This window comes from Lytechinus variegatus, chromosome 3 (genome assembly GCF_018143015.1).
Source record: "Lytechinus variegatus isolate NC3 chromosome 3, Lvar_3.0, whole genome shotgun sequence".
In the NCBI taxonomy this organism is placed as follows: domain Eukaryota; kingdom Metazoa; phylum Echinodermata; class Echinoidea; order Temnopleuroida; family Toxopneustidae; genus Lytechinus; species Lytechinus variegatus.
The window spans coordinates 70,649,002-70,793,180 of record NC_054742.1 but is presented as its reverse complement, the minus strand read 5'-3'; the positions used below and the strand labels follow the sequence as shown (position 1 = coordinate 70,793,180).

The following is a 144,179-nucleotide window of genomic DNA, read 5'->3' as shown; positions in this document are numbered from 1 at the left end:
CAGAAAAGTGTTCCTCTCCACTTAAAGTGATTGGTTAACATTGGTTTGACTTTTAAAAAATCTGAGCTAGAAGGTAACACTTGTCACCTGTGTCTGTGATATGTTCCAAAAAGCCCAGAAAAATTGCGTTGGAAAATAATTATTTAGTGCTTCAAAAATTAAAATATAAAGTGACCAGAAACACCATCTTAATTTCATCCCATACACTTATGTGTACTATTTAGGTGTCTATAAGACGCCTATTTACAAAATCGGGTTTGCCTTGTAGTTTTGGCTTTTAATTCTCAATAATGGTTGTTTTCAGGGTTTATTTGTTCTAATACATGCACTTGTACACATGTTTCATCTTGGTTTGAGAATTGTTTAAATCGGCTGCTCACAAAGTTAAACAATACCTTTAATGACCATACTCCAATTGAATGGATATAAAATGGTATAAAAAGAAATTGAATGGGCATTAAATGATGAATCATTTCTACAGTAAACAAGTAAAATGGCCGTCAACTCTTACTGCCAAACATGGGTAATGACATAATTTCATCTAATGGTGATGTTTTCCTCCCTTAATGACTTCTTTTTGCTAAATAATTCAGGTCTATTATCCACAACCCTATCATTTCACTGACTTTTACAGCATGCTTTGCATCACGTCACATAAATCTTTGAATTTAAAATGATGAATTAGTTTTCAAATGTCCAAATCGGCGTACTATGTCTGGAATATACAGTGGAAACGATGGAAATAAGGATTAGTGACTTGTAGCTCTAGATGACCAATTTCTACCCAAATGGGCGAGAATGTTGATTGGAGTTATAATTAGCTGGTCTGGTCGAGACGGGAAGCGGGTTTACCCAAGGCTCTACAAAGGAAAATGCCCTCTTCACCCCTAAGTGTTTGTCAAGTGGTCTAGATTTTATTCAATAACTCAAATTCTCTCCTTTTTTCAAACTACCCTGCCAGCTCGTGCACACCCAAGCAATCTGCCAAAACAACACCACTCTCCGATTCCCTTCCACAGAAACACTAGCAACATTTAAAGAACAGGAAAGAAAGACAAAAATCATAATTGCCTAGAGCATCCTTGCGAAGCTATAGAGGCACATAAACATAGCGGCCTTGGAAGGCTCCATCATTAATGTCACTTTGTGATGACCACAAAGAAGACAGGCGTTTGTGCTTAGGAAATATTGGAGCAGAGATTGGGGGTTCATTGGTCTGTATGGAGCATCAACATGGGGCAAATTAGCTTCATGCCTGCACCTGGTTTCATTGAGGAACCATAACATGAAAACAAGCTTGTATCGTGAACAAACCTATTATGAAAGTGAAATTACTGAGAAAGACAACTAATGTGTTTTTTATAAACATTTTTTCCATTTATATAATAAAGACCTACATTTCAGAATGCTTAAATATACAAAGTATATTCAAATATACAGAGTATACATTTTAAATGAAACCAACTTCTCCAATATCTTTCATTTGAAAATCCTTCATCTTCCTAAGATTTACATCTGAATTCTTAAAATAAAAAAAAACAAGCTAGACAACAGTAAGTATAATGAACACACTGATTAGGAGGTGGCGTAAGCGAAGGGAACATGGGAAAGAATATGTGTCATGGCATTATCAGCCGGGCAGAGGGGGAACGGAAGGTGATAACGGATGATGCCTTCTCCAGCTCTGCCATCCTTCACCGACAACGAGCACTTGGGACTTTGGATTTTTACAGTAATGAAATCCAGTTATCCAAATTCATTAGCAGGCAGAGAAGAAACATCTGGATGCTGCTACTTCTCCTACAGGAGCAGCAGCATCATCATCATCATTGCTATGACATCTGGGAATACAGAAGAAGAAAAAAAACAGGGCATACACGGGCAAGGGTAGAGAGGAGTGGAGTCTAATTAAGTGCTCTTCATTAACGAGCATCTCCCTTATCACTCTGTTGGGGCTTTCTCCTTCCTGTGCTAATAGCCGGACCAGATAGTGGAGGGTCCCCAAGTGTGATTCCTCATCTTGTTACATCTTCCAAGTATTTTTATAAGATTTCCATGAAAAGTCAGTGTGTATGTATGGAGCATTATAATTTGTTTTAATCCTTGGTTCATGACTAAGTAAGGGCTCTGCTCTTATCAATATCCCCAAAATTATTATCAATCGTCTTAATACTATTACACAGTATTACTTTCAAGTATATTTGGCAAATGCAAGCTTTAGACAGCAGATTGATATTAAAAGTCAATTTTCATTCTAATAGAGAAATGATGGGAATAAGGGAATTACCCATTTGTAAGATGGGAGTTTATAAAATGAAAATAAAATTTTCTTTAAAAATCGAATAAAATGGAATTCTAGACAACAGAAACTCTTTTTTTCTTCTTCATAAGCTGTGTAAAACTAGGGAATAGGCCTAAATCATACACTACATACTTAACAAGAGAGTTATGGTCAATATCATTACCCAGAGGTTGCTTAAAAGTGTTTCATGTTTATCCGTCTTTTGGGAAGGTTTTCTTAACCTTTAGGGATTATACACAAGTGAAGACTGAAGACTGCCTTTCAAACTTGAAGCTTGAATGTGTTTATAAAAATCCTCTAACATTGACATGTAGAGTATACACTCAAGTCATCAACGAAGAGGATTATGAAATTTATGTCATAATAATGGCTGTTCACGATGACATCTATATGAGATCAAGTCTTCGTCAAGACTGCATCATGAATCAAAGATCTTGTTCTCAATGTCATCTCTATCCTTCCTCCTCATTCAACATCTCCTTCAGACATCTTGAAAGATAGTCAAATATGGCACATATCTACATTTGTTTCTTGTCGTGTGATTCATTCATTAAAGAGACAAAGTTTGATTCTATTAGACGCAATTGGCATTGACGACCAATTAGAAAATGAATTCCTTTTGTTTTCATCATGAGTCACGGTGCCCTCTATTGCATTATTTGCGTTCGGAGATATGGAGAAATCAAATTAGGGCATTATTTTACGGGGCTTGTTTACATCAGAGTTGGATGGAACTACTTGAAGATGGACAACTATATTTAAGATTATTCAATCACTCCACCCATCCCATCCGATCACATGTGTGATCAATTCCACTTACTACAACCTCCCATTCTTCTGATTTCCTTGAAGCAAGGGCGACGATGACACACGATCGGTTGGGCATCACAAATGAAGTTCAAATGTGACCGAGTATAAAGGAAATTAATGAAATATTTTGATAATGGGAACAAGACGTCTTCCGTCTTTATTCAAATTGGGGTGATGACCCATATTAATCTCTGTGACACCAAGTGACCCTCATCATCAATTCCTTTCATCATATCAACGCTTGAAATAATATACAAAGAGGTGTTAATACTCTGTATCGGATGTCTGGCTCTAATTCTCTTAATCATTGTAATTCAATTGCCATTCGCTTGGGACCGGAGTCTGCTCGACCAGCAATTATGACCAATCGATAAGAGTGACCACTGCGTTTCAAAGGCATCACAACCTCAGCGTTTATGACCAAGACAAACCATCTTCAAGGAAAATAAAAGAACGTCTTTATGGATTAATCCCCACCACACTTCGGGCAACTTGATACCACTCATATTATCATATGAAAGAGAGTTGTGGGTCCAGAGGAGTAAATAACACATGGAAAGAACTGCAGCAGAACTGCCCTTCGGACATTGTGCCATTTCTTCCAGAAACTTATACCATTGGTAAAAAAAAGTTGGATGGTTTTAATCGTGTGATTCTCTCATTTTGAGGGGTGTCCGGTCACCTGAGAGGCAGGGTCTGGAGAGAGTGTTTCATGAGGCAAATACATGTAGTCGGCGATTTTCAATGATTGTTATAAGCTACTGAAATCCTTGCATCTGATTGGCTGGGAGCAAATTAGTGGGTGAAAATCACTGACAGAACTCTTTCACGTAATGCTCCCTGAATCCAAAGCCCTGACGGAAACGAACAGTCCACACTTCCTTGCACAATTTGGACAAATGAGATTGGACGGTACCTGAGGGTACAATCATATCTTAGGCATGTTACAAGGAGAAATAAAGGCTTTGTGGCAGAAGATGGACTTCTGGTTCATCTACGAAAACAGGGAACTTGAGAGTGCCAAAAATGGCTATTAAGTGTAGAAAGATAAGTACAAAGGAATAAACCTACTTATTCCAGATAATACACATTGTTTAGGTTACCATATGCGCAAGACACAGGGGCAGCGGATAGAGAGACAGAGAGAGAGCAGAGATGGATTTCATTCATAAGATGTGACAGAACTGTATGCATTATGCAGTTTGACATGGAATTCTAATGAATACTGAATGTCCAATGACTCCAATATAATCCATAAGATGCAAACATCTTGAACTGGCATGTACATCATACAGAATCACAACATAATTATGCAGAAAAGTCTACCATTAGAAAAATCAGATTCTCCCGTCTTCAATAATTTTTTTTCTTCAAACCAAAAGCAGGTTCAAGTGCATTTCCCCTACACTGTCATATTTCTGGTCATAAAATCATACTGAGCAACTCACCTTTGCAAAGCATACATAGATTTACAATCATATAGTACAATTTTTTTTATATGAACACATCAGAAAAAGATTTATGTTCCTCAAATCTTTGGATTAAAATGATACAATAAATCTTTTGCTTTGGATTTCACACTGATACTTAATGTCATGTGACTTAATTACAGAGATTATAGAATTAGTATTTTCCCAAGAATTATAAAAAAAATACTTTTCCCAAGAAATATTTTATTTTATTCTGTTTATCTCCATTGCTGCCAATATAGTATTTTACATGTACCAAGGACCTAACCTTTTTTTTATCTTCATTGCTTCAAATTCATCTTCTGGAAGATTAATATTCATTAAATGAAATTTCATTGCCTGCATGCCTTCTTCAATTAACATCATACTAAGGAGGGTGCAGATTTTGCTCAATTGGTTAAGAAATCTGGGTTCTTTGTTCCAAGACAACTTCATCTTCTTGCCCCATGTATGCCCTCATGTTGACATGATTAATGGCACACAACACAGAAACCAATATATGGGCATATACTAACACCAAAGCCAGCCAGGCAGGCAGGCATGCTGATAGTTACATCCAGCATATATAAATATTTAGACAAAGGCTTGTCATGGATCAAATGCACTTTCAATTAAGATCCCCTTTCTCAGTGCAGATTTAATTTATTTATCATGCAGATTTATCTCAATGGGTCTCATTCAACTTGATTATTAAGTAGTATGGTAATCCATAGGGACATCATTTAAATGCAAAGCTAATCAAACTGGACACTTCAGAACAATCACGTCTTCTCTAAACCAGACTTATCAGAATTTTCATTTCCATGCGAAAGCAAAACTTGATCATTATACGGTATCATGCAGTCCATTATGTACATTTTTTTGGTCCCATTGCATGTACATGTATCCCTTTAATATATATTTGGAAATGATTTTTTTGATTTTCGATCAAAATCTTGGCTGAAGATCAGCTTTAGGAGCAATAGCAATTATAATCCACAGTACTGGATTCTATCATTAAATCAATGATTGAGTAATTCCATGAAGACCAATGGTTGTCAACAAAAATAGCTTCATTGTGAGGGCCTTTTGTGAAAATATGGCAAATATCATAAATTTGATGAAGTATCATAAATTTCTGGGCCAGAAAGAGAGAGAAAGGTTACTGAGGTCCAGGGGAAAGCACTCCAATTCTACCAATAGCTTCCAGGCAGAAGTTTCCAGTGACTGCTCTACAACACTACCGTCCTTTCTCTAATTGGCATCCAAAAAACGAGGTCAGGCCCATTGCCGAATACTAACGATGAGAGAGGGAATGACAGAAGGAAAGATTGAGAGAAGTGAACAACAGAAAATCACCCCCCCCCACCAAAAAAAAATGGCTCAAAATCACTAATAAGCAGTATTCCTACTAAGTTACTTCAAAACCACCCTGTAGAATAATGCAAAAATAAAACAGAAATTAGTTTCTCAAAAGGCTTCATTATCCATTCTCCATTTATTTATGAAATAACCAACAAGTGATCAAATTTCCGTCACAAGTTTAAGAACTCTGCTGAAACTCCATCCCCTGTTGTCCCAGAAATGTTGATTGCACTTGATGTTTTTGAAGTCTTCATCCCCTTCACTGTGCTTTTCTACCAAATTTGGTTATTGTAAACATAGAAATTTCATATGTTTGTCATCATGGGAAGAGATACAGATAGATGGATGGACAGACTGGGAGACAGTGAAAGTGTGGAATGGACGGAATGAAAAAGGAAGAGAGAAATGTTGATGTGCCTGTCAAGCCCGCAGGCTGAATCTTTCCGAAAAAGGAACAAAGAGCAAGAGTATGTTTAGAGGTTGCAACCCTTAGCCGGGTACAGTCCCTGGAGTCTTCTACCCCGAAGACACTCCGCTCTACAAATCTATACCTCCAAGCTATCAAAAAATACCTCCAAAATTGCACCCCAGATTTCCATTAGACCAGTTACATATTTCCTTCAGATGCTGCATACATCACAAATAAATTATAATAATCATCAACAACTTCTAAAATGAACGAAAATTGTGTTATATGCTAAAAATATTTAGGCCAACTCTTTGAACAATGGACAGCAAGGAACAGTGTTTGAATCCTGATGCAAAAACTTATATTTTTTTGTAAAGACTAACAGTGACCATGCCTGACCAAGGTGACATTGATCAGTGCAAGAGAACTTGGGCTCCGTAACACGAAGGTTTGCGATCAATCGTTACATACCAATGACCAATCAAGATCATCGTTACATGCGCACTCTGTTTAGAATACTGACTGGGAGCCAATCAGTGCAGTTCTTTATATGCAATTCATCGCAAACCTTTGTATTACAGAGCCCTGGTTAGATTCATTTCTTTGCCCGAGGTGAAGTTGCATGAAGAACATTATGCTCTGTGCAGTGTACATAAGTGCTTTAGGATATATTTACACAATGAAAGTATCAAGAATGTCATTATTAAATGATAAAGTAAGCAAAGCAGCCATCATTGTGCAGATATCTTATCAAGAACCTTTTTTCCAAGAAAGTGGCAAGAGTACAGTAATGCAAGAAAAAATGGACTGCTTTAGTACACACATACATTTCAACATAAGATCCATTCACTAGCATTCTAATACAGTGGTGAAAATAAATTCAACTACAAAATTAGGTCAAACTTATTCTGGCATTGCCCTCCCCTTTTTTCATATTTCACTGAAATATTGTTTAAATTTGAGAATTGAAGAAAAAAAATGTATTTAGGCAAGATTTGTCTGGCGTGCAACCCACAGGGAGCAGCTTGGTCCAATTCTTTCTTTGATTCGTTCTCTGAAAATACAAACAGTTCCATTGAACTTCAACACACAAGAGGTTTGAAGAATCTTTATTCTGAAAGAAAGCTGTGAATGGAAGAAGACAAGGGCTATTGTTGTTGTTGCTTGTTCACCTCTGAAATTGCAGTAGGATAGGGTCAAAATTGACAGGCATCAAACAGAGAGATGGGAAAGAGAGGTCAATGATCAGGGGGTGAAGGAACCCTGTCTCAGAGACTTGCAGGGGAGGCAGGTCATTGTGGTAGTCAGACATTGGGGGAGACAATCTATGAACTTGAGACACAGGCCTTAGTAAGATAATTTTTAGTAATCAGTTTGCTAGGGTCATCCAAAAAAGAATCAGACATTTTGGAGGTAAAGATACTTAGAACTTAACAGAACATTTCAAATGATAGAAGAGAGGTCAATGATCAGGGGGTGAAGGACCCCTGTCATAAGTGAGAGACTTTTACAGGAAAGGCAGGTCATGGTGGTAGTCAAACATGGGGGGGAGAGTGGGAGACAATCTACGAACTTGAGGACACAGCATCACTTTTAGTGTTCAGTTTGTAAGGGTCATCCCAAAAAGCAATCAGACATTTTTGGAGGTAAAGATACTTAGAACTTAACAGTACATTTCAAAATGATAGAAGACAGGTCAATGATCAGGGGGTGAAGGAACCCCTGTCATAAGTGAGAGACTTTTACAGGAAAGGCAGGTCAAGGTGGTAGTCAAACATGGGGGAGGGAGAGTGGGAGACAATCTACGAACTTGAGGACACAGCATCACTTTTAGTGTTCAGTTTGTGAGGGTCATCCCAAAAAGCAATCAGACATTTTTGGAGGTAAAGATACTTAGAACTTAACAGTACATTTCAAAATGATAGAAGACAGGTCAATGATCACGGTGTGGAGGAACCCCTGTCATAAGTGAGAGACTTTTACAGGAAAGGCAGGTCAAGGTGGTAGTCAAACATGGGGGGGGAGAGTGGGAGACAATCTACGAACTTGAGGACACAGCATCACTTTTAGTGTTCAGTTTGTGAGGGTCATCCCAAAAAGCAATCAGACATTTTTGGAGGTAAAGATACTTAGAACTTAACAGTACATTTCAAAATGATAGAAGACAGGTCAATGATCACGGTGTGGAGGAACCCCTGTCATAAGTGAGAGACTTTTACAGGGAAGGCAGGTCATGGTAGTAGTCAGACATTAAGGATGGGAGGATTATCTAAGAAATTGAGGACACAATAGTGCATTTAGATTTTATTTAGCATTCAGTTTACTGGGGTCATCCCCACCAGCAATCAGACAATGGGTGATTTCAAGTCCGGCGTTGGCCTTCGTGTTGGTGTTGGTGTTGAAATTTGGATTGCTTCCCCTAGCTCCAAAATTATTCAGAGTTTGTAAAACTGATCCATATCACATTATTGACATCTCAACAACTAGTGAGTGACTTTTCAGGACCATTTTCATTTTATGTTTGGTGTTATAATCGTGTAAAAATTGACCTAACACCAACACCAAAAGGTCAACACTGAACTTGAAATCACCCATTTGTGTCCTGCAGATGATGCATAGATACTTTGAACTTAGCATTACATTACATGAGCATAAACCCAATCAAAGGCACATTAGACATGAACTTGTAGTTTAAGTTTTTAAATGTTATCGGAACGACATGTAAGTGAATGTGACCACACTACATTTCACTGCATCTTAGAATGACACAATGGTATGTCACCGATATCTAATTTCTACTTGGAAATTGTGTCATCATTCTCCTGACATGATGCATTCATCTAATCGGGGAGGAGAGTGATGCAGATGATAGAATGTGGTGGAGGGTTATCACCGCATCAATCGCTGCGACAAGGGCATCATGCTGAGAAACCCTCCCCCATCATCAATTCCAAATGGAGAGATACCACACTGACATTGCAGTTGGCAGCGATCACGCTAGACCCGAGGACATCACTATCACATCACACATCGATCTGTCGGAGGGGGTCGGACATGCCTGATGGAACTAGATCAATCATGATTCATGTTCTTCGTTGGACATCCCTTGGAGTAATACACCCTTCATCGCACATGGGCGGATCAAATAGGTTTCCATGGAGACGGACATGGACTCAATGGAGGTATATGTCCAGGTGGGTGTTTCATAAAGCTGTTTGTAAGTAAAGAGCAACTTTAAGAACGACTGGTGATCCTTTCTTGTGGTAAATGATTTTCACCATTAATGTTCATTGGTGATTATTAAGTGCGTAAAAAAAGTTCACGGGAACTGCTTTATGAAACACCCACCAGGACCTACATGGACCATGGTCATAACAGTTCCTCATCTTTCTCCCCATGAGTATTTACTTCAGAAATTAGTTTCACCTAGATCTAAAGTCCTTGGGAGTTACTTCTACCTTCACAATCTGAATGTTTTATATGCATTTGGAATTGCCAAAGAAAGTCAATGTGTAAGATCAAGAACAGAAAGCAATTTGTCAAAAATTAGTGCAAGTGTATTTCTCGTGTGACATAAAACAGCGTCCTAAAATTCTTCACATTTCAAACACCGCATCCACCAAGCATGCCCAGTACAATATTGTTACCAAGTGCCGGATAGTGGCATGCTGTTACACTAACCAAGGGGGAGAATTCCTCGGTTACTTTTTCAGAAGCCAAGTAGCTTTAAAAGCATGCACTGAATACCTGGAAGGTAATGATTCATAAAGATATCAATAGACCAACAAAAGATTTGGTAATCTAATATAATAATTCATAATGCCTATCAAAAGCCACAAGTCATCAATAACTTTGTAAATTTTGTAAAATCATAAATCCAATTAAATCCGAAGGGCATTGTTGACCAAAGACCCAAGTAATAGCTAGTAGTTCCACTTCAAAAGGCACTTCAGTTTTCTGTTCATATATTAATGTAGAAAATTAAAATGCTTTGTTTCTTGTTTGCTTAACTGTAATTGGTCTTTTGGTTATATCGGACCCTGGAATATGCTTGATTATTGCCTATAAATTGTTAATCTCCAAAATGCACTTCTGAGTTTCAAATAAAGGTTGGCTGGATGGGTGGGTGGGGGAGGTGAGTGAGGGTATATATTTACAGTCCCGTCTGCCACCTTCGAAAAGTGCAACCAACTCTTCCAAAATAAGAACGCAAGTTCACTGCTCCTCAAATGTCAAAGAAGCTTGGCCTTCCAGTCCATGTAAACACAAATCATAGACAATCAGTGCATTCCATTTGTCTGGTTTTCATTATTTCACACCTTTCAGTAAAACCTCAACGATCCGCCTTTACTTTGAAAACCCGTCAATTTCATTGATTACTGCCACTTTACTTGAGTTTGGCAGACTACATGTAGATGCAAGTGGCCAGACGTAAGCAAATAATTCATGCACAATGCATAATTCTGTCACGTATTAAGATGATATTTGAGAACGTTAATCAAATTACGACTTATCAAAGAAATTCCTTTTTATTCTTTCAGGAATACTGGAACATACAGCATGTGTTAATGCTCTTTATAAATTCATTTATTACAAATATCTCTACCAGAGTGTAGTCCAATCACTTCATATAAATATTCATTAAACACAAGTATGCCTCAAATGTGAATGTATACAAATTAAGTTTTCATTCAGAAATGGACTCCTCACATCCCACGATACCAGAAACCTATAACAATTAAACATTTTAGCAACATAATCCCCTCCATTTTACCCCCCAAATCCTATATTTTGCCACCGATCCAAACGCTTAGGTGTGCGATGCAAACAAGGCCAAAGTTATTCACCATTCTATTTTCTTTACCACAAGGGTAACGCCGAGCGTATATTATTGCGATTCCAACACCAGCCCAGCTGATTGTGACAGGCCTAGCCCAAGGGCCAAAAGGATCGTTCCCTCAAACAATTACCCAAAATGTTATTATTTTGTTTGCTTACCGGTTGTTTACCCACAAAGACGGCTGCAGCTATAGACTGGAACCCCACAAAGTCAAAGGCAATTTTTATGGAGATGCCGAAATCTCTCTCTCCCCGTAAAACATTTAGCGGGTCCATTTATAGTTTTGTGCAGTGTGGTTTATGACCAATTGGCAAGCAGGTGACATTTGTCAAATCTTTATGTAACTGAGGGCATTTACTGTCGTGAGTATCAAAACACCACAAGTTCATGTACTATTGTAATGCAACCTGCACTTTTTCCTTTCATCTTTCACCTCCAATGGGACTATAATTTCATATTTAAACAAAATAGCAAGAACTTATTTTGCATGATGATTGACTTGCTTATTGTGTAAATAGCAATATCTGAAAATTCAATCAAGAGTAAATCAAAATCTGAAAATTCTATACCAAACACTGTACTACTTCCCTAAAGGTACATGTATCAATGATAAACCCCAAAATACTCATTTATTTATCATACTGCTGATAAAAATGAATCACACAAGTGAACATTCATCTTAAACCCTCTCTGAAAAAACAGCAAATCTTTCAATAAAACGGACACATGTTTACCACCACTCCGTGATCAGATTGGAATTTTTCTTCATTGAATATCTAGTACACCCAACCTTGCTTGTCTCAAAATGCAAACAGGATATATTAACGTAGAATTAAGTAAAGCCGCAGACCACTAATTTCGATACCAACAATTGGTTATTACAAGATATTCAGGGAATAAATGAGGGTCTTTCTTTGGACCCACGAACCGATCAAGGAACAGTGTTGAAATGAGTGTATCACAATCTTGTCTGGCATTTTGCTCTTCTGAAGTCGTGGAATGAATAGGGTGGTAGTTAAAGGATCATGAGTATAATGCTATAGTACGCAGTCACAGTGAAATATCCCATTTCCATGCATTGTGAGAATGACAATGGGCGAAGGTCAGGGAAGAATCGGGCGTGGGGGAGGAGTGGAGAAAACTATGACAAACCGGAGACAGTGAGCTCGAGTTAAGACTGTAAAATGTATACCCTGCAAAAGGCACATGAATGACTTGTCCAATAGTAACATCTGTAAAAGACTTAAGTTTCTACATTGAATATGTCATTTCTTTATTTATTACCAAACAGAACAAAACGGATATTTCACATTCCTCAAATCGTTTTGGCATTGCAGCTTTGCAAGTAATGACATACAGTGCATGAAGAGCAGTTTTAGTTTCTTCAACTTTCAAAATGATTCTGTACACATACTCTATTACATGTATCTGATCCAATTGTTCTCGTTATGTGATGTCTTGAGATACATTGCAGGTAATAAGGTTGTAAGATAAATAAATGGAGGCCAGCATACAGGTTATGTCCCGACTGATGTCTGTTGTGAGTTAAATGATTCATCCTGAAATAGCATACATCATGTACACTGGTGGTTCTGGAGCTGTGCCAGTATTTCTTTTCTCACCACCAATTTGAGATTTGAGAGAAAAAAAAGTCAGGAATACAGCATTTATGAAGTGGATTTCTTGATACAATGTGAAGACTTTACATTTAGCATAAAATATCCTGCCTCAGGGTTGAAAGGCTACCACTACCTTGCAAACATCTAGAAAAGTACAATAATATGTTGCCTACCACTAGTGCGACAGTAATAACATACGATCAAACATGTATATAGTAAGACCAAGTTCTAACTCTTGGGAATTTGAAGGGATATAGTTCTGTGAGTGCTTTGGAGACAAGAAGAGTTCTTGAAAGGATTCGTTCTATACTAAATGGTTACAATTTTCAGTAAATCACTGGTCTGCAAACAGTCCATGCTAAGTCCTTACAAGTTACAGTACTTATAATCACTGGTCCATGCCTGGTAGTAGTAGTATGCACAAAGTCCTGATATGCTGAACTCCTGATTGGGTCAGGCAAAGTCAATCTACATAAATTTAGTGCTGAACTGGGAAGCAGAGACCACAGAATACTGAAACTTGAAAGGCATCAGCATGAAACCTGGGCCAAATTCATCACATGGTCACAGGTTACCTGATGATGAGCGTGCGACTCAAAGCCTAGCTGAACTCTGTACTTCGCTAAATAGTGTATGTTTGTGGAGTCACCATGACAGCATGCTACCTTTCTGACCGTTAGCGGAAGGGTCCTTGCGATTAGCTGTACATTACTGAATGCAATTTTACTGCCTGGCGCAGACTAGGCTTGGACCAAACATGGAGGAATGATTACTGAAAGAAGTAATAGCAAATGTTAGGAATTTCCCTATTCATACTTTGCCTCGACTTGTTTCTCTCTCTCACTCTCACTTTCTTTTGCAATCTCTCCTCATCCAGACATCATCTCAGATAGATTGAGCCAGTCATGGACCCACTGAGCCCACACCATTAAAAAAAAAATAGAAAGAATTGAAAGAACAGTCCTCTTGCTCCTTCCCAATATAGATGATTGTTGTCTATTGTCTATTTACAACTGCAGGCTCTGTAGTCCGTTAGTTGTTGATGCCTGGTTGGTGTGGGCTACAAACAAGTTTTCCCCGAGTGGACAAAAGGACAGGGTGACCGCACTGTCTTCTGCTTGGCGTTTAAGAAGATTTTAATCAGTGCTTCATCCAGATCTCTATGGTTGAGATCATCCAAGCCCCCGAGGGGTGTGGGGATGGGATCAACAATTGGATTTGGAAAGTAGGAGATAAATGACAGGTGAACCTATACTTTGGTATGGGATGCGCATCATTCATAAGCTCAGAATCGGAACACTGAAGCAAGCAAATGGTTGATCAGTCAAACTTCACAAGAACACATTTTTAATGGCTGCTAAATTAAGAAGCAAACTTTTTTTAAAAGAGCCTAAAGACAACAGCTATGAAGCTCTGTAACTGAAACCTTACTAGAATCAAAGCATGTAAGTATCCTTCTGATTCTAAACATTTAAATAACATCAGGATACAGATTCAGAACATGGATGTTAATATTCTCAGGCAAACTGATACCCTTTTCATAAACCCATCCTCCAATTAGCCGCCTAAGAGTAATGCGGATAATTCAATAAAAATTGCATTCACAAACTCCCAAAATAAGCCGCATTACTTTTACGAGCGCCCGTCCTGAAAAAGGCGGATAACCGTCATGACAACTGGACACGCCCCCTTCGATGCGGTTGTGTTGGAAAAGGGTGACCTTGTGACTGCACCATGGCAATTATCCGCATTATTTGTAAATGCGTTCATAAACTCAAAATCTTGTCCCGATGCTGCTATTATGCGGATAATAGCAGCATCAAAATAATGCTGATAACTCTGGTCCTCCTCCAATTTTACGACCAAATTATGCTGCTATTAGCCGCATAATTGGGTTTATGAAAGGGGTATGAGTGAGACAATCAGCTAATGAGTGGCTGCAATGCAATATCATTCCATGAAAATAAGGATATATTGCTGAAGATAAACAAGCTTCAATCAAAGCCTGGATGTGACAAACTCCTTGCTTCCCTATGAATTCTTTTCTGCGGCTCTCCAAAATAACCAGTGGGATAGAGAAAACATAACGGGTATCTGAACAGGCTCATGTGACAGGTCCGCCTGCTATCATTACAACATTCGATACCATCACAAAATGTCCCCTAGGCTTTCCGTAGAGGTATGGAAAACATGATGGTGGGGGTCGTCATGTTGCAGGTTGACCTTCGTCAGAGTTAATCTCCTCCCTATGAATTTTAATCCGCCCACCTATCACCTATCAGTCTGTAACATTTGAATGTCTCAGACATGTTTCTCAAGGTTTCCTTCTGAAGGGTGTGAACCTCACAGACTTGAGCAAAATATTTGTCTATTCCAGATCATTCTTTAACATATTTCAAAATCAATGTTTCATAAATAGTCAGTGGGTTGCACAAATCTCATATCAAATAAGTTTGTACACAATGTGTCATAAACTATATACATGTACATGCAGGTCTGTTAATCACATGGAACTTGTATCTATAGACTTTCTCATGATAGTTGATCCATTCAAAACTTTGCATGTTGCTTCACTATAAACCTATCAAATTGTTGGCCTACAGTTTATCAAGGACCTTCTGGGCTGATGTGATAAAATATTATAATACAATAAATTCAGAATATAACATTCTTGAGAAATAATTTAAAAAAATTACAAGTTTACAGAAGATGATCATGGTATACAAATCCCATGTCCTAAGTGCCTCAAATCATGCACATCCTATCATTTGGATGACGAGCCAGGAGAGTTTGAACATGAGACTATCAAAATGTCTTGATTGGACAGACTTCCTTGAGGCATGGTTGAGGCCATGTGTCAGGGTCAAATGCCTGACCAGGACCAAAGGTCAATTGGTCTAGCTTACCAGGTGACCTTAAAAGTGTAGTAGAGATGCCAATCTCTAAGATCGTGGACCTACATGCTCAGATCCAGCCTAAAAAATTCACTGTTTTATGCATTGCAGATATACATACATTTCTTGAACATCCATGTCTTTAAACTGCTGTAGCATTTCTTCTGGTATTCCTATGACTAAAATCACATTTTTTTGGGCAGACTTCTGACAGTAGTTCAAATGCAGAATGTTTATGCCTGCATAATTAATATGAAGAAAGAGTTTATTACATGATTTTTTTTTCAGAAAACAAACAATCTGATTTGTTGTTAAGAGTTCATTGTACTTTTATGCCCGTTCCTGTGAAGCCAACATGATCTACATCCAAAATTTATTGACACAAAGATGAAAATTACTTAACATTATGTGATTTCATTCCATTCAGAGCATCGCCCAATGAATGATCTTGTGCTCAGCCACAACTCCACACCAACCCAACACTTGGGCAGACAATATGCAGATCTATAACTCTCATTACAGGATTAAATCAGGCTTGGGAGCGAATCCCTACTGATTCAGGACCAATTTAAAGGGTCAGTGACACAACAAAACCTTCTTCTTCAAGACAAAGCCATAGAAGAGTACCAGAGTATTCAGGAAAATTTCCTGTTTATGTTTTCTTTGCTGATTCTTCTTCCCCTGCGTTTTGTGGCCACATCCTTCTTTAAAAGTATCATCAATCTTCTGCCTCATTAATTTCTCCAGAATTAGGCATATATATGTTTCTGGGTTTCTTCTATATTTAGACCATGTATTGTATATTTCTAGAGGATAAGCATGTTCATATGAGGACCATCTGTGAGTGTGCAGGCCTATGAGTACATTTGTTTATTATAAACATATGCTTTAAATGGAATTAGATATTATCACGGTTCAACTTTTGTCACCGAACTACCTCTCAAAATTATCAATACGCTGGAAACAAATCTATCAATATTTTACATCTTTATTGAATCCAAAATGGTGCAAACTCGTTAAACCCAATGATTCATAAGATTTACACAATAAGGCTTGTAAAAAAAGTATAAATAAATACAGCAACTGTTTTGTTTATAACTGAATCGTTGCTTGACACTGAAATAAACTAGTTCACAGGATGCAACCACTTACTCAAGCATTGATTAGTGTGGTATCCCTGATAAACCGCTTATTCAATATTTTGATGACCAGTTTTAACTTGAAAAGATTCCTCCTAATTGGGTTTTTGACTTGCATTGTGCTTCCTCCATAGAAAGCTGAAAACCACAAATTGAACCAAATAGATTCTGTTTTACAGTTATCCTCAAAACAAATGCAAGTCAGAAGGCATAAAGTTCTGTTCAGAAATAGCAGTAGTACCCTGGATTGAAGCCTTTGGCGTGCTTCTTGGAGTCCATGCCACTGTTAGCAAGTTAATGAGTACTTCCGAAATAAACATTCATTTCATTAAACATTAAACATTCATTCATTTGCTCAAGAAAACTTGCAGTACATGTATTCTTGTAGCAAAATCTGTTGACAACTTCAAAGGTAAAAAAGGTGTTTTTCAGTGTTTTTGTTAGGTAATAACACAAAATGGTGACTTCAAATCAAATTTCTATAAATATACCTCTTCTGCTCCAAAGTCAAGAGAAATCTGCATCAAAGCAGTCACTTTCTCTCAATCAAAATGCATAGACCAAGTTCATTTACCTACAGGTACGCTGTTCATGTAAAGTATCTAACTAATGCTGGGTCTGTACCCACATGAAATTGATGCCCGGAGGCGATTCCTAAACTCATTTCTCGATACCAATCACCCTATCCCATCCTCTTTGTGTTGAGTTTACCATGGAAGCATTAGTGACATAGTCGTGGACATTAGGTTAATGCCGGGTTAGACCCAACGGTAAGTAGGACGCACTCTTCCAGTAAGCTGGCCTACCATCATCCCCCGGTTCATCTCGTTTCGTCAAAATCAATGATTTACGACATCTTGGATGAGAACAGAGAGCATGCTGCCATTACAAAAAGCCCGTCCTAAAAGACGTCGGGGAACACTCGCGAGGGCCGTTTTGGAAAACAAGCAATGTACTTATGAAATTGATGGTAAATTGGGAAACCTGAGTGGCCATGTGACTCATTCATTACACACCACCATCGCAATCTAGTTTCCTGCTATTTTCCTACCAAAGCGTATCTCTCCCAAAAGGAGGGATATGAAAAGTTATGACAGGGTTACATCCAACATGGAAATGTAAATATGAATGGTGATTTCATAACCATACAGAAAAGGTTAAGATCTTCAGTAGTTTTCATGTTATTCACACAAAGTTGTACTGTGGGGGTCACTATAGGCCTAAATGCATGTACTTGAAAATGTAGGCCCCTAATTGAAATAATCTTCAAACTTCATTCCTTGTCTTTTTCATTGATCAGTACACAGCAAAAATTGTGGTGTTAACTGGTGTACACAGAGGACCACACCAGTTGTTTTACACCGGTGTTAAATTGGTGGTGTTAGTTTTACACCCATCTGTGTTAGTACAACACCTTTGGTTGTTATATTTACACTCTTTGGTGTTATGTTCAATCTCTAGGGTGTAGTTTTAACACCTCAGGGGTGTGGTCCTCTATTAACACCAACTGGTGTCAGTTTTAATACCACAGTTTTTACAATGTATAAGGCAGTAAATCATGGAATCTTCTAGTGCAAGTTTTTAACATTACATAAACTGGAATACGACAGTAAATCAATCAAAATGCTCACATGAATGTTTCTTTTTTTAGGTCAATTTGATGGTTTATACTTTAAGGTCGATGTAAAAAACATTGATGCTTTAAACATCCATTGCCATTTGTTCCTTGAAATTGAAAGCATTAAAATGGTTAGCGAATTCTGAATAGCATCAATATCGCGCAGAGCACCTTGGATGAATGAGGGGTAATACAAACATGAATATGCCAGAGGTATTGTTGAAAGCCGAAAACAAATCAATCACTCTTTTGAAAGGTCTAGATTTGGGATCAATTGAACAATTTGACTTTTAAATGCCAGCTTAGTGTTTGCATGCTGTTACCTTAGCAAAATCACTTCACACGTGAATGGTCCAGATAAATACAATAACAAATATAATTTTCATATTTTTGTATTTTATTTCACAGTATATCATCAAATGCAGCTTTTCAATTTCAATAAATTTTACAATCTGACTGTTGGACTTATACCATTTTGGGGTAAACATTCAAGTGCTTTCAAACAAGATGCAACAGATCTGTAAGTCAGTTTATAAATACACTTTCTGACCAGATTTCGTTGCCTTGCAGATTTTTCTTATCATGTGCAAGTCAAGAATTATTCCAGCACCTATCTTTATGGACGGGACTGCATGGAAGTCTGATTGGGTTTGATAATGAATGAGGCATAGAGAACAATTGTGATCAATCACACAATCTGTTCGTCTACATGCTTTCCATCTAAATGTAATCCTCATCCAAGAGCCCAAGCATAAGGGGGCAAAGCATAATTTACAAATTGCTTCCTCGGTGCTAGTGTGCCAGAACCCTGCGTCCCTGCCGCGTAAACATATCACCGGCCATGTGTACTCAATCAATCTCGATGGCATACTGCTATCTATCCATGAGTTTGTGTCCTAACAGCTACCATCTCCCTAAAAATAGGACTGATCTCACTTTCACCATATCAAGTAACATTCAAACAACACGCATGTTCTTGTCAGCATCCATGTTGAAGGCCAGCTCGTCCCCACTGGGGGTGCCGGAGACGGCATGGTAACCTTTGAGTTGATTCAAAACAAGTCGGCAATGGAAACACACTTTTTTAAAAGATGGTATCGCTATTAAACCCAAGACTTGTGGACTCAATTTACCCAGCAGCCCTATCACCACCTTGACATAACTAAGTGTGTCACTGCGCACAATCGAAACAGATGTAAAGCGTAAGTGCAGGGGAGGTTCCCCAAGCGAGTAACAACGAGTAACGTGCATCTGCAGAACTAATCCCACGACTGTGGACGGGGAATTCTCCACCAACAAACACGTCACCCACAGAAACCATAATTGACGAGTTGTCTGTCACATTTTATTTGGGACCCCGGCTCGCATCCTCGTATTCACTGCCGAGTCTTTGTACTTGACACACATACAATGAAAGGGACAAATTCAATTTACACCATTTCAGCAAAAATTTGGTGGTAAATTTGAGAATCCAGACGGATTTCCCATGGGAGATGGTCACTAATAGATGGGTTGAACTTGAATCCATTTTAGGACTGTCCATATTTGACGCATCATCCGCAGACAACATTCTTGTATCACCTGATGTGCACATTTACTCAAGCACTGAACTGCATCACCGGCGTAAGCCTCCAAGTTGTGTAAAATGTAATCTTAAAATATCTGTATTAAATATTCAAACCAAAGTGTCTAATTATTTGTGTGTGTGGGCACATGAGTATTTACAAGATATTTCATAATAAAAGTTATGAAGTTCTTTTATTTCATACAAGAATTCGTAAAAAATAAAATTAAAATATGCTTTAGTGGCAGTAAATACAGAACAGGTATGCTATTCTTAGTGTGTCCCAACCAACTTGCATTTCTTCTTCTAAAAAATTTAGGGGTAGAGCTAGCGCTGCAGCTGCAAACCCGCTTGACGTGAGTCCAGAAAGATACTTATTTTTGTTAATTTATAAATAGACTTACCTCGATGATCCTGTCATGTACCTGAAGCTGTGATCTGTCTGCCGGGCCTTTCTCGTTCACTCTGGATACGATTATTCCTTCCGAGATACCACCATCACCCTGTATAGAAGCACATAGGAAAAGACACTGAGCATCACATTTTCACTCTTGGTAATAAATAAATATTTATGTTTTTACAGTACTACATAAAGTACGAAGACAGGTTTCTATGCAAACTGACCTATGGTGTAATACAATATTTAATGTAGATGGGGGCCTCCTTCAATACCAAGACAAGCAATAAAAATTTATATGACTAAGACTCATATTCATATATATTATAATATCAATAATTTAATATCAATATATTATATTTGCAATAGAATTCTGGTTTGTGTTTAAGACAATATGATATTAGATATATTGAAGTGGTATTACCTAATTGCATTTCAAAAATAGTATTCACTCAAACCCTTGAACAACTCCAAAAGTCCAGTAGAACGAGGTAGAAGGTCTGGTCATAAACCAATGCAAAACATTCATCAATGACAATCACTACAACCATGTCCTTGAACTCAAAGACTTGATGGTTGTGAAAATAAAGTACGGCCCTTTCTGAATAGCTTGAAATTACTTTCAAATTTGTTAATTGTAAGAATTTTTCATTTCAACTAGCTTGTGATCTACATGTACATGTAAGCCTGGTGATATCATTTTCATTCATTTCCAAAAACCAAACACCATGTGACTTAATGAGAATGCTCATATTGTCGTTTTTTAGTGGGACGAAACTAAAAAGAGGAAAAACAAATTAAAGGTGACTGGGGAAAAGGTGAGAGGTACAGACAAACGAATGCATACATTGATAAATGTATTATTGATTCTAACAACAAGCAAGTGATGAGTTTTACAGCCAGAGGATCCTGACCCTCCCCCCCTGTCCACATTTGTATGGCCTACAATTTTCTGTAGGCAAATGTGTAATATGCCTTAGACCCCTGTTACATCTGAGAGATTCCCTACCTCGGGCCGGCCCGGGGCCTACCTCGGGTCGGAAAGAAATCAGATGTAAACATCCCAAACCTACCTCGGGCCACCTTTTAGCGAACCTACCCGAGACCACATCCAGAGGTAGTCTCGGGTAGGTATCGGGCCGGCCCCGGTCCACCGATTCGTAGATGTAAACGCACACAAGCTTTCGAACCTATCTCGGTCCGTTCGCCAGCTGTCAAATTACGTCATATTGTGCGTGCTATCCCCTCCCCAGCCCCGTCGTTCTTCGAATGTTTTTGCGGCATGCGACATGCGGGCGACATGTGAATTGTGATTGATAAAGTCTTTGATTTGAGTGAAAAGAAGCATTTTAAACGTATCCTTTTCAAGTCGATCATATCTTCAACGACTGCTGGGATCATCAGCATTCTTTCAGAATCTCGGGTAACTTCAATTAGCGCGCGCGAATCATTTGGAGCCTAGATCGAGAGCGCCTTTTAAAGGTGTCAGCAATCGGATGCCGCTCGAAACAGTACAGATAGGGCGATAGGGGAGGGAATGAACACTGTGATGTAAACAGACCACATTTCGGACTCGGTCCGTTCGCGAAGCTAATCCTCCAATAATCCAGTCAAGGTTGCAAGTGGACTCGGTCGGGTCTCGGGTAGGAAACTTTCAGATGTAACAGGGGTCTTACATGTACAGTCGGGTATTTTTTTCCATCTAGACTGGCAGGAATACATTTCCAATATAAATATTTACATCTTAGAATGCTAGTTACACATACTGTCTTAAATAGAACAACCCACCCAGGCTAAATTCAATATTATTTCAAAATACAGTCATTGCGGAGAAAAATGACTGGGGGACATGTGAAGGGACATGTAGGCCCTTTAACTCTGGAATAACAAGGGAAAGGGAGGCATCTAGGAAAACTTGAATTCCCTCAGCCGTCATCTGCACTAGGAATTCAAACTCCTGTTTCTGCCGTCTTTGAAATAGTCATCCCTCATTCGTACTTGTCAAGAGCAAAGATGACATTTCCTAAAGGCTATCTGAAAGACGTGACAGGTTCTTGGTTTCATAAAAAGATGCTGAACCGCATCACTGGTAGTAGAAGACAGACAAGGGAGAGGAGGAGGAGGCAGGCCTGCATCATCTCTTCCAAAGATGCCATCCCATCTCCATCTGCATATCTATCAACTTTGGACATTCCTGAGCGAGATAGAATGCGATGTTTAGACAAGACCCAGTCATAGGGACATGCTTTGGGCTCATCCCTAAGACATAGGGATTCACTGGGCAAAGCTTGCTGCATTAACTGCATTACTTTCTATAGAATTTCATTCTTGCCGCTCTTCCTGTCGTCTGGGCTAAACCAAAGTTTGAAAGCATATGAAGAAATACGAATGAAAATAGGCTTACGGATAGGTGGGAGACATACAAGAGAGAAATTTTAACAAAAATATGTGTCATCAAAAGTGAAAATTACCTATTGAAAACAAAAAAGTAAGGTAAAATACATTTTTGGTTTTCAAATGAACTATATGATATAGTAAAAGAATGCATATATCCCTGAATTTAAAGTAGTATACTTACAAAAGATTAAAATTTATCATTTATATAGACCATCATTCATCACATCTGATTTAATTGCTTATTAGGCCTTCAAGTATATACAGTTGTGCTTGATTAAAAGTCAGCGAACCCCACCATGAAATGAGCTCCTTCATGATGAGTCTTGAATGTAGACAACACAACAATGTTCGGTGAGCCCAGAGAAACAAACTGTATTTAATGTAATATTATTATAACCTGAATTCACAATTAAATATCCAAAAGGTGGAACAATTTGAACACTTTGAATGAGTTCAATTTCTTGTGGGCTTGACTAACTTGTGAGCCCCACTGAATTGTTAGCCATTTCATGGCCATGTTATCAACTAATATAAAAGAAACAAAATAACAGTGACTAAAAATTAATATGGCCCTTTTATCCACTCGATCACAAAAAATACCTTGTAAGTACGAGGTACATGTTTCTGATATCAAAACTAAAGATGTACAAGGTGAGTGAACATGCAGAGGGAATTAAAAGGTATTTTGAGGCCTACATTTTTTACAATTGACAGGTATTTTTCTTATCAAATGGTTATGAAAGCACCTCTAATATGGTTGAGTCTGAATTCTATACATTCCCAATTTAAAATACATAATTTTATTCATTCATTTTCTGTATAAACAGTAAAAAGTATCCCTGTGATGGAACTAAAAAAATCTTTGTTTTATTACACTCTAAAAAAAGTATGTTCATCATGCCAAGAATTCTTCATATCCAACGAAGAATGTGCAACACTCTTCCTCTAAGAATCCAATTTATACATTTTATCCTTTCTTGGGGATTTGAAGCAACTTTTGTTCTCGAACTCTGACCCCCGAAGATTGCAGTTCTAATTTAAGCTCCCACCGCAAGTATTTTTCCCCCTGATGTATTTGCCCCCAGAAAAAAGGGAATATTTTCATTCTGTTTTGAACCTACATCTTATCCAAGATGTAGATTTTACCTCCTACATGCAGCCTATTAACCTTTCTATTATATTTTAGCTGTTTTAGCAATTTTATTGACACACATATCATGTTTCATAACATTCTAGAAAGAATTCTTCAAGGTATAGGTGAATTACTGTAGTCCAGAAAATGGTTTTAGAATACCTCCATTATTTTTCAGCAAAGTATTACGCTCTGAGCAGTGACATGATCAAATTGCTAAAAATAGTTTACTTTTGAAGCTACGTAGCAAATTGAATAAGACTGATTTGGGACAAAATAAATAACTTTTCATTCTCAGAGGTGATCGGATACCCACAAAAAGCAAGGGAAACAATCAGAGAAATCAAAGGAACTTGAAATATTTTCTTGGCAATTTTATGGAGATACATGTAGGTTGCACATATACAATACATGGAAAGAAAAATAAGCCCACCCCCAAAAAAATATTACAAAAAATTATAAAATAATGATTATAATAATAATTATAGAATCAAAATTAAATAAATAAAATTAGCCCACCCCCCAAAAAAATCATATAATAATAATGATTATGAAATTAACATTAAATAAATAAATAAAATTAGCAATCTGATTTTACAGTATATTGATGCCTAGATCAATCAATGTAACTACATACATACATTCTCATTTATGGATGAACTGTGAAGTAAAGAGGGCAGGTAACCCTTCTTTCAGACAGAATCAGTTGTATGCCCCCTCTTTTACAACATTTCCCCCCCCCCCTTCTCCCCTCCCATGCTCCTATTATTTCCAAATTCTGAATCCACCACTGGCTTTGTCTGATAACATACAATGTAGACAAACACATAGGCCTTTACATACATGTATTCTGCAGCCAGTAACAGTCTAGCAATGTATGTTTTACACTGATAGATAACAATCAATGTAAGCTTACATAAGAATAAGGTGTGCAAACATCCAGTACACGATATGCATAGGCTACAGTGCAGCCACATCATACATAACACTGTATCATATAGGCCTACACATGCAGGCCTATATTACCAATACCACATCATTAAATTACATGTATAATGGCCGCTTCATCTTTTTTTGCAATTTTGAATGCACCAATTCAGTTCAAAACCACTCCAACTTAAACCACCATTCACGATTGAAAGGATAAGAGTGAAAATTTATCGAAATTTGTGCTTCCCTCTTATTTCTCAAACGTATGGATACTTCGGGGGGGGGGTCCCTTGATTTGATGTTAAAAAGTATTTTCCAAGTTTACTTCACAGTTCATCCTGACCCCTTTTTTATCATGGAGGTATGAATTAAATATAGTTACAAAAGAACAGTTTACAAAAGAATTCACCATCTTCTCAAGACACCACATTATCTGTTCAGCAAACCATCCTTATCTCTTCCATAAGGGACGACTACACTGTAACCTACATTTATAGTGACCCGTTGTAGCTTGTATACTTTGTAATTCTACTGAATTAGAGAAAATACAGGCCTAAATGTACTATTATCTTATCGGTACAAGCCATCATATAGGCCTATATGTTGGTGTGGTACATGTAGATACAGTATTGCTCAGAGAGTAAAGACAATAGCCTACACATACCAGTATATTATAAACATATGAATGAAACATAGGAAGCAATACTAACTTATGCACATGGGTCTACACAATACAATAGTCATCAATTAAAGATGCAGAAAAACATGCAGAATAATTTTACAAAGTTGTATGAGTCTTGTCTCTACTTGTGATTATTAGAAAGCAAACATTAATGAATTTCATATTCCTTTGTAGAGCAGAATAAAGGAACACAAACCTCATAATCTAGATCCTATTTTAGTACCTGTAGGCACATGAACCCCCTCCTTTTCATAAGGAAGACTTGATCCACCTGAACATATATGTATAAGTCTTGATGGAACATATTTAATCCCTTGTAACATTTTACCCCCATTCAAACCGAGTATGTGTGTTTGGGCTTAGGCCCATATCTACATGGCCATATTTGGATACCAGTGTACATAAATAGGGAGGTTGGTGGTGGTATGACTGTGTACAATTCTCTCCTTTGCTCTTAACATCTCTGGGCCACAGGTCTTACCCCTAATAGCACTTTGTAAAGGTCTATTTCAGGACACCAATGGTAATTTGGGAATCAATTCTTGTATAGTTGTAAAGCAAGAGTATATAAAATGACTTTGTTATACCTGTAAATAATGCTAAACAATTGGCATGTCCAGAAAAAAACAGCCAAACTAAAACTTAATTTTAGAAGAATTACAAAAGTCACTTGACATTTAAAACAAAATATTATTATTAACAAACAAAAAATAAATGAATTCTCCATCAATAGCTAATAGAAGTATAACTGCTTTCTTACCGAAAGTGCCGTAACATATGAATATCAATCGAAATAATTGCTGAGTTTTCAATACACATTTTCACAATTATTTTGTTTCAAATAAATGAAGAATCTAGACCACCATCAGGAAAGAAAATGAGACAAAAAGTTGAGGGAAGGAAGATGCCCTAAAGAAACAGAGAAGCAGCTGTCACCACTGGCCTGTTGATTTGCATATTTCTCCATATAGGTAGTCAAACTTGTATTGTTTACACTCACCATTTCTAGGATTTTTCTTATGAATGAATTACTAACGAGAATGGAAACCATTGTAACAAGCGGGCCAGTTTCCTCTTTCATGGATCTCTTTCATCCTGGGCCATCTTTCCTTTCGATTTCCTCGGTGATAGAGATACCCGCGTCCCTTTACGATGACAATTTCGACAGGAGCTTGGGGCAGTGTTTCCGATACCTAGCTGGGCAAGCAGCGCGGGAGATAGAAGTATTGATGCGCTGGATTTGTGTATCGGCTTCGGTGTGAAATTCATCAGTAATTGGATATGATACAAGACGATGTAGCAACATCTAATACATTTATAGATACTATGATTGTCATGGGATATTCAATTTTCTATTTATGTGACTTTGGTTCAGAGCCAGTGATGAAGAGCGTGCTGGATTAATGTGTCATTTTTTTCAATCATTGCCGAGAGGGAAAATACTGTTATAAAATATCAAAAGAAAACACAACTTTCCTGGGTTCAACTGCAATGAAACATGTAGATGATTATTGTCAATAAGGAAACATGTAGGCCTACAGTGTGGATAGATTTCCCCTCAGTATCTTTCTGAGTTACAGGAAGAAATGGCAAACGAAAATAATAAAATTAAAGCAAGAAGTAAAACTGATGTTTTTATTCACCAATTACATGTACATGTAGGGCAGTATACAAATTATTTAGGGCACTTTTTCTAGATGTTGTACATTCACCCCTTTAAGGCCTTATCTACATGTATCTTGATCCCTGCTTCTTTGTTGTATAGTTTGTTAAACCTAAAGATAAAAAGGATGGTAATCATGATATATCATTTGATTTTCAAATGCTATGGCAAAATCTTCCTGTATGGTCATTTACGTCTAGAGTGAATATATTGTGAATTGCTCTGTATCTCTTGGTCTCTGTGAAATACAAAACAAGTTTAGGAGGGCACTCAGGGCAGTGTAGGCCTATGTATCCTTAAAAAGGCTAAAATGTCGCTTTTCCTGGCTTGATAAATGATGAGATATTATATAGCGTGCTTCCCGTTCAGATCAAACAGGCCTTTTGAAAACAGTAATGGGTGAAACCTTTCACGGTCTCCATTTCTTCAATTGGCTTCTGGCTGGGGATGAGGCATCCATTTATCAAATCATCATTGCCGATGCTCAAGCGTTATTGTTGGGGTTTTCACCAGAAGCGTTTTGTTCCCCTTATGTGGATGTCCTCGTGAGCATCAGATTTTTTAAGTAGGGCATTCAGGGTCTATCAGAGACTTGGCAGAAAACATTAGGGTGGATTGTCTGGTGACTGGTACTCAGTTGTGTAAGGCATGGCAGTTTGAAAAGTGGTCACTTTTGTTCAATAATGCAACATTTTGGAACATTATAACAAACTACCAATCATCACACTTTATTATGGGCCTACATGTACTACAAGACATGGAATTATAAAATACCAAGTCTCAAGCAAACATGTTTTTAAAGACTCTTTAACTACAGTCCTAGGGCTAAACCTTGAGAGTTGGTCTATTTGATGAACCAATTTTATTTGATTGCTTAGTTATCATACCCGACCCAAAAGCAAACAAAGATGGGAAATAGATGACACAAACATGGCACTCTCTCAAAACAGAACTGGAAAAAGGTTTGCTCAACCCTGAAAGAGACAGTTAGCCTCTTCAGGTTCCCTTTTCATTCTGTTACCCCTCCACTCTATTCGCTCATCTGGGGATGTCTGCAGAGCCTTTGTTCTTGTCCCTCCCCACCACTCCATCTGGCACCAGGAATAATTTTCGATAATTCACCCCTCTCTTCAATGGTCCAAAGAAAACTTTACAGTTGGAATGCAGGTAACAATATCATGAATTACTGCAGTCTTTTCTCCCCTCCATTCTTCCTCGTCCCTCAAACCCTTGTCAATGACAGCACATTGTCTTCCATCGTTGTTTGGGTCCTTTGGAATCCCAAAGCACTAAATTCCCATTCTGAGTCAGCTCCAAAAAAAAGGGGGCCATGATCCGTCTGTGGTCAGCTATATGCTGATTTGTTGAGAGCGTTTAAGTCCTTTAATACCTGCTCCTGATCAATACCTGCCTTGTTCCAATTTGCTTCAAACCCTTCCCACTATAAAGAGATCATCAATAACATGGGCTTCGTGACATCAATCAACCAATGTGCAGAGGATAATGGCTTTATGTGGTGACCCATACCAGACAGACACAAATTATACAGATAAATCTTGAAACATAAGGACATACATTCACATTTACAATGATCCAATCTTTTACAATGTAATTGTGCCCTTCATACCATCTACAGCGTTTGCAAAACTTTTGTTGTCAGATGTTAAGAAGTAAACAACAAACCTTTAATGAAGTCAGTTTGAGCTGAATAAAAGAAACAAAAAAAAAATTAAAGCCAATACTTACACAGTTTATATTCTGAAATACACCAGTCTGTCTCTAGTCTTAAAATTACCTCATTTTGAACAAAAACTCTGTTTACCAGATCATATTTGAAGGAGAATGAAACGATTGGAACAATATAGCTTGTGTGAAAACAGAAAAATCAAAGAAACAGATCAACAAAAGTTTGAGAAAAATCAGACAAATAATGAGAAAGTTATGTGCGTTTGAATATGTGATCACTATTGCTATGGAGATAGCAAATTGGCAATGCGACAAAGATGTGTGATGTCACTTGTGAACAACTCTCCCCATTACTTTAGTATATATTTCACTTGAATTGCCTCTTTTATCACATCTATCCATAGATCATGTGTTCTTTCTACATGAGGGCATGTAATACATATTTTTTAAGAATACATCATGGATAAAGAGTTTGTATCATCATAAGAAAAAGCAAAAAGAGACATTTTGAGGGTATTTTATAGTCCACCAAAGGGAAAGTTGTTCATCAGTGACATCACACATCCTTGTCGCATTGCCAATTTGAGGATCTCCATAGCAACAGTGATTGCAGTATTCAAATGCTCATAACTTTCTCATTATTTGTCTGATTTTTCTCAAACTTTCTTTATTCTTATTCTTTGATTTTTCTGTTTCTACACAAGCCTATTTATTCCAAAGGTTTCATTCCCCTTTAAAGAAAACAAGGGTTGAGAGGAGCATTACATGTATGTGTCTACCAACCTGACTGATCCCACTGCCACCAATGATGTTGAATCCTAAGCTTCCATCTTGACGACCAAGTCGCAGGGAGAGTATGGTTGTATTTTCCCACGGCTGTGAAGATAAAAACAAATTAATTCAACTAGCTAGGAATGATTGGTCCAATATGAATAAAGAACAAACATTAACAGATATTACTTGCAATGTAGCCAACAGTCTTAACCGTTATATTGAGAATGACGTTGTATATGTGTAGCATTGATCAGAACTCTATATTCACTTGAGGTTGCAGACGAAGTGAAGTGTTGTGTTGAGATAAAGAGATGATCTACTTAGATCCCCTCCCCCCCAAAAAAAAAAATAGTAATTGAACAAAATAAACAAATAAATGAATAAATAAATCATTGTGTGTACTGTATAATGAACAACTTAAAACAGTTCTACTGTGATACATGTACATGTCGTTCCCTGTGTGATCTACTGTACACATATTTTTAAATGGTGGTTGACTTCAATAAACAAATGTTGATTTATAGTATAAGGTAATGAAGTAAAATAAATGATACACTTTACTCATTAGCACAATCCATTGAATTTTGATATTTTTTCTTCTTTTGAAAAAAAATCTAATTACATCAAACACAACATATTGATGTTCAATAAATTATACATTCAGCATGGTAAGCAAAACTCCATTGCAACTAAATCATCATGTCTTTTGAATTTTAAACCAGAAAAAAATATCTTATTAAACTTACAGTATATATCAATTCCAATTCTCAAAGAGCTCTGTACATGGACAATGATACCATCTGGTAAAAATTTTCCAATCAAAGGCTTGTGTAAGTGTTAACAAGTTAAATTCAACAAATCTCGAGAGATATAGTATGAAACTGAATAGACCTATTTAGCTGCATAATCAATGTAACAAATGTACATGATGATTAGGTAATGATTTTTCCCCCCAAAGAGGTGAATGACTTTAACATGAATGTATTTCATTAGAAACCTGTAAATGTCTTATTGGTTAATACACCAAGAAGAAAGTAACTGAGGACAGTCAGTATGCAAGTAAGGTGATTGACACCAGAGACTGTGTACCTATTGTGAACGATAATCCCTTGGCCAACACAAGATTGACTTTTTTCTTGAATATCCAATGCACTATTCTGACCTTGTTCATTATGCTTCCTGCTAATGAACAGGAGTTTACCCCTTCCTTAGAACACAACGAGGGGTGATCCTCTCCCCAACACCATACATGCAGATGTGCTCCTTGCTTGCATTCATTCATTCATTTAATGGTGATTAAAGAAAATGCTCCAATGAAGCGTAGAGTAAACATCCCTTGCTCCGATACTCTCAGCTGGTCCGGAACAGAAAATCAATTCGCAAGTAACCAGTGGTAATCAATGATTGTAGGGTTGGGAAATAACTTTTGTTTAAACACTTAGAAGAATGAAAGCCATGAGGTCAACGATAAGAGGGCATTGATTCAATGGAGTATTGCTTTATCTTATTGAAAAACTTTAAATGGCCTTCTAGAATCTGAATTACATGTCTATAATCTGAATTACATACCTAGAATCTGAATTACATATCTAGAATCTGAATTACATAACAAGTGGTATTGATATTCCTTACAAGTACTATTGGTTGATCTTTTGTGGGATTGGTAGATCTGCTAAGAACTTTTAAAAATGTTAATTATCTATAAGAAGGTATTTCAGCAAGAGTTCACTTGCCATTAGAAGTCACAAAATGCCACAGAGTACTACAATATATTTTCCCCGATTTTATTCTTTGTCTTCCTCTGTAACAACTAAGGTCTATTACACATATTTGAGACCGACAAACATAATGAATAGTATAATATTCAACCTGGAGCTAGGAACATAAGTTGGGTTTTAGAAAAGAAACCAGAAGAAGAAACGCACTCTCCTTTTATTCTATAAAATAGAGATCTTCACTATAACACCTATCTTTCATGACATATTGCAAAGTTCATTCAAGTTTAGCTTTTTGGAGCTGCAAGGGGAATTCTCATCAAGCATTTAGACAAAAGAGAGGGTGGAGGTTTGATGCAGAAATGGGGTAATAAAAGAAAAGTTTAAAACTTACCAGTAAGCCCTTCTGGTTCTAACTTTTACAAACATGGTTACACAATTGTTATTGAATTTCACAATAATGCCAATGGGGCTTCTAGTACCTCAATGGCATCCATGAAACAATAGGAAAGATTTTAAGAGACAATATTTTAAGGTATAGTGCTTTCCAATTAAGATAACTACTTAGATGGTGCTCCCTTCATTTTCTTTCACCCTTGCTCAAAAACAAAATGATCAGGTTCTCAATGGAAGAGGAAATGGACTTTGACAAGCAGAATACGAGACAAACTCTCACTCTGCCAACATATACATGTACATTCGACATTTTCATCTAGCACGGATCTTTCACCTCCCGTTAGTGTTCGCAACATCACTTCTGGTGATACAGGTAATTTAGCATTTCAGGTGCGTGTCATAAATCCGTGATACAACTCATAGCTAAGCAATTCCACTTCATTTTGACTTTAAAAGGCATAGGCTGGAGGAAATAGAAGGGCAAGTGCGACATCCAGCAGAGCCAATCGTGACAGAAATTTTGAGGTAATGTGAACAGCGGGAAACAAGTGAAATTGGTATAAGACCTTTCCAGGGGGCTTAGGGATGGGGTCCAATTTACCCAAAAAAAGAGGTATGAACATCCACTACCAAGACATCCTGCTCAGTTCTATGTACCACTGCTGTATAAACTGCCAATGGTGTACTTAGTTTAATGGTACATCCTGTATCATGCAAAGTTCAAGATTCAAATTTCTTAATTATGCAGATGCATGTAAATAAACCATGGCATTACTTTCACATTCTGGCTCATTGCATTGTTTGCCCTTTTCAGATATTCATATTTAAAACAAGTATCAGAATCAGACAGAATAAGAAGAGATTTTAAATTATAGTTTCTCTTCCTATGAGTTCTCAACATCAAGTGTAGTCAAGAAACTACTAGGGCACGAGGTACGGCAGGCTCAAAAGGAACAGCAACAATATATTATTGAAAATAAACAGAATCTTTTGATTAATAACTGATAGTATGGTAGACCTACTTATAATTTGATATTTATAAGCCAATATGAAAACAGAGCATGCAGGGAGATAAGGAGACATCATCTCACCTTTTCAAATGAGGCAACAGCTGACATATATTCCATCTCGGCTTTACTTTCATTCAGCTTCTTTTGATATCGCAATGCCTGCATCTGAATTTCATTCTGGAGGCAGGCAATCTGAGCCAAAAGAGCCTTCTCTCTCTTTCCATATCTGAGAGAATTCTTCTTCAAATTATGTTCCTGGTTTTTCATCTTGGTCTGCATGGCAGCCGAGTGGTTCTGCAAGGCTTTGAGGCAGTCGTGCTCCGATCGGGTGTTGTACTGAAGCACCAAACCGCATCCCTGCTCACAACGGCCGACTGGTCTAAACTCACAGGTCTGGGTTTCATGTTGGGCTTGATCCTTGATGTTAATCACCTCCTGGCATCCTTTATTGGAGCACTTGACGGGGGCAAAGTCGCAATCCTCCATGTGTTGGGCCAGCATCTGAATCTTGACTTCTTCGGGGCAGCCTCGGCGGAAGTTATCACATCGGATCTCGAGCTTGAGGATGAGGTTCCGCAATGGGAGGACGCTGTTGAGTTCCTTGGTGGAAAACTTTTCGCACTTGAGAGGGCAGCTACCGTTCTGAACGACCCACGGCAGTACGCAGTTGGAGCAGAAGACGTGGCCGCACGGTGTAGCGAGGGGGCTCTCCAATACACCAAGACAGATGCTGCATTTAAAATCCTCGTCCACCGGGCCAGAAAACCGATCTATATCAAACCCCATGATCAGCTGCGCCTGGAAAACAATTCCAGCCAATCTTTGGCTTCACGAAAGAGCTCTCTCTCCTTGCACAGGGCCTCGTTGAAATAATATACTACACGTAATTTCCGTATAATCAATCCAAGATATAGCGAGGACACGACGAAGAAAACAAGCAAAGTAACGGAGCGCGCTGGCGATACCACTCAAGCACGACACCGTATGAGTTATGCTTCGAGCTCGGTTATTGAAGCAAACATAATGCTTGCAGTATAGTGAATGAATGGGTTTCTGGCTCGCCTTTCTATTGGATGACCCAACTCGGTGAACAATGAGCGATTCTAGACGGTGATTGGTCGAAGGGAAGTCGTGCTGCCAAACTTTAGCGGCTTCTTTGATGTGGATCCCGTTTTGACCTGGGCTCGCTCCAATCTCTAATTACAGGCAAAGAACGGGACACCAAAACACCACCCTCCTTGCTCTTCGCCGACAAAAGAGCGAAGAGGTGTAAAATTTGCCTCTTGTAAACAATCACTGGAGAATTACACACAACTGTGTAAAACTTGTGCATCCTTTGTGTCTGTGTTGTAGTCGTAAAAGGAGGCGGTCAGGTGATATATCGGTGATAATATATGACAGTTCATATCGAATTTGTTCAGGTGATCAACCTTCCAATGTCAGTGAAAGGTCAGATACGAATGGATTGTTTTTGTATGAGAGTTGATAAAATCATAAGGAAAATCTTATTTTCCTCCTTTTTCTTATTTCTTTGGGGGGGGGGGACTTGGATACAAGTAGAAGTCAACCTCGTGAACGACTTTGAGTATTAAAAAAGGCAAATGTCATTCAAAATTTAGGATTTTTTTTGGCACAAGAGATATTTCATTTTTGTGTTGAAATAAATACCTGGCGCCATCATGCTCATTAGGCCTACAATATGCTTGGAAGAAGAAATCCAGTTAGTTGGTTATATATGGAGGTGGAATGCAGTAATTGATTCATATTTCCTCTAACCTGAAACTCGTTGAAACTCGTTGACATTTTCATTTTTGTAAAAACAAAAAACAAGTGACAAAACAAAAAAGTCTAAATATAATGGTACACGATCAAGTTCATAACACGTTTAGGGATTCACATGCAAGCAATCCCCGCCCCAGAAAAAATAAGAAAAATACGTATCCTATGTCTGAGGCATTTGGGCAAAAAGTCACCCATTTACAGAGGCAAAATTGTATGCCTTATGTACTGTAAATACCCCCACCCCAAAACACACAAGCATTGGCGGCGGAAGCAAAAATTTATGGGGGTCTACCTGAAATTTCGGGATGGACACAGGTAAAAAATTGGAAGAGCAAAAACAAATTAGGGGGGGTCCACCTGAAATTTTTGGATGGACAGAGGTAAAAAAAATTGACAAGCAAAAAAAAGGTTATCAACAAAAAAATAGGGGGACAGGTCCCCCTCCCCCTATGGACACAAGTTACACAAGATATACCCTTTCTTATCCAAAATATACTCAAAATTTCATAATTGTCTTGAAAATTAAAGGACAAGTCCAGTCCAACACAAGTTGATTTCAATAAAAAGAGAAAATCCAACCAGCATAACAATAAAAATTTCATCAAAATCGGATGTAAAAATTACATTTTAACATTTCGCTTCATTGAAAAAAAAGTTATATGCACCTCGAATGGTATGCAAATGAGAGAAATGATGACATCACTCACTATTTCTTCTGTATTTATGATATGTTTTAATTTTCTCCTCATTGTCCAGTGAAACAAAGTTTCATTTCTCCCTGAACATGGAGAATAAATATTGTTTAACATGTTATGGTTCAGTCTTAATTGTCAAATCTGTAAAAATTGAAATATTAATTCAAACAATGAAAAAGTAAATAATGAATGCGAGGGCATGCTATCATCGATTTTCTCATTTGCATGTGACTAAATTGATTTTTGATGAAATTTTCAGCATTATGCTTGTCTGATTTTCCATTATTGATTCAAATCAACATTTTTCTGAGGATTACTATTCCCATTTCTATATAAATCCTTTTACTTTCGTGCCTCCTTTATAACTATGATTGACCCCCCCCCCTTGCCATCTTGTAACCAAACACCGCCGCGCATTCAAACCTGTCATGTCCATTTCATTCTCCACGCTCCGCTGCATTCGATTATGACCGTCAAGCTACGAGGGCTGTACCCTATATTAGTCTGGTGGAAAGACCCGTTCTTTTCGAAAAAGAGATGACATCAAAATAGTATGTGCTGTCAAGGGCTATTCACTCCATTAAGATTCAGTTAGATATCATTTGAATTAGCTATATCATCATATTGTTGATTTTATACATCCAAACCATGGTGTTCTTGATGATGATAGAAGATTCACGATGGTAATCAAGATTAATGTCTGAAGTTTGAAATCTAGTCAAACTTTGAAGTGATTTGGGTGGATAGGTTAATTTCGGGGAGGCTGATAATGAATGTTTGATTAGGAATGCTCTATTGCTTTGACGGTTGTGAAGATTGACCGAGAAGTCGAGAACACAACTAAATTTTTCTTCTTTTCCAGGTAGGACCCCTCCAATGTCTTCTTTTGTACTACAAAATAATATTCCTTTCTTTTTTATTTTACATTTCTCATTTTTATATTCACTTCTAAAAAAAGAGTTCCTGTAAAATAAAGCAAAACATTTATTATTCATTATTGATATCTATCGTTGATATGTTAAGTAATAATACTGTTATGATGCTGGTAGCAGCAGCGTAATGCTGCACACACAAAAAATTGAGGGGGCCACACAAGGCAAATGTGGCAATGTTCTAAAAAAATATATATATGCAAGTGAACGAATCGAGCGAGCCAATATTTTGATCTTTGTTTATATCAAAATCTAATTTGCTGAAAGATTTGCCATAATATTGCGAAAACAAGATATCACATTTATCCATTTTCCATATCCTCTTTTCTCTTTTGTTTTTCTTCGTCGTGAAGCAAACTTTGGGGCCATTGGCCCCGAACCCCCCCCCCCCCCCCCCCCCCCTCTCCTGTAAATTAGTGTTTAATGCGCTATACAAATTAAGATTTTTCCCTGAATTTTGTTCAGCACTATATGATTGTAAAGTATAAACAGGAAGTCAAATTTGTTTAATTCTATAATTACCCGAAACTTAATCTTCTTGGAGAGAAAGCTGAGTCCACTTTCTTTCTTCAAATAATTATCGCTCGTGAAGAAAACAAACAAGACGCACTCAAATACAAAGCCTAGTTCAAGTTTTGTGGGCATTCAGAGAGAACAAATTTGAGCAAAACAGCGTAAATGAATCCCAGAGGGTCAATAAAGGTACCCCTATTCTACCAGTCAATGACCTCTTATACCAGAAAAGCGGTCATAATTAGCCTCAGATTGCCCCCTTCCTAAAGGCCCCTTTCCATTCCATTTGCTAGTGAATTAGCTAATCGTTTGATTGCCTCGCGATCTGTTTTGTTTTTATATCATCGCCCAGAGGTAAAAACCACAACACACCCACCCCGTTTGATATATTGCATCTTTTCCGAGCAGAATGTTGCTATATTTTCCCACTTTGTTTATACTCCTGGAAGTGCCGAGTTAGATTCGCGTTTGTTTTCGGAGATAAGCACATTGTTCGCCGAAGTCGAAGAAAGCGATTCGTGGCGATTTTCCAAGTGAAAGTTGTTTTCTTTCAGTTCGTGCGTGCGCGCACCTTTTTTGAAATAATGGATGTAATAACAATTCCCTGGTTAATGCGTGGACCTTGTGACGTAACATGCATTGCATTCAAACTCGCTTGAAGGAGAATTCAAAAGAAACAAATAGGGCATACATTACATACATATATATATATTGATCCCTGCTTGGTTGGCTATAATTCCCCTGATGCAACTCCCTGTTTGATGAATGACAAGACTAATGAGAGGGTTGGTCACCTAATTTTAATGACCACTGATCCAAGAATGTAGACAAGATTCCATTCTGATTTTGCTCAAATATTTCTTCTTTTGTTACTGTTATTGATTATTTTTTAGGACTTACATCTAAATCATTGATCAATGGTTTGTACCGGAAGCTCTGATGATAATACAATACCAGTAGTAAGTCAATATGTATAGAAGATAAAATACATATGAATACAGTTATTTAAATTGTATCGAGGAAGAGCTAAAGATCTACGGTATAAAAGGGCATAATGTAAAGTAGTAAGCGCATATAGCAAAGGTCCGTAATACCTCACATGCACTCTGAAAAAAGGAATTGGTCAAAATGACCATTCTCTTGGTTAATAATAATATGATGTGTGCGACAGACTTACAAAAATTGGTCAAAATCAACCATTCCTGGTAGATTTAAACCAATTTGGCTGATTTTGAACACTTTTTTCCTCGGTTGGACGTGTTAACCAAGGAGATTGTAATTTTGACCGATCTTTGATTATACGGTATAGTATTCGGATGTTCGGCGTTTGTTCTTCTATAATGCATGGCAAACACTCGTCTTGGTCTTTGATGAATAAAATTGGACATAATTATATAAAAAAATATTACTGTACATAAAGAACCAAAATATATAAATTAATTCAATAGTCTATGAACTTATTATTGTTACATTTTCAAACTAACGGTAACCACATATGGTCAGTTTTTAAATACTTTCAATAGAATATTAAATTTGCCCCCCTCAAAATTTTTTTTTTTTTTTTAAAGCATTCGAAAGCTGAAAAATCATTTTCCCAATAATGCAATGGTCATGTCTACAAGTGTATTTTGCCATAATGATAAGCTATTTGCTTTGGGGGTCCTATGCCTTCTGTATATATATATATTCTTTTTATTGTGAAAAAATTGTAAAAACAAAATGTTGTTTTTTAAGAAATTAAATGCTGTATGAATGAATACCCCCATATGTGACCATTCTTTGTAATTCTCTTGTCTCTAACGTTGTTCCAGCACCACGTACGGTAAATTGCCAATTCGTCTACTGCCAACTCGTCCACTCACCACATGGTCTACTTTCATTTAGTCTAATGCCATTCCGCCCATCATCATTTCGTCTAACCTTTTGGTCCAATTATCACGTCGTCTATGACCATTTCGTCTCATATAACCAGTTGGTCTAATATCCATTTCATTTTCATTCACATTGCACAATTTAACACTTGGTCCCATTAGACCAAATGGTATATGGACTAAATGGCTATTGGACCAACTGGTTATTAGACGGAATGGCATTAGACTAACTGAAAGGAGATCACGTGGTGAGTGGACGACCTGATGGTAGACCAAATGATAGTAAGCACATTGACGAAATGACATTAGACGAATTGGAAATAAACCCCACGTACATGTATTGAATCGAGTCGAATTTTGATTCCGGAATACAAAAGAAGACCCAACCCAGTGGTTAGGATTAGTTTGTTTCTTGAGGAATTAGTTTTTCTTTCATCCATCTTTTCTTTTCCAGCTCAACCACATCCTCCCCGCATCTATATACCAAGCAGCTTGACACCAAGACATGGTGTCGACAGGATTGGGAGAGACGAACCAGCGGGGCACCTTATACGGGACTTGGGAGGGGGCTCCATTATTCCTTTACAGCTACTGTCGTACATTCACCGGGACATTCACCCTCAAATCAGATAGATGAGCTCCTAAAATATACAACGAACATGAATAAGGATTAGCTGATGGTGGTTGTTACATTGATCAGAACATTTAATTATGTGGTCAAAAATTTCTCCAAATTATTTGGTTGAAACACAGACCAACATCCGTGGTTACTAAAATTATTTTTATTCTCATGTTTAGGAAGCATATTTATGTAAACTTAAAAGCTTGTTGCTTCACAAGTCTTCAAGAAATTAGCGTGTGGTGATAATTACAATAAACAGTAGGTGAGACCTATCAGATCATTAACATTATCCCGACAGACTTTTCCGAATCGTGACAATTTTCTTACTTTCTTTCTAAGATGTTTATTTGGGGATGCAATTTTTAGATGTCAATCTTTATGAACTAATTTGGTCAAACTTTGATATAAAAAAAATAAAAATACACCAATGATTTAATAAGTAGGCCTTCTAATTAATCTGCTCCTCCCTCAGGCCTGCTAGTCTTCTGTGCAAAACCTTCCCTCGATTTTAAGGTCTGAATGTGCAGCCTATATTGTATTGTGTAATGAAACAGAGAGTTTTAAAATGTGCTATATAGTCTTTGTGTGGAGACCCACTTATTGATTAAAATTGACTGCAAACTACTCCCTTATATACCCCCTCCCCGAATCCACTCTTAAACTTGCCCCCTTAACCTTACTTTATCCACCTTTTTTCAAGCTGCTAATCTGGTATACTGGAGGTATTTCCAGTCGTCGACGTCAGGATCAAGAAGGGATAGCTTTCGCGTGGCTGTACACCTTGTAAAGGAAATCACTTAAAACCGGATGGATTAGATTAAAATAGAGAATCCAAGCAAATACTATGAGGTGTTATAATGATGATTGGGTGTTGGTATAGAGAAGTAGTGCCCTAAGCTTGTCAACGCATGCAAGTTTGGGTTCACGAAGGTGTTCTGAAAGACCTACATGACCTATGCACTCATTGGCTTCATGAGGCGCGTGCATATAGGCATCGAAATCAAATTATCTTATAAAACAGGCATGGTAAACTAATATTTCATTGAAAATAAGGTTTAGACATTTTGTTCAGATTCTTTTTTTGACCAAGCACCAACGGGGGCAACAACATGATATTTTTAGGGGACAAGTTAAGATCTCTCATTCTTGTACTCTTTTTCATTCTTTCCTCGTTTTCATCTGTTATTCTTTTATCTTCTCCCCCCCCCCTACTTTAAAAATCATAGGAAAGGGGGGGGGGACTCTCACCTCCTACCCTCCTGTGCATGGCGCCGCCTCTGGGCACCATGAAATATGTCTGATAACCTCCCTTAATATCAAGGTCTTCCACTTCGTTTCTTAAATAATTATGTGAAAATATAAATGCTTGATAATGTCTCAACTGCGTAAACAGGGAAACAGAAACATTTTCTTTCTTTAGGTTGCATGCTTCCCTTTAATTCACAACTATACTCCCTGCGTTGTATCAATAATTGAAATTCAATTTAAGAATAAATGGGCTGGAGTCAAGAGACTGTAATATGATTTGACTCTCCCACAATCAAATAATCACCCATTATAACATTTATGTTTTGACCACGTCGTGTTTTTAGGTCATAACGAACTGGGGACAAGCTTGAACTTGTGCTACAAAGAACCAGAATTTTTTTTTAGCTTATACTACAAAGGACATGAGAACCAAACCAATTAACGTTTAAATCAGGGCCGTCGCCAGGGGGGGTGCGGAGGGTGCGAACGCACCCCCCTTCAGAACAAAAAAAAAAAAAAAAACCGGAGGGGGGGGTAGGGATACTTGAGGGCTCTTTTGAAAAAGATCTGGCCGGCGGGCTATATAACTGCATGAAATTGAGTTAATACGTTGTTTTTTGTGTTTTTGTGTTTTTTTTCATAAAAAGCACCCCCCCCCCCTAGAAAAAAGCTGGTGACGGCCCTATAAATCAAATGTTAGTTGTTGATGAGAGTTTTGAAACTAATTTTCAAATCATGCCTACAGAATACAGTTGAGATAAGATGCTTTGTTTAACTCCAAAGCGCAGTGGCTAATAATTTTATATCATTTTATTTCTTTAATATTTCTTTAATAATACTCAGGGTGATCATATTTCCATATAAAGCTTCCCTTTTTTACTGCGTTGTCGTCTATGAAAATCTCTGGGCAATCTAAATAGCTCCTGTAATCGCATTTCGGGCAGTGAAAACAATTATATTATCATTTCAGCTGGTCAAATTAGCCCTTTTCTACAATACCCTAAAAATTTTGAGACGACGAACATTGAATTAATTCTGCAAGAACAATCGAATTAACATCGTAATTACATACAACCGTGCAGGCAGTTCGCAAAAGTCGCCTTTTTATATGGACTACTCATTATGAAAACATTGGACTGGATACTAAGATGTATAAAGGATTTAGCTCCTAGGCGTAGTCGTTACAGTGTTTCTCTAAACCATTTTCTTTACGATCCACGATCAATCGAGACCATCTTCCTGAAGGCCTGAAGATAGACGCTATTTCAGCTGCTTCCCATCACCTTTTCGAACAAAGCTCACCCCGAACGGGTAGGCGTGGGGTGCCGTGATGCAGCGGTACTGAATTTGTGACAAAAATTACAGCCAGTTTTGGCGGGGGATCAATACCAAAGCGTGTCTATCAAACGATTCTTATGTAGAGGTTGGGAGAGTAAATTGCAACAGTGTAATATTGAACGAATCATGCGGCTTGGGTTGGGGAAAATTGGCACCATTTGAAGGAAATCACCGCAAAATGACCGCCATTGTGGTCTGAATCACGAGAAGCAGGTGGAATATGACGATCATTTATGAGAAATATTATTTAATAAAAAAATAAATAACTTGGGATTATATGTTATATGGAAATCGCATTGGTGCTGAAACAATGATTAAGTCATGTAAATCAGGAAGCAAAATAATGATGGAAAGATTTTTAGATTTTTTTGGGGGGTAATGAAATGAGAAATGTGATAGATTGAATGGATTGAATGTGATCCACCTTTATCTACTGTAGATGGTAACTCATCATTATACCACTAGCGTACCTACGGGGGGTAGTCTGCCCCCCCCCCTGACGAGCCACAAATCATGCAAAGGACGTATCAATGGCCCCCTGACGAGTTTTAATACCTTTTTTTCGAAATCCTTTATTTGTGATTGAAGGCTTACAAAAATATGTATTAGCTAATCAAATCGTACGGGGTACACGAACCTTTAAACACACAGACACAAATATCCGAACACCATGAGAAAAAGGGGCGACGTTGAGGTATATTGATATTATGGGTGGAGGCATGCCGATATAAGATGACATCTTCATTACGGTACTTTCTTTCATTTAATAAGAGATGTAATATATATTGCATCAAAACGCAGGGACACGATTTCTAGTAAAATATCCGCATGTATTATTCAATACAATATTCTTGTAATTTGTTTTCAAATGGCCCTGTTATTTTTACTTCATTCATTCCGTAAAATATGACAGGCTCCCCGCCAGGAGTAATGATGACAAATTAGCGATGTGGCTATGCACCAAGAACTTGCCCTAAGGTCGTTTTTTAAGACTCCCTTACACTGTTTTCTAAAAATTATTTATTTTGTGATAATTGTTAAACAATATCTCGGAGGTATGTTTTCAACCGTGTGGCCTGTCAATGATCATGCTGATAATGACGTTAAAACTTTCCTCATATCTCTGTAGATAATGTACATGTAGCCAGCATGGTCATAGTCCACTTGCCCCCCCCCAAAAAAAAAAAAATCACTTTTATTTCCAGTCACGTTTGGAAAAAATGTTGACAATTACGTCTTGCTTTGATTGTGGTAGGTCCATGCTATGGTGAACGGACAGGGGCACTGACAGTCTGAAATATTATACATATTTAGGTACAATATTAAGATTTCTTAACAAAGAAATCAACAATAAAATTGCTGATCAAAGTTATCACTTAAAGATTATGTAATCACATCAATCATAAAGTCAATAGATATGGCATAAACATGGGAGAAGTGCTATGCTTGCCTTTCAAGAACTTTATCTTATTCATCATGAATTTTTAAACAGACAACTGCCGATCACCTTATATAAAACCCTTTGCTATTTGAGGCCTTGTTGAAGCGGCGTTTGTATATAGATTTACTGTCTTGACTATGATTTTTTTTGTCAATGCAATTCAATTTATGCAATCAAAGTCTGTGAGAACTGGTTGTGAAAAAAAATAACGAAGAAACTAACAAAATGAAACGTTATCTTTACACAAGTATTTCACTAGTTAGTGATAAATGTGTGTTCCCATTTTTCCAGAATAAAAAAAATCAATCACAAAGCAAAGATTGGCATAACAGTTTGTATAACATTGAATTAAAAAAGGAACACTTAACATACTTTCTATTTCTCAGGGTTTCGTATATGGCAATGAATCACACGTTCAAGTACCGTGAGTAGATGTTTGACAATGCCATTGTTATCGTTAAAAAGGGGGAGGAGGGCGAGTCTTAACCGAACAATACGCTCTTCAGAAGAAGAAGAATGGTAAATCGATAATCACTGTCTCTTTGCTTCTATAAAGCCGGTGATTATCCCTTCAAGTCATAATCAGCACAGACAAAGCAGACACCCCGATGAGAAGTTTCATAACAATAAGTTCTTGACTCCTAGAGGGAAAGTTTTCAAGTGCATCATATCTACTAATTGCAAGAGATTCAACAAAAATCCTTTCCTCTTATATTATACTATGGCGCCACAATTGATCGTTGGTCACAGCGCAAAATGCGGGAGACATATTCACTTAGCACAACCCAGATTTTCCTTATCCTGCTTAAGTCCGCTCATAGAAAATGGAAGATAAGGATTAAACTTCATGATGTTATTACCAAACGTATGGCTTTAAAACATATATATCAAAAAAGCTAATGGTTTGTTGAGCATGTTGGGAATGGTATTGACTTTACTGACAATTCAACGATCAAGAATCCATAAATCACGGTGATTATGATGGTCTTATATCCGGATGCTCAAAAGATAAGTTCCAGTCGAGCTTGTCTTTGAAACTAGCAATTTCGCAATAATAATATTGATAGTGATCCTTCAATTCTTTCTCCTATATACATGCAAAGTCGGTATCTTATCATTATGATAAAGATCTTTCTTGAAAATGAGGACGACTATCATCAGATCATGATCCTCAGTTTTGAAACAATATATCATTAGATCTGGTCAACTTCCTTTACATTATGGTAATCATGGCCTTATTGCAAGTAAACTGGCTCCATGGAAGACCAGCAGCAATGCATTATTGCAGCTGAATATGGATTACCAGCTGTATAATTAACTTTATTGCTTTATCTTTTATTCTTGTATCTTAACATTGACCTCGTCATCTCATGTTATGTACTTTGTATTTGTTATTTTATATACGGAAATAAAACAAACAACAATCTGTCCAGCATTTGTCTCTTCGTATATTTTCTCATTAATTTCAGACAATGCCTCGATAATCTAAAGCAGAACTATAAACAAAAATCATTTTGTTTTGAGAATTCGGTATCAATCATACTTTCTATGTACATCTCCCACATCTCCCCTTTTTCTAAGTGATTTGTGATATAAAATCTGGTGAATTTTAACGTTATTAAGCATACTGCTCTTAAAAGTATGGTAATGTCGTCAATACATTAGGATAACATGTTTTTCTCTTGTAAAGACAATTTTATAAAGAAGAGTGGGTTTTGAAAGCCATTAACAAAAGAACGATACAAATTTATTTTGGAGTGTTTCTGTTTTAAACCAGATATAAACATCTGTTGGACCAATGTTATGAAGATGAATACTAGTCGAAAAAATAGGTTTTGAATCGTGATTTACAGATGTAATAGGATAAATGTTATTTCTTAATTTTTTCTTCAAATATCACCATTATTGTTTACAAATCCTGGTTGGATCGTGTCCCGTATGAATTCTAGCCATGTTTCATACCTCGTTACACCTGTATAAATGTTTCCTTGTTTAGATACTTGGTGTTACTCCATAATCTATCCCTTGTCTCTCAATCGTCTACCGCGCTGTGGTGAGGGAACAAATGGCACGAATTGATGAAATTAGCACGAAAAGCATACATTATTCATTGCTCTGTGCAAATATAGACCTCTTAAGGGTAACCCCTCATCTCGGTGTGTTCGTACTGCTATAGTGTTGAAACCACGAATCATCACATGATCATAGTAGCAATTGTTTATATGCCAATTGGGCATTTGTCAAATATTACTTTCTGTGAAAGACATGATTCCTTTATTTCGGGCCGAATTGAATTAATGGCTTTTCTTTGATGTTGCGTGAGAACTTATTTAAAATATTTATAAATTTATTTTTACATCCTAATTGAAAATATACATATCAAGAAACAATCCATTTTTTTTTCAAATTAAACAATTGAAGAGGGGGGGTCGGGTTCCAATGACCCGGGTTCGATTCCCACTTGGTGCGCTAGTGCACTTGGGTAAAACATTATTCCTCATAACCAGCTCCCTCGGAGAGGACCTTAAGCCGTCGGTCCTCTCGTTGCATGCTTACAAGCATTCATGCTTTCTTAGCAACCAGGTAGAAAAATCACAACAACCACCACCATATTCTGTATGTACACCCTATCATGTTAAAGAAACCCTTCTTAAAGGAGCCCCTGTATCAATCATTCACCCCCCCCCCCGGAGAATAAAATCATAATCGAATAAGGAGTGTGAACACTGTTTCTAGTGGTCACTATTGGACATGACGATGTGGAATGACCCTGTGGATAGCTAAGCTAATAAACGACGTGGCGTTAATGAGCCGCCTTTGATTTTCACCGACATCTAGGACTGGTGGTAAATTTGCCAACCTGCGGTGGAATTTACAAATATTCAAAATATCGAACTGACTCGGAGCAAGATTATCGAGATAAATAATTCTTATTAAGATTTTGATCAGGTTAAATTCATATTACTTTTATATTACTTTTTACTTGAAATGGCAGGGCGTAGTCGTCATGTTTTCGACTTGTACCCTAAACTATTTTTTGTTGTTGTTGGGAGGGGGTAAATATTATCGTTAATGATTCTCAGTCATTCAACCTCTCCTCGATCGAACAAGTCATTTCTGATATAACTAATGATAATCTTTTAATTCAATCAATATACGATACTTAACAATTTGTATATGCAGTCGTTAAGTTTTGTTTCATTATATATAAAATGGTTATTTCTGAATGCACACCGAACAATGTTTAATTCGCCCTTTCCCGAAGTAACCATGGAGAATAAAATGTTTCGAATTGCTTTTGGACGTTAAACGTGTTAATTTCCTTATTTCTATGTCAGATTTTGTTAAAACTATTTTACAAATGTTTTGGAATTCGTAGTTGATTTGTAATCATTGTTATCATATTAAATTTGTATTTGTTTGTATTTTTGATGTATGCTTGATTTGTATTTTTTATAATGTTGATAATGGGAATAAGAATAAAAACTTGAACTTGTATATCTATTTACAATATATTGCAAAAAAATGTATTATTGCTTTATGTCCTATATCAGTTTCAAGTTTCCTCGAATGACAAGGCCTATAAAATCTACAAAAGATATGTTAAAGATATCAGAATGAATTATCAAGCAACCAAAAATCCCCCAAAGAGATAAATCACTACAGCAAGAAAATTCGTCGTCTTCTTTGAAAACTTAATCTCTTAAGAATCATTGATGAATGAGTGCAAGCTATTGATTGTCTAATTATAGGTACAAGTTCAAAGCGAGCGACGATCCGTTTGAAGAAAAAAAAAATCGGCTCGCACACGGCAGGTAATCAAATCAAATTTAGGTACAAACAACAAACACATTCCTGGAATAAAAATAGCGCAAGTGGGTAATTGCGGTCGAATTAACTGGTATAATTACATGATTCTTGTCGGCAGCAGTCGTCAAAACAAAAGGCACACAACCTGCAGTGTACAGTGCGTTCAATGTTTTTGGCAAGGGAGGAGGGGGGGGGGGGGGGGGGCTAAATTAAAGAATGGAGTTTTGGTTACGTCTGAGCATGGATCGTATTAGTAGGATCCATGGTTTGAGGAAAAACAGATAAAAGTCTGTGGAGGAGTGAGGATAGAACGTCTTGGGAATGTTGGATAGTCTTTATTAATTCATAACAATTTTCTGACATAAGAAAGATATCAAACAAAACTTGGAAAAAGAAGAACATAAATGGCCCTTGGAACGATATTTTTTTCAGTGGGGGGTGCTGACATGGGCTGAATCTCTCCTCAAAAGGGGGGGGGTACAATTAAGTTTACCAATGTTATAACTATATAATTGATGCAAGCGCGAAGCGCGACCGGCAGACAAAGTTGAGATTTCAGACCCGGGACACTCTTTTCATGTTTTGTAAATAAGGAAAAGGATTGGTAATTGAACATCTTTCTACATTAACATTGGGTCGGTGAATAGCTAAATCTATGAGGAAATACGTTATATATGGGGAATGTATGGAAATTGTAAAAGAGTTTGGGACCTACCGGAGTGCCCAGTCCCTTACAATGCTTTTCATTGAAGCGAGAGGTAGGTCGGTCAGTTTCTTTTTTTAAGTGTGACGCACAGGTGACAACAATGCTACAACAGAAAGCGTTCATTTCGTATGTAATCTGGCGGATAACTGACAAAGAACCAAAGGGGTCAATAATAAATAATGGCGATCACACTGGTTGCATGTGCTGTTACTGATACAACAAGAAGAAAGACGCCGCCAAAATAAGATCGACATACCAAGAAATCTTATCTGATGAGATCTCGGAGCGAGCCGCTGATCAGATTTCCCCTGTGTGGCGGTCGAGGCCGAAATGTGACGGGCAATCTCTGGCCTCCTAACATCTGGTTGACACCCCTCTCGTTATGTAGACGCTGAAAGATGGTCCTTCGATGCCTTGAGTGTCATCTGACCATGCGTAACGGTATAAGAAATAATGTGACAACTTTTAATGTCACGAATCAACTTGAACCATAGAGCTGAACCATGCAATGTATGAGATCCGGCATACGAAACATATTATGAGGCCTAAAACATGACTATGGGCGGGGCGTTAGGAGTTGTGTGACAGGGAAGTTACCCGGGGGAAGTTATGAAGTGATTAAATATGTCTTTGTTTTTATCTTCTAGACACTCCCCTCTTTGGAAGGGGAGAAAGCTCCATTTCACCCCGACAATTATCACACAAGCCAAACTATCTACCACCCAAAAAGCCCACGACCAGGGCCCTGCCATTGAGGAAGGGGGGGAGGGGGCAGGGGCTGCCCGCCTATTATTTCCAATATTGAAAGGGGGATAGAGGGATAGAAGGGAGAAGAGCGTTCGAATGATAGGTCTGTTAAGTGTCATTCTTCAATACCTTTATAATTCAATTGAGAAAAACACGACGTTACAATATTATTACCCTGGTATCGCCCGTGTCCATGAGCTATAATATAATCATGCGGACTAAGTTGAGAATGAACCACGAAATAATTTATAGGCATATATCATTATAGTCTTTATCTCATAATGAGTAAATAACTATCATTAAAATAAACTCAATGAATGGATTACTTGACCTTTAATAAATATCGGGAAAAAAAATGGGGGGGGGGAATCGTGGTGTTATTACTGTTCACTCAGCTGTTTTAAGAAATGCAAACTTGAAAAAGCTGAAACTTTGTTATTTTTTTCATTAGATTTCGCTTGAAATTTTCAGTTTTGCTTTTAGTGAGGTCGATCTTCTCAACTTGACTTCAGTGGTAGAGTACACAGCAGAAACTGTGGTCTTAACCGGTGTACATAGAGGACCACACCAGTTATTTCACAGCGGTGTTAAATTGACAGTGTTAGTTTAACACCTATATAGGTGTTATTACAACACCTTTAGCTGTTACATTTACACTCTTTGGTTCTATGTTCAATCTCTAGGGTGTAATTTTAACACCTCAGGGTGTGGTCCTCTATTAACACCAACTGGTGTCAGTTTTAACACCACTGACAACAGTGGCGTACCTAGGATTTTCCAAAGGGGGGGGGGGCAAAAAAAAGATTTGACAAGCAAAAAAAAATTAAAGAAAAAAGGTCTTCAACCACAAAAACAGTTGTTGATATTCAAATGTAATTACTTATGTGTATTGTATCAGCCTGGAATACAGACTAGCGTATTGATGTTGAAAGAGAAGTCTAGACGTTTTACCCAGCCCCTCTATTGTGGATTAATTATTAACACCGAGGGTGGCCCAATTCTCATCATATTCCATTTGGTCCCTTTCAGGAATGACTTTATTCCATGTGATTAGGTTACTGGATAGAGAATTACCAGCAATGTTCCAACATCTTGAAGACATGTGTTCTTGCTTAGGTTGGTGGATTAGTCAGAGCTGAGGATTGGTAGGACTTGCGTTTGAACTTCATACCAGTCGTGACTGGACGATCACGCAAGTCTGCATACTCGATGGCGACATAAATGGCGATGCCAGTCCCGCAGAAATTTGAACTTTCGAGGGGGTTGATTATTTATTTCATAATTTTGAAAATATTGTCTTTGAATTTTATTTTAGGCCTTTACACGATCCGACGTGAGAGGCGAACCAGAAGAAAGGGCGCGGTCCCATACCCCCCCTCGCTCACGTATAGCCGTTATCCCCCAAGTCCACCCATCCCAACACCATTTGGGATATCAAATATCTATCCAACAATCCCCACCCAGAGATATATATTTTAGAAATGAATGTGTTTATCTAAGTAAAGCCTTCGGGGTCTGTCTTCAAGAAATGGTTGTCAATGTTTGCAATAAATAAATCGATTAGGCCTAGACATTATTTATCAAACTTCCCTCTGATTACATGGTAATCGCTTGCTGACCATATAACCCATAGGGGATATTTATGGGACAGGTATAGGTTAACTGAGCCCATGAACGAAAGCCCCCCCCCAAAAAAAAAAAAAAAAAAAAAATAATAATAATAATAATATAAATAATAAATATAAATGAATAAAAAAATAAAAATAGATAAAAAATAATATATATATTTAATAAAATAAATAAATGTATAAATAAAATAATGATAATTAATAATAATTATCATTTAAAAAACTCACGACCTCATTTTAGGCAGTCAATCTATGCTAGTCACCACAACTTTAAGCCCATATTCTCAACTTCCAGAAGCCAATAAATCGAAAATAATTGTCACTAATTACTAATAGTAATTCTTCTCTCATAAATCCCATATTTTAATAAACTTACAGGTTTCTTTACAGAGTTTTCTTTGTGATAAATGGTGAATAATTTGATTTCAGGCTGTACTTTTTTTTTCGCTTCAATTAACATATGTATTATGTATATATAAAAATGTAAGAGAAAAGAATGTACATCAGACACTTACAACAAATTGAATTGATTTAGAATTTATTTATGACATTGTTTAAATTCATTTTTGTTAAGAATTGTCAAATGTAACCATAATATTTGTAAGTTCAAATCAAACTTTGTAATGAACGTTATATTTTACTATGTTCAATTGTGTTTTATGAGAGAAGTATGGAAGCTTAAAAGTGCCACCGAGATGTTGAGATAATTATCTCGGGAAGTCGACATCTTGATAGCAAAATATAAGATGACGAGATCCTGGATCTCATCATGTTGACATCTTTTAGAAGAGATGATGAGATGACGAGATCCTGGATCTCATCATGTCAACATCTTTTAGAAGAGATGTTGAGATGACGAGATCCTGGATCTCATCATGTCAACATCTTTTAGAAGAGATGTTGAGATGACGAGATCCTGGATCTCATCATGTCGACATCTTTTAGAAGAGATGATGAGATGACAAGATCCTGGATCTCATCATGTCAACATCTTTTAAAACAGATGATGAGATGACAAGATCCCGGATCTCATCATGTCAACATCTTTTATAAGAGATGTTGAGATGACAAGATCCCGGATCTCATCATGTTGACATCTTGTAGAAAAGATGATGAGATGATGAGATGATCTTGTCATCTCAACATCTCTTCTTAAGATGTTGACATGATGAGATCCAGGATCTTGTCATCTCATCATCTCTTCTACAAGATGTCAACATGATGAGATCCAGGATCTTGTCATCTCATCATCTCTTCTACAAGATGTCAACATGATGAGATCCGGGATCTTGTCATCTCATCATCTCTTCCAAAAGATGTCAACATGATGAGATCCAGGATCTTGTCATCTCATCATCTCTTCTAAAAGATGTCAACATGATGAGATCCGGGATCTTGTCATCTCAACATCTCTTCTAAAAGATGTTGACATGATGAGATCCAGGATCTCGTCATCTCATCATCTCTTCTAAAAGATGTCGACATGATGAGATCCAGGATCTCGTCATCTTATCTTTTGCTATCAAGATGTCGACTTCCCGAGATAATTATCTCAACATCTCGGTGGCACTTTTAAGCTTCCATAGAGAAGAGAATAAAAGATTACTAAAAAAAAAACTAATCTAGTGGGGTGGTCATGGCCATGTTCTATTTCATCGGTGTATTTTCAGAGCAATTATGGAATTAAAGTTAGTGACCTCCTTAGAACATGTAAAAAGCCGTCTAAACCGAAGGTGAAAGCCAAAGTGCACGGAGGCAGCTACGAACAATTCTGTTTTGCGAATTCGTGCATGGCTGTTTTCTGAATACCACTTAGTTTCTCTTTTATTAGTTCAACATTGATAAATGATACATTTAAGAAACACATCCAAAGGGTTTTTTCCATAGATCGATATCTGTTACATGTGTCATAAATCCATGAGCCATATTTGAATGGAACCATTTTGTTAGCCGCCTTCGGTGTTTCCTGCCTTTTCATACTAATTTTTGATACTGTATAAAGAAAAACAGATTTCATCTCTCAGTGATGATATCGAACTTTTTGTTCAGTCCGTCGGTCGACCCCTCCAATCTGGGTGAAAATTCGGAAAGTTTTTATTGAATTTCTCAATGTTCTTAAGAATGATTTATGACATGAGCTTTGCAGACATGGGTTGCTGAAATTCAAAGTTTAACGTTTGTACTAGATAAAGCACATATCGCACTCTACACCCAGCGCTTGAAAGACCACATCACAACCCTCGTCCAGCTAACGATTAAAATAACATTTGTTTAATTATTGTTCGAACAAAAATGATGTAACTCTTTATAAAGTTTATTATTATGTATCTATATGAATCTTTAAGCAAGCACACGTTGTGTATTAATTTGAGATATATTTTCTTTTATGTAACGAATTAGACTTCGTGAGTTTTATTTATTTATTGATGAAGAATTCTTCCAAAGAAAAAAAGAGCCAATGTTACAATCCTTTGTCGATCTATCTCCCAATAATCGCTAGCATGAATTGAAAGGGTACATATTATACTCTCCTACTGGCTGGTATAGATGGTCAGTCGGAGCGTGATGTAAATATTTTATATATTTTGATTTCGTTTCATTTCGTTTATTTCCATTTCAACTTACATGTATTATAATTTGTTTCGTACATTTTCATATACAGATCAAAGTAGGAAAACATAATAGCAGATTATACCAAGCACAATAATTATAAAGCAAAATTATCAAATAAACAGGTTGCTGGGGAATGGAGGAGGCCGCTGCTAAAAAAAGCAGAGCTTGTAGGGTGCAGCCTCCTAATAAGAAATATGCTTGTAGATATTATGTTTTTATATCTCGTGCGAAGATTCAAAGAAGACCTTTGATCAAAATTTGTTGTTTCCCATCTCCATCTCTGCACATCATTTTCTGTCTGCAATACTGGTATCCATGATTCTACTTCTGTAAATTATTGAATAATACCCCCTCCTCTCTATCTCTCTCAGGGGGCTGCGGAAATGGGGGAGGGGGGTAATTGAAACCCCCACACTTTTTTCTCTATAAACGCTTAAAAAAACCCATGAAAGTGACCATCTGATTGCGTTCGGCTCAGCCCACCCCCTACTTACAAAATAATTAACTGTTATGTAGCCCCTGCCCCCCAACATTCTTTTAGCTCCTGCATCTCTCCTGAGATTTCCTTTTTCATTCCCTCTCTATTTCTTTGTATCTTCCAGTGAGCTGAGTTCCCCCTCCTGTCGAACAAAAAAGGAGACAAAACAAGAAGGGTGGAATAATTAATGAATTTCTATCGGGTTTTGGCGGGTTGATGCGGCAAACCAATGTAAGACCAAATATCATTTGAGCACAGTTAGGGGTCCATTGTGACTTGAATACATGTCCACCAAGGTGTGTTTAATAAACAGCGTGATTTTTTATCAAAGAGTGCAATGACTTAGGGCACGAGCCCCAGACAAGTATTGTTCCCCCTTTTCATCTTTAAATTTCTTTGTCTGATTTATCTTTGATAGAAGAATGAGCACACAAAATACCCATCTTTGACGAAGCGAAGTAAATATTCATTACCAGATTACCATCTTCACGAAAAAAAAATTCACCAGACGTACATTTTTTTTTTAAATACAAAAATCATGAAAATATTGAATTCATCGCTGGACAAGAGTAAATAATAAAAAAAAGAGAAAGAAATAAATATGCCAAAATTGGCTTTAACTTATCCCTTGGAAAGTCTTGTGCAATGAATTATGATATAAATCCATCAAGAATATACCCTCAACATATGATGCATATGATGCCGTAATATTGCTGCTTATATATATATATATATATATATATATATATATATATATATTATATATATATATATATATATATATATATATAACCTTTTATTTTAATAATTTCAATTCTTTTATTTCATTTCTATTCAAAACATAATACAAAGTAATAATAAAGCAATACAAATCAATTTTGTATTGAAGTGATGCTGCAAATATTGATTTTTGTAATAAAGACGATAATGGTAAAACTGAAGAAGAGGAAATCATGCTCTATCAATTAATAATTGATATTCATTAATCATCGTGATAAACAGTGGTCTCATACCACCATATTTTCATTAAATGATACTGAGAAGAAAAAATATAACATATTGACTTCTCGTATAACTCTCCAGGGGCCCGTTGCAGAAAGAGTTGCGTTTAAACGCAAGTCAAAAAATCAATCGCAAGTCCCGAATGCGCGCTGTTGATTGGTTGAAAATCAAGTTGCGCATGATTTTTAGAGTTGCAATCGATTGCAACTCTTTCTGCAACGGGCCCCAGTTCACAATCTCTATCACTCTAAAAATATTGAGTAAAATTTTACCCAATATTGGGTAAAAGGGAACATGCATGTTTGCTGGGTATTTCTCTTTTAACCCTTATTGCGCTATTTCAACTCAACATTGCGTAAAATTTACAAAATATTTTTACCTTTTTACCCAACCAACATGCATGTTCCCGTCTTACTCGATATTGGGTAAATCTTTGTTTAGAGTGTACATTATTTCAGAGCAGAGAATAAGATTAAAAAGTAGGTGTTTTTTTTTTGGGGGGGGGGTCGAGGATTCCTTTTTTATATTTAAACACGAAGCCACGAGACAGTCTGATAACTCCATGGTTAAAATCGAAAGCTCGGGGAAGGAGTGTTTCTATGACCGCCCCCTGTTTCCTGGAATACATGGTCGATCAGACCCGATGTATGGTAGCATGGTTGCGTGGTAACAAAAGACGCCAAAATATCTCCCACTAATGGTTAAAAGAAGATGGATGAACGCTACCGCTAAAATTCTCTCAACTGAATTCAAATCGCAACCGCACTCTTGAGCTTTTGAATGGAATAGTCGCAACAAGGAGAAAGTGCATTCCTAGGTCATATCATCACCCCTTTTCAGCTTTTCATTTAAAGTGGTAGATATTCAGTAGGATAATTGTCCCTCCCCCACAAAAAGAAATTAATAAATAAAAATAACAATAAATCAATTAAAAAAAATAAAAATAAATGATTAAATAAATAATAATAATGATAATAACGAAATAATGAAATAAAAAGTAATACTCCATAAATTTTGACTGAATTCCAATAAAAAAATTGTGCAAGATGCAATCTGACATTTTCTGACGACACCTAATGACTGCTAGTAAAACAATAATAATCATGATTATTAAAGCTGATTAGAGTACAGTTTACGCAACACTGCTATGATCTCTTTTTGGAGCTTTCACCATACACAGCAAAAACTGTGGTGTTAACCGGTGTACATAGAGGACCACACCAGTTATTTTACACCGGTGTTAAATTGGAGGTGTTAGTTTTACACCTATAGGTGTTATTACAACACCTTTTGTTGTTACATTTACACTCTTTGGTGTTATGTTTAATCTCTAGGGTGTAATTTTAACACCTCAGGGTGTGGTCCTCTATTAACACCAATTGGTGTCAGTTTTAACACCGCAGTTTTTACAGTGTACACATGGCAATTCTTAGCCGCTATGATTATCATACGAATTGATGTAAAAGGGCCGCTAGGGGAGCATCCAATGACCTTGTGATATCCGATTTAGCATGTCTATCCAAAATTTATACGAAAGGCGCAAACGGGTCCAATGTTTCATGTTTTTCGATCTACCTTAGATAACCATCAACACTGTGTTTTATTCATTCACCTTACCGTTCACGTATCGTCAATATTATGCTGCCTTTGACAAACTGTACGTACATCCTCACTTTACATTCATACCTTTTCCTTTTCAAAACAATATTTTGGGAAAAATCCCCACCCCCTTTCCCCTCCACCACTTTCACCCAACACGAATACCCTGAGCGATATACTCTGCAAAACTTTGTATTATGTCGGAATAGAGCCCCCGCCCGATGGCTACATGAAAGCGATACATTAATGGTATTACACGCCTCAGGGCGTTTCACTTAACACATCGCATGTCCCACCATATGTGCATTGGATAGTGCCCTCTTTTCCCGCTCTTTTTTTTTTATTAAAGAATATATTTCTTAACGGCATCCAAATACTTCCTTTGCTATCACGAGTAAACGATACACGGCGAATGTTTCCGAACGAAAAACAATCGTTTTGATTCGAAATCGCCTTGCAACAAATATGAAATATGGGATGACAAAGATAATGACATCACATGATCATTTGAGGCTATTTTTGCGTTACTCTTTCAGAATAACATGGCTTACAATGCTTTTAACCAAATATGTAATAAAATCAATTTTCCGATTGATATTTTCTAATAACCATAAATACATCGACATTTTAATCGGACAAGTTGTCAGATCTGACAATTTCTTTCATCTTAATTTGCTCAGTATGACAACTGTCGGATAAAACAGAACTTGTCCGCAATAAAGTGTCTGACAAGACTTTTATGCGACAATTTATCTGACAATTTCTTTCCATTTTAAACTAGGAGCCGCGGGAGGAGGGGGAAGGGGGGGGGATAGGGCATCAAAATGTGTTTTATACAAGTCGTGATCAGCTCCTCTCACCCACTTTCAAAATCGTTCCACGACCTGTCGGTTTGGGTTAAAATGGTTACCGAAAAAGAAAGACAAGTGGTGCTCTCAAAATCGTTAAAGTTTGAGACAATATTGGATGATTGATTTTCAACGTTTGAATTGATCGTCAGATAAGAAGAGAAGAAGAGAAAAATCTTAGTTTAGATGTGTAAATTTTACTTGATTACTTTATGTATTATGACTGCATTGTTGATATTATGGATTGCTATGAATTGTTTATATACAGTGCGTATCAAAAAAAAGTTTACACGTAGAAAAAATCCTGTAAAATTATACATATGTAATATCCTGAAGGTTTTGTCACATTTTAACATTGGTACAGATCCATTTAAGCGAATGACGACATAACTGTTGAAAAATATTTCCGCTTGAGTGAGCAACACTTACTTTTGAAAATTTAGTGAAAAATGATTTGCGCAGAAATTTGAAATTGATATGCGAATAAAAGTAGACGTTAGCCATGAAGAACACATGGAATGTAGCTAGTAAAATTGATTTGAAGATATCTTCTACCTTTTTTAATTTGTTTCCTTGCCCAAAACACTTCGAAGAGTGCATTGCATCCCACCCCACTCCCCCACACACCGATGCCATTGTGACGATATTTGCTTTACACTGAGCTGTGATTTTTATGAAATGGCTTAGGCTTGATTTTCATTTTGTTGATCATTGTCAAGCTTGGGAAAAGTGTGGAGAAACAAGTATTAATTGAAAAAAAGAAAAGAAATGTAAACCCACTTTTATGATAAAAACTTGGTTAAAAAATGCTGGAGATGTCTGATTTAAACTTTTGTTTACATTCAGTTATGTCCTCAGATCAAGCTAGCACAAAAAGGGTAGAGGTTGTGCATACTAAGTTAAATTTTTAATTTAGGTGGCAAAATTGTTACAAAATACTTGAATGTATCTGTTTTATTCGATTGACTAAAAGTTCAAGGGAAATGTATGAGAAATGTTTCGCAGGGTAAGTTTGATTTCGCCTTTTCCCCTTGACACAACGTGAAAACGAGCATTTCTGCGCAAACAGATTTCTGCGAGCTTTACAAAAATGGACAGTGCTCACATAAATGTAACATTCTGTCAAAACTTTTACTTTTATTGGAAAGATAAGACCCAAACCCAATAATATATGTGAAAAAATTACCAACATGTTGTATATTTCTTAATTCCCAGAGTTTTTTCAAAGTGTAAATTTTTTTGATACGCACTGTATATATGTATATTGTATATATATATATATATATATATTATATATATATATATATATATATATATATATATATATAAATATATATATATATATATATATATATATATATAATATATATATATATATTTATGTAAACACGTTTTATATTATGTATTGCATTATTTTGAACGCAGAAATAAAAGCAAGCAAAGAAACCGAACAACTGACGAAATACCGTTCTGATTGTATTACAGTGTGTGCATGTGTGAAAGGCTTTTAACGAGGTGCTCAAAATTCTAACGTAACCATCAATTCAAAAATTTTCACTAAAAATTGTCATGAAATTAATATATATTTCTCAAATTTTAGAATAACGGTCCAATATAATTCAGATCATCGAAACTTGAAGGTTTACCTAGACAAAGCAGGCTTGAGTGACCCCGCTGTCTAAAGTTATCAAAATGATAGAGTACTTGTATTATGTTTATTTTATTGTGAACGTCGGTCCCCCTCCAACGTTTTTGAAGCTTCAAACTCGATAAACAAACTCATCATATTGTAGCGATAAAGTTTACATTTTTCTGCCATTCCTCATTTTCTTGATATGTTTTTCGCGATGAAATATAGGTGAGTAAATATTTACAAAGCGGCGATCCATTATGGCGGTACAATGAGCGTGTTGAATATTATATGGGTTACAGTGTCAAGAAAAACACCACCATCGATCATTTATTTGACCAAAAAAGTGCAATTCTGGATAACAAGTTGTCAATTAAGCCACTGGACAGGACATATTATTGTTGCAACCGTTTCAGTCAAGATAAAAAACCTTACCTTGAGTTTTGTTCCACGATATTCTATCTTATTATGCTATTAATAGTCTCCGTCCATATAACCTAAATGACATTACAGGGGCGAAGCACTATATTCTCAAAGCAGAATCCATTATTGCAAAAGTATTCTTACCCGGATACGATATTTTTGTCAAGAAGTAGGCCTATATTATTCAATGGCCATATAGAAAAAAGTAAGTTTTACGACCTACAGATGGTTGTCTGCCTTTGAAGGATGAGGATTATTTCGCCCTCAAATGCATGGTTATAACGTGATACTTCTAATTTTGATTATTCTTTCGTAACCCTAAGAAGGCCATTTTTTTCTTCATTTTTTGGTATATTTCTGTTACGCACATCCCCTTCTCTTTAATCTCCTTATGCATGTTTTACCCCCACTGCCTCCTTTTTTCTTGTCATCGTACGCTAGGTGGGCTTTCTATGGTGAATGGAGAAAAAAATAACAACAACATAAATGGAATTTGTGACGTATATGGCTGCTAAAGGCATGTAGTGTAGGTGGATATGTGCTGTATTTACCTGGGCTTGTTGGGGCGAGTTTCGGAGCGTTATCTATCAGATTATCAAAAAACATTGTCTCAGGTGTCAGGTATTACATCGTGGATCCAGGCAAAAATGCAAGATCCTATTTTCTCCCTCATTACTCCGATAAAATCAGGGATTATTTTCTTTATCCCTCACTTTCTGTAAAAGCTTTTCACCTTTTGTTTACCTCTTGGTGTTTTGATACAAAGAAAGATTGTCAAACCGAAACTATACGCCATGAATAGAGAACAAAATAACGGATAATTGACTGTTTGAGAGGGGTACAAAGCTTTTTCGAAAATCCTCTTAGTAAGCACAATGCGAGTTAAAGATGAGTTTGATAAACCATACCCGTAAGTGCCCCCCCCCCCATACACACACATACAGTTTGATGTTCAGAAAAAACAGTTCAATGACACCTTCAAATAATAAATTGATTCCTTTTATTGAAACACAATGGCATCGACAGAAATTAATATCAGTTACTTTAAGTTGAAAGTTTAGATTGTGTTCAAATCGCTATTGTCAGAACATGGAGCTACTATGGGCAGAATTGCTAACATTTACACTCCCAGTCAAGTTGATAATGTCGGCATAAGCCCATTCTTAGAAGTGAACAAGGTTTACAGAAACACATTCCTTTCCCTTGGATAGATGTAATAATCATCACATCAAAGTAAATATGGAAAACACTTTATAAATCCACGGTTGAATGGAATATGCCACTCACGCACTCGCCACATCGTTAATTTTATAGTTCAAACTGTATACCAATTAAATTACATAATTCATGATATAAAAGGCGTGGGAAAGAAGAATTCGAAAGGTTGGGGAAAGAGAGGGAGAGGGGGGGGGGGGAGATGTTCAGAGGGGTCACGAAAATTAAATTTAAAGGCTGAATCTATATAGCAAATAGTTTATTTATCAAAGTTTAAGAATTTAAACACTTGTTTGAATTATTTTTAACAATGTATACGAAGGTCAGACAAGCATAACCATTTTTTTGTTCATTTTAACATAAATGGTTACAATATGCAAATAAGGAAGCCGATAATTTCACACAGTATTTCTTTTGTATCTGTCTTCTTTGATACGTTTGAAGAGAAAAGGATCTCTAGTAAGTGAAAATAATTTCATGAAAAAATTACGATTTTCCATTTTTACAAGAAGCAAGTTGTACTTTATTAGTTGGAGTAAATTGATATCGACATACCTGATTTTTTCAATAAATGAAATACAACAGTACAATTTTGAGTAAGATGTGCACGATTTTATCAGTGTTTTGTGCAAAACAGTGAAAATTGTCAAACTTTCTACTTTACTACATATTTAAGTGATAAGCTGATTTGATATTTGATCCGCGGGTGCTCCTCAAGTTTTTTTATATTAAAATTCATATATTTTAGGAGACGGTTTCAACCTTGAATAAAACATGCTGCTTCTATAGCTCCATGGTCGGGTGATAATGAGTCCCATCAATAGGAAAATGTGTGGGAAGGACGCAATTCTCAACACTTATCTACCAAAAATTATGGAAATATGTGACATTGCACGAATTCATCTCTTTATCCTAAATTCATAACAGTCATTTGGTTTTAGTTAGAACTGTGGGATACTTTGGTTTTCTTCTCCGGTCTAATAATCACTGCTTGGAACTTGGGCGCCAATTTTACGAGTCCCTGTGGAAGAAAGGCCTTCCCGACAGATTTCTATTAAGCCCCTTGCGATGCAAAAAATGTAGTGTCAAACAATATCCACTTGAAAAGTCATCTAAATTTGGAATATTAATCATTTCAAACGGATGGATGTTGGATTATCTTTATGCTGACCTTAAATTTTGTCACCTTTTTTGTTGTTGTTGCAATTATCATGAACAATAAAAACCAAGGAAAAGGACGAGAAATGTCGTCTACTTTGCCGGAGAGGGAGAGGGTGGCGGAGCTCGGTCCCTCCATAAAGCGTGCCCAATGCGTGTCATCGTGGTAAGTGCATTTTTACCAGTTAATAAACATGTATGGATTCCTATTTATATAATTGAAGGTAGTCCCAGGTAAATAGAAACTAAAAATTTGCACAAAATGACAAGAAGATATTGGTAGCTTATAGAAGGACATGATATACGTCATAGGACAATGATCTGTGGGTTTTTTGAAAACAATCAAGTTTATTTTCTTCTTCATGATTATCTTATCTTGAGTCTAATGCCATGCAGAAGAAGTTCAGTTACGGGTACGGGGTAAGCCACCCTTCAAAAAGAACCCATTTCCCCCTGCAGTCTGTCTCAATTTACCCACAGAGATTAAACATGGCCCTGTTAAATTTCCTTCAAAAGACATCCTTGAGTATTGGTTTTCGTCCCCTTGCCACGAAACAATCAGCGACTGTATGCACTCCATAATTATTCTAGAAAAAAAAAAAATCCCCAACTCAATCCAATGCCCCGCCCCGATCTTCAACTGACCATTTGTCGAAATACCTCCCTGACACATCAGTATTTTTATATCCCATGATCCTTTCCCTGACCATACCAACCCAATTGCAACCCACAATAACAAAAACACTTCTCTTTACGGCTATTCTTCCAGAAGATTTATTTCATTTATGGTCGCCCTTTGAAGGTGCCGACTATGTTAGGTTTACTCTGTGTGTGTGTCGGCCTAGACCAGAGACAGTTCTCGAGTGTTATGACCCTCTTTACAATGCATATCCTCCAAGGTTTATGTTCTCTTTCACTGGAAGCACAACAACGTGTAATTTATCCCCGAAATTCTTTTGATTGAATCGTTCACCGTTTGTTTTCTTAAATAAATACCCTTATAACTTCGCTGCATGATGAACTTTAAGTTATAGAATTTGTTTCACAATTTTATTTAGCCAATAAATAAATTACCATTATGTGGCTTCCATAGAGATGATTAAAAAATTGACAAACATGCTGAGATTCATAATTGCTCGTAATTATCAATGGTTTTACTGGCGATTAATTTTATGTAAGGACTTCAAAATGATGTATTCGCTAACGTCAGACGGACTTGATAAGACAATAGGTGGCGCTAGTCCTCTTTAACGGTGTGTAACCACTGAGCTTTTAGAATCTCCCACTTTTCAGAATGACCGATCACTACATATTACATGGTTTTTCGTAGACCTACAGATGTTAAAATATTAATATTTAAATCAGGGTAATATTTCCCAGTTCTGCTTACCCTGCTATGCAACACACCGTTACGAATGATTTGATCCATTTATCAATTCATTCATCTTTCTCTTTGACTATCATCTTCTCTCTTCCCATCCACCTATCACCTTGAGTATATGGTCAGTCAGTCAGTCAGTCAGTCATCCAGTCAGTCAGTCAGTCAGTCAGTCATCCAGTCAGTCAGTCATCCAGTCAGTCAGTCAGTCATCCAGTCAGTCAGTCAGTCAGTCAGTCATCCAGTCAGTCAGTCAGTCAGTCATCCAGTCAGTCAGTCAGTCATCCAGTCAGTCAGTCAGTCAGTCAGTCAGTCAGTCAGTCAGTCATCCAGTCAGTCATCCAGTCATCCAGTCAGTCAGTCATCCAGTCAGTCAGTCAGTCATCCAGTCAGTCAGTCAGTCAGTCAGTCAGTCAGTCAGTCATCCAGTCAGTCAGTCAGTCAGTCAGTCATTTATTCATCTGTCTATCCTTCTCCCTCTTCATCCATTATATTCTCTATATGCCCACCACTTATAATAATATTCAATGACCCAAAAAGAAAGACACATCTATACCTGAATGTGTACTGAAACAACACTGAATTCAACATTTATTTTATACACATCTCCCAACAACAATAAACAAAGCAGAGAGACAACATGGGTCGTTAACAAGGTTAAAAGCTCATTACGAGATAGAAAACCTGAGAGAAAAATACGTTCCAACATTGATAATTATACTGGAAAATACACAAACACTGAGAAACTGACATAGTTGAATATACAAGGATTGAAAACGATGATGCAATAAGTTAAGTTTGTCTTTACAATGCTAAATACAGGCTACAGTAACCCTCGAATTGTCTTTAAAATGTTTATTATTTTAAGCAGAATACAAATGTTGTTATCATGAGTAAAACTCTCAAGTTCATATATATCATATTTTCCTTCAATCAACAAGCTTATCTAAATTCTATGGGAGAGTAGGAGTGTGGGTTTAATAAATAGTAGAATACGAATTTGCTGCTTTCGTATAGTACAACCCCACCCCAAAACATGGTTTTTAAATCATAGCATTCTATTTTGTTAACACTAATAAATCTTATCCATTTTAGAGGATAAATATATCATAAGAAGTAAGAACATATAAATATATTGTGAGAAGTGAGAACATTCCATGTTATGAAAATATAACACTGATGATAATCATTGAAAAATGTACTTTTCAAATGGTGTCAAAGCTGATTTATTCAATGTATTCATGAACTAAATTTGTAGAAATGTATGATATCATGTTTGTAGCACAGAACATGATACTTCAATAGAACTACACAAATATGTACAGAGTAATATTCACAATGTACAAGGCATGTTAAAGCAATGTACATTGCAATGCATTTATATAAAGCACAGGGCGTCTTTCAAATTTCATGATTTACAATACCTGTACGTTAATGATTGAAGTTTTATAATATACAAATAGCGAATAGGCATGAGTGCAATGGTGCGAGATTTCGCATGAGGTGAAAGAAAGATGCTCTATTCAACGAGGCGGTAGCCGAGTTGAATAGAGCGTTTCTTTCTTTAACCGAATGCAAAATCTTGCACCATTGCACGAATAAGAATATTCGCTATTTGTGTTGTACAACGCCTCGGAATCTAGCGAAAATATGAAAAAAAAAGAGTTTTTCCCTCCAGTAATCTATGAAAGGGAGCAAAAATATTGAAAGCAAAATCCCACAAGCGCACATAATCATTGCGCATTTAACCAGCGGGCTGTACGCGCATTGTCACCTTATTCAATGAAATCGCATTGTGACGTCACCTCTAAAGCCGTGCAATGGTACATTTTGGATGGTACGTCTTGTGTGCAACGGTACGAATGTGTGACATTCAGCCTCCCATTTGATCGCGTACAACAAGCTAAGTAGGCGTTGTACAATAAACATGGGACATCCAATGATGGGTCAACACCACAACTTGTTTTGTTGTCGGTGCAAAAATGCCTTTAGCAAAACATTTTTGTGCCCTACATCAGTGCAGAAACGCCCTTATGCAATGCATTTTGGCGCGAGGCTAAAGGCATTGTGTGCACGCAATGCCCGAAATGTGGTGTTTGCACCAACATGAACTCGGCTTTTGCGTGCAGTAATATTTTGATGACTGAAATCCTTGGTTTTCTTTCTAAACATATGATGATTTCAAATAAAAAGAATGAAGTAAAGTGCTTCACTAATCACATGATCAAGGAACAACCTATACAAATAATTGACCCTCCAACCAAAAAGAATAATAAGAAATGGTAACATAGATTTATACTTTCAGTAATGTGACATCACGAAAATGAATACTTTATCTGCTGTAAATAAATTTCAGTTTGATTTAAGTTTTGGAAAAATTAGTTGCAGCTAAATAAAAAATACACTCTTGGCAAAATTGTGACCTGGGCGGCACTAACCTAAAAAAAACAAAAAAGAACAGAAACATACTCTACTTCATATATCCAGAATACAATTTTTTTTTATTGATGAATACACACTGATATCTAAGAGGTCATAAGGCTATAAAATGTTAACTTCTGATATTAAAGGATTTGTTCTACGGCGGCTGTACGTCGAGTCGAAAACAGCTGTTTTTTTATTTTTTGTCCAACTACATATAGGTGGTTTGAATCAAAATTAATAAAACGGCTTTTTCCACTACAGCCGGTTGAGCCACCGTTGAGCAAAGGTGAAAAAGGTATAAGATTGAGAGGGCTCCCTCTATATTCCTACATTCCTCATGTTTTTTTGGTACTTCAGTATCATCTCAAACCATTAACGCCATTAAATAGCTCGAGTTAAGATGGTGTCAAAGCCATAAGAATTTAATTATCAAATGATGAAAATGTTGAGAAAAAACCACAATATTACCTAAAAATATTAGATTAGGTGGTATTCTTGTGGTACTTCAAGACATTAGCATTTATTTTGTTTGTTCTTAGATTGTGAAAATGAGGTACGAGACATTTGTGGCATGATTGTAGATTTCACTAGCATGTGACTTCACAAAGATGAACATTTGTCAAGATCAAAGTTCGATATTAAGTCCTTTACTTTTACATCCTTTTCTTTTAGATCCGGTATCAAATTAGATATAGATTAGACGTAGATTTAATAAACTAGGAAGAAGCGAAATGTTGATACAAAAAAATCTTTTGCATCTTGCATAACATATATGTATCGAGCAATTGCAGCTCTTCTGACATTTAAGATACAAGATTAAAGAGTTTGTGTCTGTTTGGATAGTAGAAAGATGGATAAATGAGGCAATAATTTCCTTTGTAGCACCTAGAAGGAATAGAAATAACTTCCTGTGTATGAGGTAACACAATGTTCAGGTGCAAACAGTTGATTGTGACAAAAAAGGGAATTACTGGAAAGTCAAACATGACAAATACGTAGATAACTTCAGACATTTCTTCACAGGGGGTAGAGAGAGAGAGAGAGTGAGAGATAAGGGGATAAAGAAAGAGGGAAGTGACAGAAAGAGAAAGAGGGGGAAAGAAAACATAAGAAAATGATGGGGAAGGGGGGGGGTGGACACTGATGGAGAAAAAAAATGAAGAACACCATTACCTAACTATGTTGTGAATGTATCTGTTTTAACTTCCACACTTCGCTAAATATGTTTAATTATCTGTACAGATATGTAACTTTTACTACCACTGCTATAAACACTACTACTATAGATATCACATTGTATAATGATACACAAGACATGTATGTAAACACCACGTTAACAGAGGCACCAAGAAATATACAATGATATATTACAAATGGTCTATGATTAAAAAGTGCCATCCTTCTCGGTGCTTATCCCGCACCAAGGTTCAAAACATACAGTTAAAAGTCAGATATACAAAATAAAAGCATGCCCTCATTGGGCTTTCAAAATGTACAGGTAATATGAATACAATAGAATTTAAATGGATGATGAACTTCATTCAAGAGAAAAACAGAAGTTGTTATCTATTTCTACATGATACATTTTACTATGAAACTCCTAAATGTAGTGAGATTCAGCATATCACAAAGACCCTACTTAAGAACAAAATTTCAACATAGAACCTAAGGTTTAGTACTCTTTAAGAACCTATCTATAAAGTACTGACTTTCAAAAGCAGCAACAGGAATACAGAAGCGCTTTAACTGAACGGGATACACCGGGCTGAAAATATGAATATCTACATAAACAGAGTAAAATTCACAGAGAAAAATGCTGAAATTTTTTTCCAAATCTGATAACAATTAACAAAGTTATTGAATTTCAAAGTTCAGCAATATTTTGTGAAAACAGTTATAAGCATGTCATCATGAATATTCATTAGGTGGGCTGATGATGTCACAGCCCCACTTTCCCTTTTATCATGTTATTACATGAAATTGAAAAATTATCATCTTGTCATACATGTGTGAATGATATATCTCACTTATAATGAAATAAGTTACAGCAATAAATATCTAACACACTAAATCAGTCAATCAAATTTTCTTGGTTCTTGCTAGAAAAATAATTTAATAAACCTTTTGGTAACCAAATACAAAAGAACAAGTGAGGATATGACATCATCAGTTTGCTCATTGAATATTCATAAAGACATGCCTAGAACTGTTTCATTGGAATAATGTAAATCTTTAAAATGCCACAGCTTTGTTATTACTTGTCAAATTTTCAATATTTTGTTTGTTTGATTTTTCTACATCTGTTCAAATCATATAATTTTCAGCCTAGAGAATCCCTTTAATTTCAAGAGTAGAATACTTTCTTGATATAAAGCAAAAGATTGATCAACCTGATAGTCTGTATAGTGGTGGGAAAAGATTTGCAAAGTTTAACAGAATACTACTTGAAAGAACAACAAAAAACTCAAATATAATTTATCCTCAAAACATATTAACTCACATGGAAACATAATTTGCAAAATAAACTTTGCTTGCATATCGACATCAATATTGCCAAACTCAGGTATTTAAAAAATAAGACTTTGACATAACACAGATGATTCAGCGGAGAACAAAAGTTTGAGCGTAATATAAATAGAAACAAAAAAACTGTTATGATCCGCACAGAACATGCAGAATATATTACAAAACATATATATAATTTTCCCATGCACTCACTCACATACACACTCGTATACAGTCACTGTATATTACACAGTCATGACATGCATAACTGTTCTGTACAATAATATATCAACAATATTTGGAAATATCTGGTCGATGCCTGAGGTTTCTTCAAGAAACAAGAAATCTGTTTTGACATGTAAGTCTTTTTTTATGTCTCTGATCTATCGGTTTAACAAAATATCAAGTTGCTAAAAAAAATATTGGGCTATCACTCTACACCACCTTTATTTAAGTGGTATATAGTTCATAATATCGCACGGATGTGAGTGCATTAGATTAAACTAGCGCACATGATAGCTTCAGTAGCTGTCAGAAGCTACGACGTGCAGCAGAGTAGCTTTTGGACAACTCTGAAGCCCTTACGAGCGCTTATTTGAAGAGATGCACGAAAAAGAGACACAAATCATTCGATTTATGAAATAAGGCATAAGATCCTTATCGTTTGATAATAAAATCATGTGAAAATCTAAATGCAACATTAGTTTCGATTTACGACCTACTAGCGCAGAGGTACTGATCATTTCCCTTGAATACAGGCACAGGATAAACACATATTTGCGCTGCGTCATTCGGTACCTACTGCTTGATTAGCAATCACAATGAAACATATCTCTTTGCACTGAAACACATATCCCCATGCAATATGACTTTTCTCATGCACTCTTACTCGGTGCAACAGTCGAAATAATGCACGTCACATGACCGGCTCGCAGCCAATCATTTGATTAGGATCCATATTTCCATTTTCCAAAGTTTGTTCATGTATGAGGTGACTTCAAGACTTCCGACAGACAGATTGGATAGAGATTCATTTGACTTTGAATTAATAGAGAGCAACAGACATAAAGTCTTCCTCAGTGTAAAAAGCTCAACTTCCATTTTCTTATACCGAATGTGGATTTAAAATATATATCATGATTAATACAGTTCTTCCTTTCAAAGTCTACATTGACCAAATATTAAACATGAATGAGATGATGGATTTGATTGTTCAATCATATAGAATCTTACTAATAAATGAAGCATCATAATTTGTGACCATTAAAAATGTATGAACACTTAATCATTTACTAAAGTCAAAGTAAAATTTGAGAAGTGGACATTAATGATTCCTTTTCCAGCACAAAAGGTCTCAATGTCAATGAGAGAATATGAAGGAATATCATTAAAAGATAAAAATATAACAAGGGGGGGGGAGAGACAGAGAAAGAGAGTGCACCAATCCCCTTAACTGTCACGCATACTCATGTCCAATATTCTACACAAACCCCATACCCTCACTCTATCATGAGGCAAGACATCCCTATTTTACAATGGTATGAGCTGAAGTACTACATATAGACTACAGTATTTGGTCTGTACCATTTCATAAGAGGTGAAATAATGAATGAAGGAGTGTTGCCAAACAGAAAAGAGAGAACGATAAGACTCCCACGGTCCTTGTCGCTCTGTTTCCTCCATCGTCGCTTGATTCCCCCGTTTTTCGTTTACCTATGTAAAGAAAAAGAGACAAAAATATCACATCAGTACTGAAAATCTACATGTTTTGATCATGAGATTAGTTGCACTGATACATAATTCAATTAGAAAGCCCCAGACGATAAATTCATGTATTAGAAATAAAAACAAATGATGAAATCAGTGATATTCACGTTCACGTTTGATGGCGGAGCAGGGGGGGGTGATATGATGTTAAAATCTTTATCAGGGACCTTCAATGTCACATGATACAGAGAAAAATATTCAGAGTTTTACACTAGTATTTTTGTATTTTCGTAGCAGAGGCAGGTGAGGATCAGAAGCGTTGCTGTTTAGAAGGATTTTATTTTTGTGAGAAAATATTTTGGGAATGATTTCATGTCTGAACTATGTATTTTTGACATGATGACCTTCAAATCATATCAGTTAAACAGCGCTCTTTTATGAGCCCAGTTTGAAGTCCATCTGCCAAACAAACCTTTAGTCTCCCAAGATTGTATATCATTAACATAACAAAGAAAATGATAGAAAACACCGCACAATGAATGCCCCTTGTAACCTCCTTTGATGGGGGATGCATGAAAATGTATGATAACCCCTCAAAATCTGCCTCAAAATAATAATGATAATAATGGTCTTTATTGGTACATCAAAAAACATTCGTTGCAGCCAAAAGCTGAATTACAATATGCTAGTACAAGGTAAAAAATATGACATATAAATTGACAAAAAACGCAAATAGACAAAAAACGCAAATAAACAAGGTATATATTATATGGATAAATACAAATAAATAAATAAAACAGCCAGTCAATACACAATAAAGAGTGACCTCCATTCGACCTTGCAAAAGTAGCAAGAAACATAAATGAGTGGCGATATGGAATTATGTTGATAAAAAATTAACAAGTTCGTGTGGAACGGAAACAGTAAGATCAACAGGGAAAAAGAAATGTGTCGTAACAATTGGCATAGTCGTTGAATAGCATTGTGGATTATTGGGTTATAAAGAGAACGATAAATTGTGTAATTGAAAAAAAAGGCGGTTAACAAGGTTGAATGGAGCACTGAAACATATAATAAGATTGTTGGACATGCATCAAAGTTTTAACAAAAGTACAAGACCCGAACGAATAGATAACCAAAATAAGCATAGCCCTCAACATTTTACATTCTAGCCGATCCACTTCTATTCATTCAAATCAACCTACAGTCGGGGCAGACTTGGCTTACAAGAGAAAAGGGATAGGGAGAATGGGGAAACAGAAAATTGGAGGACAGAAGAAAAAAAGACATAGGAGAGAGGAAGAGAAAGCAAAGATAGATGCAATGCCAACAATATCAAATATTATATATTACGAGTACAACATGCTATTAAAAAAAGGAAAATGTTAAAAATGTAAGAGACAAAATTGCAACTCTTCTATCCTGTTATGCGTCACTGTCCACACAAAATGAGGACAAAAACAGAGAAAGGATTTCCATAATTTGCCAATCCTCATCCTCTTGCACCCACCTGTTGTAATTGATAATGGCGGGGAACTGCTCGCCCCATTGCCCCCGTCACTGTATCCCAGGACAGTGATCAAATAGGTCATATCGGAGGTCAAGTCTCTGATTTCAGCTGATGTGTCGTCGGTGCCTTGAACAACGAGGGTCTCAGCATCTTCGGCGAACGTGCCTTCTGTCCTGTAGCGAACCTGTGGATATGTACAAGATTGACAATGTCAAAGAAAGCCGATAGTTTCAATACACAAACGAATCCTCAACACATGTATCATATGTTGTGGTCAGGTCTTGTTCAGCTCAACACAGTGAAAAAGATGTGTGAATGTTGTATTACATACATGTATTATGTAATGTTTGTTTACACATCATTACTGATGTCTGTTTACACATCAGTAATAGAATATTACAATTACAATTATAACAATTACAATTATAACAAGTACTTCTGAAACAAATTTTGACTCAAAATTGAAGGGATACATTAAAAGCTGGATTCATGATGGTTATCATCAATGGGACCAATTAATGACAAAATTGTGTCTGATAATTTTTTTTGGCCAGATAGTTTCTTTATAAATGTATTCCCTCTTTGTATAAACCACTTCATAAACAAAGAATCCAGAGATACGCCAGAAATGACTCTTTGTATGGAAACGTCCAAAATGAATTGAGTAAATCTGTAAATTAAGAAATTACAAAGATAGGGAATTAATTCAGATCAAATATTAAAATTTGCATTTTGAAGAGTCAAATAATGAAAAAGAAAAAAATGCAACACAAATACAAACATACCAACAGTCGATACATGTTGGAAGAAGTTTAATGTTAGAATTATACTTCAATATCAAATTTATCAAATATTTTCCAGAACTATACATTTATAACAACAGACATTCAATATCTCTGTCATTCTTCACATTGAGTATATATATATATGTGTGTGTGTAAAACTTTACATGTACAACAGCTTTTTGGCAACTCTTTTATTTAAATATTGTAAAGAAATAGATGAAAAGAACAATGGTAGGCGTAGCTTAAACCAAGGTTCCCCAGAGCTATCTACCCTGGGAAAATTGGTGATGCCGAAAAAATGTCTCTGCCGGGAATCGAACCCGGGCCCCCAGCTTTGAACGCCGGTGCCTTAACCACTAGACCACAGAGACAGGTTAGTGGCTAGGGTTAGCCCGATCCGATTGACTGTCAGATAGATAGATTTTCAACACTATACCATTTATATTTTCCTTTGTCGGGTGAAGGTGAGTTATGAACAATGATAAGCCGCCATGCCTCAGCTGGATCAAAGCTATTGCATATATATATATATATATATTGTGTAAAGAAATGGATGAAGAGAACAATGGTAGGCGTAGCTTAAATCAAGGTTCCCCAGAGCTATCTACCCTTTGGAAAAATTGGTGATGCCGAAAAAATGTCTCTGCCGGGAATCAAACCCGGGCCCCCAGCTTTGAACGCCGGTGCCTTAACCACTAGACCACAGAGACGGTTAGTGGTTAGGGCGACTCTGATCCAATTGACCGTCAGATAGACAGATTTTCGACACCATACCAATTATAATTTCCTTTGTCGGGTGAAGGTGGGTTTGAACAATGATAAGCCGCCATGCCTCAGCTGGATCAAAGCTATTGCTTTGATACAGTACACGTATGAGAGAAGAAATACAAATGTGTAAAGCTTTACCTGTACAACAGCTTTTTGGCAACTCTTTTATTTAAATATTGTAAAGAAATGGATGAAGAGAACAATGGTAGATAGGGTAACAAAGGGTAGATAGCTCTGGGGAACCTTGATTTAAGCTACGCCTACCATTGTTCTCTTCATCCATTTCTTTACAATATATATATATATATATATATAAAACATGTGAGTGTTGACTTTAAATGCATCTAAAAAATCAAGCGCAAGTCCTAAATAGCCCCGTAAGATTGGCTCAAAACCAAGCTGTGTTTGATTGCTTCTATCTATGAAACAGGCCCCTTACCTTGTATCCTAAGAGTGGCTCCTCAGATGATGTCGTCGTAATACCATTCCAATTGATCTTAAGATCGACTCCTGTATCTGACAGTTCTCCTATAACACCAGTTGGTTGCATAGAGGGCGCTGTACAAGTATAGAAAGAAAAAAAAATCCTATATAATCCCTTTCAAACTTTGCTTTGTGGGAGTATGTAAACATGTTGAGTTTTCTCGTACATCATGGTTTCAGAATACATTTGTTTTGGAAATTTTGATCAGAAGAAATGAAAATCATTGCTAGTATCAGCCCAACATGCACCAAAGAAGGAAATGAAATCCGAAACTCATAATGTAGGAATACGTTGGACATAGCTCAATGTTTTTTTTTATTTCAAGTTTAATTGGAAAATGTATTGAAGTAGCTTTTTCCACAAGAAAGTGAGTTGAGTGAAATTGTGATTACAAGTGATGTTGCAAATATGAAGATGACAAAAAACTTGTGCACTAAAAAAAAGTTGTTCACTCTTCCTTCTTAACAGATTAACAATGAGATAAATGTTTCAATGGAAAAGGCAAAAAAAAAATTAAAAAAATTGAATATGCATGTGCACGTTGAACCAAACTAACCAAAACCTTTCTTCTAATCCTTACATATTTCAAAACCATATCACTACCACCATCTAGGTCTTTTTGGATTCTAGACATAGGTCATAACTGTCACAGAGAAAATTGCACTGCAGACCAATGGACACCAATACTTCTTGTATGGCACCAGAGAATAGATTTTAAAAATATGAACAAGATACATTGGCAATCTTGTCCTTGAAGACACATCCAGCCAACTCTGCTCAATCTTACCGCTCTTAAACGTTCTATCTGATGCCGTGTTACTATCAGGTCCGTTGCCACCTCCGCTGTAGGCTGCCACCATGACTGTGTAGCGGGTGTCAGGTTCAAGGTTGATGATCGTGTTTGAGGTACCAACGCCCTGACTGACCGCTGTGTTAGCATTGGCTTCATTGCTGTCATCGCTCCAGTACTTCAACTAAAGGGAGATACAGAGAGAGGAAGATAGGCGATCAGGGCCTCCGTCTTACAAAGACTAACGATTGATCTAATCAATCGCGAGTCTATGGAAATCGTACAGTGTCATAATTTTACCAAAGGAATTTGCAAATTTGTCCTTTGCAACAAAGGCAAACACACCAAAATGTCGACATATCAATGAATTTAAGAAATACATCATATCTAGAAATACTTTTGAACAAACATGAATTTTTAGATGTGCGTTGCTGGCCTTCCATAGTGAGTTTGATCATGCGCAAAATTGATGCCTGTTGCTATGGTTAAGTACGCTAATTTATTCATGAGTCCACTCTTCAATCAGTGCATTAATGAATAAAATAGCGTACTTAACCATGGCAGCAGGCGTCAATGTGGCGCACTGTGACAAAAGCGCGCATCAGCACTGGACATTTTTTAAATGTATGCGGTGAATGAGCGTGGGTTCAACCGAGGGTTTAAAAAAAACACCTTTGTGAATGCGGGCCATGCTGTATACAAAATGAGGACTTTTCTGGCCTCCCATTTCTTTAGCAATGAGTTAGACTACATAATACAGACCACTATCTCTACAGACTGTATGCATTGATGTCATCATCCAGCCATCTTAGAGGTCGAAGCCATTGCCTGGCATTTGATGATCTGCAGCTGACATATCTCAATTATGCATATTTTTATATCCTCTGAGGGAGGGCGCTATAATATTATGACATCATATGCATAAAATTTAATCAGCCATCCACTGAGAACAGGAAGCAACTCTGATTTTGCTTTCAAAGTTGATTTTTTTTCCTGATTTTGGATGTCTGTATGCTCTACATGATACTTAAAGAATTGGATTCACATAGCCCTCAACTTCTGAAAAGCAAGTAACTCTATATATTTCCAAATACAACCATGACGCATTTCTCTCATTCACTAAGAAACTCCGTCCAGAGAGTTGCTTCAGTTTGTCGGTGGAAGGCAGTATTGAGTAGAAATCATTTACCTTATAGCCCATGAGTTCTCCCTGGAATGTACTTTCATCAATGGCGTCCCATGAAACAAGAATGGAGGATCCGGAAGCCTTCTCTGCCGTCACTCCAGTGGGTGCCGTCTTGGGTGCTGTAAGCCAAAATGAGGTCAACAAGAGAATTGTAAAACATTTAAAGGAGGAGTGCACCCTGACAAAAAGTGTATTGTAAAAAATAGCAGAAAAAATTATACAAAATATGGCCAAAGGTTTTTGTGCAATAGTTGAACAGAGCCTCAACTAACTCGAGTTCAGATAATGTTTAATGAACTAATGTTCATGTACGTATTGTTGTTGTTGTTTTAGCTTATACGGTACGGTGCGTATCATTCAGTAGTGAATATATGCGCCAAATGTAATATACAGTTGTGCTCCAAGGTGAGCGAACCCCATCACAAAATGCACTCCCTCATGCCATGTGTTGAATGTAGACAGTAACACTACAATGTTTGCCCAGAGAAACAAGCTTTATTGAATGCAATATCTTATCATCTGACTTCACAATTAAATATCTAAAACATGGCAGAACTTGGAACACTCTAAGTATGTTAATTTTCTGGTTAAAGCGGATGCCTCCGCTTTAACATGCCACATATGTGGGACCGTGCAATTCAAAAGATTCCAGGTCATTTTTCGCGCGCTGGACATAGTTCAGTGCGCACCGTATCTGCACAATCTCAAACATTATAAGGGCCTCGCCTCGGAATAGAATATTTCTAGATAGATGGCGCTATATAAATGCCTATTATTATTATTATCATCCGGATCATCATCGCCCGAAGAAGCCAATCGATAATTGGCAAAAAGTCCCAACAGTGAGTTGATTTTTTCATTTTAAAATTTAAATTTGTATATTGATCACGACTGGATGAATGAGAAGAATTTACATCAGTTTATTTTCTGATTGGGTTTTTGAGCACCACTGTATGCATACCCACCTTCTTGATAAGAATAGACGAATGCCCAATCACTGTAGGGTCCGTCTCCAATATCATTTTTGGCCATCACTCTCACTTTGTACAGCGTATAGAGTTCAATGCCTACTGTCGCTACGTAGACGGTAGTATCCATTCCGTCAACATCACCCGTCAAGGACACCTGACTATCGACCTTCTGCCAGTTCACCCTGTAAGACACCGTGTCAGAGTTCCAATCGGCCGTGGGGAACAGCTGGAAGTGAATCAAAGATTTGTTTTATTGAACAGATCAAGAAGAAACTCATGTATGATAATGAAAAAATAATGATAATAATACAATAATCCACCTTGTTAGGTGCTCCTATATTATCTCAGATAAGTTAAGCTACTGATTCCAGAGCTCACAGCTACTTCAAGGGAATTACTGCCTGCCAGTTCCCATTTACCTCATCTGAGTTGATGGCAGCACAGTGTGGATTAATTCCTTGCTGAAGGAAACTACCCCATGGCTGGGATTTGAACCCATGACCCTCGGATTCAAAGGCGAGTGTCAGTACCATCAGCCCAAAACACCCACAATAGTTGTAATTTTATCTGTGTTACTAACAACTTATTTTTCATATTTTATGTTTTTGCCATAAAATATTTTTTCACTTTGTCTTTTGGAAAGATGGCTTGAATATCTAGCAGAAGTGTCCTACCACTTTGCTGAGTAGTTTTTGTGCTTTTAATTGATATTGAATTTTGAATTAACTCAGACTAATTTAAGTTATAAATATACTTTGCTTGGATAATTCTAATGAAGACATACATTACGCATGATTGTACTCCACTAGAAATAGTAATTTTGTATCACTCTGTATATGTGCACATCGATATGTTAACCCGATGTGAAACGAGTTTCCTGATTGGATGATAGATATATTCGATACAATTCAATTCAATATTCTGCAGAATCCTTTCTGCCATTCTATGACATTTGCTCTGGCGACGATTGCTCGGATGGAAAATCTGCATGTTAAGCCAAACACAAAATGCAACCTCAAAACTAAATAAACTCTAACCCTCTGCCTTCTGAGATATTAAGACTGGAGCAAATGTCGGAGGAGCAAAGGTCGTGTCACCATGAGAGCAGCCAATATATACTTACATCCCATGTGACTCTTAGATCTCCTTGATTGCCGCCTCCTCCTCCAATGTTCATTGGTGATTTAGTAGGGGCTGAAAGAAAAAAAATTACAAGAGGGAAATTCCATAAAATATGTACGTCCGACCCCCTATATTGGGACTTTCATGAAATTCTCTGTCTCTGATTTCTTGTTCTTTTGATAGTCTGTAAAGCCCCTTTTACACCTTCACGGATGCAACACGGATCATCACGGATCTCAGTCCATGATGATCCGGGGTGCCAAATTTGTATTTTCCTAGCATTCCTGGAGTGAGTACGGAGTTAACTGGTTATTAACACGGATATGTACGGAAAAGTACAGAGTCTACAAGGATAGGCAAGGTAGCAATAGGGATCCTGTTTGATATGCTCCCGGAGCCAACACGGAATACCCGGATGATCACGGATGTTACTGGGTCTTTACACGGACCTTACCACTTCTTGTCGCCGGCATCTTGCTAGAATGAAGTTTCGTCCCTTTTTGCAGCATCTGGAGCATGCTCGTGCTTGGTTATGAATACGGACTATTGTTCATGTACGCAAACAATACAAACATTTGACCCCAGATAAAGCCGGTATCAACAAGGATCACCCGGTTCTTACAAGGAGCCTCCCGGATGCATTCGGTAGCTACACGGATGTACAAGGAAGCTACAAGGATGAACACGGATGATTATCAGTCCTTGTTCTCCGGATGAAAAATTGCACATGTTCAATTTTTCTCCCGGACATGCCGGTACATCAAGGATGGCGCCGGATGAGTAGCCGGAGTGTACATGGTAGTCCCGGACTGTACACGGATGACCCCGGATTGACAATCCGAGATAATCCGTGTTGCTTCCGTGAAGGTGTAAGAGGGGCTTAATGCTCTCAAATGACCATGACTTGGTCATTCTATGAAGTGAAGTAAAACTTGAGAAAAATGGGGCCTGACATACAAAATGGTCAAATATTTAATGGAATTGCCCAAAACTAACTATACAGACTACAATATTCAACAGTAATATCAGCATTCCCAGCATTGCAAGAAAACAAAATTACTGGATTTTCCCCAGATGAAGTCAGTCTAAAAAAACTTCAGGATAATTAATTCAACTCTTTTCCACCTTAACATGTTTTCTTTGTTGTTGCAGTGATATTTGCAGTAAAAACATGGTTGTGTTTTTCGATTTCTTTGGCCAATCAAAATTGACCAAATTTTCCCAGATTTTAGACATTTTTGGAATAAAATTCCCTGACTGGTAAATGATAAAATAAGTTTCCCTGATTGGCTGGGAACCCTGAATATAGATACATATTAATATGAATAGATGATATATATAGTGACAATATGTTATAAATTAGTTTATAAAATAAAAGAAAATAAATGATTATTTATAAACCTTATCATCATCATACATTTGATTCATAACTTATTTGCTGTCCCTAACATTAAAATGGGTTGTACTAGAAACTAAAAAGAAAAATTATATTTAACAAATCAATGAGCTCATACGATGGATATGAAACTAGCTTTATATGGGTGTCCCGTAAGAGTTGCCTCAGATCAATTTCTACTGTAGATTAATCTCTCCTATCTCATAAGTACACATTCCAAATCAATCTCAAAATGGTGACCGATTTGAAAGAATTGCAATGACCTCGTTTTAGGACAAACTGGACATTGTAACATAATCCTGTAATCCAATTCATACGGGGAAGCTAAAAATTGATGCAGAGATTTGAAATTATAAAAAAATCTGATCCTTGGTAACATCTTTTGGATGGTGATGTTAAATATCCCATACTTTAATAAACACATCTGATTGATATACGTGTATGTCTGGAAAAACTCAATCGATCACAAACACATAAGATACAAAGAGACTCTTTGTAAGACGGGCCCAAGAATAGCTTTATGAAACATTGCCTGGTATGTTTTATGTTACGAGGTGACTTTTTTTTTACCTGCTTTTCCAGTCCTTTCAGTGGCTTGAACAGGTTGACTGGGTTCACCATCCCCGATCCGATTGATAGCTATGACACGGAAGGAGTACAAACTGTAGGCTTCCAAGTCAGTCAGACGAACTGAGGTCGAGCCTGCGCTTTCACCTAAATACAAATCAATAAAAGGTATCATTATTTTATTATACTGAATTAGTCAGACAAACTGAGGTAGAGCGTTCACCTTCACCTATATACAAATAATTAAAGGTATCATTATTTTATTATAGAATAACTCAGAGTTATTAACATATTTGGTATATTTGGTAATTGGTATGCAAGAAGTGTGGTTGAATTGTGGAATTATGACTCAGTTATGTCGCAATCCAAACACTGCCGTTTTTTTTTTAGATAATGGTGGTAATCTAACATCATTGATCAGGTTAGATTGATTTTTATTGAAGTTTTCATGGATATCCTGTTTCATGAATATCCTGTATATATTTTTTTTATTGTGAAATTGAAACTATCTTTCCATATCTTGTGATTCTGAGAACTAGTGATTTATTCATATATTGCTTAAACTTTTAGTTTTAGATTCCCATAATTAATTTACCGTCAGACAATTGTGGCCTTAGAAACATCAGTATTGAGTACCATAGAAACGTCACAATAATTACTATATATAATTTTTGGATGAAATGAATTCTAGATCCTGTTTGCTTGCATATTGCTATCTCACTTAAGCAATGCTATCTTATATTACTATACACTGAGCAAAATCCAAAAAAGAAATGATTTTACATTACGAATGTATGGAGAAATCCAAGCAGTGAAAAGAAACCTTTCTTTTACGAAGAAAGTAGCATAAATAGACAATAAAATGAAACAACTGATATCACTTGAACTTGTATGAGGAGAAAGAAAATACAATTTTGCAAGTACAGGGTGTTCTTTTGGTAAAAAAAATTGATATTATTGTGTTTCCAAGAATGTCTACACGTGTAGATTAAAAAAATCCTTAAATTGGCAAAGTATTAACCTGAAAAATGTAATTCCTAAGTTATAGTAGATTATGATTCTGATATGGTATGACAAAAACCTCAGCAACATTTTTCACAGTCTTCAGACATGCTTAAACAGATGATCCTAAATTTGCTAATGAACTACCAATACTTCATGTCAAAAAAAATTGTCTAAAAAGATTGTCCAAAGTTGCAGAGAGAGAAGCTAATGGCCTATTGATAATCTTATAATGATATCATTATGATGTCATGACTTATGCTATGTGATGTCATAATGACTTCACCATAACATCAAGAGTCAGGCTATACTTTCTCTTGTCCTGTCACTTTGTGACAAAAAAAGTCTCTTGCCTCTGCCGCAGTTTTTGATTCCTCATCTCATCAAGTTTCTAAATAAAAAAACGTACATCAGTTTTGTTGCGGAGATTAGTCAAATCAAGTTTAAATGGGACTTTAAGATTTAATAAAAGGAAACCATTGCACAAATGAATCTGTGCCCCCCCCCAAAATTGAATGAACTCGATAAAAAAGGAGAATAGAAATAGATAGAGAGTATTAGCTGTTGAAACTTTTCAAAGGAAAACTGTCCTCTACTGGTTCCTCATTAGGCTCTTGTGCTGAAGCATTAGTCTTGATATGAAGACCTATTACAAATCGTGCTATAAATGTTCATATAATCTTTGACATTTAGCCGAAACAACTCTTTAAAAGAAACATGAATATAATTTGAAGAAATCCCTTTACTCCTTGGTAACTTTAATTATTGCATTAACTTTGAAGACTGGCAGGATAGATTTCTTTTTATTATAGTGGGTATATGTTAGAAGACCACATAATCAAAATATTGCATTCTGGGTAAGGAGGGAAGAATTATGGGATATTTTGGTTTGTTCAGGTCTGGAGAAGATGCTATTAAACAGGGCTGTGGCGTATTGCTTGAAATGGGTGATTAGAAATTCTGATAAAAAATGGACAATTAAGTAGAATTAAACAGAATTAGGGCTATAGTGATACCCTTTTAATATAAAGAAAATTAAACAAAAATTATCTAACTAGAGGGAGAATCTCAGGAATAAGCAGCAATAATATGAGTGAGAAATAATCACAACTTGACAAAATGCATTAAACTGAAATCAGAAAGAACAGAGCAGAACGTCAAACAATCTCTTAAAATAAAAACAACTACTACCTTCATCAATGCTAATGTTAATGCCATAAAACAGAAAATTGGCAGAATTTCATAGAAAAAAATTAAGTATAGCATTGCAGTATTCCAGGTTTTACTTTTCTGTATAAATCAAATAGAGAAGTCAGAGGCCTTAAATGTGACTTTGTGCCTTAAGATTTTGAATTGGCTTGCACAGTTTGGAAACTTAAAGCCACCGCACACCTTACGACCCGACTGGTTGCCGACTGGCTTGCGACTGAGTGAGGGGAGATGAGTCGCAAGGCAGTTATAAGCCTCGACACCGCACACCTTGCGATCCGATCTGCGACTCACGCACGCGCTTTTTGGCATAGCATCTGAGAAATTGCGCTCACTGCTGCGTATGCGCGTTGTTTATCATAATACGCGTTATGCAACTATGCTGTCTGATTGGCTTGAGCTTGCGATCCAGTCATAAGGATTCGACATGTCAAATCCTTCCGATTTTCCTTGCGACTGGTCTCTGACCGGTCTGCAACGCTCAAGCTGACAAGAGCTGTGACGTCACATCTCCCCTAACCCAGTCGCAAGCCAGTCGGCGACCGGTCGGGTCGTAAGGTGTGCAGTGGCCTTGATATGTATTTGTTTGCAAAAAGAAGCTCATGACTTTCATGCATATATGGGCATGTAGTATATTGCAAAACTACAACTGTTAGATTTATATAAGAATCATTTAATACCTTTTAATGCCTTCATTATACCAGAGCATAGGAATTTGAAATATATTTCTTAAAATCCAAATTATACTCAACCAAAAGGGGAAAGAACATCAAGGAAAAAAAACAGAAGCAAACTACAAAAGAATTCCAGGCTCTAGATGTAAAAGGGATGGTTTCTTGAATAAAAGGAAAAGCAAAATCATGGAAGCTACAAAGTGCACCAAATAACAAGATGATTCAAGCTCAAAAGACAAGGAAATGATTCAACATAAGACAAAAAAAGTAAGATACTGAATCTTGTAAAGTCAACTTTGTTGGTTGGGATGATAATGATGATAATAATAATTAATAATAACAATAATTAAAAAAATAAATAATAATAATTTAATAATAATAATAATAATAATGATAATAATAGCCAATTTTTATATAGTGCTTTTCCCAGGATAAAGTGACAAGGTCTTGCCAATTTGACTTTTTTTAGACAAGACAAAAAAGAAGAGATCTTGGATATGATCAGAATGAAAAGACAAGTAAACCTTCATCTATTCTTCTTCTCATAAAAACCAACTTAATGAAACAGTGACCCCGTTCTCATTTCAGCCCTAAAACTAGCGAGGTGGAAACTAGTTTGGTGGAAATTAGTTTATCATGAAATGGGAACACTTTAAGAGTCTTGGCAGTGATTTCCTAACCAGATTGGAAAACCACCTTGTGATGTAATTTCAAGACCGCTTTAGTTAGGCATAGTGGAGGACATATCCGTTCTTCATGAAGCTATATTGTGGAAGTGATCTTCGCACATAATGGACGCACACTACTCAACACACTGTGTGCAGAATGCCTATGCTGCGGTTTCAAATTTCATGTGAAATATGTGACCCCACGGAGAGCGCTGCTATAGCAACAAGATTGCATTCCGTGAAGTGGTTCTCAAAATTACTTCCAGACGATCAGACAGGAACGCTAGTAAAGCGCTCTTCCAAACCTGGTTTCCTGAACCAGTTTAAGGGTAACTAATTTTAGAAAAGTAAATGAGAACTGGGTCAGTGTCTTGAAATCTTGACCAAAGTTGACTTGACAAGACTTGGTATATTGTTTTTTTAGTCTTCTCCTTGTCTTTTTGTGATAAATTATCTTGTCATCTCTGCGCACTTTCAAGAATTCGTTAAAAAAGAAATAGACTTCACAAACTGAGAGATAAATATTCTCACCAAAGTCTGAGGAGACTGAAACGCCTGTACAAAGCAAACGTGTTAGGGATTAGATACAAAGAATAATGTATCAATATAATACATAGTCACAACAGCGATCTTCTAGCTCTAAACCCCCCTTGTGGTTAACATCTTATGCAGAAAGTTAATTGAGAGTGGTTAGTGATTTGAGATAATACAAATAGTATGATTGCAGAACTCATATGCCCGTATTCTAATAGCAGGTTTAACTTAAACCCAGGTTTAAAGTTGTGGTTTAAGTATGGATAGCCAATTGTTACATAAATCACTAGCAGAAGATATATCATACTTCAGTTCATTTGGCTCTCAAATCATTCATAATTGTCTAGGACATATAAATAGATGATTGTCTTCACCATAGATGAATCAGGAAAGAGCACAGTAAAAATAAGAAACATACAACTTAATAAAACTTTTGATACTCTTGGCTTCCCATACTTAAACCACCACTTTAAACCTGGGTTTAAGTTAAACCTGCCATCAGAATACGGGCCACACAGGTTATAGGCAGTAAAAATAATAGATATGTTTCAGTGCTCAAATCCTGTCTATCATGATTTTGAAAAATATTAAAATATGAGAGAAAAATTATTTTAGAATAAATGGATTAAGTCAAACAAGAAACAAGTAAAATGAGCTATAGAACTAAGCACTTTATTCTGCATACATAAGGCTTACTAATCTAAGTTAAAAATTAGCTTTAAGCATGGTGAAAAGTATTGTTTGTTTGAGGAATATGAAGAAAGAGAGATATTTCATTTTTTTGCTACTTGTAATAAGCAGTGAGTTATGAATGAAATAGGCCAGTTAATATAGCATTAATAATGCAGTCAACCATCAAGATGTGGATCAATTCCTTCCTAAAGCAGGTAACAAATTTCATTGCTATTAGAGATGCCAACATCTAAGCATTACCTCTATGTGCCTAGCAATCCTTGTAAAAAGCCTACGGGAAGTACACATTCAGTAGTCAATAATTAACAGTATTGTAGCATTTCGAGTGCTATAAATCTATTTTGGGCGAGAAAACACTATCTAAAGGCTTGGTCCCACTGCACTGACGGATGCAGAGAGGATGTGAGACGGAAAATAATCTTGCCATCCATTGGAAAACGTTATGTATCTGTTGTGAACTCTTTGCATACGTGTTTCATACACTCTACATCCATCGAGCATCCGTCCACTGTGATTTCATTGTTCGCCCAATTTTGTCTGGAGCGGATGAAAATGGATAGAGCATCCCCAAAATTTTGATTGCCCGCTGTATCCATTATGAATACGTTTTGTGTCCGTCAGCCAGTGGGACCAGGCCTTAAACCTTTGAATATTGGCATGTGGAGTGAACAACTTTTGGAAAATCAAAGTGGCGCAAAAGGCAGCAGTTGGCACCTCTTCACTATGCAATGAAATGGGTTAGTATTATAAATCAAGTCGCTATAAGGAAGCTCAATAACCGTTACACTGACCTGTACGTATTTCAACCCATTCGTCGCTATGGTCTGTCTGTCCTTCAATGGTGTAGGACGTGATAGGGCTATTGTTGTCCGTGCCCGGCACCCAGCGTAGGTTGGCGGCCATGTTGTCGATCTCCACGGAGAGTCCAGACGGGGGTCCAGGTGGTCCTATATAAATAACACACAAAACAGTTACAATGATAATTGCAAAAAAGACTTGAGAGTAAAGTAATAAAAAGATCACTGCTGACAACAACAATAATAATAACAAAAATTGTGATGATAATGATGCAGCTAATGCTATTTCAACTACTACTACTCATTTTGTGGAAAGGGACCAACTGTACGTTGTCAAGTCAGGTTTCATTGAACCTTTGCACATTCGAAAAAAAAAATTGAAATAAAACTTAAATATCTCCTATCAATGAATTAAACACATTTTATACTTGATATTTTCAGACGGACCTTAATTCTTTGAAGTCTGCTCTTTCAATGAAATATGAATGCTGGTTAATATTTACATGGGTATTCATCCAAGGATACCAACATATTACTATTTTCTCTGGTATAATGGAGAAGGAAAGAACTGAAGAGAGTAGACATTATTTCCCAGAAGGTCAATGTACAAATTTATCGTATCAAAGGTCACAAGAAATAACTTGTATTCCGTAGCGATCTGTTGATTCAGCATTCTTCAGTGCAATCACTAATAATAATAATCCGCTTTTATATAGCGCTTAATCCATCGGAACGACGTTTCTAAGCGCTTTACAGATATATTATTACCCCGGTCATCGGATTCAATCAGTCATTCCCGCACACAATGTGTGCACATCCTCCACTCCCTGGGGAGTATTCCAGTCAGTCGCCTGTGAGGCGCACACAATACTGGACAAGCTACAATGACTTTCACATCCTACCGGGTACCCATTTAGCACCTGAGTCGAGAGTGGCAAAGTGTGGATTAACGCCTTGCCAATGGACGCCAGACCGCGGTGGGATTCGAACACACGACCCTCTGTTTACAAGGCGAGAGTCAGAACCACTACACCACGGCTCCTCCACAGGATCTGAATGGAGAGAGGCATGTCAATCTTACAAACTATTGTTTTACTGAACTACGATGATTAGACGGCTTCTATCTGGGGTTTATACTAACCTGCAATGTTTAACATAATACTGGAACGATCTGAATCAGCAACGGTCAGAGCTACGCACGTGTATTCCCCGCCATCTCGTAGTTCAGCTGAGACGATCTCAAGGTTGCCATTGTCCCTCCCAGTCTGCGCAAAGATAAGGAGAAAAAAAAGAAAGCAAAGACATTATGATACACAACAAGACTGGTTTGATAAACTTAATTAACTTTGTTTACAATATGAATGCGGTCTCTCCTTCAATGTCATTGATTTGCAAAATAGTGACATTATTGTGCAGTGTCATTGCTTTATTATGGCTGTATCCATTAACAACGATCACTACGACCACCATTAATTATCATCATTACCATCACCACTTCATCATAATACATGTAATTACCATCATTATCAACATCATCATCATCATCATCATCATCATCATCATCGTCATCATTATCATCACCATCATCATCATCATCATCGTCATCATAGTCGTCATCATTATCATCACCACCATCAATATCAATATCCTTATCATTGTCATCATCATCATCATCATCATCAATCATCATCACCATTACCATTTATCATCTTGTCATTGTCATTATTATCATCGCCATTTATATCACTATCCTCCTCCTCTTCCTCCTCCTCCTCATCATCATCATCATCATCACCATCATCACTACCATCACCATCAATATCATCATCGCCATCAATATCATTATCATCACTACCATCGCCATGAATATCATCATCATCATCATCACTATCATCACCATCAATTAGTATCATTATCATCATCATCATCATATTCATCATCGTCAGCACCATCATCATATTCATCATCATCATCATCATCATCATCATCGTATTCATCATCATCATAACCATTTTGTTGACACTGATATTTCATCCATTCTTACCATTCTGTATCTCTCTATATCGCTGTGGTCAATTTCTACTCCATTATGTTCCCAGAGGTAGGTGAGTTCCAAGTATGGATCATGAACTGCTTTACAAAACAGAGTGGCAGACTCACCGACCTCCACCAAAGTATTAGCTGGACTCACTGTGATCACCGTTTTATCTATTCAACAAATTGATATCAATCACATTAGATAGGATCAAACTCAAGTGGCAAATATTTGATTGGTTTTATTTTCAATTGGCCCCAATGCCAATTCGTCCAATTACCAACTTGTCTACTATCATTTGGTCTACCATCAGTTCGTCCACTATCCACATGGTCTAATTGCATTTCGTCCTCTCACAATTTTATTTCATAACCAGTTGGTCCATTGGCCATTAATATCTTATTTTCTTATTTAGGAGATAACCGGATACATCTACTCAATCTATGCTTGTTTATGTTAATCAACTCGCACATCAAAACAATAAAACCCAGAATTCCTGGTATACCATTTACCATTTCGTCAAATTGGACACAGTATTAAGTGGGCAAAAGGAATGAAAATAAAATGGATATTAGACCAACTCGTTACGAGACGAAATGGTCATAGACAAAGTGAGGATTGGACCAAATGGTTGTTAGACGAAATGTTGATGGACGTAATGGCATTAGACTAAATGAAGGTAGACCATGTGATGAGTGGATGAGTTGGCAATTTACCATTTGATTTGGGATTTTAATTTTGTATACATTAATATAACAGTTTGAGGACAGAAAACATGCACTTTTCAATGAAAAACAGTATTCCAATAGAACCAGCAGTATGCAATCAGGAAAAGCAGTGTCAATTAGCATATCTGAATAATTCATGAAATACTAGTACAGACCGATTTGTAATCTAGTGACTGTTGCCAACTCATTAGACTAGTACACATATTATTCAAATCCTGCAATGACACAGGTAAAAATGCAATGAAAGAAGAAAAAAAGAAATGACATTCATTAAATCCATGGATAGAATAACTTCCTTATAAATTGAAAAAACAAGTAGGATCATATAGAACATTCCACAAAAAAGTAAACCAAGAGAGTTGCACCAGGTGGGTGTTTCATAAAGCTGTTCGTAATTTAAGAGCGACTTTAAGAACGACTGGTGAACCTTGCTTATGCGCTAAATAATCACCATTGATCATTTAATGGTGAATATCACTTACCACAAGTATTACCAGTCATTCTTAAAGTCACTCTTAACTTACAAACAGATTTATGAAATGGCCCCCTGATCAAGTTTTCCACATATTGGGATTTCCTAAAGCTTTCACAAAAAACAGACAAAGAATGTAAACTGACCTTTTATTGAAATACTGCCCTCACCACTGACAGTTCCGTTTGAATTTGTGGCAGTGCACTGGTAAGTTCCACCATCAGCATTGTTGACATCTACGATGACGAGGTTGGGGGGGTCAGCGGTCAAGTTGTAGTGTGCGCTGTTCGTAATGGCTTGACCATTGCGTTGCCATGTGACCGTTGGGGCGGGAGCCGCATCCACGTTGCATACTATGGTGACTGTAGCAGAGAGAGGGGCAGGCTTGTCGTGTACCATCGGGCTAAGGAACTTGGGTGGGAAGGCTGATTAGGAGTCGAAGAAACAAAAAAAAAAAGAGAATATCAGCTAGAACAAAGATTATTAAAAAGTCCTCGATGTACTAGGTTCATACAAATTAATTCATGAACAAGGCAAACGCCAAGCGTTGTCTTGCCTGCATGTTGCAGGTATGAAGAGAATGTATGTCAAAACTATGCTATATGACTTCCGAGGCTGTCAGCAGTTTAGGGGGTGAATTGTGGTTCTGACAGTTTACATATGCAATAATGCTATAGGCCTACTTTATCCCTAGGAAATGAGATAACACTAAGAATGCTGTTAATACTATGAAGCTATAATGATTTCCATGGAAGTAAGGAAATGAATGTTAGTGAAAAAGAATGTAATTCATAATAATGTGAGTAAAATAGTAAAATTGAATTAATTATTAAGGTGTTATGGCAAACTTATTGTCATGGAAAGTTCATTGACCTTTGACCTTAATCAAATTCAACTCACATTCGAACTTGACCTGCACCTTCAAAAGATGGACCTCTTGTATGAATTTGGCAATCCTACCTCGAAGCTGTAGAAAGTTATTGGGTGTACAACACAGCACAGTGCCAGTCATGGAAAGTTCATTGACCTTTGACCTCATTCAAATTCGACTCATATTCGAACTTGACCTGTGCCTTCAGGAGATGGACCTCTGGTATGAATTTGGCGATCCCATCTCGAAGCTATAGAAAGTTATGGGTGTACAACACAGCACAGTGCCAGTCATGGAAAGTTCATTGACCTTTGACTTTATTCAAATTCGACTCATATTCAAACTTGACCTGTGCCTTCAGGAGATGGACCTCTGGTATGAATTTGGCGATCCCATCTCGAAGCTATAGAAAGTTATTGGGTGTACAACACAGCACAGTGCCAGTCATGGAAAGTTCATTGACCTTTGACCTTATTCAAATTCGACTCATATTCAAACTTGACCTGTGCCTTCAGGAGATGGACCTCTGGTATGAATTTGGTGATCCCACCTCAAAGCTATAGAAAGTTATTGGGTGTACAACATAGCACAGTGCCAGTCATGGAAAGTTCATTGACCTTTGACCTTATTCAAATTCAACTCATATTCGAACTTGACCTGTGCTTTCAGGAGATGGACCTCTGGTATGAATTTGGTGATCCCACCTCGAAGCTGTAGAAAGTTATTGGGTGTACAACACAATTGTTGACGACGCCGCCGACACCGGAAATAGTGATACCTATGTCTCGCTCCGCTACGCAGGCGAGACAAAAATGAATCATCCGATAATTGTTAGATCGATGGGTTTATAATTTGTGTTGAAGAGGATGATTTACCAGTTCCCATTGCCTATTGTTACTGGGCTCAATGAAAAGGAGTGTCATGGCATGATTCAACTCAGAGGTCCTTTTTTCGTTAAGACAACATGGATTTTGTGTTGTCCTCAGGTCCACCAACTTTCAATGCTGTTAAAAATGAATTAGTATTCAATGGCATGCTGACATGCAAAACAAAACCTCCTTCGACTCAAATAATCAAGGACACTATTCACGGTTCTCCTTACCCCTTACATACAGCTGTGCAGCGGAATATATCATGCCATGATCGTTGCTTGCAAAGCACTGATACATGGCCGTGTCTGTTGTCACAAGATCGCTTATTATGAGTGTCTGGAAGTTGTTGCGGAACTCGTGTCTGTCCAGAGCGTCCAACTGTTCACCGTTGCGGTACCAGGTATAACCGGTGGCACTCTCGGCGTCTACGTCCCATTCCTGCATTGTATTGATATCTTTCATGGTACCCAGCGGTTCATCAATCCATGACGGTGTTTCTACAGGAGAGAAATTGACATTAAGATATATTCATAGATAATTACATCTAATAAGTTAATTTGTTCATGAAAGGAAAAAAATAGAATTTACTAAACTAGCTATTTCTGTATGGTCACATGAAAGCACTGAAAATATATCAAAATAAATGTTTAGAATTACACAATATAAAACAATAAATTAATCAAAGAGAAATATACTGAAAATAATTGGGCTTTAAAATCTGCCTGTATGAATATCAGGTAGGCTCATATGAAAAATAATTTCTGCAGTAATTAAACCCAGCTTTATGTTGTACATGTTTCAAAGTGGTTTCGAGTTTCTATACATTTATTTTTGATGTTGTTTTCATATAAAGCTATCTTACAGGGTTACAATACAATCCTAAAGGTCCTGTCACATTGTTCCATGCAAGACTTGCAGGTGAGTTGCAGGTGATTGCCCGCAACAAAGTATTGAGCACGTTCAGAATCAGACTTGCGTGCGCTCCTCCTACGAGCAGTTGTGTGTGAGATACGTGCAAGATACTGTCAATGCGGTTGACATGCGGGCGACCTGCAGGTAGCAAACATAGTTATTCGCAAGGCTTGAATGGAACCATGTGCCAGAGCCTTTAAAAGGTCTCAGAGAAGGGGAAAATGACGGCCCCTTTAATGTTTCATACCACTTTCTTAGTTCACATGGGATTTCAATCAAAAAGTTTGGTGTTCAGATTATTTCATTTTACAGCTTTTATTCAAATAAGAATTTTCAATACAGATAGGAGTGGCCTTGTCGATCTAATGGCTCTATCCAAACAGTCAAAGCAACACTTACCAACTACATTGAGTACTGCTTGATCTCCAATATTAGCATCATTAACGTAGCACCGGTATGTTCCGGCATCCTCCGGTTGAACATCGTCAATCTTTAAGACCTCCCCGTTTTCCTCTATTATGTGCCTCCCCTGGGGTAAGGCAGCACCAGGGGGGCTAGTACGTACCCAGCGAACCCTGGGAATTCCATCGGATGATTCACTGTCCAAAGTAATAAAAGGTGAAAGGATTCAATTACAGCATAAAGCACATGAAAAGCGGGGGGAGGCAGAAGTAAGTTGCTGTCTTTATCAAAGTTGACAGCAGACAACCTTCAATACACAACAGACTGAATGAATCTGTACTGGTAATAAGACAGATTTGCACAAGTAGATTAAGCTAACTAAATCTACACCCAAACAAAAAAAAAGTAATTCCCCCCTTAAAAAAACATCCATAATTTCTGAACCACTAGACCACTTTTTTGACTTGCACGGTGTAATGAAAAACAAGGATATGAACTACCACATATTAGTGATTAACTTGATTTTCTTCTGTGTGTAATAACAGCAGCTCTTTAAAGGAAACGAGTGGTACAGCAATCAAGTTTGAATAAATATGTAACAGGGGGGGTGTTTCACAAAGATTTAAGTACGACATTGAGTTGCACTTAAATGCCGACGCGCACATAATATGTATTGTGCAATCTGATTAATGGATACGCCAGGGCCACATCTTACAAAGAGTTGCGATTGATTCAATCAACATCAACTATATGGAAATCCATCAATGTCATAACTTTTTCTTCAGTAAATTTGCACAATGTACTTTGAAAACAAAGAGAAGCACACTGAATTGTCAAGAAAATGATTTATGTATGAATAATAAATAATATCTAGAAAATAATTTGAATAAAAATCATTTTAGATGTTGACGTTGCTGGCTTTCCATAGTTGTGGTTGATCAGAATGATCACAACTCTTTGTAAAACTGGGCCCAATAGTACACGTTCTGTGCACATGATCTGACCAATGAGCTGATGTCTTCTATACTGTACACAACTTGGAATTTAAGTGTGACTTTAAGTCACACTTAAATCTTTGTGAAACACCCCCCTGGTGTGGTCTTCTGGGTCAAATTTCAAACATGACCACGCGATATGTGAGGCAAGGCATAATAGAATTGCATTGATATCAGTACATTACAGATATATTTTGCTCCTTTAAAGGTTTTGCCACCTTTGCCACTTGCTTCCTTTTCTAGGGTGGTGGGGATAACACACTTACAAGCCATAGAAGAAACATTCAAACTTGATGTCTTTTCCAGCAAGTGTAGATACGTCTTTCGGTCCATTCTCATTTACAATCCTGATGGATGTGCTTGGAGAACCACCTGTAAAGTAGAGGAAAGGTTTGAAGATATCAACTTGAAGAATGCATAGAGAGCGTTGTTTCAGCAGCAGGGCCAAAGCTACATGTCAGCAACATGAACTCGGAAATCTCCAATCAAATTAACGGAAATTTTCAAAATTAGTTAAAGTTTAGTCTATTTACCTATACTAGTGCGTTGATTTTTTAAACATAAAATTGATTAAATCAATCAGAAAATTATTCAATCTGTCATATATAGATTGGAATGATAAAAAAACTTTCTGGTATTCCCCGGTGAATTTACACGAACAACTCCTTTGATGGAGTGCGGCAAAATAGACATCTATGCTCATACGGAGATTTGAACCCTAAACCTTGCAAAAATAAAGCATTTGAATGGCTAAAAATATAAATAAACAACCCCATTAATAAAAATATGAAAATGCATGACAATTTTTTTTACATATGTCTCAATAAAAATTCTTAAAGTATTTAGATTTGGTGAGAAAGTTTACCTCACTTCCATATCATAGATAAACATGCATTATAATTTTGTCAACTCTCAAATAATACAATAAATCAAAAGTTATGTATATATATATATATATATATATATACTTATAATAGTGCGTTTATTTTTTTTACATAAAATTGATTAAATCAATCAGAAAATTATTCAATCTGTCATATATAGATTGGAATGATAAAAAAACTTTCTGGTATTCCCCGGTGAATTTACACGAACAACTCCTTTGATGGAGTGCGGCAAAATAGACATCTATGCTCATACGGAGATTTGAACCCTAAACCTTGCAAAAATAAAGCATAAGAATGGCTAAAAATATAAATAAACAACCCCATTAATAAAAATATGAAAATGCATGACAATTTTTTTTTTACATATGTCTCAATAAAAAAAATCTTAAAGTATTTAGATTTGGTGAGAAAGTTTACCTCACTTCCATATCATAGATAAACATGCATTATAATTTTGTCAACTCTCAAATAATACAATAAATCAAAAGTTACGTGTATATATATATATATATATATATACTTATAATAGTGCGTTTATTTTTTTTACATAAAATTGATTAAATCAATCAGAAAATTATTCAATCTGTCATATATAGATTGGAATGATAAAAAACTTTCTGGTATTCCCTGGTGAATTTACATGAACAACTCCTTTGATGGAGTGCGGCAAAATAGACATCTATGCTCATACGGAGATTTGAACCCTAAACCTTGCAAAAATAAAGCATAAGAATGGCTAGAAATATAAATAAACAACCCCATTAATAAGAATATGAAATGCATGACAATTTTTTTTACATATGTCTCAATAAAAAAATCTTAAAGTATTTAGATTTGGTGAGAAAGTTTACCTCACTTCCATATCATAGATAAACATGCATTATAATTTTGTCAACTCTCAAATAATACAATAAATCAAAAGTTACGTATATAATATATATATATATATATATAATATATATATTATATATATATATATATATATAATGCCATTATCATTATCATAATTGCACGGAGTATTAACTCTCAATATTAACTCTTTACTGGTCTACAGTAAATGTCCCGTTTTCTATTTTGTTGAAAATATACAGTTTTTAGCCTTTTATTCCATTTTACTTTATAACTTTAGAAGTTTATTAATGAGAACTTTATAGAAGAATAAGAAAAGATTACCGTCATTCAAATTGACTGTCACTTGTGGACTGACCCTCATTCCTACGGCACCCTCTGATTTCACATTACTCTTGACTTGGCAAAAGTATTCTCCAGCGTCGCTTGCCAGCGCATAGAAGAAGCAGAGTCGGCCGTCATCCATGACACGAAGGCGGGGATCGTTGGAGTTCACCAAGCCGCCACCGGTGCGAAACCAATCCGTCACGATTCCTGCAAGAACATCAGAGCAGTGCGCAAAATTAGGACTATGTATTTCGCGATAAAAGATGAGATAGGCACGTAAAAAGATTTCAACGACTTTGCATTGGAGCATTTACTGCACTTTGCACTGAAGATGGATAGTTTAGTTACTCTTGATATTAATCCTAAATAAATAAGATTTAAAATGTCCAAAGAATAATTGAGAATCTCTTTTACTAGGCTTGCTGTTTCAGTAATTGTATAGGGCCTTGATTGATGCACAGCTTTATAAAACAAGAGCTGCTTATTAACAGATTATACTTTCTTTCAAACATACTTTTCAAAGTACCTGTAGCTTTAAGATTTCAGATGGCAAGATTTAAGAATAACGTAACATATTTGGTTTGTGAATTTTTTCCATCTGACACATCAAAGAAACTAGAATGACATACATCTTTCAGCAAAATACTGAAAGAATGGGAGAATAAATGGCAATAAGTTTTGAGGATATATCTGAATCAATGCTCTTCAAAATATGCAAATTTGAGATTCGATTCTGGACTGTTTTCACAAAGTGTGCCCCTCCCCTTTTGAAAGCGAGGCCCTTTATTAATTTTTTTATTTTCAAATTTTTCGCGGACGAAATGTCCCCCCCCCCCTTTGGAAAATCCTGGAGCCGCCCTTGAAACAACCCCACATCAATTTTTTTTCCTTGTTCATAAATTATGCAAGTACATGTAACTGTTCACATATTTCATAAAGTTCTGTATATAGTTTTTAAATACTTTCCAAACTAGTAAAAGAATGTGAGAAAATAGAAAGCATTGCACTGTAGCAATTGGTTGGCTAGTTAGGGTAATTCCTACAAGATCCAATGTATCTAGTTCAAAACTCTATCGAAATTACAAGCAAATATGATTGATTAACACTTAAATCATTCACATCTAAGATCAGTAAATAAGCCAATAATACTTAAAACACAATTGATGTGTTATTTGTCCAAAACAACTACGTATATTATTTGTAACTACTGTACTGTGTAACTGAGTACTGTTTGGATTCTTCAGAAATACAATCCAGAAAGGATTATGAACTAAATTTTAAGAAAAAGAGGACAAGATTTAAATTTAATCAACTTTGCATTGAAATAGCTTGATTATGAAGGAATATGGTGCATTGAACATACCGATTTCATGTTCATAACTTTCTGTGATCATCGCTTGTTCATTAATTTTTCAATAGAGGATATCATAATGTGATTGCTAATTCTACGTGTCCGAGGATTAGCATGAATTAAGTTAATTATTTATGGCATGTACTTTACTTTTCAGTATGTCAATATGCATTATTCATTTTGTTAACATAGTTTGAAAAAACATTCTCAAAAAGTTCTTTGACTAATAGAGATTAGCATTACTTTAATTCTTGTTCCCCCCCCCCAAAAAAAAAAGAAATGATAAAATTTGTACAACTGAAAAAGGGATATTATATCTCAAAATGAAAGGACAAGTCATCATAATTAAAACATTAACTAGCTATGGTTCAATGATCACAGAGCGATGTAAAATTACTTCAACTAATAGGTCAGGCTCAGCATACATGATCTGTTCATGTAAAATGATAATGGTAACCAAATCAAAGACGATTCTTTTTTCTTTAATTTGACAAAAAAGATTAGTTTGAATTTGTGAAAAATCTTAACTTCAAAAAGTTGTCACCTTCTTTTTATTGCGATTTATATGAAGAATCCAAATAATAAACGTCAACCTTTCAGACATTATCACAAGTGGTGATAGCCTCTGTATGGAGATGCGATACATTACTGATTTATGACTCGAGCTTTAGATTGAAATATTTTATACAATTTCAAGGAATTAATCCATGCCAGGTATCCATTTACCAAACCTGGGTCAAGTGTGGCAAAGGCAGATTAATCTGCGCAGGCAAATACCTATCCACTAGAACGCAGCATGTTGATTACTGATAAGAGATTAATTGCGAGTGGGAGATAATGTCTGAACGTGACCCTGGGTCCCATAACACAAAGGTTAGCAATTAATTGTACGCTTCGTTTTAACAATCAATTGTACATTAAACTCAATGCAGTCGATCGTAAAAAAAAGTACAATCACTGCTATCAAAGCTTTGTGTTTCCGGCCCCTGGTCACAATAATATTCACAACTTTAATGTAATATACATTTTTATTCTCATAGAACTTATCAGATTATAATTTAAAAATTGCTTAAGGGTTATAAAGCATTCAGCAAATTTCATTAGTCCATGCAAGTGCACAGATACATGTAAGTAAACTGTGGAGGAAGCACAGCAAAGTAAGTTGTGTAAATATATTATTGGCATGAATTCAGCAAACGTGTGATTCTCTGTGAATTACTGGAAGCAAGTCTGATGCAAACTACTATTATCACTTTGGCGCTGAATAAATAAAGGATTATTTTGTCATCATCATTCCGTATTGCATTATCAAACATCGCAGGTAAAATTTAATTGTGCTTTACTCCTTAAAGGTAATTCATGATTTCTTGTAATGATGTTAATAGAAATACACACAAAACAATTAAACTAAGAAAAAGATGAAATTGAAAAACATATTTAAAGTTTTAGAAAGTAACCAATATAAAACAAATAAAAATAAACAATAAAATTTAACAATACAAAGCAAGAAAAATTATAGAGAAAATTGACAAATATATTTACTTTAAGATCTAAAAAAAAACACAGAAAACAAACAAAACAAAACAGAAACAAATAAGAGAATTTGAAAAAGTATTTAAATCTCATCTGGATAATTGAAGTCTGTGAATATGAATCAAACTTAATTTTGACAAATTTTGAGGGTATTGTAATCAACCCTACCCATGGAAATATAAGTCCAGAATGAAGCACAAAAAAAACCAACCCAACTTATTGAGATGTTCTTTTTAATTGAAACTATTGAAATCAAACTAATTTATAGCATAAAGTTAGTATGCTCTGAGTAATAATAATAATAAAACCTGCTGAATTTCTTGTAAGCCCATCCCATGAAAGAACATGTTTTAGTAGAAAAAATACTGATATAGATATATGTTTTATTGAACAAGTGTAAAGTTATGAGTTTATTTATGGCTTAGATTGCAGAGTCAACTAGAAAAAAATACCAAATGTTCCTCATTTATATATAAAAAAACCTTGTTTTTCCAATTACTTCAGGTTACACTATATTAATATAACAAATCAAAATACTTCATTCCTGCTTGTTTTTTACTCAAGTAACTGAATGGCATATTTTGACTTAATATATATATTTTTTTATGTAATTAAATGTGATCATTGCAAATTGCATCCTTGCAAACCCTAACCTATTCGTTTGTGGAATTGAAAAACATCCCTCAAGAAATACATAATAAAACAATCAAGAAAAATGAAAAGAGAGAAAAGTCCAAAATAAAAGTGAAATATACAAACAAACAAAGATTGGAGTCATTATTTCACCCATTCTATACATGAAGTCCAGTAGATCAACGTCATATACATCTTCAATCACGGATGTTTTGTACAACTAGCCAAAGACATTACATCATAAATATGCTAAATGTATATTTCATTATACTTAACATTACCATGACTACAGAGGGAATTCACCTAATATAGTTTTACAACTTGAAAAGACAATAGAGTAGACAACATTATTGCTTCTCAGTAAAATGTAACAACGATCTAAAATGTATACTACATCTTTGGGGAAGCAAAGTTTTCCTTTCAAACTCACGTTTAAAGCACACTGGTATTTCAAATTTACATCTAAATCATACAGCATGGGTTCTTCACATGGCACATATTTTTTATGAAAAGCAATCTAAATTACTTGATGATAAATGGATGCGGTGGATGATCGTAAACACTGCGATGGGAACAAATTTCAGTCATGATGGAACAGTACTACGACAATTATATTTCTAATACTTAACTCTACAGTGGTAGGATAAAGCTTAATGATACTATTAGCAGTTCATCGTTACAGTTTTTTCCCCTAGTTCTAGAGATCTTCTAATTTTTAGGTAGTTTAGTAATTACTGCTAAATCCGCATTGTTTCAACACAAATTTGAGTACTAAGCTCTTGATTCAATAAGCTGCATGTAATAATTCGTCGGTAATTTACAATTCACTCAAGTATGAGGTTCAAAAAAATTGTTGGAAAGTTCTAATAAGTAGTTCTTATAGACTGAGAAAAATTTGAAAAAAAAAAAAAACAAAGGTTCAGTGATGGAAAACAATTTACCCTCATCATATTTTGTCTTCCAGCAGAGATGGAAAATAATTCTGTTTCTTCTACAAATTTCATGTGTAATTAAATGCAATTTATGACACAAACCTAGTAATCATTATAATAACATAGGTTGATATGAATAGAGACACGAAGGATGTCACATATATGTAAATACTTTCGCACGATGCAGAAATATACATTTGATGGTTACCTTGAACGGACTATATATAAAGATGAAATGGCTCCAGATTTTAGCATAATTATGAAAATGAATATTCATGAGGGTGTCGGGGTTGATGATTTCAAATGGTACTGTCAATACCTTCAGCATATGGAATGACAATGGAATGATTTCTGATGTCATAAAGATATTTGTCCATTAATAAATACTGTATGACTTGTAACACCATTTACAGTATGTTCAGTGAGTATTCTATGCATCCTCAAATATAAATAATGATGGAGATGATTCTGATTCAAATTGGGGCATTCATATTGAGGTAAATATATGGTGAAGTATATACAGGTATATATATGTTTGTGCCATTGTCATCATGCACCTGAAGGAGTACAGGATGGTTATGCAATATGCAATGCATGCCTCGTCGTATATAATAGAATATGCTGTATAGTTATCAATGAATCTGGCAAAATGCAGGTCGCATGTCAACATGACACCTTTTATGATCACAGATGGACCTTACATTTATTGAATCCTAAGTGGCTTTGACAAAATAACATGAATATTCACAAAATAATTTTGATGAGAGGAAAATACCATGTACTAAAAAAAAAAACACTGCCACAGACTTTCATTTCTAGTATTGTGGATGGATGTTTGCAACTTCGCATTATAAAAGAATGTTTGATTTAAGCCGCATGAAACAGGTTATTTACATCTTACTAAGGTATTTTGATTTAGGCATTGCCCCTACATGATGCATGGGTTTTCTGATCTACAATTTGGACTCTATGCAATTCTCTACAAATCTGGTCTCGTGATAAAAATGAAAATATGGAATTGACTTCCATATATCAGCAGTAAAATTATATTCATGGACAACTCCGAGTGTCAGGTTGTTTTCACTTGAGTGCCTCTTTTGACACACTTGCATGTTGCTAAATTTTGTGATTTAATATTACAATTAATTTTGGTCAGTTTGATACCCAAGCATACACAGGCATTTACTATTATACAGATCTTACAAAGTACAAATGCTTGACAAAAGATTTGCAAATACTGACCACTCTGTTACCTATATAGTGAAACTACTTTCCATATGAATTTCCAAATATTGATCACACTGTTAATATCTATACAGTTAAAATATGAATGTTGAACTCCAAACTAAGATGGAATGGATATAGATTAGATGGATAATTGACGAACAAGCAGGAAAGACCTGAAGATATCGAACATCTTTATGAATCTCACATGACAGCAAGAAGGACTTTCGACAGTGTCACTTGCATCACACAAACTGATAAACGTGTTCAGAAATATCAAAATGTCATTTTACATTATTCAAAACTGATACCACAACCTGCAGAATAAATCGTGTGGTTGGGAAGTAATGCATTCCACAAGGGTATATTCCTCATTTGTCAAAATAGTTTTTGTTTCAAGGTCACAAACTGATCGAATTTTAATTGATTTGTGACAACCTTCGGATAAAAAAAAATTGATTACGAAACCAGACACAATCCTTCATGTTTAACTTGCAGGGCTCCCACAGAAATTTGAAAACAGAATTCCATGACTTTTCCATGACTAAATTGCTGCTTTCCATGACTTCCTGTGACACTCTGGGAGTTATGTAGAATTTGGAATGTCACAAAACTGGGAAAAATGGAAATCATGAACACCAATTATAATAGCAGAGAATGATCACAGAGTATGAGAGTTGCGAGACACGACAAACTGGGAAGCTGCTATAGGCAAAAGGTAAATGCAATTCCATGAGTTTTCCATGGCTTTTCACAAATTTTCCTAATTCCCTGACTTTCCATGACCACAAATTTTTCCAGGATTTTCCAAGATTTTCAACTGTGGGAACCTTGACTTGCTACAGTTCATTGTGGTTCTCGATATTCGATACCTTTCCGAAGATATTAAAAATATGTCATTCTTGTGATTGTTTGAGCAGGTTTAAATGCATTACAATTTAGGTTGCTTTCAACTCATTATACAAAGCATGAACACAAACCATTGTTGACATTTTTTTCCCCTGAATACATTTATCAGCTAAGTCTGTCCTCTGAAGATTAAATAGAAGTGAAGTATTAAAGTAACAAAGCTGAAAGGTAAACAAACAAAGTCTAACACTAACTATCAAACTGTATGGTTAGTTCCACTAGTCATGTGCTACAAATTGCATCATGGGAAATACACTAAAGACGATGATCATGATGGATACAAACCGTCTGCTCACGGCAACATTTGACAATTTCGGTGAAGATCCGAAGAAAAAAAGAGAGGGCGCCCCATGACGATTACATAATGAAATAAAAACAAAATAATTCATAAAGAAATAAAACAAAGAATATCTCCTTTTTTAAATGTGATGTGAAATAATTTGAGCCTGTGGTGGACAAAAAACATACAAATATATTTCAAAATGATATGAGAATCAACTCTCGCCATGTTGATGCACATATCATGTTGCATAATGATATTCACTTAGTTTATCAAACATGTATTAGCAAGTCCTCTTTTTTTGCTGTTGGTGAATTGCAATTTATTGGATCCTCGAAACAAGCAAAATAAAAATGCAATTTCCAAATAGAGAAAAGAATAAAGACCTTTACACATTGTTTTTTCACCAGCATGTATAGATTTATTACACTGCATTTGCAATTCATCACAATTTTGCAATGGAATTAACTGCTTCATTTCACACTGCAGAGCCACAACAAAAAGCTGTATAATTGGCAATTTTTGTATATTGCAGATTAAGGAAATTACTATGTATTTTTTAATATAAAATTGAAGGGATTTCTGTATAAGCTGAAAGGACAGAGTTATATATACATGATTACAATATGAGATATTTTAAATGCCCTTAAATATTCACTTTTTATTGAATTCATGAAACTTGTTTAAATTGAAATGTCAGTTTATAAAGAAACTACAGTATATAAAAATGAGTTGGTGGGTAGAAACTGGATAATCATAAAAATAAAAAGTTATGGAGGGGGGGGTCAGAAAAAAAGAGAGGGTACAAAATTAATAGAGATAGAATGAAAGAGAAATAGAAAGGCAGAGAATAAGAGAAGTTAGAAATAGAGAGGGAAAAAAGATTGAAAATAGAGAAAGAGGAAGTTTCTTTCAAAGAGAGAGAAATGAGAGGAGTTGAAGATCAAACATAAAGAAAATAAGGGAGAAAAAGTGAGCACAAGAGAAAGAGAGAGAGAGAATGGGGAAATAATTACGAGAAAAACTACTCCTAATAGAAAGAACGAAGGGAAAAGGAAGAGAATGAAGATGGTTGAAGTAGAAGTAGATAGGTTCTGATATAGTATATATGGTTAACTGATCATGTATTGAGAGACTGACCTGGATAATGTGGGGGTGGGTTACAGCTTATGCACCCTCCCTGTCCGGCATTTAGTGTCATAGATAGCGAAGCGTCTGGTTGAAACTCATCAACATCTGAAAGAAAAGCAGGGATTTGTTATGGTCTGTACATGTGCATGGATAACATATTTCAAAACAGTTCAGTAACTTAGCTTTATAATACTTAAATATATCCATTAAATAATTCTGCTATTCGCTATTAAACTTCCGCCCATGTCATGTTTCACTGATGTATAAGGGAAGGATGAAGCAGATGAGAAAGAACTTGTGGAGGCAGGAAGGTGGGGGGGGGGTTAGAGAGAAAAAATTAAATACGAGGCAGAACAGATGTTGGCTGAAACAGCAATGCATGTACATTGAACTGTGATAGGGAAAGTCAAAAAGTTTTGCAAGTCTTGAAGAGAAAGAAATGGGCCCCGTTCTACAAAGAGTTACTATTGATCCGATCAACCTCAAGTATATGGAAATCCATCAACGTCATAATTGTTTCTTTAGGTAATTTGCACAATGTCCTTCGAAAACAGAGAGAAGCCTACTGAATTGTCAAGAAAACAGTGAATGTATGAATATACATTATGTCTTGAAAATATTTTGAACAAACATGTGTTTTAGATGTTGATGGCTTTCTATAGTTGTGGTAGATTGGATCAATCGCAACTCTTTGTAAGACGGGGCCCCTGAACTGAATTCCTACACCACTTACAGGCAAAGATGAGCTCTGCTGGCAAGCTTCTGACGATCCCCACGTGATTCTCAGCCCAGCAGACGTACTCCCCTCCATCCGTTGTTCTGTCTGGGTTGGTGATGGTCAGCTGACCCGGTGTGATGATCAGCCTCTGGTTTCCTGCCTGCGAGAGGATGGCACCGTCCTTGGTCCACGTGTACGTGATAGGTTCATCACCAGTAGCGCGACAATTGAGGGATACCGTGTTCAGATTGGATGCTGTATCAAAGATAGTCTCCTGTGGCTGCTCTACAAGAATTGGGCCAGTTTCTACGGAAGGAAAAAAAAGTAAGAACTGTGTGAAGATACTGTAATACCCTATAAATCAATAGCATTTGCATCCACAAATAAACATGCATAACATTGTAAATAATGTTATATTAGATAAAGTATTATACTAGTATACAAATCAAAGTTTCTAAACATTCGTCATGGATAGCGTCAAAAAAGGAGGGAATCCAATGCTCAGTCTGATGGCAGTCATACTATAATTAACTGGCTGGTACTTCCCAAGTCACGAGGCCACTGGAGATAACCTTCACCTAAAGACTTTGTGCACGTGACTCGACCCACCGCGAAGACCAAGGCCGGCAATAAGCAGCCTTGAGGCCAGCCTCAACTTCTTCCCTGATCATGAACATATCAAATCTATCTTTTGGGGGAAAGTGGGCAGAAAATTTATCGACCAATTGCTATTCCCTGCTAACTTCCTATGACCAGTCATACCTGCAAATTATTTGAATGGAGATCATTAAAGTATTTAGTTTCCTTAATTGAGTTCCTGATTTCACTATTGAATTCTGCTTACTCAAGAAATACCAGTAATGTTTCAACAAGAGTACAAATCATAATAATAATGCAAATACTACATATTTTAGAAATTAAATTCATTAGGTTTGTTTCTTTCTGCTTAACACTTATACAGCCATTACTCACTTGCATGTACAGCAGCACCAAAGAGGGCAGCACAACTCAAAATGATCTGGTAAAACATCTTCACCTCCGATCTTGTGTATTGGATGAACTTTACTTTACTCTGTAAATAGAGGAAGGGGTGAAAAAGAAAGTCATATTAAAAATAGAGTGAAGAATCCAAAAAATATATTTAAAGATACTGAAGGTATTGGTAAGCATAATAGAGCTTTCTAGTACTCATATAGTACTCTGCAGGAACCATGACGATATGAAACAAAATCAAAACTAGCCGTAAGCTACATGTAGAACAGTAATTCAAATTTGTGTTTATTCTTCGACTTTCAGAAATTTATGCACCAAATCAAGAACTCTTACAACTTTTGTGATGTCGTACAATGTACTTTGGTAACAATTGCGAATGACTGTCATTTCAAAGAAATACAAATTGTCCAACATCTATTGCACAACTTCCAAAACATACTACTGGTCAATCTGAATGTACAATTTGATAATGAAGCCATTTTGTCAATAAAATGAATAAACTTAGCAAAGTAAGCAAGTTTCATACATTTTTATGTAATAAAGAATTCAGAGCAACCCTTTGAAGTGCTGGACAATAATTACGATCCGACAAACTTTTTTTTTAATGGAGGAATATGCTGGAGCCCATAACACAAAGCTTAGCAATGATAGTAGAACATATTTTTATGTTTGATTGCATTGACTACAATGTACAATCAATTGTAGAAATCAAGCGTACGATCAATCGTTATGCTTTTTGTTACGGAGCCCAGGACACCTTAGAATCTCATTTGGTCACCCAAGACTGAGAGGTATTACAGGGATTAAGGAAAAGCCGAATAGATCACAACCAAGAGCGATTGCTGGCTGCCATGCCACTTGCCTGAAGAGAATATGATTGATTGTTAAGATGCATTTTGTTCTGATGCATGGTCCAATATGGCGAGGGACCCCAAGATGGCGATAATTACTACTACAATTCAGGAAAAGAATTACACGGAGCATGGGTGAATTCACCTGTAAAATGCCCCCAAAACTCCCAGAAAGCTAGAAAAATAAAGAGCAATTCCCATGGGGTTGATCGTAAATGTAGTATTGTCCTGGAGAGGTCAGAATGAAGCCCAGAAAAAAAATTACCTGCCTTACTTCTACTGTTACACAGACGATTGTTGTTTATTTATCCCATGTAATGAAAGAATACCAAAAAAAATACATCACAATATCTTTTTTACTATCCATCCTTTCAAAATTAAGACCAGGGGTCCGTAACACAAAGGTTTGCGATGAATTGCAAATATGAAAGAACCGCACTGATTGGTTCCTGGTCAGTATTTTATACCCAATTCGCGTGTAACATTGATATCGATTGGTCAGTTCATTCAGCGATGATCGCTAATCTTTGTGTTACAGAGCCCTGGTTAACAACTGACATTAGATACCATACACCAAACCATCATTTCTCCTCAGACAGACAATATTAGTCTGGAAAGTACCTAAACTAATTACAAAATGATCTGCCTTGAAATGACACAATGAAGATGATGGTGAAGATGAGAAGTCTTAACTTGGTCTAGACAAAGACCTGCCATCTCATAATTACTCCAATCTATTTTTGGGGTTGACCTAATGAGAATACATGTAATACGAGATGATACAGGTTGACAGGATGGAACAAGGCATTATATACTTGACTGGATGGTGTTATATTACATGGCTGGAAGAGACAAAGGCTGGATGACACCTCTTTGTGTAAAGTGATACTTGACATGAATACAACAGCAGCTCCTGCCGCAGAAATGTACAAGAACATGGCATTGGATGTACACATTGGACTTTCATTTTTTCATCATAACATTTCCATTTTATCTTTAATGTGATTATCTGCAATTGACAGCAAATTGACTAAAATAAACAAGATCAGCCATACAGAGTGCTCCTTGAACAGCAGCATAATATATTTTTAAATTTGCTTACAAAACCTTTGCGTAAATTCTAACATGTGATCACATACGATGATATCTAAAAATATGGCTTGTGATATGCACATACATCATTTTTATGAAGATGTTTTTCAATGACCTGAAGGCATGATTCCCCGAAGTACTTTCAAATGACACTATCTCAGCTTTAAAACCAAGGTTATATGATTATTGAACCTGAAATGCATTTTTTTTTTGGGGGGGGTTATTAAAATCATTTCAATAGGAATAAAGACAAGCAATACTGCCATTTCATCTTGAGTACTTGTTTATATGAGTGAAATTCAGCAACCATGTCACTGATTAACAGCCACCTTCCCCTGATGATAGATATTCACATCTACCCAAGATGACACTGAACACCATTGTGAGACTGCAGGTGTATACAATGGTGTATTGTTAGAAAGTAAATATTCACATCTACTGAAGGTAACACTGAACCCCGGGGGAGGGTTTCATCAACATTTTTCGTCTTATAAGTTGTCAAGTCTGACAGTTCTCCGTGATAATGATTGGCCAAGAGGCACTGTTACCATAGTAACTGTCGTATAAAACAGTACTTGTCAGATAAAACGTCTGATAAGTCCTTCCATGACATGTTCCCTAAAGCGTAACTACATGTACAGGTGTACAATCGTGTATTGTAATAAAGTAAATATTCACATCTACTGAAGATGAGACTGAACACCAGAGTGTAACTGCAGGTGTATACAATGGTGTATTGTTATAATGTAAATATTCACATCTACTGAAGGTGAGACTGAACACCAGAGTGTAACTGCAGGTGTATACAATGGTGTATTGTTATAATGTAAATATTTACATCTACTGAAGATGAGACTGAACACCAGAGTGTAACTGCAGGTGTATACAATGGTGTATTGTTATAATGTAAATATTCACATCTACTGAAGGTGAGACTGAACACCAGAGTGTAACTGCAGGTGTATACAATGGTGTATTGTTATAATGTAAATATTCACATCTACTGAAGATGAGACTGAACACCAGAGTGTAACTGCAGGTGTATACAATGGTGTATTGTTATAATGTAAATATTCACATCTACTGAAGGTGAGACTGAACACCAGAGTGTAACTGCAGGTGTATACAATGGTGTATTGTTATAATGTAAATATTCACATCTACTGAAGGTGAGACTGAACACCAGAGTGTAACTGCAGGTGTATACAATGGTGTATTGTTATAATGTAAATATTTACATCTACTGAAGATGAGACTGAACACCAGAGTGTAACTGCAGGTGTATACAATGGTGTATTGTTATAATGTAAATATTCACATCTACTCAAGATGACACTGAACACCAGAGTGTAAATGCAGGTGTATACAATGGTGTAATGTAATAAAGTAAATATTCACATCTACTGAAGATGAGACTGAACACCAGAGTGTAACTGCAGGTGTATACAATGGTGTATTGTTATAATGTAAATATTCACATTTACTGAATGTGAGACTGAACACCAGAGTGTAACTGCAGGTGTATACAATGGTGTATTGTTATAATGTAAATATTCACATCTACTCAAGATGACACTGAACACCAGAGTGTAAATGCAGGTGTATACAATGGTGTAATGTAATAAAGTAAATATTCACATCTACTGAAGATGAGACTGAACACCAGAGTGTAACTGCAGGTGTATACAATGGAGTATTGTTATAATGTAAATATTCACATCTACTGAAGGTGAGACTGAACACCAGAGTGTAACTGCAGGTGTATACAATGGAGTATTGTTATAACAAGGCTCCACATTAACTTTTTTTGGTGGTGGCCCGTTCGGGCCACCAAAACCTTCAAATAATTTTTTTTGGTGGCCCATTAGTAAAGTTTGGTGGCCCGAAAAATATAAAGAAAAACATTAATTTAAAATGAATAAAACAAATTGAAATATTCTGCAGTCACTAACACGTACCATTATTCTTTGTACATCTTGTATGTTAATCGTGCTTGCTGTTATTTTACTTTGCTTATTTTGTGGTAATATATAAATTGTTCTATCATTGTAAATATAAAATGATTGAAAGAGAATAAAAGAATTGTATTGTTCCCAGGTTGTGGATTTTTAATCTCCGTATCGACACACATTCATAATGGTAAAGTAAATAAATAGTGCATATAGCAAACTCAGATAGATTTACAAAACAATTATTTTTCCTTTCTTCCTTTTTTATCATAAAACCTAGATTATGCAGGCCCCAAATCCAGTTTATTTTCTCTTTTCCAGCATATTATAGCAGGAGAAAATCACAGAAAAATATGCTGCAGAATTTAATTAGAACAATGTGTAAAAGGGGGAAATAAACAAAAAAAAAGAAATAAAAAATTGTAAAAAATGAATAAGTGAAATAAAACAAAAGAAAAAATGAAGAAAGAAAAAACATAGAACAGGAAAAAAACATTTGAGAAAAAAAAAGAAAATTTAAGAAAAATGAATAAGACAAAATTATCAAAAAATGGGGAAAATTATTATTTTTATTCAGTAGAAACATGTTCTTTAATCAGGCATATTCAATGGGAATGGGTATAAATGGTTTAATCACTGAAAAAAAAAATGAAAGAAAAAAAATGAGAAAACCGCAAAAATTATCTGGAAAAAACAGTGAGAAAATTCCTTCCCTATATTTCACAAAATAATGGAAAAATTCACATTTCATATCAATGAAATCCCTTCCCAAAACTATTTACTTCCTTAAGAGTGGTTTAAGAAGTCATTTGTAAACAAGAAAGAAAGAAGCTGCCTATTTATTTTTGGCTAGAAGAGACACAGCTTCGAAATAAACCAAACATCAACATACATACAAATGCACATATGGGACTGTGATGTACTCACCTATGTGTTTTATGTGTATTAATGCATTTGGAAATCGGTCTTTTTGAGTCAAAAGAGAGGTCATAATTCCTCCTTTTAATGCTTGCAGATAATCAGGTTTCAGTAATACGGACTGTAGAAGGGCATTTCATTGGTGTAAAATGTGACTTTGACGTAGATTTTCAGAGTTCTGGGGAAGATTTCTTAGCAGTAACATTTCGTATCGCAGCTCCCTGAGTCTGAATAGTCTGCTCGTGCACAGCTAGCTAGCTGCAGTGGTTTCATGCACGCAAAGCTCAGCCAGACAGCCGGCGCCGCTGTCTGAATATTATAGTTACTGTATGCTAGCGGTAGGCCTACGTACTGTCATGACTATGCAATCTTTGTGTGTGTGTATTTGTGTGTAGATTAACAAAAAAGGCGCATGACGAATTGGCTTGCAATTTGAACTGTAGAAAGTTGATAAATACATGCAAAATCGGGAGAAAAATTGCGCTACTTTGAAAATTATTGGTTGCCCGATTCGGGCCACCAAAACTTAACATTTCTTCAATAATGGTTGCCCGAGATGAATTTTTGGTGGCCCCGGCCACCGCTAATGTCGAGCCTTGGTTATAATGTAAATATTAACATCTACTCAAGATGAGACTGAACACCAGAGTGTAACTGCAGGTGTATACAATGGTGTATTGTTATAATGTAAATATTCACATCTACTCAAGATGACACTGAACACCAGAGTGTAAATGCAGGTGTATACAATGGTGTATTGTTATAAAGTAAATATTCACATCTACTGAAGATGAGACTGAACACCAGAGTGTAACTGCAGGTGTATACAATGGTGTATTGTTATAATGTAAATATTCACATCTACTGAAGATGAGACTGAACACCAGAGTGTAACTGCAGGTGTATACAATGGTGTATTGTTATAATGTAAACATTCACATCGACTCAAGATGACACTAAACACCATGTATCATGATGTATCATTATTTAAAAAAAAAACCAATATTTTGCTATAATGTTCCACACAATGTGGAAAGCTTGTGATTAAAAATAACTAGAACAATTATAAATTCTGATCATAATGATGTCCTACAGCTATATATTACACAGGGAAGTATCATCACAATTACATTGAGAAATGTTTTAGATAAGTTTGATAAATCTACTGTTACTATTCATGAGTCAAACCATACATTTGGTGAAATGAAAATGAAAATTAGAAGTTGCACAACTATGAAAGCTGAATAACCAATTCTAATGAATGCACAAAGTCATAGATCACTAAACTCTTCACTTGCATTTTTCTCATCCCCATCCTACCAACAGAAATAAGCGCTGCATACTTTTACCCAAATACTATTACTTAAATGGAAGAGTGGTTTCCTTAATCAACAGTCAATAGGAACTTCAGCGATCCATCATATAGTCATTTAATGCATTAATCCCTAAAACGTGCCTAGTATGAATAAAAACTTGATGAATGCGGAAATCAATACATGGTTTGGTTTTCTTCTTTGGGCTCCAGTACATGACTTGACTGATGATAAAGCATTAATAATGAGTCTGCCTTCATTGTTATTCATAGAGCAATGGCATATACTGCAATGGTTTGGTTTAGCATTTCCGTCATAAGCTTACAATTCCCAAAGCAGAAAATCTTATTAATAAATTGTTTACTCTCTGTAATACCTCGGTCACATTTGTTCTACGGTGGCCATACGGCGAGTCGAAAGCAGTCATATTAACATTTGTTTGTACCAGCTCCATGTAGGTGGTTTTAGTAAAAATAAATAAAACAGCTGTTTTTGGCTCGCCGTACGGCCGCTGTAGATCAAATGTGACTGTGGTATAATAACAAAAACCCCTTGTTCAGACCTGTCAACCTCTGAGAATGAAAAATTGTTTTTTGTGCTAAAAAAGAATGTATTTTCCCCGAAAACCTGTATTTCATGATAAAATGTGTGGTGCGCATGCTCATCGCAGCGCTCAAGCTGCATGCAAGCTAAAATGTGCACTGCTCTTGCAGATGAAAAAAAAAACATTGAAACATGTGTATATCTCATCCTGGATTTAACAAAATGACTGAAAAAAACAAAATACCTGAAAAAAACGTAATGTCGTATTTTGGTTGCAAAAACGTACTAAATACGCCAAAAACGTACTGGTTGGCAGCTCCGCTTGTTTATCATAGTCTCCTTCTGATTTATAACAATATTATACTATATTATACCTAACTTATATATGTATGTTACATACTACAACTTTCTATCTACTTTATAAGATAATCTATGGCATGCAATTTACATGTACTACATCATATTCTTCCTTGAAATACCATATTCACAAAAGTATCCCTTTTCATGGTATTGCAAATATTTTAAAACAATGTTTCAATTTGACGACATATTTCATTGTACAATCCATCCATTGCTCTTCTTTGTTAAATATCCCGTATTATATTACAAATGGCTTGTTTTCCCCCAGTGAACTGAACAATGGTTAATTTATCAGCATGGTTTCAACTCAAGCTTCCTTTCTTGATATACATTTCACTAGTGAAGAAATAATGAGAATTCTTGAGATAAAGTGGAAAGAAAATCCCCTTCATGTTCAAGCCCATCCATTCCATTGTATATCCCTGAATTTGGAAGGGGTATGGCGTTACATACCAAGGGGGACGGAACCATCGATCACATAGCGTCTTCATGACCAAGTACCCCACTACATAGCCTGTGTGGGACTATCAGCTTTCTGAGATTCATTTCACTGTATATCCATCCCAAACAGAACAGATAAATCCTCTTTAAATGGCAAAACACAGCTCCGGAACAAAATCAGTTCCAGCCAAAAGACGACAATATCTGAAGTCCTGTTTCCTGTACAGTAATACTATGACCAAAACGTCTTTGTTTAACCTTTGGTTGGGACTGACAAAGACAAATGTAGAATAATGCTGTTGAACAAGAAACATACTGTCATATTTGATTACAGGGCACTTGTGTACACTTTGAATATCAAGTGTATGCTCAGAAGTGTTCGTACTAACTATGAATCAGAATGACAAAGTATACCCGATGCTCCTTCTTGTGATGCTCTAACATTTAACATGAGCCTAATACACTAAAAATGCATGAGGATACTGAGTTATATACTGACCAGGAAATCATAAAACCTGTATAAATTTATTTTCTGAGAGAAGGCAAAATCCATACACAGCATCGTGAATGTGAACAGCATTGTTTGGCGACATCCTTAAGAAATTCTCTCCACAGACAAGAAAATACAGATGAAAACTGTGTCATCAATTCCCAACTGGCCATTGCTCGAACCTGATATTTCTATGTCTTCATTATGAAAGGGCATCATGCATAGATCCATTAGTACACTCTATGAGATCTTAAGAGACAGCTTGGTGTTGTCTTAGCTAAAACACGACGCCATTTTTACGATCCCGCTGTGCACACTACGCCCGGAGATGAATCAATAAGTCAGGAGTCGCAGGGTCCTAACTTTACAGCAAACACTATACCATACCACGGAGCTAGAATAGCTCTATGACCACACTGAGCCTCTTTCTTTAGAAAATTCAAACTTTCATTTCCTTTCTACATTTTGAAAAATCATTTTCAATTATTTTTACTTCAATCTTTTCGACATCGTGCCCCAAAAGTTTGGAATAGTCTTTCAATTGAAATTCGGTCTTGTAAAACACTTAACGTATTTAAAAGGAAACTTAAGAAATATTTGCTGACATCTTAAATATTTTAGATATGCTGCTTTGTATAGGGTTGTGTGGTATCTGTCCTATTCTTCTGTTAATTTAATTTCTATATAGTTTTATATCTGGTTTTATTTCAATATTGACAATAATTTATTTCCCCCTACTAGGGTAGCCTGCTCGACAAGCCATCTGGCTTTTTGTGGCTTTCCCCTAATTCCTGTAAACTACAATATGTTAACATTATTCGTATATACCATGTTTACCGAATTATTGTTTAATCTTTGTTTTCTGTTGTGTATAGATATATGTATTTTTCTTAATGTTATTTTCATATGGAATTTGAAACAAAATGAACCGAACTGAAATTTCTTACTTCAACACAAGCTAGACTACAGTATAGGTAAGCTTGAAAAAACGCCAGAGAATGTGAAGTAATATACGTCACGTTCTCCTCAAGTGACTGGAAACGTTCCGATGCTTTGATCTGTAGACGTTCTCTTTGCAAACATTTGTTTTTGGATATTATGGTGCCTGGTGTTTGCTTTGCATATCAAATATATAAGGTCAGATGATGGAGCTATGAATGTAACTAGATTGAATAGATGATTAAAATGTAGATATAGAGCGTAGGCGAAGATTACACAATTATCACAGCTTATGAAGCAATAATCAGTCAGTCAGTCGGAAATCCATGGAGGTTTGAAAATAATTTGCGCAAACTCTTTAACGCCACCCTACCCATCTTCCTAACAATGGCCATGCTCACATTTTTTTAAATCTTAAAAATAAAAATTTTCAATGATCACAGAATTTAAGATTCATCATGATCACAAAAAACACCATGTAACAGACATACACTAATATTATAAAGACATAGTAATAGAAGAGAAATTTGTGTGGCTTAACTTAAAAATAAAAAATAACAGAGGGATCCGATAATACCTCTTGTTCGAGACCTGATAGTTATCAAAATGTCAGTTCTAAAATAGAAGCACTCAACCCTCAAATGAGCAATGTACCGTCAAGCATCATGAGGCTTCATGTAGCTACCCAATAAACCGGGACAGTCTTGAGTGATTGTAATGTTAATTACCCTAAAAGCTCTCGAAAGCTCCCCATCGATACACACCAAGTACATAGATCTATTTCCAAGAGATGATGGTTAAATGAAACATGCACGGCACCAAACCAGGGAATATTAGATGAAAGTTAATGGAGTATGTGATGGTGAGGCAATTTCATGATTAAACAGAAAATGACAAGATTGCATTAAGAATTAAAAACAAATTAATGGCACAATTTGTAATAGAATTATTTCATAGTTATTGTGCAAAGTGGTGGAAACTATCCAGATGAATTGTCGAAATAACTGAGATAAAAGGTAATGGCTAAAGCAATCTTTCATATGTCATGCAAAATATGTGCAAAACTCAAAAATGAAAAAGCAAGGATACATAAAGATCATACATTACATTAAAAGTTCAGGTAAAGAATAATTGCCAATATAATTTCATGAAATCTTATTGCACATGTGTTCTGGCAGAAAGTGGAAAAGAGAAATGAATGAGGAAAGAAAGATAACAACCAATCCATCAGACTTGGATAATTGAGTGAGAATGAAGATAAAAATAACAAAGAGATATATGGTACTTGTTTGCGATGACTAAGACTATGAGTAAACAGATGACCTTAATGGTCTGGCTAGTTAGCCACTGGTCACAATGGTCAGTGTTAAGCCATTGTCATACAAGCCAATCAGTACAAGAGAAGGCAATGTGGGCTACACATGTGTCTCTATGACTAATTTTAATTACTTGATGATGAGTGCGAGTGTGGTGCGTAATTCATTAAAAAGTTCATTAAAATTCAGAATGACTGGTATTGTATTTTGGGAATTCATTTCACTGTGGGAGCTTTCTTATAAAAAAACTCCATCACTTCACCATATGGCTATATCACGCTAATATTGAATAATATTTGAGTAATGTTTGGATTGTTTGCTGGCAAGGTTCATTAAAAGATAACCAATCGAATGAGTAGATCTTGTGTTTTGAAAAAAAAAATAGATAGTATTTAAAAATATATATTTTACAATTCAAGACACATTCTACTTTGAAAAGTTGATTTTTATAATTTTACTACAGCTTGACTTACTGCTGCATGGTAGCAAAGTTGTAAATGCAGTGTTTTCATAACTTACTGAGCCAAGTGTGATCAAAGTCATTATGCCTGTACCCTATTGTAAGAATCATCATTACCAAGTCTCTTGGAAATGACTTAAAGCTCTCGGTCCTCTAAGTTACTTAAATTCAAAGCATATAAACATCCAATAACATTTTGGTCAAATCAAACACTGTCACGTTTCAAATATCTAAGATATCTAATGCACACTTATATTTGGCTGGAGATTATGACCATTTACCTTTACTACTTTGCGTAATTAAAAAAAACCCAAGCATCACATTTCATGAATCGCCATGCACGTTAACTCTCTAATGCCATGAGAAATTATGAAGAGCTATGGGCATTCTCTTATAAACACAAACAAATTTATATATGATGTGAAGGCTATTCTTTCAATGATGTTTTAATACTGTTTAAAAAGATACAGAAGACAAATAGATTGTTGGTATTTAATTATTGGATAAGGAGCCTGTCACATTTCATATATCACATTTCGATAGGGATCCTGTTTAGCCGAGAATGACGTCTAATTCTATCGCACTAATTTGTTTTGGAGGTTACAATGCTAGGCAAAAGAAGGTCCGAGTCGCGTTGAGTTAATTGAAATGTGTCCATGATGAATAGGTCTTGAAATGCTGCATTCTATGGACCTATGTGAGTCATGGGGGAGAGGGATAAGGTTGGCTGCTTGGAACCGAAAGGATGCTAGCTTTGTATTGCCATGAAGAGGAAACTACCTTCTTGCTATTAACAGAGAAAGCTATCAATTAGGATGCCAGAGGATGTTTGCAATACTCCAAACAACCATCAATTGAAATAATTGCCTAACAGAAAGATGCATATATACATGCAATTAACCATTCTGATCCGACGTCATATTCATGTTTGTAAGTTGATGGCAATGAGAAAAGAAGGGGAAAGTCATTCACTCATAAAAATAAAGGGTCTAGTCACTACACCCTTCAAAAAATGAATTTAAACAAAATAACAAAAAATAAACAAAATTGAAATAAGAATAATATGAAGTGAGGTATTTGTAGTGCAGAAAACACCTAGAGCTGAAACAATATAATGAAAAAGAAGGAATCATTTTGTTTCTTGATGTAAATACAGGAGAACTTAAAAAAAAAACCCGCAAAGATCTATGCTTTGACACTGTGGTTTTACCTATTTGGGGGTTAAAATTGCCATTGGGCATTTGAGAATGCTAATTTGAGAGTTTGTATCAGGCACACTTACTGTCGATAAAAACAGAAAGGAGGCCAATTATAAAGAGATTGGAGATCTATTATACTAAGATTTGTGGGGCGGTGAGAGGGTAAAACAGAAGAAACCCTATAAATATCACAGCAGCATGAGAGGTGGATACACTCTAATTATCAAGACACCTTACTAGTGTAATGAAAGGAATTGAAAAAACCTATAGAACATGACTTGTCCAACAGTCACTTTACATGAGGTGGATGCCAAATGTTTTTGTATGAATGAGGACAGAGAAAGAATGCAAAGTGATTAATATATTTCCCTGAATAAAAGCTATACCTATAAAAAATCAACATGGCTGGGTTTCATATTGACAATATGTCAATACCATTAAAAAATATGTGAGAAAATGCGTGAGAAAACAATGACTCGGACAAAAAAAATGCAAAATACACATAACCACAAATAAGCAATGCATAATGGAAGTGCCAACACTACTTCTTTTTTTTAGTTTCTATATGGCATGAACTATAATTATTCAATAAAAATGATACAAAAACAAATCTCAAGCAAAATAAAGACAAATAAATTTGGCCTAAAAATATCCTAGAGTCGCCACTATAAGCCATGGACTTAGAATTACATCTTAGCTTTCCGGAGACATTTAAATTGAACAAGATTGAGCACCAATCCACTAAAAAGATCTTGCCCACGTACACGACAGTCCCCTGTAAGTGTAACAATAACCACTTTCATTATGTTTGTTTACATCAGAGAGTGCTATCTTCAGCTGATGGTATACTACTAGTGGTATAACCATCATATCATAACATTCATGTTTAAGTTATGTGAGGGTGTTTCTCTGTGCACTACGAAAAGATTAATGATGCCTACGTGAAGAGACATGGGGGATAAGGTTAATGTATTTGGTTGCAGATGCTGAACAACATCATATAGCTCAATACACTCTTCAACATGGAAAACAAAGGATCAGTATGTGATAAAATAAGGCGAAAAGTGGGATTAATTAATTATATGACTCAAGAAAATGGTCTTCACTCCATTATGATGTACTTGGTTTATTATAATATGTACATTAGAATTTATAAATCCTCATATTGGAATTTATACATTGTAACATGAACATGTAAACAGTGAGTATAAAATAAATTTAATTTTCATCTTTTTTTTAAATAAATAGTGTAGGCCTAAATGAGTAAGGTATTATGTTGCAGGTGTACAATGACTTTCTATGTTTTCAATCACATTTTAATTGTTATGAAAGTGCTTTGTAAATTATGCAAATACATTGAAGTGATTAAATCTTACAGAAAATTATTTCTAAAAATAATAATAATCCACATTTATATATTGTGGATTGACGCCTTGCCAAAGGACGCTAGGCCATGGTGGGATTCGAACACACGACCCTCTAATTACAAGGCAAGAGTCAGAACCACTACACCACAGCGCTTCAAAGAGCTCTAATCTCCATTCTCAACATCAATTAGCTTTGAATGACACTTTAAAATGGGAGGTTCCATATTAAGGTATATCAGTGCACTTGTATCATGCTGAATGCGTGAAATGGATGGGAGTGTGTATTACTAAGGAGTGAAAATGGAACTTCCTTGGGAATAATAATATGAAATTACATAAAAGTCTACCTCTCTATTACAATCTTGATTCAAAGTGTGATGAAAAGAGTTTCCCCATGTGAAATTAACAGTAGACAGAAAGAAGATAAAATATGTATACATGTATACAAGGTGATGTTCTCATTTGCACCTGTTCTCAATACAGTGCCAATCATAATTCTCCCCCCCCCCCCCCCGTTATTTTACTCATCCTTGTTGTCAACTTTTGATATCAGAATACTTAATGAATCTTCTTTATAGGAATGACCTTCGCCTTAAATCTAAATTCAATGTTTTTTTTATCCCATGATTCATAATTCATCCGTTCCCTCTCTATCTCCTTTCCTATCTCATGATTGCATCCATTCCAAATCATCAATCATTCATCCCCTTCCCTCTCCAATACACTTATTTTTTATTCCAACTCTCATATAGATCTCTATCATCTCCCTACTTCATATTGGAGAGGAAAACAAGGTGATTTATTACTGGTGCTGGCTGGTATCTGTCCTGAAGGTGTCTGTTCTGTTACTACTCCTGCTCCGAACTCCTAATTGCCATGGCTTTAATTTGAAATCTTGAGGCCACATTCAAGGTTCGCTCTCACAGCAGCATCCACTTTACATATGGTCACTGGAAATATTATACCAGGATCCAATTCAAAGCACTCGATCAATAACAAGGAATATATCAGGGTGAATATCAGTCTAAAGATTTTTGCAGTTTGCAACAAAGAAAATGTAAAAATGTTAAGTTTACAAACCTGAAAGGAGGTAATCAATAACCTTATTCAAAACAATAATTGAAATATAGATTAAAAAAAAGAGAGAAATGAATAAAATCAGAGTACACTTCAGCCCTCTTGAAGTCGTTACTCAGTGAGCAGTCACACAATTATAACAGGACATGCATATTTTATAGGCAGATTTGCCTCTCTCCACCCAGGTTACTGGTGGAAATCCTGTAATGTTGAACAACAGATTTAGGAACCTGGCTATGGCAAAGTTCACAATGTAGTCACCACATGGCATGGATATGTTGTTGTTGTTTGATACTAGGCATTCATTCAGTCATATGATGCAGTATTTGGTACCCTGGGGTACCAAATAATAATCCGCCATTTTGTTGAATGATTTATTTATTTTATTTTTTGCGCTGTACCCTGGGTTACCAAAAATGTGTACAAGTATATTTTAATGTTTTGTACAGATTTTTTCTTCCTTTTTAGTGATCTTATGTAACAATTAAGGCATGCAAATGATAACTTTATTCTAATTTTCATGTTCTGTTCTAATCTTCACTGTTCAATAATGATACCTGTAGTTGTCATTATTGATCTTATGTAAGTTAGCTGTCGAAAAGTATACTTAAATTCTTAAGTATAACATAATTTGTTTACTATTATTGGCATTAGATTGTATCAAAGAAAGGAAATAGGCGTTGTGATCATTGTCCCCATTCATTGTCATGATTGTCGCACGCGCACCGACGTACGACCATGATCACCATGACAACAATGTAACTGTACACTATTACAACACGAGATGGCGCTGCACAACGCCGTACCCCGGGGTACTACGGTACCCCGGTGTACGGCGTGGTGCATCATATGCCATATTAATAAATGTATATAATTCTTACTCTTAATAAAGAAAATTATTAATCAGCGATGAATTTATATCTCGGGATGACAATTTTGTCTACAATACACCCTCTCCAATTCAATTATATTTCCAATAAATTTCATGACCGTGAGCAGATAATTTGTTTTCCATGACAATAGGGGGGGGGGCAGGCTGGGAAAAAGACCTGGGGGCCCCGAGACAAAAAAGCTTAGCAACCATCATAGAAAAATATCTTTACGACTGATTGCATTGACTACAATGTACAATCAATTGTGAAAATCAAGTATACGATTAATCGCTAAACTTTGTGTTAGGGAGCCCAGACCTGCCAATACATGCAGACATAGTAGGCCCTAGGCCCTATCTTTTGATTGAAGGTAAATGCCAGTTGTGGTAACGATATCAAAATTAGTTCGTACAGAATCCAATAAAATCACCACCAAAGTTTCTGTTGGTATGAATAAAATATATGTGCTAAAGGATTCTGGAAGAAATTGTGTAATTGCTGAGAAATTAGAAAATAAGCACAGGATTCGGGTCAAGCATCGGGCTGACATTCAAAGCAACAATAATACACTGTCCCACGTGCGCTTATCTGTATCGGTGATCTTCAGTGTGAACATTTTTCAGCGTAGATTTCAAGATTTCACTAAGTTCAGTTTATGTAACTGTACCAGATCTAGATCCTCGATGATATACTGACAATTAAGCCGGGTTTTACAGACTTTCTCATGAAATCAGTGTTTACTGCAACTACTGGCATTTCTCTTTAACAAAACCCATAATAGGTATCCGACAACAAAAATGGTGAACCATGCTTCCGCTATGTGTATAGGTTGCTTCAGGTAACATCGTTTGGGCTGCTTCGCTACACCATCATCCATGGCCATCTATGAAAGATACATGCACATGCAGATGAGACACCCACAATCTGTTGGAATCTACTTTGCATGAAAAAATACCTACTAGTTGCATGGAGAGAGTATTTAACCAGGTCGTGGTCACCTGTAATACCAATCACCTTGTATATTAATGGGACATGACACTGTTTTGGAGAGGGTCCCTTCCTCTCTTCATTCTACTGCCCAATGTTATTTCTGACCTTTTCCTCCTGATGGCTTGATCAAGCTCTACTTCGCCATGGATTTAGAAGCAAGGTCAATGATGGATGGATACATTAACCGTTTGAGCTTCAGGTATATCGATACCATCATGGATACCAATTGGAATTGATCAGATGACCTGAAATCACTGAGGAGGAGATATTATACCCCAAAAGGTCTATTCTGTATCTTGAATGCATTAAAAATTGGCATCCTTGACAAAGACCTACGGGTAAAGATGGGATAACAATAATTGGAGTATTCATTTAATTCTAGACATGGACAAATATATCTTATGACTTCATTTTGAAAGAGGGGCAAAATGCAAGTGATCGTCAATCGGAATAAAATGTTTTCTTTTTTAATTCTATAAATTAAATCAGCAGATTCTTTATTTGGGGGAAAATACCTAATTTATGCAGCAAGCAGAACTTCAAAACTCCCTGGAAAATATGTAACACTTTTAAGTGTAGCATGGCGATATGAAGTCTTCTTTGCACACCCATGTAATGCTGCTACATGTACCTCTTTAGAGCTTTTACAACACCTTAAATCTCAAATCAGTCCACAGTGTTGAGCGAAGCAGGCTTTACAGCAAGTGCCAAGGTTACCATACGTAATCTTCAAATATTTTCCTTGATTTATTCAAACCTAAATTTGTAAAAGTTATCCTGAAATCCTGGGAGTTTCACTTTCAATTTCATAGTGATCAAAGTCGCATTAGGGCGTCTTCTCGTCTGCTGGCACTGAGTATTATGAGGGAGAGTGGTGATGACATATGCTTATCAGCAAACCTAGGATGGGAAGAATTTCAACTTATTTTGTGGCAAGTGTGGCTCACCAATGTCCATCAGGACACTGAAATGAATTTTGAAATATTGGAGAGGAAAGGGAAATAAGAAGAGTACAGAGACCAAACCTATACCATGGACCCTGTGGTCCATGATTTTACAAAGAGTTCATTGCAATAGCTTTAAATAAACTCAAATTGAATTTAGTAGGAATGAAATACAAATATTCTGTCAGATATAAATATGTTGCAACTCTTTGTATGAGCGCAAACATGGACCTGATGATACTATCAATCAACAAATCATAACTTGAGGATGAATTAAAAAAAATCATTTCAAGAGATCTATAAAACCGTTAACTATCTTGACAGTTTTGAGAATATCATAATTCAACTGATGACACTGTACAGTACTACTCATTCAATCAATAGATAGGTTCTATTTACAACAGTACTACTAATTAAAGGGACCCCACAGAAAAGTTTCAGATTCCTTCAATCTGCAGAACATTTTCTAAATGATCAAAATTCTTTTTCATCAAAAGGTGAGTCCCTCTTTCAATTTACTGTCCCTCTTCTGCACCTCTTGACTCATCTTCTTCTGCTAACCACGTCAGAAAAATACATCTTGAGAGATGGATTCATCTTGATGCCCTTCCCCCAAGGTAGATATCTCAGGGAATACCTGATGTGCCCCAAAGGGTTCAAGTTCAAATGCTCTTGCATCTTCAGGTATACTTCAGGTGTGTTTATTCAGCCAAGATGATCGGCGAAGAGCTTGAAGAAATAGTTTTGAATGGAGAAGCCCCACTGCTGGCGGGGATGAGTCATTGTGATGCATGGTCTGTTACACCAAACATCAGGAATTTCTTTTTTTTCTAGAGCTGTGATAAACACATGTTACTTTTTTAAATGTTTTTTAATCATTATATAAACTTTAGGATAATTATCAAGAGTAGTGTTAGATCTTCACATTTGAAGTATTAAGACAATACAAGTAATATGGTTAGAAATGATATTCTAGACATGATTTTATTTTCTGTATTAATATCAAGATGAAGTTCATGTACACAGATCAACCCCTCTGAAAGCACTGGAAAAGAAAATCAATTTACAAAAAATGAACAGAATCCAAAACAAGAATATCAGTGTCGTAATCGTATCGCCCACATCCTACAGTTTTCAGGCCCATGTCAAGCTCGGCAGGAATTGAAGTTCACACTTGGAGAGCCAATTGGTAGAATTGATTACTTCCTGAATTCTTTCCTTTAACTCATGAAGGAATTTGTCTTCACACTGGGTTCTTTCTTGGGGCGTTGATTTGGTTGGTACATGGTTGATTTGGTTGGTACATGATGGAATGATACATGATGGAATGGTATCACCAATGAATTATACCAGGTGCAATTATGTGATTAGTGGGAGATTCAATTATTTACTCAATTTGATTTTTTGTTTTAGCAAAATTGAAGGACAAGTCCGCCCAAATAAAAAGTTGATTTAAATAAAAAGAGAAAACTCCAACAAGCATGACACTGAAAATTTCATCAAAATCTGACATAAAGTAACAAAGTTATGACATTTTAAAGTTTCGCTTAATTTCACAAAATAGTTATATGCACATCCTGGTTGGTATGCAAATGAGCAGACTGATGACGTCACTCACTCATCATTTCTTCTGTATTTTATTATATGAAAAAGGTTCTCCTAATTGGCATGTGAAACAAATTTTATTCCTCACTGAACAAGTGGAATGATCAATATTTTAAAAGTTTATGATTAAGTCAAGTTGGTCCTTAATGTTAAATCTGTAAAAATTGAAATATTTTACAATTCACACAATAAAAAAACAAACAAATAGTGAGTGATGGGCACCATCGACTGACTCATTTGCACATCCTGAGTTGTGCATATAACTATTTTGTGAAAAATAAGCAAAACTTCAAAAATTTCATCACTTTCTTATTTTACATTCTATTTTGATGAAATTTTCAGCGTTATACTTGATTATCATTTCCATTCAACAATTTTCTGGGTTGGACTTGACCTTTAAAGGTCTACTATAAATTCAAATTCTACTTTAGATAAGCCGAGGCTAACAGAAAGCAACCTGAGCTTGTACATGAGACCCAGGAACAACAGAATAAATTCATATTCTTTATATATATAGCTGCTAAGAAATGAGGCATTATTTGATATAATTTCCAGTTACACATATGAATCAAAAAGTTGGTTTTAGGGATTCTGTTTTTTTTTTAAAGTCTATCAAGAATTTTCATGATTCATAATACTGTTCGACAGCATTAAAATAATTTCTATTATTCTGTTACTTATATTTGTAGAATTGCATAGCGCAACGTGAATTTACCAAGATGGGAAGAAGAAGACAAAAGTGGTAGAGGGGCTGAGAGGGGTCAGGGAGAGCATCATGACAAAAAAGTGGGAGATCTAAGAAAGAGTCGAGCAGGCAAATTTTTTTTTTTTGGGGGGGGCTATTTTTCACAACCTACTGCCTAAATCTGCAACATTGGATAAGCTTAAGTATTCAAATGAATAAGGATTTTCTGGGGCTCTTTTTAGTTTCAAGGGCTCTTTTTGGCATTTTGGGGGCAATATCACCCCCAGCCCCAAGTAATTTTGTTCTCTGATAGAGACTAAGTATAATATGCAAAAAAAAAGGAAAAAAGGAAATTTTTAATTTCACAAGTACTAAAAAAAAACACTCCAGAGTTTACACGATTCATTGTTCCAGAATATAATAAAAAGTTAAATATCAAGAGTGCTGAGAAGTGAGAAAGGAAGGAAAGTGAGATGAATAGATGAATAAATCAATGTACGCTTCATGGGTGAGTTATCTAATCATTCTGCTTCAAGGCATCCATATTGCCCAGCATACCATTAAAAGTGAATCATGTAGGTGAGTAACATCTCACATCCGTAAGTACGTAAGAGCGGCATTTTATCCCTTTCACTTTTCTTCCTTGTAAAATAGGCAACTACATGTAGAAAAATTACTAGTTTTAAAACAATGGATGATTCAAATACATTATAAAGATAGTTGGGTTGTTATTTTGTAAATCTAAAAAATATTATTTTCAAAGTTTGAATTAAGTTTCAAATAAAATTGGAAAAAAAATTGTAACATGGGCACACATGCTGTGTGACGGATGCGATCTGAAAAGTATAATCAAACAACCTCAGAATACTGAAAATGACTTGGTAAAAGACTTAGACCCATATCTATGATTCATGAATTGGCAAATTTACAATATGCAACGTATTAGAGATTTACTTCATTGCTGACGTCACAATTTTGAATTACCCCACAAAAATGGCGACTTCCATCCAGAGACTTCGAACATGAAGAACCCCAACTTTGAAGAGGTGGTACTCCATTCTTGGTAATCAGATTGGAGGTATCAGTGGATCCATTTTGATTGTCCAGTATTTATCAATATTATGTTGCATTACATTTTGGGTTTCATTTTCCTTTAATAACAATTTACAATCACAGTTAAAAGCTACTGAAATCTTTCATTCTGATGGCTAACATTAGACCTACGTTTGTTATAGAAATCATGCATTTGTGGTTATAACAAGTCTTCACGACACAGGATCCAGGGTTCTGTTTCACAAAGACTTACAATTATCGTAACTTTCTCATTATTCTAAGAACCTTGGAAATCTTGATCATGATTGGCTGCTAAAATCTGTTACCATTGCAGTTGCCGTGATAAAGACAAACTTACTACAGGTATACAGGGTTCCTTGCTTTTCAAAAAAAAAAAAATTCCCTGAGTTTTCCCTGATGAAGTTTAAAAATTCCCTGATAATTATTTAAACCTATTCCTAGTTTTGCATGTTTTCTAAGTTTACATATATTTCCAGTATAAAAACAATAAAGTGAAACTATTTATCACCACCATAACCAGTCATTCAATGGATGTCGTTTTGATATGCAACAAAATATAAAGAGTCTGACTGACTACCGTGCTTTCGACTTTTGGGCCGATCAAAATTCCCCAATTTTTCCCTCATTTGGGGCATTTTTCCCTGATATGAGGTACTTTTTTTTATCAAATTCCCTCATTTTTCCTGACTGGAAAAAAGTAAAATAATTTTCCCTGATTTCCCTGATGGAATGGGAACCCTCTAATAATAAGTCTTTATGAAATGGACCCCTGTCTACCGTTTCATAAATACTTGTTTTAATAAGAAATGCATGATTTCTACAAACAATTTCGCCATTGGCCAATCAGATTGAGCAATTTAAGTAGCTTTTAACTGTTATTGTAAATAAGTTTTATAAAACAGACCCCTGCTTTGCTCCCAGCTATGAAGATGGTTGAGTGGAGTTGGACCTAAGAATCACTGCTATGTTATGGTAATAAGTGTTTTTTGAAATTGATGACACATTCATCGAGATGGATCCTTTTCCCTCCGGTTCATCTCTTTCAAATCAATATTTAGATAATGTCACTTCCAAGCATGAAGAAAATGACACATTGCAAGGCTAACAATCTCCATCAGAACAACATACAAAACTTTCTCATTTATTTATTTTTTTAAGCCATGTCACAAAAAAGTAATTCATTACTCTTTCACGATCCATCCCTTGAGCCAAATGAAGCATAGTAAATGTAAATATGATATATTGTCGTTTTTTATTTTCACACGCTATTGAAAATGGTATTTTTGTAAATATGACAGATTAAAAATTGTATGAGGTATAAGATAAAACTATTTTATTTTTGCAACATTAAGTACAGTAACAAATTCATAAACTCTGATTTTAAAAAGCACAGCAAAATGCAATAATTTGGGGGAAATTATATTATAATGAATACTGCAGACAAAATGATTTGAAAGGACTAGTCAGTTAAAACAGTTACAAATCAATGATTAGGCTATATTTTTAAAAGAAATGTGTTCAGTACAGGTATTATTTTTTTTTTTAACTCACCGTGGTGTCTGGATTCAATTCAGTGAAAATAATCCCATTCAATTAGGAAATCTGAAAGAACAAGAAAGAAGAAATGAGACATCAATATCATGAACAGGATATTGCTTTCTACTAATCATTTAAAGTTACTTTAAATGCACTGAGGTTGACAATAATGGGATGCTAAGCAACATTGAATGACACATGTCTGTAAATGTGAGGAGTGAGGACTGAGATTTGTACACAATAGGTGGTTTCAAACCGCCTTGATCAGAAGAATCCCCGTTAAATTACGGGAACTGTTTTCGACTAAAAAATACCATTAATTGTTCCTGCATTCACACCGCCCCGAAACATACCCTTCGTATGGTCTGATGAGCAGGCAAGGCGCAAGATTCAAAATCACTAGCCCAGCAGCCACCCACAGCTCCCGCGCCCAACGACATCTGGGCTATAAGTTCCCGTAATTTGCTTTCACATCGCCAAAATACCTGCGACCTTGGAAAAATCCCCGCGAAAGTTCTCGTATTTCGCCAAGTACCTACTATTTAGCGGTATTTTCTTTCGGGGAGATTACGCGTAGTTTGCTTTCACATTACCAAAATACCTGGTATTTTCTGATCGGGGTAAATTTCCCGATCAGAGAATACCTGGAACTGACGAACTTCGAGGCGGTCTGAAACCACCTAATTTTTAGTCATGGTTCATTCGCATCAATGTTTGATGAAACTTAATAATACGATGACATGTCGAGGGACTCTTAACCAGTTGACTCCTCATCCTTTTCAATATGTCAAGGAGCCAATGTTCACATATGTACGTCAACTGTCTTGGTTTCAGATTCATATCATAAAAGTCTAAATTGCACAGTCAACATATTGCTTTTCAAATTGTCGTTATGAATCTAAAATTGACTGAAAGAAGGGGGATGTCTTCATTTTAACATTAGGTACACTCTGGCGACAGAAAAGGGAAGCATTGACTCTTTTACTCAAAGCATTGACCTACTAATCTGACTAGGTCCATGCTTCAAGTGAGAAGCCATTTTCACCAGTTGTACAGCTGGGTGTTACAAGATAGCCAAAGATTTTAAGGTAGAGTTCATGTTTGTGGGTGTAGTCAACATCTTTTTTTTTCAATAGGGAATGTTTGACAGTAATTATGGAATTTTTTTTCTCTTCAAAATAGCTAAACAAAGGTTTTTACAAGTGAACCGTCCATAGTTTTGTGATATGATTTGTGCTTTACAGCAGTGACAAAGTATTGAAATAAACAATGGCAATAATTCACAGGACAAAGTGTATCACAATCAACTTCACCATACCTAATAATGAACAAATATAATTTATTCCCTGATAGAAAGATGATCATAAAGAAGAACCCGCAAATCGATAAACAAATCTATAGAATTTGATATTATGAATCAGTGGATGAAAATAATTTTGCTTCACCTTGATGATAAAACACAATATATATTTATCATTGGCCTTTTAAACTCTCCATGACTTGCATTTATGGGTCATAACCTACAAACTATTCAAAATCACTCAAACTTGATTTGTAACTATCCGGACTTACCGTACCCTCAAATGTCACAAAACGTGTCCTAATTGTATTTTGACAAAGCGCCAACCCCACTCTGAAAACAAATTTTAGATTCTCAATTCACAGGCATTCATATCTGTAATTGCAATCATATCTGAACTTTCTGTACCCTCAAAAATAAACCTTAAAATATGTACCAAGCTCGTATTTGGACCAGATGTCTATTCCGTTTTGGTGCAGACTGATAAAGATACTTTTTAGATAGTTACGACATCCTGTATTGTCGGCACCCCTGCAAGGAATTTTTACGCACGGCAATGAAGTACTATTCAACCATGTGCAAAATGCATTACGCTTGAAAAATTGGTAGGTCATGCTTATTGCGAATTATGTGCGCAAGCCAACCATAGCAACAGATGGGGAAATGAACTCCTGCCACACACAGGAATTCATGAGTCGAATGTGAATGTTGAACATTTCATTAACATTTGGATCTGGCGTACTTTTTTGACCCTGTCTTTTAGCACCAATTCAAAGTCTCATTAAAATAAAATGAATAAACATGCAGCTATCGAGCATGTGTTGGGGAGAGAGTCAGCAAAGGTTTGTCAAGTTGATTGTCACAACTGACATGAGGGCTTAAATTCTGACATTAACTAGAGGTAAATGGAATTCAAGAGTTGATGATGCAAAGATGGAAAAAGGTAATTGTTTCTTCATTATAAGAAAAAATAATTTAAAAGGAGATACATGTAGATGTTCAATTCCTATTGAAGAGCAACAGGCAATATACTGAATCAAGGCACACAGAGAAGTAGGCCTAGTTATGTCAAAAATACAAGTAGGGTCCAAATTCTGCCAGATTTATGTATTTTGGCTAGAAATAGGTAGGCAGGCCTTCATATTCCGGAAAAGTACAAAAAATATCAGCCAAACCTTTTCTTTGACAAGACAATAGCTTTATCTTTTTCACTGGTGAGCTGGCATTTGAAATAGACATAACTCGACAATATTATCTTGTCATTAAATATAAAATGATTTTGCACAAAATGTTCGTCAGGTTGTGACGATATATGCTGCACACACAGACACAGATGAGGTAAATAGAGTATCTGTCTTTTGATACAAATTTCATGAAAGGCTTGGAGTGCGATCAATCATATCAGCAAATTTAAAACAAAAACAGATAAACAACCAACAATATTAGTATAAAGCTGAAGTCACTTGATTTTGGGCTCCCTCAAAAACTACATTGATTCTGATAAAGATAAAGGCCTACATAATGTATTCAAACGTTGCAAACTCACTTAAATCCCACAAGCGCATCCACGATAAAATAAGGAGTAAAAATGGAAACTGCGTGTGTTTTCAAGAAAAGTCATGTACAGCATGGACGTTTGTAGGCAATTAATCTCCATGTCACCTTGAATATTGATATGCTCTATACTCAAACAACCTTGACTTGTTGAATACTCTAGATCATCAAACAGGAATTATCTTCATCCACTCATCAACTAGAGTGACAATGTTCATTATTCAAGGTGTGATAAAGCAACAAGTCCTTGTATTTGGTAATGTCAGCTTTGATGACATGTTTTATTGGTGATTCAGCATGGATAATGGTGAAACAGTACTACAAACAACTATTTTTGCACGCACACATTTCCATTTTAATGATATAGGCTGTTTTCATGAATAATATACAGCATTATACTAAATAGGCCTCGACGTTCAAAGCCAGTGAAATATGGCTAACTCTCAACACCCCCCCAAAAAAAAATTGCAGCCTTGGAAATGAAAAGACAGTGTAAATCCAAGCGAAGAGCTAATTGCTCGTGGGGGGGGATGAACTATTTTCTATCCCTCCCACTTGAATGGTATGATGTCATGGATTTATGCCCATGAAACGAGACAAATAAATGATAAATATCAATACATTCAATAAAAAGGCAAATTGACAGAGAAAGAAGTGATAGAGATGGCATGTTACAGCAGACAAGGGGAATGAAATATTTTTATAGAATGAAAAAAGAAACCAACACAAGTGGAACGCATGTGATTCTACTACATAATACACAGGCATGTCAATACTTCTGGAATTATGTTGCACGATGCACAGCACCATGCAACATATTTTCTTATGGGTCTCATCTCCAAAAAAATATAAAACAATCAATAAAACTCCTGTGAATATCAATTGCCTTACCTTTACTGGTACAATTATATTATCTTTGTACCAAGTTGTATCACTGAGACCACATTAAGCTTTCCTGGGAATAATTTCCAAAAAATTCTCTGTCCTCTTTCTTCTCCAGTCAATTGGCAACTGAGCTCACAGAATCATGTCCATTCACAAAACCTGTTGTAAATCGTTACAAACTGTTACCAAGAGGAGATCCCAACCCGTGCAATGCTAACAAATGTAATTCTGAAATTCAGTTATAATAATGAATATCCAGCAGCTATCCAATAATAATCCCGAGGTGAAAGGCCGAGAGGGAGAGATGGAGAGAGACTGAGCTTGCGATGTGATGTCTTGCAGAGAGAGCATCTCTTGACAAAGTGGGGGCCTGACTCCTCGTTCTTGATGCGTGCCGCCACGGACGAACCATCGAGATGTATCTTCCCACGAGCACAATATCATCACGGTTTGAACACTGAAACCTGAGAGCCTTGCTTACTCTACTCACTACTCGCTAGCTTGCTTTCTCCCTTTCTCTCTCATCCACTCCTCAGCCTCTCTCCCCCTCTCTCTTACACTCATCAAACCAAAGGGAGTATCCTGTGTGTATGGTAGTGTGTATGTGCATTTCAAAATGAAAATGAAAAGAAGCCACGCTGGGCTTCACTCGCTCCACTGATGAATAAGCATATGTACGAGTGTGTGTGTGTGTGTGGGTGTGTGTGAATGAGAGGAGAGTGGAGAAAAATGGAGAATGCACGAAAGTGAGAAAGAAAGCATCCCAAGCTTTTCGGAGGGTAGGACAAACCCGAGATGGTTAATGGCGACCCGCTCATGCAAACAAGTGCCTGGATATGTGTAAGAACGGAAGGATGACATACGAAAATAGAACTCCACCTACAATGAATGGTACAAATGGATAGAGATTCAACCTGCATTCAGAATGGATAACTTCAATAGAATTAAATTGAAGTTAGATCATTCCAATCCTTAATAATTCTCACAATTATGATTCCTAACTTATCTCCATCTCAAAGTGTCGCATTTACAAATTTCTGTACAAGAAAACTGAGTAACGATGCTGAGATCAATCAATTCTTATTAGATCCTGTGTGCTAATGCGGGAGAAATAGATTTAGCAAATTCGTCCCGCGCATCGCATTTAACGGTCAATGATCAATTATGCAGGGGGCACCGTCTTCTTTTTAGCAGCGGCATAAATTTGTCTGCGTATTATATAAAATAAATCTGCCCATCCCACTTTTGATAGATGAGGCATGATGACTAAAGCCAGTGCTTTCTAAAGTAGGTTCTTGTAGGCAATGGGGCAATTCTAGACACATTTCATATTTACATGTGCCGGTAATTAACTAAATGATTATCAAAATATTTAAATCTAGCAAAGAAATAGGATGGCAATGTGGTTATCAATGGCCCACATGTATGTTGGTTGTAATAATTACGTCAGAAAGAGATATATAGAAAGAGAAAGATAGAGAGAGAAATCCAGAGGTAAATAAAACCTTTCATGATAGGAAACAATAGGTGGTTTCAAACCGCCTCGATCACAAGAATCCCGTTAAATTACGAGAACTTTTTTAGGCTAAAAATACCCATTAATTTTTTCCTGCATTCACACCGCCCTGAACCATACCCTTCGGGACAAGTTCTTGAAGTTACGAGCATGCGCAGTATGGTCTGATAAACAGGCAAGGCGCGAGATTCAAAATCACTAGCCCAGCAGCCACCCACAGCTCCCGAGCCCAACGACACGCTGGGATAAAAAGTTCCCGTAAATTGCTTTCACATCGCCAAAATACCTGCGACCTTGGAAAAATCCCCGCGAAAGTTCTCGTAATTTCGCTAAGTACCTACTATTTAGCGGGTATTTTCTTTCGGGGAAATTTACGAGTAGTTTGCTTTCACATTACCAAAATACCTGGTATTTTCTGATCGGGGTAAATTTCCCGATCAGAGAATACCTGGAACTGACGAACTTCGAGGCGGTCTGAAACCACCTAAAGTACCTTGTTCCAAATGCAACAAGGAAATGAAACCAAATGAATGCCAATCTGGGATTAGGTGGCAAGCCTAATGTGATCCTGGTATGAATGCAATGAATTGTTTGATAGGGTGAATCTACCGTTAGTCCTTGATTAGCTGAGTGCGCAGGAAACCAACGCTGAGCTCTGAATCTCCATCTTTGCGTGGCAGAGTGTCGTTCGTTCGGAAAATAAGGGGTAAATGATCTGAAATGAAGACACCTATTGTGTGCCCATGCATCTTCTAGTACACACTCAATGAACCCAATCATCAAATGGCTCTCCGGGAAAATGCACTCCATCAGAAATGATTCAAAGTCGGTGATAAGTGGTATAGATTTATGTATATGATAGAAAAAAATGCTGACAGAATTTTTTTTCTTCCCACTACACAAGTAGGAGTAGAAGTCTTTTTTGCAAGATTTTCTGCTGTTATTGTGTAGTCAAAATAATTTTACAATACAGTGTCATAACAAAAATTTAGACATGTTGTTATAAAGCTTGATAGGATTCGCAAGATGAAATCTTGACAGGGATTGAAGCATGAAATGCTGAAAATGCAATTACATGAAACAATGAAAATGAAAAATACTATTCCATGCACAAGGGATGAAAATATTAAAAGTTCCTCTTCTATTTTGGGCAAAAACCAAATTGGACAAAGACAGATAAGAGATACCTCCTTCCGTGTCACTCTTCTAGCTGTATCAGAGTCAAGGTGAATGGGGCTTAACACCTGATAAGGTTCATATCTGCTGAATGATAGACCTGCCTCACACCTGGCTCAAATCCAATCGCTTCCTTGAGCTACCGCATCTATAAAAGTTTACCGTCGTCAATAGCATTTTCCTTTCATGGCTGACAATATGGCAATAAAGCAAAAGAAAATGGATCACTTTCTGAACTCTCAGTGTCATGTCATTATGTTTCATGCTATGGAAAATCGTTCTTTGTCAAATTCTGCTCCTATATAAATTATCAATAAACAACAGAACAGGTTAAATCATATTCTAATTTTCAAGAGAAAAGAAGTGAAAAGAATCATAAAGTCAATGGAAAAGGGGAGACAAAATTAGCCTTATAAACATCAGAGCACAGTGTCAAAATTCCTCAAGCACGTTAATTAAGTTATTAAGTGGGAATAAGATGGCAAATGGCCACTCATGCTGAACAATATACATGTACTACCTGCAAAAATCTTGAAAGATAGACATGTACTATGTTAGGATTTATAAATCAATTCTTGTATGGCTTCTGGTATAGGTTAAATCCATCCTTCTCATGAATACTCATTGGCCTTTTTCCACTTGATTTACAATTCTTACAAAAAAAACCCACCGAAATCAGAATAAATCAGCGACAAAGAAGGTCTGTGTTCATACAACCACTCAGTTCCATGGACTGATAACACCCTACTCTATTTTGAGACAAAGACGCCAAACAATGGAGATAAATCTCTCATTAGAAGTGGTGCATCTGCCAGACGTTCCCTGTGGAGTAACAACCTGTCTTCTTATTGTCTTCTGCGTGCATCTCACAAAGCAAGAAACTATACCTTCATGTTCCACTTACAGTCCCATCTATGTCAAACCATGTGGGGTGCCACGTGGTTGTCTACACCCTTTCCATCTAGTCACACTTACCAATTACAAATTAATGCTACATATATCAATGAAATGTACATTTCCAGTCTATATGGGTATAAATTTTTATTGCTAAATTCCATGGTAATGTGATACTCTTGTTTTTGAGACCTCTACTGGGAAAAAATAATATCTAAAGTAGATGTTGAATGGGTAGTAGATTGATGTTCAATCATGCAACTGTCTTTACAGTCTTATCACTATTTAATTCAACCAATAACGCCAAATTTTATTTGAAATTTATCTCATTATAACTGCAGATCTTCAAAGCAGGTGGACAAATAAAGCCAGCCCACAGTAAAAACTTGGTACATGTCATAATTACACGATGCCAGGCAAACATGTGGTCACCGGGTATAGATTTTCATCCATACAGGCAACTAAATGGACAATCAATAACTTTTATCGACTGAACTTCAATTAGCTAAAAACATTGGAATGCATACCCTAATCAGATGCAACTAGACCAATTATAGCCATCATGCAAGGTCCAGCTGAGAGAATACACAAGTCTATGAGACTGATGGGCACTCAAACTAATCAGTCTCACTTGATTTGGCTTTTCCTTTCGGGATGCCATATATATCTCATTACTTTGTTTCTATTTCATTTTTCAAAACAAGTTTCATAAAGATAAAAAATAATTAGGGCTGGGACTAAAACCCGGGTACTCGGGTCCCGCCCGGAAGCCACGGGTACCCGGGTAGAAAAATCAATACCCGATACCCGAAAATTGCTCACCATTATAAGGTACATTTGATTTGTATTGCGTAGTGTAAGACATGATTGTAACTCATCACAAAAGTACACAAGTCTCATTTTGAATCTCACCAATTTACCCTCGAAATATCCATAAATATACTAGTTTTTCAAGTGATGATGATGTGACTGAGATCGTTCAATCGTCGCCATGTTTCTTTTGCAGCGCAGTGACGTCATCCAGCCACTGCGACGTCGACGCAAGCCAATTTATGAATGAAAATATAGTAAGCATGCGCATTGCAAGCCTTAGCCCCACACAGTATTCCGTCAAAACAAGTCTGCAATACTTTGTCATGTCGTACCAAAATCAACCTAGAATTTCACTTTCCTTTATTTCACATGATTTTCAGAGGATCTGTTTTCTGTTTTGATACGAGGCGCCAGCCAATCACATTCTTGATACCATTTTCAGTTCATCATAAACCGAAAATGGTAACACGATCGTGATTGGCTGGCGCATTTGACGCTCCGAAACCCGGAAATCAATTGACTTTGTTCAGTAGCGATAGATTCTACAAACTCACGAAAACGATGTAATATCGACGCTACTTCGTAAGATTTTGAGGGAAAAGCAAGAAGTAATAAAAATTTGCTTACCTGTGCGGTATCGGTGAGAAAACAGATCCTCTAAGAGAACCTTTTATAATTCATACGAAATATAGAAAAGTGGAATTCTAGGTCGATTTTGGTATGAGGTGACAAAGTATTGCAGACTTGTTTTGATGGAATACTGCGTGGGGTACGGGAGGCTTGCAATGCGCATGCTTACTATATTTTCATTCATAAATTGGCTTGCATCGCATTGGCTTGATGACGTCACCTCTGGGGTTTCTCCACCATTCATATTTCAAGCGAAATGATTTTCGGGTACCCGGGTACCAGCCAGAAAATTACCACGGGTACCCGTAGAGAAAAAAACCTGAAAGTCCTAGGCCTAAAAATAATGGTTTGAAACACTGCATAAAGATATACAGTAGTAAATAACAAAGGAACATAGCTCACCAGAATCGGAGCCCTGAATTTGTGAACCATCTCGAAAGGCCAAACAACCTTACCAATGAAGGAAGAGTTGTTCTCATCATGGAGGTAGTTATGTTCTCATCAAAGACAACTCTTCATATTCAGAGAAGAGTGTCCTTATTTTTATCATCAATGTAGGTGGTTTCAAACCGCCTCGATCACAAGAATCCCTGTTGAATTATTACAAGAACGTTTTCAGGCTCAAACATACCCAATAATTACTCCTGCATTCACACCGCCTGAAATACACCCTTTGGGGAAAGATCTCAAAGTTCTCAAAGTTACCAGCATGCGCAGTATGGTCTGATTAGTGGGCAAGGAGCTAGATATAAAATCACAAGCTCAGTAGCCACCCATGGCGTCCGTGCCCAACTAAATGCTGGGCTAAGATGATTCTCTTAATTTGCCTTCACACTGCCAAATTATCAGGATAGATCAGGGCAAATTTCCTGATAAAAAATGACCTGGAAGTGACAGAAGGTGGTTTCCAACCGCCTCGATCACAAGAATCCCCGTTAAATTACGAGAACTTTTTTAGGCTAAAAAATACCCATTAATTATTCCTGCATTCACACCGCCCCGAAACATACCCTTCGGGATAAGTTCCTGAAGTTACGAGCATGCGCAGTATGGTCTGATAAGCAGGCAAGGCGCGAGATTCAAAATCACTAGCCCAGCAGCCACCCACAGCTCCCGCGCCCAACGACACGCTGGGCTAAAAGTTCCTGTAATTTGCTTTCACATTGCCAAAATACCTGCGACCTTGGAAAAATCCCCGCGAAAGTTCTCGTAATTTCGCCAAGTACCTACTATTTAGCGGGTATTTTCTTTCGGGGAAATTACGCGTAGTTTGCTTTCACATTACCAAAATACCTGGTATTTTCTGATCGGGGTAAATTTCCTGATCAGAGAATACCTGGAACTGACGAACTTCGAGGCGGTCTGAAACCACCTAGACTTCGAGGCAGTCTGAAACCACCTTATGAGACCCAAAGAGAAAAGCAAGCAAAGAAAGGTAATAAAAGGAGTTTATTCTATCTGTCTGAACTTCACCTCAACCCATGGGCAAATATTTGATAGAGAGAAGGGATGGGAGGAGCAAACTATGGTGGTAATAAATCAATCAGCAATGCATAATGGATATTTTGTTCCTTCTAACAAGTCATGAAGTCATGACCCAGACATATGAATTATACCCATTCCATTCTAGATTGTGTTTCACTGGTTAAGGTGACATCACTGTACATTTCATAATGATCATATCTTTTTCATCCGTGACGCTTGCTTTATCATTTGGAATGAAGAACACAAACATTCTGCAAGTGACATTTATCAATCCCTTCTATGGAATTATTGTCATTGTAATGTACATGCAGAGCAAGATGGTGGGAGCAAAGCAGGAGATGCCCCCCCCCCCCCCGACTGCAGCACCGCTAAAATATTACCTCTACATTCAAGAATTTCATTTTGTAATTTGCACACTTGAGAAATAGATATTGGCAACTATTATTCAGCACAATGAGTCAATGAGTCAGATACATGTACCACTTCACCCGTTCCAACTGTTTAAGCTCCATCAGTTGACTCAAATATACTTCAATACATAATTCTGCCAATTTATCTCCTGCCATAGAACATTCTGGTACCTGTTCATATTGCACATTCATGTATATGTACAATGACATCATCTTGCTTTTTAAGAAATAGGTGTGATATTCTGCTGAAACCATACATGTACTTGCGCACTGCAAATAGCCTAATTACAAGGAGGCCAATATTATTAAAGATATTCAGATTTTATGCATAATTCTTTTCATTAAGGTTGCGATTGTCAAAATTAAAGAATAACCATGACTTGGCCTACAAAAAAATAATGTATGGATTATACACAATAATTAATCACAATATTTGAATATGAATACATGTACCATACTAATAGCCAATCCAAATTAAAGTCCTTAGAAAAAAAATCAACATTCTTGAGAGAAATGGAAAATTTTTGAAAAGACTATCCAGACAGTACATCATACATGTACCTCCATATTAAAAACATATTTTTAGCATAATTCATAGAGAAAAAATGCCATATATCATTATATTACATCCAACAGAGTCCCAAGGACTTTAAAAATAGACTATGAGGCTAATAGGCCTACATGGACAATCAAGGGATTTGAAATGGAAGAGCAAGCTCGTTTGACTGCAAACATCACTTATTGTTCTCTTTCAACTCTAAATTGATTTCTAGCAGTCATCTTACAGATGTATGATAAAAATCAATTACCCAATAAGCTTGGTTATAAGAAGACTTCTGAAGATTTCGGGTAAGGAAGATTCTTAATCACTGTGTTGGGACTGCTTTGATAGAACAAGAGTCATTAACCTGCCATGTTAATAAAAAAAAATGATAGTACAGTTTAAAACCTCTTTCCAGTTTTGGTATGTACTAAAAACAAAGATCTAAAACTTATTCTTCATCCGATTCAATATAAAATTGTGGGTAAATTTTAATGTATTTTTGTAGTACGACTGTATGAAACAAACGATTCTGACAAATTTTAGGCATATATATATGTCCCTCGTCAAACCATTAACTACTAGTGTGGTTACCATGTTCCTGTTCACAAAATGTCCCTGAATTAACACAATAATTGTGCAATAATTCATAACCAGGATTTTGACTATTTTGTGTCCTGTTTGGTGAAATAATATTTACATTGATTTGCTTTTCCCTTGCTGCTGACTAGCCAAAACGCCACACACGTTTCACATTAAAAAAAACCTGACATTCAAGCTTTGAATGATGAAATGCTGGTTTAAATTGTATTATTCTGCTTCATCATAACCTATTGAGTTTTCTAATACCCTTTTTACACAGGATTTTCTTAACCCCGGACTATCGCTAACCCCATACTATCCTTAACCCCGTACTATTTTTTTTCCTTTTCACACATGCCAAATTGTTATTGCTAACCCCGGATAAGGAATGCTTGCTTTTTACACACGAAACTCGCTAACCCCGGACTAGTGGTTTTTGTCGATCATTCGTAGTACAAGTACTTCACTCGTACACTTTTTACACACGCTAAAATTTCCTTAACCCCGTACTATAGGTGGGGCTTAAGGTTAGCCCACTTTCGTTTTACACTAGCGATCTTAACCCCGTACTATCGCTCTTAGCACCGCAATTGCTCGGATAACCCTGCTTTTTTGCAGGGCCAAATAATCCTGTACTAAAGGTGGGGTTAGCCCACTTTGCAAAAATGCTGTGTAAAAAGAAAGTGGGCTAAGCTCAACCCCGTACTATAGGTGAGGCTAAATGGCAATTTAGCCCCACCTATAGTACGGGGTTAAGGAAATTTTAGCGTGTGTAAAAAGGGTATAAATTATGCATGTGTAGGCTAAATCTACAAACTGTACATACTGGTCTCTGGGCACACAAATCTATCATTAATTAGTTATTAGTCAATCTTTGTATTCACCACCAATTAAAGAAACCACCTGGAAACTGGTTAATGGATGCAATACATTGACAGAGGGAGATAGCGGAGGAGGGGGCATGCATGCAGGGTGGAAAAGGGGAAGGGGAGGAGGAAGCAAGAAAAGAGGGGTGGGGGGAGCAGCTGGGAGGCATAATGGGAAACAAAACGCAGGGGAGTGAGATAGTCCACCAGGGAGTGATGTTCCCGGGGGGGGGGGGGGCACTTCCATTCACGAGTGGATACCATGCACGACCATGGGGTCTTGAAAAGCACCCTAAACACGTAATTTCCATATTCTGAAAATGCACCCTTAACAAGTATTGGCGTGTGAAACCCTCCCCTTAAGTATTGGAAACAAAAGGATACTCTTGGCAAATATTCCTGAAATGAACCCCTAAACAAGTACAAGAATGTTTTATTTGCGGGTCCTTCGGTCGTCGGCTTTACCTTATTTGGTTTAGTACGACCCCTTCTTCTACACCTCGCGCAAATCAGACTCTAAACACAAAGTATTGGGGCAAAAAGGACATCCTTAATTTATAAAACATTTTAATTTTGTTTTATCATTCCCGCAAATACGACCCTAAACACGTAATTTTCCTAGTGAAACAGATACCCTTTTTTCATTATTTTTGTGTTTTGACACCCTTATCACGTTACGTACGTAACGTGCCCTATCGTGAAAAAGACATCCTTTTTACGTGTTTTTTTGGTCGTGCATGGTATCCACTCGTCAATGTAAGTGCCCCACCCTGGAGTGATGTTGCGTTTGAGAGCCAATGCCTAGAAGATAATACATGAAGATCAATCATGAAGAGCAATTCAAAACAAAAGCATCACATAAATCTTCCGGAAGAATTATCTTTACATCAGCCACCTACCATGGAGCTCTATTAAAATCAACATATATACACATTCATGTTAATGTTTGCTTAGCAATCACAATCCAATATTTGATCGTCAAGTACCACTTCAGAACGAAATACAGAAATCCTTGATAAAGAACCAATACAGCTTCCACTTCACTTGAAAAAACAAAACAATCTTGCTTTATTTGTTCAATCCTTATTGGAGTCACAAAGTCAAATAAAATTCCAAAATCAAACCGACATCAAATTTTCTTTCACGATGAAATACGAATACTTTCATTATTCATGAAAAATTGTGTATATATAAAGAAACGTATGAAGAGAGAGGGTGACCACATAAATTTCTAACCACAAAAACCTGTGGGGGGTTTCACTCTGTACTGTCACATCCAATAACCATGGTCTTAGAATTGTGATTACCAGAACCTCCATAAAGACCACTTCTTGGAGGAAAAGTCAAGAATATGCAATTTTATTACTTGCACTTTTCATCATTGGTTAAAAAAAAAACATCCATCCATTCTTTTACAACCTAAGTTAATCAATCATACAGTGATTTCACAAAAAAGCTATAAAATATAGTTTTGATATGAGTCATGCCTTTAATAGGTAAATTCGCATAATTTTTGACAACATAAAGAAAACATAATACAACATACATTATTGAATAACACAGAACTTTCCTACATAAACTTGCATAATTATACATGTAGACCAGTAGCAGTGAAAATTACTTGAAATTAACACTTTCCTAGTTTTTTTCATTATATTTAATCTCGTCTCTGAATGAACGTTCTTATTCTTACTTTCAAGACACTGATGTAAATACTACACTCACACAAGAGCCCCATTTACACTTGATAAATCTGTAGTTCCAAGTTCAATGACTTTTCAAATGGATCATTTACATTCACAGAGTTCCCTGAAACAATGGAATAAAAGTAATTACAAAACTCGAAACAGCACATTTTAAATCCAAGTAATGTTTTTAATCTTTCATAGGGATCTTAATTTGCAATTTATTGCAGTCTGGGTGACACTTGCTTTGCTACCCTAACAAAAACCCCTAACAAATACCCCTTTCATAAACCTATTCTCAAATTAGCCGCCTAAGAGTAATGCGGATAATTCAATAAAAATTGCGTTCATAAACTCTGAAAATAATCCGCACTATTTTTACGAGCGCCCGTCCTGAAAAAGGAGGATAATCGTCATGGCAACCGCACACACCCCCTCCGTTGTGGTTGCGTTGGAAAAGGGTGACCTTGTGACCGCTCCATGGCAATTATCCGCATTACTTTCGAAATGCATTCATAAAGTCAAAATCTGGTCTCGATGCTGCTATTATGCGGATAATTGCAGCATCAGAATAATGCGGATAACTCTGGTCCTCCTCCAATTTTACGACCAAATTATGCTGCTATTAGCCGCATAATTGGGTTTATGAAAGGGGTAAAAGATATGTGATGTTGGCAAAACCTTGATTCTGGGCCCCGTCTTACAAAGAGTTATGAACTTACAATCGATCCGATCAACCACAACTATGGACGGCCAGCAACGTCAACATCTAAATTTCAATTTGTTCAAAATATTTTATAGATATGAAGTATATCATACATTCACCATTTTGCATTTTTCTTGACAACTCAGTATACTTACTCTTTGTTTTTAAAGGACATTGTGCAAACTTCCTAAAGAAAATAAATCATGACATTGATGGATTTCCATATACTCGAGGATGATCGCATCAATCGTAAATCTTTGTAAGACAGGGCCCTGGCTTAGGTAGGCCTAAACATATCCAGCAATAATTCTCGGGATGGTCCACAACTTTAAAGAAAATATAATTCAATATATTCCCATCATACCCTATATATGCAAATTTGCGGTTTTATCAGCAAGTGTGAATAGTCCTATACACATGACAAGGAACAGGTGCACGCATTTTTTACAAATGTGTCATAATATTACTACTTGACTTTGGAACATTTACAGATAGCGGTAGGTCATCAGCACAGGCCTCAAAGAAATCAAATCAATCGTGATAACCTGTGAATTTCCGGTTTACTTTCCGAACAACCAATCCTGCTGTGATGGCCTGGGTACATGAACTATTCTTTTTCCCCCTTTCTTCAAGTCATTACCGATGCTTGCATATATCTAGTTCATCTAAACTGCTCTTAGTGATGTTTGACGAACAAAAAATCTTTTAAAGTTGGGTAATTTCAAGACAGTTAATTTTCAAATTTTGAATTCATTGACAGATATAAAGATGAAAGACTAAAATCTTTTAGGTTTGCATGGATGTGACCCCCTTAAAAAGTATAAAAAAGTGACAAAAACTTTTAAGTCCCCTCCCCTAAAAAGTGTTGTGTGAAAGAATTTGACATTTGATATTTACTGATGGAATAATCTACATGTACAATCAAATGTTTATATTAAAAAAAAGACCTCACTTAATTTATTAAAAACCCTTTTGTAAGATTGGAAAGTTGGAATGATATTGCAATATAATTTCAATGTTTTATGTGGAATTTCACAGGCTTTAGAATTCAACATAATTTCACATTCCCCATTAGCCCAACATGGAAAATAAAAGCCATAAAAATAGAATTTTATATCCAAACCATAAATATGGGGAATTCTAGGTTGGCCAATCTTTCGTGTTCTGTGTCTGACTAAAAATGTAAACACATGTATGTCTTTCAGTCAAGTACATGTAATAGTGGTGATGATATCAGTAATAAATCTTATACTAATAAAATATGTTGAAATAGCATGAATGATGAGCACTCAATGGTGATTAAAATAGAAGCAGCAACAGCATTCAACCAGTAACAAGCAGTGTGACATAAATCCCCAATTTAGCCCTCATAAGATTATTTAATTAAAATCAATTTGATGAGAAAGCAAAACAGGATCCTCACTTCCTTGGGGCATTCTAATAAAAGCCTTGTAATATTCAGCTAACATTGGATGCATGCCTGAGCCTCAAACCCTGGGAATACTCAACTATACTGTATCCATCTTATAAGATTAGACTATGTGTTCACACTCAAAACTTTAATGTTACAGTGGTATGTGCACTCTACATCTATCATAGCTGTGTTTACATTCTTGTCCTATTGTGATGTATAAAATTATAAAAGGGTTGAAAATGAAGTATAGCAAATTTTGTGGTAATCTGACAGACAACTTCTGAAACACAAAAGTGGCATTGTCCAGCAGTATGTCCCTTACAAAGCATTTATAAGTGAGGACCAGCCACAGAATACAAAATTCATGATATTTCTTTTTATTTCCGAAAGTTTTGATAAGGTCATGAATTATGGGCACTTAGGGAGCATGACTATTCTATGTGCCTAAATGTCAAAAGACCAGGAGAAAACAGGCAGCTCTGTGCAAGGACATCAGTATTAAAGGTAAAGTCCACCTCAGAAAAATGTTGATTTGAATCAATAGAGAAAAATCAAACAAGCACAATGATGAAAATTTCATCAAAATCGGATTTAAAATAAGAAAGTTATGACATTTCAAAGTTTTGCTTATTTTTAACAAAATAGTTATATGAATGAGCCAGTTACATCCGAATGAGAGAGTCAATGATGTCACTCACTCACTATTTATTTTGTTTTTTATTGTTTGAATTATACAATATTTCAATTTTAACGAATTTGATGATTAGGACCTCCTTGCCTGAAGCACAAAATGTTAAAATAATGGAATTCCACGTGTTCAGGGAGGAATGACACTTCATTTCACATGACAATGACGAGAAAATAAAAATATTTCATATTTCATATAATAAAATACAAAAGAAATAGTGAGTGAGTGACGTCATCAGTTCCCTCATTTGCATACCAACAGAGATCTGCATATAGGCCTATAACTGTTTTGTGAAATGAAGCGAAACTTTAAAATGTCATAACATCATCCGATTTTTGTTGGGGTGGACTTGTCCTTTAATGTAAAAGTAATCGTAGGGCAAGGATTTTCAGACAAAAAGGGGGAAAACTCATTGGGAGGTTGAGTAGGAAAGAGTAATGAAGTCTCTAGGGTACACTGGAAAGGATCATCAAGAGTGTTTATCACATAAAATTGTTTTTAAATGAAATAAATCAACCATATAAAATTATACAAAATGCTCAAATGAATAAACTAACAAATAAATGAAAATAAACCTCCAAACACAACAAAAATAAACATAAAGAAGTAACAGAGGGAGCAATACCGATTGCTGAGGGAAATGTCCTTAATGCAAGCCACCCCCCCCCCAAAAAAAAAAAAACCCAAACAAACTAGTTAATAAAATGTAAACTTTACAAATGAAGCCATTGCTTTTGACAGTGAGAAATAAATGTTCTATGTTTTTATAAATGCTTGAGGAAATCAAGGACCTTTTTGCTATTAACCTTGATGTTATCACCCGAGCTGCACCACGTTTCAATGAATATTTCATTAAAAAAACATAATTCTAATTAATCTATAGAAATTGAAAGTTTTGTTTATTTCATCAATATGCACAAGTCAGTTTCGCAGAGTAAATAACAGAACAATGGTTTGACCAGTGAAGCAATTAAAAGGACTTTTTTTCCTATCATCAAGAGGCTCAACGATCTGTTATTGAACTAGAGACTTCGAGAGGGGGATGGAGGGAGATATTCATCCTTTTCAACAACTTCCATGTTGTTATCATTCTTAGGAAAACTAATGGTGTTCAGGTCAGAGGATCATGACTTTACATACAAATTTACTATGTTAAAATATATGGCCGAGCGTGGGAACATCTCCAAGTCACAAGACCCTACAAAAAAGGTCTGTATTTTGGTAGCACTGTACTTTTACTCCTACTCAGTTTAGATAGCCTTCTACAGGATTTTTATTTAAATAAATGAATTATATTCAGATAAATTCAGATGTATTAATCAAACTGGAATATAATATTTGAGTAACAGAAAAGGAAAGAGATAAAACTTGCAAGGGATTAATACTTTTATTCTTATTAATAATAATAATAACAGTATATTTACCCAAGGTAGCCACTTCAGTTCCGAAAACTGTTCTCCCAGTGCCCTACTATTATTATTACCCAGCTAAGCTAGGCTACCGATTCACATTTTTCTTTCACAAAACATGGTATAGATTGAAGAGACATTTGTCTATTTTTGGAAGGGTTTTTTACTAGCCTGTCTGTTACATTTTTGTTTCATACTCTTATTGTATAGCTATACAATATGAATAATAAAATACATTGAAAATTCACGATTTATTCTTCTTCCACCCTTTCTCGCAACTAGAGCTTCACA

At 36.2% G+C, this 144,179-nt stretch overlaps 2 protein-coding genes across 3 annotated transcripts; both read right to left on the bottom strand.

Annotated features, from left to right (window-relative positions):
- Positions 1-20,263: 20,263 nt before the first annotated feature.
- Positions 20,264-33,849, bottom strand: LOC121411841 (E3 ubiquitin-protein ligase PDZRN3-B-like). The gene is made up of 3 exons (XM_041604713.1): positions 32,872-33,849; positions 29,679-29,771; positions 20,264-20,511 (listed from the first exon to the last, which is right to left on the bottom strand). Exons 1-3 carry the CDS (start codon positions 33,574-33,576, stop codon positions 20,392-20,394), a joined length of 918 nt encoding a protein of 305 aa, XP_041460647.1. The 5' UTR covers positions 33,577-33,849; the 3' UTR covers positions 20,264-20,391.
- A 33,345-nt stretch (positions 33,850-67,194) lies between these two features.
- On the bottom strand, positions 67,195-129,398 carry LOC121411840 (contactin-2-like). Of its 2 annotated transcripts, XM_041604710.1 has the most exons (22): positions 129,080-129,398; positions 125,350-125,400; positions 103,293-103,392; positions 102,336-102,626; positions 101,612-101,707; positions 100,477-100,479; positions 93,607-93,816; positions 91,813-91,918; positions 90,549-90,748; positions 89,468-89,734; positions 87,641-87,919; positions 86,304-86,467; positions 85,401-85,524; positions 84,254-84,409; positions 78,686-78,829; positions 76,721-76,791; positions 75,592-75,823; positions 74,630-74,745; positions 73,438-73,624; positions 72,606-72,724; positions 70,614-70,797; positions 67,195-69,109 (listed from the first exon to the last, which is right to left on the bottom strand). In XM_041604710.1, the coding sequence occupies exons 3-22, from the start codon at positions 103,348-103,350 to the stop codon at positions 68,985-68,987; spliced, it is 3,132 nt and encodes a 1,043-aa protein (XP_041460644.1). In that variant the 5' UTR covers positions 103,351-103,392; positions 125,350-125,400; positions 129,080-129,398; the 3' UTR covers positions 67,195-68,984. The 2 variants fall into 2 exon arrangements, with proteins under 2 accessions (XP_041460644.1, XP_041460646.1); XM_041604712.1 differs by lacking the exon at positions 100,477-100,479 and having other exon boundaries at positions 129,080-129,395.
- Between the last annotated feature and the right edge of the window lie 14,781 nt (positions 129,399-144,179).

Coding starts and splice junctions, on each gene's coding strand:
- LOC121411840 (XM_041604710.1), bottom strand. CDS start 103,350: ATGTTTTACCAGATCATTTTGAGTTGTGCTGCCCTCTTTGGTGCTGCT. Junction 102,627..103,292: donor TGGTGCTGCTGTACATGCAA/GTGAGTAATGGC, acceptor TTCCTTCCGTAG/AAACTGGCCCAATTCTTGTA. Junction 90,749..91,812: donor GAATGTTTCTTCTATGGCTT/GTAAGTGTGTTA, acceptor TACTTTGGACAG/TGAATCATCCGATGGAATTC.
- LOC121411841 (XM_041604713.1), bottom strand. CDS start 33,576: ATGGGGTTTGATATAGATCGGTTTTCTGGCCCGGTGGACGAGGATTTT. Junction 29,772..32,871: donor CTGTTGCCTCATTTGAAAAG/GTGAGATGATGT, acceptor TTATCTTCACAG/CCGTGGGAAAATACAACCAT. Junction 20,512..29,678: donor GTGGCAGTGGGATCAGTCAG/GTTGGTAGACAC, acceptor GCTTCTATACAG/GGTGATGGTGGTATCTCGGA.